Source organism: Prinia subflava, chromosome Z (genome assembly GCF_021018805.1).
Source record: "Prinia subflava isolate CZ2003 ecotype Zambia chromosome Z, Cam_Psub_1.2, whole genome shotgun sequence".
Taxonomy (NCBI): domain Eukaryota; kingdom Metazoa; phylum Chordata; class Aves; order Passeriformes; family Cisticolidae; genus Prinia; species Prinia subflava.
This window is the reverse complement of record NC_086283.1, coordinates 27,067,924-27,209,694: the sequence shown is the minus strand read 5'-3', so window position 1 is coordinate 27,209,694 and position 141,771 is coordinate 27,067,924. Positions and strand designations below refer to the sequence as shown.

Here is a 141,771-nt window from a genome sequence, read left to right as displayed (position 1 = left end):
TAAAACAAAAGATGCTTAAACTTGGACATTTTTACACTGGGTTCAATATTCTAGTAATCCTTCTCTTTCTCTGCTCTCCAAAATGCCAGAGAAAGAAAGGCAAAAAAGAAACTGCCTCATACCCCTGGGAGCAGGGTAAATCTATCACAACAAAGGGTCATGGTCACCACTTTCAATTCTTGAAGAATTTTGTTGCCTTTCCCGTGCAAGCCAAGGTTCTTCATCTCTGCATTGATGAAAAAAACTTGCCCTCAGGCTGCAGGAGCACTGTTATTCACCCTAGGGGAACATGGGATGCTGAAATGGTCTGGTTTTATCCTAATTTAGAGGATGTGAAATGCAAGAAAAAGTGTTCACAGCACAGGAATGATCCAGAGCTCTTTGTTTCTGTTTTCCCCAGACTCCCTGCTCAGAGCTAGACACGCAGGGCAGATTTCTAAATGTCTCTGGCTGCAGCCATCTGAGAAACCTCCATTTGTGACAAAGTCCTTTAAAGGAAACAGCAAAGGCCACAGCATGAGGGAAGGTTGGCACCATCCAGTGTTGCTCCATCCACTGGTCCAAGAACCTTCCCAAAAATCTGAATCTAATTTCCAGGATGCTGAATGGTGACAATGTACCAGCAGCTTCATAAGCTTTTTATTTTCTGTCAAAAAACCCATTGCCTCGGATTTTGGATGAGAATTAAAACAACCCAGCTCCCTCTTGCTGTTTGTTCATTGTTCACGGGCTGCTCCCCATTCGCCCAGCTCAGTGAGCTATTGTTCCACCGGGGCACTGCAAACCTCTGCAAGCACAAACTCAAACCACATTGTAAACAGCACATGGCTTTGTTTAACCCGGAGCGAACCCCTGGGCCTGGGCTGGAGAGGCGGGCACAGCGGAGCGACCTGCCCCGTCCGTCACCGCCTTTACACACTGCCCAGCCCGTGCCGGTGCCAGGACACGGTGTGCCTCGTTCGTCCTCTGTTTCCGAAGATGCTGCAGCATGAGATGCCTCTCGGCTGGGGTTACAGGATACTCGGAGTGCTCCCACTCACTGGTTAAGGCAGCACTGTCCTGCTGAGCGCTGCCGCCGAACGCTCCCCTCGTTGCAGCCTTCAAAGGCAGGCTGTGGATGCCCTCTGCTGCTCCACCGGCGTCAGTTTAGGGGGGTTTTGCTGTTTCTGGAGAAACCCTGTTGTTCCTGCAAAGATCAACCTACTAGGTATCGTTTTCACTCCTAATAAACACGTGTGTCCTGTCAACTGGCTTTTGCAAGTGTTTTGCAACTCAGAAATCTATTAGCAGGCAGCAGAACAAACTGCTTATCACAGTTTAAATTGTAGGTTTTTCCATTTGAAAATGTGACGTGCTGTGCTGGTTTTTCAGCCGTTCCTGCAGTATCATAGAAAGGAGAGGAGGGCACTGTAATAAAACCACCACTCGTTAAATGCTCTAATTCCACAAACTTTTACAAGACACCACCTTGGGCTGGGAGCAGGGAAGAGCCAGGTCAGTGCTCTGACAGTGAGAAGGAAACCACAGCAGCCAGGGGTCCCTCAGCCAGGGGAGCAGCCAGGTCTGATCCCCGAGGAAAGGACAGCAGTGGGGAGAGAGTGTTAAAAAAATTAATTTCTGCCTTCTCTGTGCATAAGCACAGAGCATGAGGAGAGCATCCCTCTGCAGCAGCAGGGGGAGGTTGGCCCTCTGGGGTGATCCCACAGCACTGTCACCCTTGCAATTCCAGCAGCTAGCCAAAATTTAGGGACAGACATGCTGTTTCCATTAGAAGTAGTAATTGATGAAGAAATCAGATACTTGCCTGATACACTCCTATTTTTCTGCAGTGAATATACAAAGCCCCACTTCCCTTCCCCCACTGTGTTCAAACAGCAGGAAACAAGACTTTTCCATTCAAATCTCCAAAACTTTTTCCAGCTAGGACCCTTCTGAAGACTGTTACCCTCTTCCTTATGGATGATTTGCAAATGTGGCTTTGGCTGTCTGTGGCTTCTCTGTCAGTGGCTTTTCCACCCACACTGCTCTGGGTGCTGTGTCCCACACCGTTTGGAGGGATAATTCCAATGTATGCACTTCTGCATCTGCCCTCAGTGCAGGCAGCACTGCCTGGCTCCTGAGCAGCCCCTACACCTGGTCTGCACCTTGTTTCCAGCTGCAATGGAAAAGAGCTCCCTCAGGGGCTGTTTTTCTCTTTCCCCAAACAAAGGCTGTCTCTCCACCTCCTCAGTGTGAGATCTCACTCCAGCGGGAGGCCTGAAGAAGCATTTTCTGTTAGTGCTTGGTCCTTGAAATATAGATTTCCTCTTGTTAGCAGGTACTAAATTAAAAGGCAATAACCAGGTGAAGAAAGCAACATGGGGATAGGATTTCTCCCTCCAGGTATAAAGAAATTTGCCACCATAGGGGAGGGAAAAAAAAATCTTAAAACAAAGCAGAATAAATAAACCTTCTCTCACTTCTGCACACTACACACAGCTGTAACTTCAGTGCTTTCTGAAGAAGGTCATGGATTTCATCTGCTAATGGGTTTCCTGCCTGAGGGTATTTACAGGGAGAGCACGTTTGATGGACAAGGGCCATCATGGGTGAAAACGATTTGACAGCGCAGAAGATGAAAGCAGAGAGTGACCAGAGCAGCTCAGAGCAGTGTCCTTTGAGGACACATCACAGAAAGAGCTTGGACACTGCACCCTTCTGGCAACGGCTTTTGGACAAAGAAAGATGCTTAAGAAATACATTTGACAAGGGCCGTCATGCGAACTGCAGCTCTGAGCAGGGAACAGGGGAGGAGGGACAGAGGGAGGGAGGAAGGAGCTGGCACACGTGGAGCCATGCCTGTGTCATAAGGAAGAAATCAGCTCAGGAGATACTTTTCAGGTAAATGAAGAGCAGATATTCAAGGATATGAATATGTTAAATATGCTAAGATCATGGAAAGCAATAAAGAATTGATTGAGCTTTTATCGATAAAGACACGACAAACTCCCTTTTATTATTACCCTTCATATTTCAAAATGTTCAGGCCTGGAGAAAGGGGCCAAGTGAAAAAAGTACACAAAGGGAGTTATTTGTCCTTCAGAGCACAGGAGTTGCACTCTCTGACCATCACACACTGGCTCTTAAGACTCATGGTATCTACCTCTTCAACTGCAGTCACCTGAAATCACTCTGATCGCCCTCCTTCGTCCTGTGCCCTGCACCTCGCTCTCCTGCTGTGACATGAACAGGTCCATCCCGTGAGCATCAGGACCCACATGTAACTGACAATTCCTGACTGTTCCCTAATCCCAGCTCTCTGCTAAAGGGAGAGGCCATGATTTCTATTGAGAAGAGGTTTTGAAGCCTCCATCACTCAGCCACACCGACATGCCTCATTCCTTGGCCACCTGTGGTGCACTGCTGGACACAGGAGCTGATCTTCTGCAGTGTAGAGAATTTACCCAGCATAATTCTGCTTTTAAACCCCACTAAGCTGTCAGCCAAGCCACTGCCAGGTGTGGAGCTTGCCTGCTTGAGCATGCTTCCATGCAAACTTTAAGCTGGGCAAGCCAGCCCTTGGCTTTGCTCCTCCAGCTCCATCCCAGTGGGAAGCAGTGAAAACCATATTGTCCAAAGAGATGTCACTGTCACTCTCCACTTGGCATACACTTCCAGTCTTTTTCTGTCATTGTTTGCAGAATGGTTTGGTTTGGGGTTTTTTCCCTTGCTATAAACTCCTGCAGCTGGCAGTTTATTTGCCTTTCTCATGTTTCCCCCCCATAGTACAGGCATTGTTTCTCCCTTCCTCTCAGGCCACTCTGTTTCTCGTTAGTCTGTGTTTGTCTCTTGTTTTATACGTGACAACCAAGCTCCATTATTATTACACTTTCAGCTTTCATCATCAATTCTTTTCTGCTCTGCTGCTGCAGAAGACACCACGGGGGCAGTGTGGGGACCAGAACACCAGCTCCTCAGCCTGAGTGTTTTGGGTGCATCACCACCCTGTCTGCAAAAGCAAGCAGGAACAGACGTCTGACTCAAGCTGGTTGATATTTCTTCAGGAACTTCGGCCGTGCATGAGGGCACAGGTCCCGTTCCCTTCCCACAGAAAGGAAGGGGACCAGAAGGGGTGCTCAGCTGTGGGAAGGTGCAGCAGTTTGGACTGTGTGATTGTGCCTATTTTCTGGAGTGCAGAAAGAAAGTGCCCTAAATTTAGAGGTGTCTCAGGGGGCAAGCAGCAATTTGGAATGCAGGAATAATGACCATGGGGAAAAAATAACTGAGACAACCTGTGTGAAAGTGAACATGGGAGACTGGACTCTGATTAATGACTCAACACTGGACCCAGTGCTGGACAAGCCAGGACTGTCGGTGCCAATGGCTCAAACAATCCTGGGTGCTCTGCTCCTGATGCACAGAGCAGCTCCCAGAGCCTAGGGCTGCAGACTGGGTTCCCAGATAAGGGAAGAGGCTGATCAGTCTTGAGGTGGGCTGATCTTATCATGTCAGAGTCCTCCTTTACACATGGCTCAGCTGCAGAAGCTCCCCTCTGAAGTACGGGGCCATTCACAGGTAGGATGAAGGGCTTCACCTCTGGTGGGCCACGATGGATTCGGGTACACCTGAACCTGACCTGAGAGACAACTGCAACATCTTAGAAGGTGCCAAGGACTCGTGAGATGTCCCTGATCCATGATCACATCACCCTGGTGTCCCGTGGCCAGTACCATTAGTGTCCAGTGTGAAACTCCCTGGCCTGGGGGAGAATCCTGGGCATTCCCCCCTGAACCTAGGTGAACACAAACCCAGCAGAGGTTGTGTTCCTTGGATTCTTTCCTCCACCACTCAGTGGATGCACTCTGCAGCCACCAAGAAGACTAGAGTAGGAGGATCAACAGGACTTCATCAGGATCTACAGAGTGGTGCTATTTTTTCTACTTCTAGTCTGTTTCTCTGTCATTTTCTTTCTCTTCCACTCCCACCCCCCCACACACACACCCCTTTTTCTTATCTCCCTCTCAACTCCACATTTACTGTTTAATAATAATCCACAATATTGACTGCAACATATGGTCTTGTTTGCACGTTAATTGTGGCAGGGGCATCTCTCTAATAATTTGAATAGTCAGATCTTAACAGTGAAGGACCAAGTAAAATGCCCAGCAGAAGATTTATCAGGAGGGAAGACCCCCAGAAGAGGGGAAGTCTTTTCCCTCTGTTACTTTTCAGGCCATCCTGAACCCAGAGCAAGAGTCCCTTCCCTATGCTGATTCAGCCTGACAGGCATTTCACCCCAGCATCTTCTCCTCATCACCAAAATCACACTGAAGAATGGGGCTCCAGGCAAGTGTCGACACTCGCTGTGTCACACAAATGTCTCAGGTTAAACAATATTGATGGATTTCGAGTGTTTTCCATTAGCACAAGCTGCTACTGGGCAAAGCCATCATTTTTTCCCAGGAGAAAAAATACATTTCTACAGAACAATAAAGGTTGTGTGCAATTTATTCACATTGAACAGTCATTTATGTGCTTTAAAAACAAAAGCAGCCCACTTCAATCTCTGACCAGCTGATCTTGACATCCCAGGCACAAATCAGAGTCTTCCCCCTGACACTAAATCTATCTAAAGCACAGTGATTCTGCAGGTATTTTCAATGGAGAATCTCATTTGTGTAGTGAACAATTAAATCATCATTTTGAATTTCTTCCCTATCTCTCCCTCTTTAAAAAGAAAGAAACTCCTGCCACACCTGCTTGATTAGGAAACTGAAATAGTTCAAATTTTATAAAATTTAAATTCTTCACAATTTCAGATGTTTTTGAGATGTGGCAAAAAGCTGTGCAAGGAATTAATTAGAAAAAAACCCAACCAAACAAAAACCCACCAAACATGTCAAATGGTTGCTGTCTCTGGGGTTTGGTTTTCCTTTGTAAATATGTGCTCCCATATTTACAGAGTCACAGAAACATCAAGGCTGGAAGAGACCTTTGGGGTCATCCAGTCCCACTGTCAGCCCAGCACCACTATAACCACCCTTAAACAGGACCCCAAAGTGCCACATCTGGACACCTCTTCAGGCAATGACTCCACCACCTCCCTGAGCAACTTATTCCGATTCCTGGTCACTTTCCCAGTAAAAAAACAAATCCCTTAGATCTAATCTGGACCTCCCCTGGTGAACCTGAACCTCACCTGTTTAAAGAGGAACGTCCTCATGGAATTATGCAGTCCTGGTCCTGTGGGATGTCAGCTCCTGAACAAGGGACAAAAGGCTCACAGCCTACAGATCCAAAGGGATAAAATGAACTTCAGCCATGGCTTCTCTGTACATCCAGAGGACGGGAAAACCCTCGGACTTCTAAACTAATATCCAGTGCTTGGTCCTTGAAATATAGATTTCCTCTTGTTGGCAGGTACTAAATTAAAAGGCAACAACCAGGTGAAGAAAGCAACATGGGGAGAGGATTTCTCTCTCCAGGTATAAAGAAATCTTCTGTTGCAGGAAAATAAATTTAAAATCTTAAAACAAAGCAGAATAAATAAACCTTCCCTCACTTCTACACATTACACACAGTTGTAACTGCACTGTTCTCTGGAGAAGGTCATGGAGTCCATCTGCTGATGGGTGATAGCACAACAAACTGAGAAGTGAACCTACCAAAACACAATCAAGAGCTGGATGCATTTCAGCTCAGGGTCCTAAGCTCTTTGGTAGACCTGCATCTAGGGATTGCACCATTTGGGGGCAAAGGAGAACAGGAGGTGGCGTTACCACTATTGTGAGCAGTCCTTCAGCGTGGTGGTTCAAGCACATCCCCATTGGGCTTCACCCAAACCATGCTGGGCTTCAGTGGGGCTGGAGAAAAAAGCTTCTTGCGGTGAGTCCTAGGTGGTCATAGTTACTTCTGTTGAAGATATGCTCTTAATTAAATGCTCAGTGAGGAAACAGCCACGTTTGCCGCACTGTCCCATGTACAGCTTGGTCTTGGAAAGCATTTACGGCCTAAAACCCAAAAATAGTTTCAGCTCAATGATTCCTTTGTACCTTATGAAGTTAATAACTGCAAGTTAATAAAGGCTAACTCAATTTTCCTTCAAACGAGAGCGTCAGGTCTGGTTTTAATCATGACTGCAGTCTAGACCAGGAATATTGTCTAATTAGAACCCGGATGCAGACAGCGCCGGGGTCGCACTCGCAGGTGAACTTGGAACCACAATTTCCGCTCCTCTCCCTCCCCCAGTTTTTAACCAGCCTGAGATGAAGGTTCCATTGTAAAATTATAAATCCTTCAGCCATCCCATGCCAAAATTAAGCCAGCAAGAATGGTTTACAGCTTTCTGATCACAATCTTTTTCATTTGCCTGCACAACCATGCACCAGTGAGTGAGCTGCATTTGCCATGTTTTGTTTGTGAGCCAGTGACCAACGCTTGTTTTCACTGAGTTTCCCAGGGTCAAACACTCAAAGCCATTTTTAAGGACAGAATTACCCAGAATGGAGAGAAGGAGGTATGATCTTAGAGGTCTCTTCCAGCCTAGTGATTATGTGTGTGTGATCAACCTTTGTTCTCTATTGGACATGGAAGGGAATTCAGTAACTGCAGATGAGGAGAAGGCAGAGGTGCTTAACTCCTTCTTTGCCTCAGTCTTTAGTGGGAAGATGGCTTGTCCTCAGGACGACTGCCTTCCTGAGTTGGTGGATGGTGTCAGGGAGCAGAATGACCCCCCTGTTATCCAGGAGGAGGCAGTCAGAGAACTGCTGAGCCCCTTGGATGTTTGTAAGTCTATGTGACAAGATGGGATCCATCCCAGGGTGGTGAGGGAGCTGGCAGATGAGTTGTGAAGTTTCTCTCCATCATTTGCCAACAGTCCTGGCTCACCGGTGAGGTTCCAGTTGACTGGAAGCTGGCCAATGCGATGCCCATCAACAAAGAGGGTGGGAAGGAGGATCCTGGTAATTACAGGCCAGTCAGCCTGAGCCCAGTACCCAGTAAGGCAACGGAGCAGCTTATTCTGAGTGTCATCAGACAGCACCTACAGGATGGCCAGGGTATCAGACCCAGGCAGCACGGGTTTAGGAGGGGCAGGTCGGGTTTGACCAACCTGATCTCCTTTTATGACTGGGTGACCTGCCTGGTGGAAGGTGCAGGGAAGGCTGTGGATGTTGTCAATTTGGACTTCAGCAAGGTCTTTGGCACTGTCTCCCACAGCACACGCCTGGAAAAGCTGGCAGCCCACAACCTGGACAGGAGCACTCTCAGCTGGGTCAGGAACTGGCTGGATGGTGGGACCAGAGAGTGGTGGTGATGGTGATGGTGCTGCATCCAGCTGGGGGCCAGTGACCAGTGGTGTCCCTCAGGGATCTGTGCTGGGGTCAGCTCTGTTTAATGCTTTTACTGATGACATGGATGAGGGTATTGAGTCTTTCATTACTAAATCTGCAGATGACACTAAGCTGGAAGCGTGTCAATCTGTTGGAAGGGAGAAGGGCTCTGCAGAGAGACCTGGAACAGTTGGATGGATGGGCAGAGTCCCATGGGATGAAGTTTAATAAGTCCAAGTGCCGAGTCCTGCATTTTGGCCACAATAACCCCTGCAACGTTACAGGCTGGGGGTGCTGTGGCTGGACAGTGCCCAGGCAGAAAGGGACCTGGGGGTGCTGGTGACAGCAGCTGAACATGAGCCAGCAGAGTGCCCTGGTGGCCAAGGAGGCCAAGGGCATCCTGGCCTGGATCAGGAATGGTGTGTCCAGCAGGAGCAGGGAGGTCATTCTTCCCCTGTACGGGGCACTGGTGAGGCCACACCTCGAGTGCTGTGTCCAGCTCTGGCCCCTCAGTTTAGGAAGGATGTTGAGAAGCTTGAGGCACGTCCAGAGGAGGCAACGAGGCTGGAGAGAGGCTGGGAACACAAACCCTGTGAGGAACGGCTGAGGGAGCTGGGGTTGTTCAGCCTGGAGAAAAGGAGACTCAGAGGTGACCTTATCACTCTCTACAACCTCCTGAATGGTGATTGTAGTCAGGTGGGGGTTGGTCTCTTTCTCCAGGCAACAACTGACAGAATGAGAGGACAAGGTCTCAAGCCACACCAAGGGAAATATAGGCTGGATATTAGGAAAAATATTTTTATGGAAAGGTGATAAAGTATTGGAATGATCTACCTGGGGAGGTGGTGGAGTCACCATCCCGGGATGTGTTTAAAAAAAGACTGGATGTGGCACTCAGTGCCATGGTTTAGTTGAGGTGTTAGAGCATGGGTTGGACTCAGTGATCCTGGAAGTCTTTTCTAACCTTGTGATTCTTTGATTCCATGTGTGTGATTCTGTGTATTAACAACATGGCTCTACATAACCGGTTTATAAAAATGTGTTGCTTTCACTTGGGTGCAGATCCCAGCTCAGTATAACACATGGAATACATGCCTACCTTTAATTTAAGTGGAGTTCAACTAAGTGAAGATTTAAGCCCAAAAATCACACTGGTTTTCAGTCCATGACCATTTCTGCTTCATAAAATTACCAGTGAAAGAGGGTGGGCACCTGTCCACTCCTCCACAGCAACAAATGTGTGAAATCATAAATAATTTGCCCACCTTTTTGCTTCTTTTAATAGAAGATTAAAAAAATCAGATTATACTTCTGCAATTACATATGTCAAAAAGGGACATATGTAATTTTTTTGTAACTATGAGCAAATGAAGGGGATCTTGGGTTTTGTTGGGTATTTTTTTCCAAAACAAATTACTTCTTTACCAATGATCATCAGACATTCCCAAAAAAAAAAAAGTGGAAAAAAAGGAGCTTTAAATAGAGCTAGCATTAAATTAAAAGCATGACTCAGAAGAACTCAGAAGAGATAATGTATTCTGCTTGACTTGATTCACTTGTCAGACCTTACCCCTCATCAAAAGTGATTTTCATGCAGGCTTTACCTAGAATTCTTTCTCCTTTTTTTTGGTTGATTTTTTTTTTTTTAGGTTTTTGATTTTTTGTTTTTTGGTTTTTTGGTTTTTGGGTGTGTTTTTTTAGTTTTTGTTTTGGGGTTGGTTTTTTTGGTGGGGAGAAGGGAAGACAGAGGGAATTGGCTTTTGCGGGGTATTTTGTTTGCTTTTTTGTTGTGGGGCTGTTTGTTTGACTTTGTGTTGTTGTTTTTGTTTTTGTTATTGAACAAATATAATCCAGAATTCTTAGTTTGAGAAAAATACTAATTATAACAAAATCAATTTTTCCTTTTTTTTTTTTCTTCCCTATATGCATATAACAATAGCTTCTTTCTCTCTAACAGAACATAAAGTAAATATTTCTGTTAATGTGGTAGTATTAGAACACAGAACTGGGAAATATTTAAGCTTTTATCAATGCAGTGCTGTCACTGGGGAAAAATAAAAAAAGGCGAATCTGCTGGTGAATCTGCCCAAAGTCTTCCCTCATCAGTTGAGCAAGTAACACACAAAAACAAGCAAGCAGACCACACCAGTGATTGGAACCTGGTAAAGCATTCAGGATATTCAAGAGTGAAGTGAAAAATATGAATTTGCATGTTGAATTGTGTAATTTCTGCCAAATATTCTCCTCTCAGAGAGCCCTCAGGCTTTGAATTTGCTGGTGCAACTCCTTGATGCAAAGGTGCAATCAGATTTTGAAATTGGTACAATTGATGGTGAAATATAGTGGTTTAAGCTCTGAGTTTATGTTCCTGTGAAATTACACCTGCCCCTTTGAAATTTCTGAAATTTCTTTGGGCATGGACGTACATGAGGAAAAGAGGGAAAGGGGGGAAAGAAAAAACAAATAGGGGAAAAGGCGAAAAGAGGAAAAGGGGGAAAGAGGAAAAAGTGAAAAGAGGAAAAAAGGAAAAAGAAAAGGACTCTTCTAGAGAAAAGTAAGAGTGACAATCTTTCCAGTGTAAAGAAGAATCCCTCTTGACTCAGATTTCAGCACCTGTGTGTTGTTCAAACATGGTAACATTCACCCTCCTCCTGCCTTGGCCACTGTGCTTGCTTTATCACCTTCCCTAAACTCTGACACTAAATTGTTTCACCTGTGGCTACATCTACTTAATCCTTAAATGCACCACATAAAATTCTGCCCTTGGACTTCTTCCACTCATTTGCTTCTCATTTTTGGTCTCTATAAGTTAAGGACAGAGGCCTTATTTCTGCCAAGTCTAACACCACCCTGGTTTAATAAATACTGACACTATCCATTCATTTGGACTTAAAGTTATTGCAGACTCTCTTCAATTCCTGATTAACCTCTGCTTTCCCTGCATTTCTTCATGAAGGGAGGGTTCATCCTAGCAGATCTCAACCCTTTCCTTGCAAGGACTTACCCTTTGCAGGGATGGGAGCTCTGCACTGGGCAGCAGCTTGGGTTTAAATCTCCAGAATTTTCTCTCTTCAAGTTCTCCTCTGCACCCCCTCTACCTCTGAGTTCCTTACAGCTCCCAGTGCTTGAAACTTCAAATCCTTCTTCAGCACACAATTTCTGTCAAAGGGACAGTCACATGCAGTCCCAAGCACTGGAAAAATTTCTCCACCTCTCATGGGACCTGAACTACACTCCCTCAAACAATTATTTGGGCCACCTTGTTTGCACACACTGCCCTCTGCAGCCGCCAGCTCCTCATGTGCTCTGCTTATCCTGGTTAGATACAGATGTTCCTCCCCCTTTCACCCTCAAAAATCTCTCTAGTCCTTATTTTCCATCCCAAATGACTCCAATTATGTGGATGATGTGGCTTCCATCACACTCCCTCCACCACCAACCAGCACAGACTAAAGCCCACAGGCACGGCCTGGGGTGCTCAGGAGACTTGGAACGGCTCCACCCCAGGATGCCAGGACTGCCACACTGATTTGCACATTCCACACCAAAGTTTTCAATAAAACTGTGTAGCTGGAGTGGTGATGCCTGGCTGGAGCTGAGCAAACACCAGGTGGGGGTCACTTGCTCAGGTGTGTGTGCCTGTTGCACTGATGAGCGTGTCAGACCTTCTTCACCATCAAAGCCAGGGAAATGCATCCTCTGGCTTATTAGGCAAGGGATACAGGAGACAGGTAAGCCATTAATGCTCTTTCATTAAATAGGGATGAACCCTCATCTGGAACAGCATTTGCTGCTGAGCCATCTGTGTTCAAAGAGGAGCTGAGGCTGGAAGTGAAGCTGGGACAACTGGGGAGGAGCCAGGGCCAGCACAGAGGATATGGGAAAGGCTTGCTTAGCATATCAAAGTGAGGGAGCATGATTGATCTCTAAAAATACACCAGTGGGTAAACCCTGGGGCGGAAGAACGGCTTTCAGGCTAAATAACAGCACTGGCACAGCAACAAAAGGGTGTAAACCTTGTGGTGTTGTACAGCTTCCTCCCGAGGGGCTGCACGGGGGCAGGTCCCATCTCTGCTCCCTGTGACAGGGGCAGGACCCAGGGAACGGCTGGAGCTGTGTCAGGGCAGTGTCAGGCTGGAGATCAGGGAAAGGTTCTTCCCCCAGAGGGTGCTGGGCACTGCCCAGGCTCCCCAGGGAATGGGCACGGCCCTGAGGTGCCAGAGCCCCAGGAGCATTTGGACACTGCTCCCAGGGATGCATGGGGGGATTGTTGGGGTGTCTGTGCAGGGTCAGGGGTGGGACTGGTGATCCTGGTGGGTCTCTCCCAGCTCAGGATATTCTATTCTATTCTATTCTATTCTATTCTATTCTATTCTATTCTATTCTATTCTATTCTAGTCTAGTCTAGTCTAGTCTAGTCTAGTCTAGTCTAGTCTAGTCTAGTCTAGTCTAGTCTGTTCCGTTCCGTTCCGTTCCGTTCCGTTCCGTTACGTTACATTACATTACATTACATTACATTACACTTAAAATCTGATGGCTTACCCACCAGAACTGGCAGAGACAGTGAGAGACAGAAATTAGTGACTTTTAAATAAGTATTTGACAAGTGGTTCTTAATTAGAGCATGATGATGGCCTGACCTTGACAGGGTAGTCCATCATATCCTCTGTTTTTACCTTACTATTGACTCCCATTAACCATGTGATGGTATTTCTGAATCTTTCATTTATTCAGGACTTGCTTGTACTAAGTCTGTATGTTTTTGCCTGACTGGTAATATGGGACATTATTTTATCATAATTCTCTAAGTTCTTACATATCAGTCATCAGCTTTACATCCCATATAGAACTGGGAAGGCTGAGAAGCAAATTCTGCAAGGCAGAAGTATATGAAGTAGCATCCTTCTTAAAAAACAAAATAGAAAAAAGGAATGATTTTGCATCTCAGCTTGTTGAATACTGTACTACAAATGTCTTTATGATTTAGGAAATCCTTAATTTCTTTTGAATAGCAGAGTATTGCTTGACACAAACTTTCAATGTTCCAGTCTGAAAAAACTTAATGATTCTTTTTAGATTTTTAAAATTTGCCTGAACCTGGGCTGTCTATTGAATTAATCATAAGTTCATGAAGTCTTTGGGTCAAGAGAAAATTTTAATTGTCAAATAGTTATGCAAAGAATTTCAGTCAATCTAACAATACAATGATATTCAAGCACTTTTACAGGACACGGAGCACTCTAATAAAAAACAAAACAAAAACAATCTACACATGGCATACATTAAATGGCAGATTTCTAAGTGTCATTGTAAACAGAAAATCAAAAAACAAGATGAGCTTTTACTGCAATTATAGAAATTGTTTATTGAGTCTATACCGTAGAACATTTTGTGAATGATCCAGGGTAAATATTTAAAACTGTAAGTGATGAGCTTGGCAGATGACTGAAAGACTGGGACAGTAATAAACAATGAGGCAAGAACTGGACCTAACTGTAAAGACTCCTAATGCTGAATGCAGAACAGGAAAATCTTTATGGTCCCTTCACACCCAAACCATTCTGTGATTCTGTGGTCATTTTGTGAGAGTTTTGTGGGGATTTTGTGGGCATTCTGTGGGTATTTTCTGGGCATTCTGTATTACCACCAGCCCCACCTGAGGCCCCTGTGTCCTGGAGAGTCTCTGCTCCCCCAGACACCAATTTCCACTGCAGGGAGCCAAACCCTCTCCCCTCAACACCCACACTCACCCCATCTCAGCAGTCCCTGAACTCTCACTGTGTTCCAGCGACAGGAAGAAGGGACATGACAGAGTGAGAACCATTCTGTGACCTTCTACCAAGCCAGCAGCCTACTTCTGAGGGTACTTGTTTATTTGGCCATTCCCAAAATTTTCTCAAAAATACCTTCAAAAAGTTTCTGTTTATAATCACGGTAAGGAATTCATAAAAATAAACTTCTTTTTATGAGTCTCTTGTTTATTCATTTTCAGATGAAGCAGACAGCATGGTCCATAAGACCCCTCCCTTCTTGTATGCCCATTCCATATCTTCTCTTCCTCTTTTCCCAAGCACCCAGAGGCACCAAGCAACAATCTGCCCACAGAAGTGCTGTCATACTGAAGGAACAGCTTTTAACTGTTACCTTTTTTAAGTTTTTTAAGTTGTTAGCTTTTACCTTTTTAAAGTTTTTTCTGAAAAAACTTCTGAAAGTTTTTTCAGAAAGCTTTCAGAAAATATTCAGAAAACCAAACTATTTTTCCCCATATACATCTTTTTAAAGATAAGAATACAAGAGGTAATATCACAGAATCCCAGGATACTTAGGGTTGGAAGGGACCTCTGGAGCTCACCCAGCCCAAGCCCCTGCCCAGGCAGGGTCCCCTGGAGCAGTGACACAGGAACGTGTCCGGCTGGGGTTGGGATGTCTCAGGGACTGCAGGGACACTCCAGGCCCTCCCTGGGCAGCTGTTCCAGGGCTCTGCCCCTCCATGGAGAGAAGTTCTTCCTCCTGCTGGGGTGGAACTTGCTGTGGTTTATTTGATGGCCCTTTCTCCTCATCCTGGCACTGGCACCACTGAGCAGAGCCTGGCCCCATCCTCTGGCACCAGGGAACAAACAGCTCCCTGTGGATTTCCAACAGATCATTCAAAGTTCAAAAGCACTGCCCCCAATACAGGGAATGCTGACCTGGTTTTTCAACAGGGACCACATGAAAAATCCATATTCTGCAAAAGAAGCCTGTTTTAAAGGGGAAAAATGTTGTGAATAACCTGGGAGAGGCTGCAGCTTTCTTCCAGGAGCACAAGGGTGTGAGGAGTGAACAACACTCCTGCACTGTTTTAACCACATCACAGCTGCTGGCACCCAGGAATAATTGCATTTGCAAAGTGGAAGCAAAGGACAGTCTGACAGTCGTAGGAGTTTAATCATGTAGCAGCTCGGATGTACTTTAAACAAGTTTCTTGTCATGCTGAATTCATATGTCCTGCAGGTTTTAACCAATAACCCCCTGAATCCAGGTGCTTCAGGCATCTGCAGTGAATTCTGACCTGCACTGCATGACATACAGGGGAAGTCCTGCCATGCAGAAAAGAGCATCTGCTCCCCATCTATCCATGTGCTGTGGAAATAATTTTGCATCCCTCTTTATTGCTGACAAATCCCTTCTGTATGTAGTCCTAAAATAAATAATAATTAAAAAAGAAGCAATATGAGAGAGAGTTCATAGTTTAAGATGACCCAGTTGTGCAGCTGCTGGTACTTTTTCTCTAATTGAGGAAGATTCAACTGCTTAGACCTTGGAATTGGTTAAAAAAAGTCTGCACCAACTTTCTGTTTGATCTGGTCCAAACAGAAGCTCCCCTGAAGAGGAAAGTTCTCCCTGAATCCACAGTAAAAATATAAAAGCCTCTGCAGCATGTGGCATGGAGGAAGTTGGATTAACTGGAGATGGCTTTGACACAAAGTTTGACCTCACATCTTTGCATTTGCAACTGAATCTGCTCGCTTCTAAAACAAAGTGTTGCTCCACAGAACTGGCACATCATTATTTAAACCAGATTTATTTAGATAAAGGTAAAGTTACCTACATAAAAATCAATATAACTAAAAAATAATTTATTAAAAATTAAGCATGCTCTAAAGCAAAACTTCTTTCATTCAGAGGACTGCAGAAACACAGTTACTTTGGTTTTACTAAGCCCATGCAAACAAGTTTGCCCCTGGAGACCTAGCACAGGCTAATTTAGATTCAAGAGAAGTCCATGAGTTAACCAGAAAAATCAGTCTGATATCTAAGTTTACCCTGAGATCAGCAAGCACCAAAATCATCTGGGCAGTGAGATGTTAACTAGTGACCTCTTGAGAAATTTAAGGAAGAATTATAACTAAAGGGGAGCAAAAAGAGAAGAAACAAATGAAGCTGTTGGTCTTCAGTGTTACTGTTCTTTTAGCACTGATGCTGCAGTGTTTTAATTCCAAGTAGCTGCTTCCAACAGGAGCTCCTGTTTGTCAGAAGAACACACAGGTTTTTATTTGCTTTGATGTAGAGGTAGCAGGAGACTTCTCAGCTGCCTAAAGAGGTCAAATTAAAAATTCTTTAATCATTTAGACTTTATTATTTTTTATTCCAGTTTCTCTCTGGACCAAAAGAAAAGTTAAAAGTTATCTGCAGTTTGCCAGAGTTCTTGGTTTCCTGATGTGGACAAAGCTAACATGAAATTTCTGTGCATCCATCTTCTGGAAAGAGCTTCTGTGCAGTCAATTCTCCATAAATCCTGTGTGGAATTGCCATACTCCACAGTATTTCACAATAATAAAGAAATTAAAATTAGGTTTTGACATGGGATGCTGTGATTAGTGCACCCTGAGGGGAGATACCTGCTCTGATTCTGGGGCTCTCTTCACTCTGCAGAGCTGCATGGTGGGTGCAGGGTCAGTCAAGGAAACCTGAACCAGCCCTTCTCTCCTCAATCTTCCCTGAAGTCCCAGAAAATGTCACAGGGGAATATAACTAAGACACAGAGAGGGAAATTTGTACAAAATATGGCAGACAATCCTGATGGCAGTACAGTCTGAATTCCAGGTCCTTGTGTCAGCAAGGGCAAGGCTGGTCCACAGCTGCAAAATAAAATTATATTAATTGGGCCACGGATAATCCATCTCCTGCTAAACACACTGCCTGCCCCCCACCAACCAGGAGTGGAATCAGACCTGCAGTTTTCAGAATTCTCCATTAAACATCACACAGAGCAAGAGTGGCACAGAGGGTCAGTGTCAGACACGGAGCTGAAGGAGGGACCCATCTTCACACCACTCCAAGATGGAAAATGCAGCAACATCTCCTGGGATCCTTCTGATCACTCTGGAGAAATGGTCTAGATATGCCACTCTCAAGGTCTGTCTTCCCATCCTGTCTCTCTTCTCCCTCCTGTTCCCACGTCCCTGGAGGATACCTGGCTATCCCTGTCCCCACACACAGCACATGCAGGTGACACAGTCAACCCATAGCTGAGGACTCCTGAACTATTCCTCAGATCTGGTACTCCAGGAAGGGTGTCAAGAGTCATTGTCTGGGTGGACAGATGCTGCCTTTGATATGTCGTAAAACTGCTAACAATGGAATCCCACGGAGGGTTGTTTTCAGGGCAGTTTGTGGCTCAAACTCTGTTAACAAGTAATGGTTTTCTCGTGTTGCACCCTGAAGGAATGTGATTCAGCAGATCCTAAGGTTTCTGGATCCTTACCAAAGCTCAGGGAAGGTGTCTCTGCAGGCAGGCTGGGCCCTGGGGCAGGGCGTGTTGGCACGGGATGCTCAGGATCCGACAGCAGGGGGAAGGTGCAGGGGTGTGGGTTTGCAGGGATGGTGGATCAGTCTGTGAGACAACTGCCAACAGGGCTTTTCTTCCAGTAGCAGAGACCCCATCCCTGGAATTGTCCAAGGAATTCCTGGAGAGGGCACTCAGCACTCTGGGCTGGGGACAAGGTGAGGATCAGGCACAGCTGGGACTTGATGGTCGTGGGAGGGATTTCACAAACTCAGGGATTCTGAATGTCTGTGATTTGAGCAGCTGCTGCCTGCCAGAGAGAGCTTTCACCATGGAGCCTCTTGGAATCTGGCACAGGACCCAATCCAGGTATTTGCAGTTTTAGAAGTAAAACTCAGAAGCAGAATCTCCTTACTCTGAGAGAATTATGTCCTCCAGTTGCCCAAGCATAACGAGGTCACTGCACAGAGAACCAGACCCAGGGGCAGGCAGGGGAGCAAAAGGCCCCTTCCAGGGGGTGCATCCCCACCTGCAGAGCCACAGATCGTCTCTCCCACTCCACCAGCCCTCAGAGACAGCTCCCATCAGAGGAAGGGAGGAGAGCACAGTGTTCCTGTGCTGCACATGAGGTCAGCCTGGCCAGTCCAAGAGGGGCTGAACTCCAGGGCAGCTGGAGGATCCCAGTTCCTGCAGCTGAAGGGTCCTAGTTCCTGAAGCTGAGACCAGGCAGAGCAGCCCCATCCCTCTGCATCTCAGGACTTCCTTGTGCCATCCTGAACCACACATGTGCATGGCACAAATCAATTCAGCTGACTGTCTGAGAGATACAACCCTACAAAGTGACCCCATCTCTTTAGATTAAAGCGTTTATCTGAGAAAATACTGCTTGTTTGGCTGGTATTGCATCTTTGAATAAAATTCCTTGTGCTCACGTGTTTCCTCCTCCTGTTCAGATTTCCATGGTAAATGGTTTTGGCATATTTAAAGCTCTCCTCATTTGGTCAGCCCTCCTCAGGTGGTGAGCATTTTCCACTGACACACTGCAAATTCTTTTTGCCACACAACAGCCTCCTTCAATGTCTTCTCCAGCGAGACACAGTCATCTGCCATGAGGTTTTCAGGATGTGAGGAGGAAAAAATATTTTCCCCTTCAACTGGGATCAAACTGGGACTGTAGGAGGGCTGCCTTCTCCCCAAGCAGATGCATTCCCTTATTAAAAATATTGCCTTCCCCAGACTGGCAAGGCTCATCACAGCCAGCCATGTCCTGACCTCTCCTGGAAGAGGAAGAAGTGCCTGAGGCTGGTGGCTGCCCCTCTGCTTCACATCACCCGTGTGCAGGACCACGGGAAATCACATCTGACAGCCACAAGGAGCAAGGAGGGGAAGCACAGACCCCAAGGAATAAATGTGCAGGAGGGGAGGCAGCAGCACTGCTCGGTCTTGTCAAGGATAAAACCACTCAAGAGTTCAAAAGAGGTTGGGAGGAAAACAAATAGAGGGAAGACAGCAGGAGGGAGAGGGGGAGTATTCCTTGCTGTCCTGTCAGGTGGTGCCCCAAAGCAGATTCTGGTGTGTAACTGGCGAGCAACCACGGAGAAGGTCAGGCAGGAGTGGTGTGACAAGGGCACAAGCAGAAACCAGCAGAGGGAAGGGTGTCACCAGCCCTGCGTGGCAGGAGAGGCACGGGGAGGGGACAAGGCCACAGGCAGGATACTCCTGGGCTAACTAGGGCAGGTGCCAATCTTTCTGAGTGACAGCCAGAGAGGACCATCACAGCGCAGGAAGCCAAGCTGAGACACAGAGAGGGGTGAGATGGGCAGAGAGAACAAAAATGAAGCTTCCCAGCAAACACGGGGCCAGAGGCTCCTCTTCCTGCTGGAGAGATTCCTGGAAGGTGCCACATGGCACCACAGCTCCCACCTGATCCCAGACCCCTGGGAGAAGGGCAGAGAGCTCTGCTCTGATTCACCCATGCCAACTCCAAAGCCCACTGGAGAGATCCCCACTGGCTTTCCCAGTATTTCAGTCAGATTCCTGTATTTTAAATGTGGCCAGAAGTGGTAGGAATAAATAACGCAAAGCAGCACATACAGCATCTAAAATGGCTTACACACCAGCTGAGGACCAGATTCAGCAGACCAAGGAGTTAATCACAAACTCCTTGCAAAGCTTCTCTGTATGACTGTGTATGTTCTGCCTGTGAGGGTTTCATTCTCCATAATTCACCTTTCAATTATCACCTGCATTTCCTTCAAAATTTCCAGCCATTCCTCCTAGAGTGTCCTGGAAGCAGTGAGATTTTAAAAATTCAGAATAATTCAGACACTATTAGAATAATTTAGGCCTCTTAAAGGACCGCCCAAAAAACCCCAACAAACCTCTAATAATTGCAACCATTTACTCACTTCAGAGTTGGGAAGGATAAAAGAGAAAACAGTGAGGTCCCAGTGTCAAGCCCAGACCCTGCACGTCTTGCACATAAAGTGAGAGTTGCCCCTAAAATTAATTCCATAGAACAAAGAACAACAAAAAGAAAATATTATGAAGTGGCCTAGTCTTCCTAGGAGTTAGCCAAAGGAACAGAACCAAACATATTCAGGCACTACTGGAGAATGATGCTCCAGCTACTTCCACACAAATTGCTGACCAGGGACTTATGTAATTCACTAAGCAGATTTGCAGGAGAACTGAAGATTTCCTGATCACTTTAATGACATGAAGAATCTGCCTTTGGAGAGGTTTACACTATTATTTCCCCTCTTTTGGTGACCCATTAACCTTCCCAACACTGCAGAAAGATTATATGTGTAATTTTGCACCTTTTTGATTTTCTCTGCAGAGTTTTGCAAAATTCCAGGGCTGCATGGCATATCCTGGGGACAACAATCCCAAGAAACTGTGGCAGACCATGAGTTTTACTGTATCTGTGTTTATGCAAACCATTTCAACCCTTAAAAATTCCCAGGTGGCACCACAGGCAACAGTCCTGATACAAAACTGTTTAGGATTCTTTCTTGTGTTGTACTGGGAGCTAAGTTACCTCAAGCCAATTGGAACAGACCCTAAAAGGAAGAACATTAATGCTGAGGATATGCTTATTTGGGAACAGGTTCAAGGATTTCCACCAAATTCATTTTGCCGATTAGGAGCAGGATTTGTCACAACCCCACACTCCATTCCATAGGCCATGTTTGCAGAGTGGTTGAATGTGAGGTTTTTCAAGAAGTGAAATTAAAACTGTCTCTTTCTCTCAGGCTTCACATCTGTGTAATTATGAGTACAACTGGAACAGAGCTTTTCAGTCTCTCGAAGAGCCTTGACTTATATTTTGTGACAGAAAAGTGCAGTTGGGAGTGAAAAACCTGCTCATTGTTGATAAGACAAAATGTTGCAAATTACTTTTTCACTGGAAAGCTTTAGCTTGAAGGAAACAATAGGAAATCATGTCCAGAGCTAAAAACTCAGGTTTGTGGGAGGGGGGGGTTTGGGTTGGTTTGTTTTTTTGTTTGGGGGTTTTTTGTTGTTGTTGTTTTGGGGGGGGTTGGGTTGTTTTGTTTTGTTTTGTTTCTTTGGAGTGTATGTGTTTGTGTGGTTTTGGATTGGGAGAGAGTTTTTTAGAGGTTTATGGTGGGTTTGGGGGTTTTTTTAATGAGAGAAGACTGATAATGAATTCTTTCCACGGCAGATATATAAAAATGGCAGAAACGCTGTAGACTGGCTTCAGGACACCTGAGAGTCTGCTCAATGGTGTAAGGTACATCATGGGGCCAAACAAAAAGTGTTGCTTCATTTACTTGGAAAACCTCATTTTCCAGCTTCCATCCTAAGTGAATATTCCTTCATATTCCCAAGCTGCACCACTTAGCTACAAACAGGCCAGGCAATTACTTGTAATAGACAATTCAGGTATTTAGACATCCAACAGAGAGCATGCTGATGTACCAGAACCAAAAAGTTCACTCAGAAAAAGCACTGAGGTAGCTGCAAAATGTTCAGAGAGGCCATTTCAAAATTTGCAGGAACTGAAAACTCTCTGTTAGGTTTCAAACATAATGTGAGTCATGGGTAAATTTACACTACTGCCTCAGGAGAAACAAGTTACACTTTATGATTTATGATACGTGATCAGCTTGAAGGAAAAAAGCACAAAAATATATATACAAGATTAATCACTTTCTCCCAATTTCATACAGGTTTTGCCCTGTAATCAAATTTTGTATTGATTTACTGTATTGTTACAGCAAACAAATTAAGGGGTGACCTAGGAACCATTAAATCATATTCCAGGCCTATCACACACCATTAAATGCCATGTCACAAGGCTTACTGGAGATGGAGAACACTTCAGGAGCTGTTCAATAATGGTAAAGAACAGATCCACCCTGAAAATGCCTTCTGAGCTCCTGGGAAAAATTTCTGAAACGAGAGATTGCACCCGGATATTTGGAAATCCTTGATTTAAAAGGAAAACAACAGAAATAGCAAAGCTGCTGTGGCAAGAATCAGTGTTTTAAGGATGAGAGTTAACTGCCACCATTTAAAAATTTTGAATGAAAGAAATCAATCTACTTCTTCTGGCTCTCTGGAACTCAGTGTTACCTGCCAGCTAGTGGGCTCATGGTTTGTCTCCCTGCCTTTACACTGACATTGGCTCATTATTCCTCATGCATTTTTAATTAATACTAAGCCAAAACTTTACCACTTCAGTTCAAACAACAGTGCTTATTGTGCTGCCTGAAAATCTAGTTTCCTGCCGATGTAAAATTACCAGATATTGGGGTCATGGGCAATTATACAACATTTTAACTACTGCAGATGAAATGTATGAGGAACAAATATATTCATTTGTTCAATACAGCATCATCACAGTCTGTGAAATTTATCCTGTTTGAGTTAAAGGAAGTAAGGCTCTTCCTTTTAGCTCTGAGTGGGAGTGGATGGGACCCTGAATCCAAAACACTGAATCCATTTTGATAAGATGCTGTTTCTGTTTGAGTAAACACGTACACATTGCAAAGCCTGAGGTGTTCTCATACAGAAACAAAATTATGCATGTGAAAAAAACCTTGTATTTTATAAATTAGTCTGTTAGTGCCACTGCATCTTATTTCTGTAGCATATAAATCATTTTAATTTGAATTTTCCTGTATCAGGACCAAGGCAGTGGAATGTTTCTGTTGTTCCAAAATGTGCATTTGAAATAAGGATGGATTGGCTCACGGCTTACTGGGAACATAAGAATACACATTTTTGTGTTTTTCAGCCATGGGTGCTTGCTTGTATATATGGCACCAGGAGGTAGAAAATGCAACTGAGATGATTTTTTTTTCTTCTGCTGCATTTTCCACCAAAGCTCTTTACAAATACATCGCTCATCCTTCCAGTCCTGTAACAAACAATGTATTCCCTGTCTAATTCAATTAGTGCATTTATCCTTTCTAAATCCTTCTGTCATTCAAGTAGAATTGTGATGACACAGAGGCTACCTGACAGAGGAGGATTACCTGCCACTGCCAGGCAGAGCTGCAACACTGAAAGTCACAGCAGAGACAACTACTATGTGTATTACTTTCCCCAGGACATCCCAGTCATGCTATGGTTTAGAAAAAGCTGATAAATTGAAAGAAATTATTTCTTGGGGTTTTTTCATTTTTATCTGCATTCTTTTTTTGCTTCTGAAGTTTTCCTTGTAAATTATCAGACATTAATTATTGTCTCTTGTTCAGGAGGGGCTGAGAGGGACACACACACAAGACTTGAAATTCTGCACCAAAAAATCTGGATTGGCACATGGTGGAGATTTGCAGTGCCGAGCATCTCGAGCACTAAGCCTGTAGATATTCACCCTGAAAACCAAGGAAAAGCAAAGGGAACATAGCTGGGTTGGAAAAGGGTGTGAGGAGTGAAGGACAGGACCAGAGGGAAATTCCCTTATTCTCAATCTCAGTCTTGTAGAACCTCTCACAGCAACAGAGTTGATTTGCCCATTTAAACCATGCAAGGAAATTAACTGTCAGGTCAGAATTACCCTGGCAGCACCATCAGACACCAGCCAGGAGGAGAAATTACCCCTGTGGGAGGAAGAGGTTCCCCTGTGCCTCAAGAACCAGGAGTTTGGGAAGCGCAGCTCAGCTGGGTGAAGATCTCACACCACAGACTCAGTCAATTTGACAGTCAGGCTGCCACTGAGCAGTGCCAGGTTTTTATTTCCTCAGCCCCAGGCAGGACAGCCCAGTTCTCCAGACCACAAGGGACATCTCCTATTTGACACTGGCACCCTGAGCTCTGTCCAGCATCAGCCACCTCTGTGTGCAGGACAAGGGACCAGCCTGGGCAGTGTTCAATTCTCACCTTCTCATGCCAGCTCCACTCAGGTTCACAGCCATCCATGCTTTTGCTTGCTCCCTTTGTGGAACAGACAGAAGTTTGGCAGCAACTGGCCACAGGCAGCCATGGCAAGTCCTCAAAAGCTTGTCTATTACACCTGGTTATGTGTCAAAGATATATTTTTTCCCTCTGAACTGCCTTCCTAGATGAACTAATCTCTTAGGACTCCACATGTAGTCTGTGTGTCATCTGTACTAATAAACAGGATACATGTGGACATGTCTCAAGGTGTTTAAAGACCACTGCAGTACCATTTGCAAAGGCTACAAACAACTAATTAATTTTGTAATCTAAAATAAAAAGGCATTTGCTTGAAAATCTTGTTTTTACTGATCTTCTATCATGCTGGGGTTTCCTTTATTTGTAATATAAAAGCACTACAGTGCTAAGAACATCGCTGTGTTTTTACTAGCTAGATATCAGGGCCAAATTATGGCTAATTTGGAGTTCCCAAACTTTGCCTCTAACAGAGGAAAGGATGAGTGGGATGGTAGTATCCTCAACTCTCAGAAGCAACAGGGAAAATCATATCACACTATCCTTTTCACTGCTGGCAGCTTCCACCTCGCTATTTATGTACATTTTCCATCTGGCGATCTCCATTCAGGTAGAAGTCCTGAGAGAGCCTGATGAGATTTGGTAGAAAAGAAACTAACCTGGAATTACAGGATATAATGCTCATAATCCATCTCCTGGCACAGAGCTGAGACGGGGAGTTGAGGGTAAGCCTTTGCAAGCAGATGTCTGGTGTTTTCCCATTAGATCCTCAGGATAAACCTCCAGCTTAGACACAGAAAAGCACCAGGATGTTGCTGTCCTGCAGCCACTATTTCATCTACACAGTGGATAAAAACACACCTGATGTGGCCCTGAAGATTCCAGAATAGGAAAAGGAGTTTATGGGGGAAAAAAGGAAGGGATGTGACTTGGGAAATAAAAGGAAAACACATCCTGAGAATGAAACTGATGCGGTTTTGTCAGGACACAGAGCAAATATAAAATGAGGGAAAATCTTGCCTTCTGAAAGAATAGGCAAAGAGTTTGGTGGGGGGGTGGTGTTTAACCTTTATTTAATTTCAAAGTGTCCACTACATATTCTCTCTTCAAAACTTGGTAAGCTGGATGAAGAGCTATGCATTTTGGCTTTTTGCTACAGCAATAAATCCCACAACATGCATATCTCTTGCAATGGAATTTTTTTTTCTCACCTTCTTTCCCAAGGCATCTTTGAGATGATTATCAGTGAGTAACTAGCTAAATAATCTGTTACCTACTTTTCCTTTCATCAGCTGATAAAAAAATCTGCACAGACAACATACAACAGTGCCAGTAGAAGAAAACACCTCTTGTTTCACTGAGACAGATTCACACTGCTAAATATAGATTTTACCAAACTGTTGGTTCCTGAGTTCATAGGACTCATTTCCACTGTTTCTCAGTGGCTCCTTCTCATCTCCCATGTCACTGTCTTTCATCTGTGCAAAATAGGCAGGAGAAGCTTTGCATTCGTAGTGCCTGTCAAGAGACTTCAGGTGGATGAGCATGTGCAGAGCATAGGCCAGGACCAGCAGCAGAATCAGGGACATCACCAACCCCATCAGGATTGCTGGGGAGAAGAAGGATGCACAGTCTCTGGCATAGGCAAAATGTCCTTCTTGAACATTAAAACCTTGAATCTACAGAGAGAACAAGAGGGATCATGTTAAATAAAGTACTGGTGTTTCATTAATTTGCTCCTGGTGGCAGTAAAAATTTCTGATTTAACACCTGCACATTGCAAATCTGTGTCTCCCACTGATAGCTGGAGCTAATGCTCAGAGTTTATCCAGATCAGTCTTCTGAAACTGCCAGCTATTCTAATCCCCTGTGCTCTGCTGCCCAAAGGATTTGCAGCTGTGTTTCAAACAAAACCTTCCACGCTCACCCTTGATGGCCCAGTAATATTTAATTGCAAGCATGATACCTTTCCTGTTAATTGTGCATCTCCAGCATCACTGGCTGAGACTCTCCAGAGCCTCTGCTTCAGACTGCACAAACTTCAACATGACAAACCAGGAAATATTCTCAAGGGCCTGCCCTAGGACAAGATTTTTCTCACCAGTTCCACATGGGTGGCATGTGGCAGCAAACCAGCTAAACTACAGGAAGCTGTACCCAGCTATGGAAAACACCAACAAGTTTTACTTGTGGCTTCAGTTCTAATATGGATTTTAGCACCCTGGCATGCAGGGAATTGATTGCTCCGCTAAATCAGTCCATGGACATTTTTCACAGAGTGACAAAATGGGATCAGTTTTTTCCATTCCTTTTTCAGCTCCTCATGCCCTCTGAATCAGGTCTCTAAACGCAAGACACAATAGTCCTGCCATCTTAGGCTCCCTCATTGTCAAATGCAGAAGAATTGGCACTTCCAGAAGATTATTAATCTCATCCTAAAATAAGGACTTAAGATGGGTTAGAGGAATTATCCAGTGGCTTTAGAGGCAGGCTGGGGTAACTATAATCAGAGCACAAGGTTAAAATTCCTAGGCATTAAAAGCCAAGTGAGATGGATCCCATGCTTGTGTTGTGGTGCTGTTACTGGTGCCGAGTGTGAGCTCAGCTCAGGACGATGTAACTAACGACAGGGAATTAAATTCACTCACCACTAGAGGGGACACAAGCAGGAAAACTACAAAACACAGCCCTTAGTTTCCTTGGACAGGAAAAGTCTTAGTTTCTATTTCGTGCACCATGAGATGCCTTAGGACTTCAGCTTTTATATTTTTCATAGATTTGTAATCCTGCAATTCTTTGGTGTATAAACTCCATATACAGTGTCAGCTACCACTTTTCCATTTTGGTCAGACAGAACAATTCCCCTCTAGGCCACGGAATCAAGGACACCTCACTGTCTCAGGCCCTGAGAAACATAAACAATAGTGAGTTGTGGGGGAGCAAACTCCGGGTAAATGACCTCATTACCTGAAGCTGTAACTGGAACATTAACCCCCAACAGGCAAACAGACCAAACTTATAAAAGTGTGAAAACCTGTGACCCGTGGTCCATTTTGGCTGTGGTCCCTGGGGGAGCTTTGTCTGCCTGAAATGTACCTAAAGGCCCTTCAATAAATATAATCACTTTTTGCCTCTTAATTTTGTCTGGCCTCTGTTTTTAGGTAGTCCCAAAAAGGCATCACATGTAAGGAAGTGTGTAAAATGGAAGGTGACAGTCTTTCCTCAGAACAGAAAGGGAAAACATGCCCTCAATCTATCCATGGGATCCATCTGGCTGAAATCCATGGCATCACCTGGAAGTCGATGAAAGTGACCTCCCAGAGCTGGGAGAGGTCGTTTGCAGAGCTGGGGACGAGCAGAGCATCGTATCTCTGCAGGCTGCTGACATGCTCGCAATGGAAGGAGTAGGTGGCCGGCGCGTGGATCCCCGTGGCGTTGAACGTCGCCTGCACAGAGTGGTTGTACAGCAGCTGCAGCCTGTGCAAGCTGAACCAGTTCTGCACAGACAGCTGGTAGTAGCTGGTGGTTAACAAGAGCCTGGGAATGCCGTGTTGGAACAGAGATGAGTAAGAAAATGAGTCACACAATTGCAACTGTTAAATCCATGCACTGAACAACTTCATAAGACTCACTGGCATGACCAGTTTATATTAGGATGAGCTCTTGCTCCTTGCGTGGAGTCTGGAAAGGGAGGGATAACTTTCCACAGAGGATGGCAAAGCCCTGGAACAGCTGCCCAGGGAGGGCCTGGAGTGTCCCTCTCTGGAGACATCCCAACCCCAGCTGGACACGTTCCTGTGTCACTGCTCCAGGGGACCCTGCCTGGGCAGGGGGTTGGGCTGGGTGAGCTCCAGAGGTTCTTTCCAACCCCAAATACCCTGGGATTCTGCGATTTGAGATTTTTCGCTGTGGCAGCTGATGGAGTTTGGTTTCTCACACAAAGCAAAAAGAATATAAGGGGATTTTGCCTAATTACTGGGAAAAATATGAATGCAACACTGGTATTGTACCTCCACCCAGTGTATGAAAAGTCACTTATCAAGAAATGCTATTCTTTTCTATCATCAAGAAGCAAACATAAAGTGGGCCACAGTCTGATGCCCAGACTGTAGTAAATTACCAAGGTTTAGCTAAAATCTCAGACACAGGAGGATTCTACACAAAAGAGACAACCCAAACTTTTCCACAAGTAGAAAAGTCAATGTAGAAGAAAAAACACCTTAATAAAACAAGGCAGGTGACAGACAGACATGCTGAATGCAGGTCTTTCAGTTATACAAGAGCTTCTCTCACATTATTTTTGCTTAAACAAATTCTCTTTAATTCCCCAAGCAACTGCATAACAATGTATGTTAACATATTATTATCTGGTAAGGATTTTATTACATAAACTTACCTGATAACAAGTCCCTTTAGATTGCCAATGTCACCAAACTTCAGGGAAAGCCTAGGTCAAAAAGTAAGTAACATCAGGCTAGGAAAAAAAAAATCAGAAACGTTCAGAGGAAAAAAAGCAGCACAAAAGATTAAGCTCAGTTATACATGGAATTTTTTACTCAGTCTACCCTTAAAGTCAGTGGGAAAAAACCTGAAAGGATTAAATCTTCCTCCAGTGAAATATATTCCTTCACCTGTAAATTGGAATGAGGCCCAGACTACCTAGAAAGAATAGAAATTCGTGTTTGGCTTCCAACACAACTCAATCCCACTGCTTCCCACCTTAGCTGATAATTAGGCTCAGGAAATGTCTGTCTCCTCCTCAAGCCACGACATCTCTGTTATTAGAAAGTGTAAACAGACATCTTGTCCTCATCTTTTTAAATATCAGAGCATGAAAGAAAGCAGAGGTAAGAGTTCAGATTTCCACATTACTTCTTTACAGCCTCACAAATGCCCTGGCTGTGATGCACCTCTGCAATGCTCATCTGCAGCAGCCTTGGGCACCTGAAGTTCAATGAAGTGAAAGGCCCTATCAGGTCAGTTAATGCAATAATACATAACTAGGCTGAATATATTTTCCTCACTTAAAAGTAATATTTTGCCTCTTAAGACCTGCATGGAGATTCTCATTGTTCAAGTAAGACAAAAAACAAAACATAGTGAAAGCATGCAGGTTCTGAAATGCCTCCAAAATTAAAGTTGAAGAATACAAAAACAAAACAAAAGAAACAACAACAAATTAAAAACAAACAAACAAACAAAAAAGGCTAGCCCTACAATTTCACAGGTGATCTAGACTTCTTAGGTAACACCGGTCCCCTAAGACAGGACACTGAATCCAGACCCTGCCTTGTTTTATTATAAAGGGAAGTCAGAGACAGGTGAGGACTAGACACAGGCAAATGTGCCATTCAACTGAAAAAAAAGTGCAGCTTGGATTATTATATCTGATCCCATTCTCTGTGTTTTGAAATCCTTCATTTTGCCTTATTTTCTATTAGGTTAAAATACTTACTAATCAAACAAAGATTATTTTCAAATTGTAGGCCAGATGAGAGAGAGGAATATTTGTTATCACTTTTTTGTTTTTAACATAAGTTTTAATGTAAGTTCCATTCTCTACTTCTGCCTGTAAAAAAAAGTGCTGGATTAGTTCACATGCTGGTGATGTAATATTCAAACTGCCTTGTTGAATATTGTGAGGCTGGGATCTTTTTCAATTTCACATTTAGCTTTGTGGTAACCTCACCTAAATATCTGTGCACTTTGTGCTGTACAATCAGAAAGAGGCAACACCTATTTTTTCAGTGAAAAAATATTTAGATGTACAGACAAAATGTTGTATTGGAGATAACTGGCGGGTTTGGTCATGTTATTTTTATTGCTGTGTGTGTCATTACAGATTTAAGCTCCCTTTATGGGGTAGAATTAATGCTGATGTTCAATTAGGAATCCACCTCCTGATTTTTAGGCCTCCCAGAATGGAATCTGGTGCGAGCTATGAGAGGGAGAGAAGCAATCAGGCATTGCAAAGGAAATGAAAAAATACCACCGGACTTCCTAGAACAGCCAAGACGCTGGAGGATTTTGGATGCAGTGGGGTTCACGTTTAGCTGTCAGGATGAGAAGCATAAAAAGCAAACTTTTGCTGAATGCTTCTCACTCAGGGTGAGAAACACTAAGAAAAACTGCTAAATGCTGTTGATACTGAAAAAATTAATGACAGGCTAGTATGCAGAGCTCAGGTTTTCAGACATTCTTGTGCCGTATGCTAAGCTGCGATGAACTCACTCTTTGTCTCCAGAACCTCATGGGTCACAGCCTGGGATTTGAGATGACCATCCAAACACAGACCTGCACCCTGTGCAGCACTGCTGGTGATGCCTTAGGATTTTAGCTTTTATATTTTTCATTTATTTGTAATCCTGCAATTCTTTAGTGTATAACTCTATATGCCATATACAGTGTTTGCTACTGTTCTCCCATTTTGGTCAGACAGAACAATTCCCCTCTAGGCCTGGGAATCAAGGACACCTCACTGTCTCAGGCCCTGAGAAATGTAAACAAAAGTGAGTTGAGGGGGAACCAACTTGGGGTAAATGACCTCAATATCTGAACCTGTAATTGGAACATTAATCCCCAATATGCAAACGGACCAAACTTAACAAAAGTGTGAAAACCTGTGACCCGTGGTGCATTTTTGGGTGTAGCCCCTGGGGGGAGGGCTCTGTCTGCCTGAAATGTACCTGAAGGCGCTTCAATAAATAGTACAACTTTTTATTATCTTAATTTTGTCTGCGCTATGTTTTTAAGCATTAATGAAACACACCCCACAAAGGGATAATTAGTCAAGCACAGCACCTAAGCCCCCTATACAGCACAGGATCCCCTCTCCAACCCCACAAGCAGCTGTGTAAAATAGCTGCAGGTGAAACAGACCAACAGCTTCAGCCTCATAGGCACTAAGAGCAAAGCTGGCTGCCCAAGGAGGGACTACACCACTGCAACAACTGAATATATGTGTCCACAAAAAGCTGGGTTTAAACTATGTAAACTCTGCTGCCTGCAATGGCAGGACATCATCAGTAAAAGCCTGGGGCTCTGCAAGGGCTGTTCTCCTGATGCCTTGGAGTGGCTACCTAGAACAGAGGCTAGACAGAACTGAGAGAATAAAGTGGGTATTTATTGAAGGGCTTCCATAGGTCCACCTTGGGCAGTCAGAAGCCTCCCAGAGGCTACACTCAAGATGGATGATGGTCATGAGTTTTTCAGACAATTGTAAGTTTGGTCCATTTACAAATCAGGCATTAATCCTCCAATTACAGCTTCAGGTAATGAAGTGGTTTACCCCAGTTTGCTCCCTCCCAATTCACTTTTGTTTGTACTTCTCAGGGCCTGAGGCTGTGGGGTGTCCTTGGACTAGAGGCCTATAGGAATTGTTTTGTCTCACCAAAATGTGAAGACAGTTAACTAACATTTTACATGGAGCTTAGAGTAATGCACTAATGCAGTACAGGATTTGAAAAATACAAAAAGCTAAAATTTAAGGCATCCCTCCCAGAGTGATTATTCGGCCCCAGTTCCACCAGCAGAGCAGAATTCCCCTTACATGGCGCTGTCCTCGCTGCAGTTTGAGTCCCCAACGTCCACAGTGGCATGGACACCAAACGTCCTCTCTGTCAAATCCAGCTGGGTGTGGTTTTCAAGCCTGATCATGATCCTCTTGGCCCAGAACAGGATGCAGGGGGTGCCGTTGACGGTGACATTTAGGGGGCTGTAGTGGCTGTGGGGGAAAGGCCTCCAGGGTGCTCCTTCCCACTGTCCTCCCCTGCTCAAGTTGTACCTGACAACCTGAGGGACCATACAAAAGATTTCTATCAGAAGATGTGGTTTCAGGAGTTACCATCTCACCAGAATACACGAGCCAGCCCTGGACTGAGGAAGCAGTGGGATACCTGGCTGTATCCCCTCCCCACCACAGGGATAACACCTCACAGAATATCCAGCCCCAGCACAGAAGGTGCTCCCCCCAGCTGAAGACTCTCTAGAACACCTCTAAGAATTGCTCCAGTCCACTGTAAAGAATTCAGATTGTGCCAAGGACACAGCCCACCATGGTGGAAGCACACTGGGCAGCTGTCCCAGGGAAAAATGTCTGAGTTTACACTTACCTGCAGGCAGCTTAGCTCACCATGGTTTTAAATCAAGGAAATACCTGCTGCAGGATGGATCAAGTAGAGATCCCTGCTTTTACAAAATCAGCTGCAGCACTAAAACCCGGGGATTGCAGCTTCCATGTCATCTACAGACTCCAGAAAACTGCCATCCCTTATAAGCCAAATTTCATATCACAAAGACAATTTGGATGTCATGCAAGACAATTTGACTTAGTCCTCAGAAAGAATTAAAGAATTTAACTGCTATTCTCAGATTTCCCACTCAGATTTCCAGTCACTGTCTCTGTCCTATCCAAATAGGATAATACACACAATATCTGCATAACTGTTTTTAACATGTCATATGATTCTAAGTTCACATTAACACAGGAAAGGTTTTCTGAGTCCCAGTCATAAACAGCATCTCACCAGGCTCCCAAAAGGACACAGTTAAGCCCCAAGGTTTTGTCTTGGCTTAAAGAGAGATTTTTGTGTGTGCATCTGTGTGCGTGCTGTTTAGATTAGCAAATCGTAACTCTCAGCTCAAACCCTGAAAGATCCCTTTTGATACTTACATATGGCACAAGGATGTTTTAGGATTAAAATTAGTAAACACTGACAGCAACAAGCTGAAAGCAAGGCAAGATCATGGTCAGGAAATGTGCTGAGTGGTTATATGTGTATTTATATAAATGACAAGGCTGTCTCCTCAGAAGTCCACATGAGAGAGATTTATTCAACATGTTACTTACATTGGAATGCATCACTTTTGGTAAGCTTCTTTTGGTAAGGAAGCCTTTTATGCTCAGCTTTTTACAAGACCTACAGCCTGGTCTCAGAAAAAAACTCCCACTAAAAGTCTGAAGTTTTGTTTCAGCTCTTCCTTCAGTACAAACTGATATGAGAACAAGACTGGTCACAGCAGTCAAATCCCACTGTACAGAATATGGATACAAGGATTTTGTCCTTCCAGAAAGATCCTGTGCTCAAACCTATGGCCAGTCAGCAACAGCACCTGAGGTGTCACCTCAGTCCTCAGGAACACAGAACATATTTGTACAAGTGCTGAGGCAGAACTGTATCATAATATTTTAGATGGTTTTGTTGGCTGTATCTTGTAAACAAAGTAAAACCAATTTAATTTAGCAATGTAAGTTGGAAGATGTGCTGTGAAAAGACTTCACAGACCCAGTCCTCCAGACATTACCTGGCCAACTGCCACTTGATTGACATTAAACTTTGGCTTCACATGACCATTGTAACGATGACCTGCAAAAGGAGTTATTTCCTTATTAGCATACTATAAACATCCATTTATAAACACATATATAAAAACACACATTTATAAACTCATTCACATTCTTATACGCACAGTAGTTATCTCTGTAAAAATGTGTATGTCAGAATTACTGATTTTACCTTGGAAAATACTTGACTTGCAGCAAATACTGCCTTTGCTGCATGTACTTTCTAATTTACCTTTGTTGTTTCCCAAAGTTCCTCTTGTTTTCATTGGACACCTTGTCACCCTCACTAGGAGGAATTCCAGTGACCCAAAATTATAGGATTTAGTCTATATCTGTATTTATTCATCTCAAACACAAAAAAATATGGTTTTTTCTTCATACAGCAAATTTATCAAAGGGTTTGTGCTGAATTGCCTGGCAAAAGTGTGGTTACTGTGCTGGGAACTTTTTCCCTGCACTGTCAGGGACAGGAAGATGTGACAAATGCCCTGACATCCCAACTCCTCCTTGCCAGGAGGGTGAAGTTTCACAAGCACAGATCATTTCATGGGCACTCTCACAGCTCTGTCTTCAAACATTTAACTCTGTTTTCATTTGGTTAAAAAAAGGTGAAGGCTTTTTCCTTCCACATTTTCACTGCGTCTCGGAGTTGGACAGTAAATTATTATTTTAACAGGCAAACCCTCTAAAGGGTATTTTTAAGAGGGTTATGCTTTAACAAAACATGTGACCGGAGAGTCTCCAATGCCAAGAGAAGCAACATCTGTGAATGAAATCTTCTACAGCCACATAACCAGAACCAGCAGCCAGGGATTCAGCCCACTGAAAGCCTTACCATTTCTCTGGAGAGAATCCTGATCTGAAAATTCATGTGAACTAGGAGAGAGGAGAAAAGTATTTATTGCGCAGCACCTGAATTCAAACTCTGCAGCAAGTTTAGTGGGGAAAGCTCCTGTTGCTGCTTCACTCCACAAAACATTCCAAAGCTAACTCAAGTCCTTGGCTGGTGAAGGCCACAGGAACAAGACAAATTATCCCAAAGCTGATGTAGCCTGGCTAAAAATGTCTCATTTTCAGAGATCACTCAGCTGGACCAGCCCTGACAGGCACTCTCATGTCCCTACCACACTGACAAAAGGCTTCATTACCCCTCTAGTCCCATCCCATGGGATGTCAGTTTTGGGTTGGGGACAGAGCCAGTTCCAGTGCACAAGCAAGGGAACCAAGGAGAGCTCAGCACCACCCTCGTTCCCCAGGGATCAGAAGGAACACGTTGGATTTGGAGCAAAAGCAGAGGCTTGGGATGCCTTAGGCACAGATTTACATCATGTGAAGACAGCTCTTGGATGGTTCTAGGCAAAAACAAATCCCATGGAAGTCACTGCAAGGTAGGGCTCAGGTGAAGCACATCTCCAGTGACAACAGGCTCGTGCAGTTTTCAGCATTTGATTTTCTTCTTAGGCATAGGTCTTCAGCTGGTGTCAGAATAGGCAGCTTTCCTGAGCTAGAGACTCAAGCCCAGTGGATTCACAAACACCAACAAACATCTAAAGATCTAAGTCCAAGAAACCAGGACTCACTCAGGACCAGACTCCTCTCCATGAGTCCACTAACACTTTCCACATTACAGCAGCTTCCTTGGGACCTGCATCCCCTTTCAGTGGATCAATTTGCTCCTGTGATGGCCTCTGTCCCCTTCCCAAGACTACCATCAGAATTCCCACTCTCCCAGCTGAGCACCAACCCACAGACCCTGCACATCCTGCCCTGCTTGTGCCCCTTGGTGCCCTTCAGACCTACCCCACCTTCCACTGCACATGGAAATACACTTCCATCTTCTTCCCTTGCCCCATTGCTTACCATCTTTCCAAAACATCACAGCAGAAAAATTTATGGAAATATTTACACTAAGGCTAGCACATAAATATTAGGAATTAGAGCAGTTTTTAGTGTTTATGTGGAAATTTCACCATAGGTTGTTGGAATTACAAAATCTGGGCTTAGCACTCCTGGGGAGTGCTTGGACAACAGGGTGAACCCTTCCCTGGTGGGTTCTGGGCAGGGGGATCTATGTGACCCATTGGCACACACAAGAGTGATCCCAACCTAATTTCCAACACAGCATCCTCAAGGGTAGACAAATACATGTCCAAGCAGCAGTTGGGCAGCCTAGAGCTCACCCTGCTTGCTGCCAGGCTGAAAAAAACTTTATAAAGATCTTACATTCAGAAAAGTTCAACCCTCTTCAAATTTTATCTGGCAGTTTTATTTACATCTGGAGAGGCCAACCTTGTTGTCAGTTGCAGCTCTGAAACCCTAGTGGCTTCAATAAGCACTTCCAGAGTGGGTCCTCCTTCTCCCACTGCTTTTTGGGTATCAAGGTTAGTGCTGGCCTGGGGTCTCCAGGGGGCCTGAGGCTGCTCATGCTAACAGTAAACAGTCTTCAGAGATGGGTGGAAACATTCAGATTTTGACACACAGGTAACAAAAGCTGTGGCTACAATGGACCAAAATTTCTTTCTCGCTTAAACAAAACCCTCTCTCCAGCTGTTTTACAGCTAGGAATGTGAGTCTTGTAATTTGATGCAGCTTTTTTTATCTTTCCCAATCTTTCCTCATGACAGAAGCCTTTAGGCTGAAAAAGGCATTTTGGGGAGGGGCATTTTTATCGGTGATGATTGCTACAAAACCAGGCCATGCCAAAAAGACATGAATGTACATTATTTAGCTGTTCTGACTTCAGTTATACTTAGTTGCAGATAGATAGATAGATAGATAGATATGCTTAGTTATACTTTTAGCTCCTCTCCATATGCATAATTAAGCACTATATGCATATATGCATAATTAAGCACTCACAGCTATTTATTCCAGCTTGGAAATCACCATGCTATAGCAGCTGGACTAAGATATTAGGGCTGGGAGAGGAATGGTGTAAAATTGTGCAATTAATTCCATTCCCTGAGAGGTTTTTATGCTGTTTATGGAAGAGGAAAGGTTAATCCTGTTTTTGTGACTGTCCATTATGAAAAATGAATCCTGGCTCCTCCACACCCCATTCAGGCGCAGCCACTCTGGAAGAGATGTCACATCTCTGCTTTCAGCATGAAGACACTCAGAGAAGAATGTGCACAGCTGATGAAATATTCATGTTTTCATAAGGAATGCAGAGCAGAGAGTAACCCGGGAGCCACCACGGCCCGTGAACACGCTCAGCCCCGTCCAGGCACGTGAGGGAGGTGCCTCCAGCCAGGCCCTCCTGCTAATTACTCTGTTAATTAGCAGTGCTGGCTGGCTGCTCTCCTCCTGCAGAAGGCATGCAGTGCCATCAAGAAGGGAAATCCATCACCCCAGGTCACCGTAGCACATCCAGGCTGTCGCTGGCACACAGGGACGATCCCATCTCGGTTTTGGGGCAGGCACAAGTGGACGTCGGTGTTATCAGCTCTATCACCTGCCTCTGACACTCAGCCCTGAGGTGGCACCAGGGTGTGATCCATGGGCTGTCCATGGCCACCCTGATGCCAAAACAGCAGCTTTTCCACCCAAAAGGTGAGCTGGGCAATCCACAGGCACCAGCGTCGTTTCATCCTCAGCTAGAGCATGTGCCATGGAACCATAAGTATCAAAAGCGAGAAAAGGGAAAATAGCTATACACTAAAATATATGTATTCACTTTTGATTATAAAAATGGGAATTACATGTATAGGAGAAAAGGAACTAGACAGCACTAGAGCATTCTCCAGAGCAAGTAATTTCTACCACATTGAGTTAGAGACCCTTTTATCAGCCTCTCTTAGCCTGAAATTTCAAATTAATTTGATCACAAGTGGTGTATGTTTTGACGAGCCATATTTTTTTTTTCTTACCAGTTGGTAAACAGCTCTCCCAGATCCACCCAGGCACGTATGTTGTATGTTGAATTTTCCAAACAACGCATGTTAGGAACCCACGTGAAATTGGATTAGCCCTAATACAAAGCACTGGAAGGACTAATCACTATGTAAAACCCAATTAAATAAGATTATAAGTATTAAGAAGTGTAAATTTCCTCTTATCAGATGACATTATCCATTTATATAAGATAACTGGGTCTGGTTTGTCTGCAAAAGTTGATAAACACTCCAGATCTTGAGGTGTTCCACGTAAACAGCATTTTCTCCACTCAAATAACCACATGAATAATCCTGGCACTCAGCAGAGGCTGAGTGTGGAGGCTACAGGCAGTTTTCATGCCATGTCCACACTTCTGCTCTTCATATCACTGCTCTGATAAACTGCACGAGATGGGAAAATGCACTCTACATCCACAGAAACAGTATTTCTGTATTTCCATTACTTCAGAGTCATCTCCCTAAGACTGATAATCTCCAGCTGCAGAATTCCTCACTGCCTGCTGAACTGGTTACAGCTAATTTATAAGACAGTCAATTGGAAAATAACATGTGACCTCTCAAATGCACTAAAAATAAAATTATGAAAGCTGAGGAGCACCTGGGGACAATGCACTGCTTGTAGTCCTAGAGACACTCAAGGAATTTCAGTTCAGGAAGTTATTAATGCTATAAATGTGTTCGTTTGGAGAGACCAGATTCAAGGAAAGAGCTGGTTCCTTCTCAGAAACACAAAAAACACCAATGACTTTTAAATGTCTGTATGTAAGTTCTATCAATAAGAAATACCTACAAACCCCACAACTCTTCTCATTTTTTTAATGTGTGATTTGACACAGGGAGACAGATTTCCATAAATATTTTACAAAGCACTGATTACTGGGGCTGATTTGCAATTTAATGGGTGTCCAACAAGGTCTGGATCAGAACAAGGTGATACTCAAGCTTCCATTTTTAACACATAAAGAGAAACTGAGCTCCTAGAACTTCTAGCAAATTAACACTGGAGGCACAATCCCACTCCTAATGATGCAAAATTCCAATTTAATTCACTGGCATCAAGATCATTACTTCATCTGTCAATAATTATTGCAATGAAGTTCAGCTAATACTCCACTGCTTGCTCTCTGTCAGATTTTGGGTTGATTGAAAAAAAAAAAAATTATACTAAGAAGAGCAGTAAGAAATCTGAGAACTGGCAGAGGAGAGCAGCAAGTAAGCTATTTAATGAAAACATATTGTAGTATTTATCAGTAACTGACTACCAGATCTCTTAATACAAGCTTAAGCAAATCACCACATGTCCCTCTTGACTCAAATGCACAGATTTCACTGACAGCTGAGACCACCAGCACGTTTGCTCTGTGTGTTTTTGGTGACTTTGGGCATCATTCAACTCATACAGCTCAGGCTGTTTTCACTTTCCTAATGTTTGGCTCTACATAGTCCCCTCTTCCCCCTGCTCACTGTGTTTCATTAAACAGCACTACTAATAATAAACCCAAATCTCTAGTAATTTTGTAAGTTTAATATTCACTTGCAATACTGGATTCCCGTTTCAAATATTCTCGTGCAGAATATTTTCGTGCCAGTGTTTCCTGGAGTAGTTTTCACACCCTTGCTGTTATACTATTTATATCTGCCTTTTCCCAGGGCTCAGGGAAAGTCAGTGTGGGAGTCATTAAAACGTAATGAAACGTAGGGCGGATGCACAGAAAACACCCGATTTTTAACGACGTTCACAAAAATGTTTAAAGTTACATCTCTTAAGGCACCGCCTGCCTCAAAACAATTAATTTCTGCATTAGCCCGGGGTGCTTCCAAACCTGGAAAGGAAACCACAGCCACCTCTCGCATCCTGAACGCGGCACGACAGCGTTCAAAACCTGCGCTCACCCAGCTCCGCCACCGGGTACCGACCTGTTCCCCGCGGGGCTTTTCTCCTCGCACCCGCCGAACCCGGCGCACGCCGCCAGCAGCAGGAGCCGCAGGACAGCGCTCCCGTCCATGGGCACGCCAGGAGCCCTCCACGCCCGGTACATCGGCGCCGAGCCCCGGGGGCGGGACGGCAGCGGGGGCGGCTGCTGAGGGCGAAGCCCCCGCCCCATCTCCGCCCCATCCCCACTGCATCCCCGCTCCATCCCCGCCTCATCCCCGCTCCATCCCCACTGCGTCCCTGCTCCATCCCTGCTCCATCCTCGCTCCTTCCCCGCCCCATCCCCGCTCTTTACCTGCTCCACCTCCGCTCCTTCCCCGCCTCATCCCCGCTCCTTTCCCGTCCAATCCCGGCTCCATCCCCGCTCTTTCCTCGCTCCAGCCCCACCCACACCGCTCTCCCTGTGGCCCTCGCACCTCCCAGATACCTCCTGAAGCAATGATCATTCGGTCTGGGGAAACTGTACCCAGGTGAGAGCTGCTTGCTAAGGGAGGAAAAGGAACAGGATCAGAGGGGCTCTAAAATCGCACTGAGGTTCACTTCTCACCTGTACTTAACCTAACCTTAAAGGGAGGTGAGGGTCATGTTTACAAGCAGTTCTGGAATTTCTCCCTCTGTTCACAGAAAGCATTGCGTGTATTCTGAAGTCTTATAATACCTTATGTCATCTATATATTATATAGATGACATAGAGAGAGAGAGAGAGAGAGATAGGCAGATAGATAGATAGATAGATAGATAGATAGATAGATAGATAGATAGATAGACAGATAGATAGATAGATGTTAAATATCTCAACTTAAACTGATGTGAAAGCAAGACGTTGCAAGCTTTGGAGCCAAATATTTGGAAGCAGTTACCTTTCTTCAGCACTAATTCAGCTTGTGTGTCCAGCTTTCTGGATTAATTGTTTTGGTACTTGGAATTCTAAAATTACTGAGTGGTTTGGATTGGAAGGGATCTTAAAGCCCATCCAGCCCTACCACAGGCAGGGGCACCTTCCACTATTCCAGGTTGCTCCAAGCCCCAGTGTCCAACCTGACCTAGGATGTTGCCATGGATCCAGGGGTAGCCACAGCTTCTCCAGGCACCCTGTGCCAGGGCCTCCCGATCCTGACAGCTGACAATTCCCAGTATCCCATCCATCCCTGCCCTTTGGCAGTGGGAAGCTCTAGGCCAGGCCACAGCTGTGAAACACTGTTTGTGTTTCGGGGCTGCCAGATCAAGACACCAAAGCCCCCACACATCACAGGTACTACAGGGGGTTGGCTCTGGGTCATCCTCAAGAGATGTGTGGGTCAGACACACTGGTACTCCTAAGAATCATGGAGTCATAAAATGGTTTGGGCTAGAAGGGACCTTAGAGATCATCTAGTTCCAAAACCCTTAAATATCGGGCAGGACGCAGCCATACACCAATCTGCAGGCATCAGACACCCAGTCCTGTCCGGCTACCTGCTGATGGCACCATCAGTGAAGCTTCACTTTGCTGATTAGGAACTCCTGCCTGTTGCATTCCAGATATTAGAGAAGGACTGGGGCTTCGGCACGGTAATCATTAAAAAGGATTTGCCATCTTAATTCATTTCTCCTTCTGGGATGCAGAGGGTATCCGTTGATCTGAGAAATCCCCCAACAGCTTGTCTTCAGTCGAGTGGCTTCTATCCAATTTAAGAAGGAGTAAAGATACTTATGTGAGAATCCCAGATTGAAAAATGAGATGGGGGAACATAGGATTAAGTAAAAACCACTTGAAGATAACCCCTAAATTTTCTGAGAAGCACCAGCAATGCTTAATGCTAAAGTTAGAGCAATTACACCAGAACGGACGCATGGCTCAGTTAAAAAATTTAAGCGTCCCTGGAAAGGGACAGAAGCGTCACACACTTTTCTAGACACTGTGAGGTCACCAATGTCACTGTTCAATGCCTCAGCACTCCTGGCTCCTAAATAAATGGAGGGAAAGGCACAGAGAGGCTTTCTGGTGGTGCCTTGAAATTTGATCCACATGCACCATTTCCCAAGCATTTCTCATCCACTTGGGAGTAAAAGCTAAGAAATAAAAACTCTGAAATACAAACCAATAGTGCCTAAAAGAAGAAAATGTGTGTCCTTTGAGGACAGAGAAAGTGAAAGAAAGCATAACACATGGCAGGCCACAGGTAAAGTCAGCACAAGCTGAACTTTAAATGATGCTGTGGGACAACTGAATGCACCTTTAGCTGCATTTCCAGTCCCTGTGTTCCCATTTATCCGTTTATCAATACCTGCTTTCTTGGACCACCATTTCACAGAAAAAAATATTGCCAATTTGATCCAAAAAAAAATGAAAGGCTTGCAGACAACCCACAAAACACCTAACACCAAACTGCCAGAATAGGTTAAACCAAAATAAATCAGTGAAAATATCCTGACTATCTCACTATATATTAATGCTAGGGGTACTGATAGTAAATCACTAGTCAGCAATCAACTGAAAGATTGGTGATGCAAACAGCAAGAATAAAATACCTATTGTCCTTTCCTCACCCCTTGACTCTTGCTGATAATAACAACAATTCAACATTTCCTAAAAATGCTCTTTTTATGAGGTTCAAGCATAAACAAATACACTTGGTTCCTGAAAAGAAATTAGATCCTCATTCTGGTGAAGAATGATAACAAAATCAGCATCTCTGAATTACTGGGCTTTGTAAGAAATCCTGAATAGAGCCTTGCATGCAGCAGTTCTGACAAAGGTGGGGTTAGGGGAGCTCTTGCAATTCCTTTTTTGAATTGCTGTTGTACTTTTTTCTGGTTTATGCTGAAATCAACCAGGAAAAGCTTCGTCCTTGAACTCTTTGTGGCCACAAAGGCCACAGATGAACCACTTGTCAATTCCCAAAGTCAATGGGAAGTCAGCAGAATCCCAGAATCACTGAGATTGGAAAACCCTCCCAGCCCATCAAATCCAAGCTGTGATCCTCACCTTGTCCCCAGCCCAGAGCACTGAGTGCCACCTCTAGGCCTTCCTTGGACACCTCCAGGGATGGGGACTCCAAACCTCCCTGGGCAGGCCCTGCCAAGGCCTGACCACCCTTTCCATGGGGAAATTCCTGCTGGTTTCCAGCCTCAGCCTCCCCTGGCCCAGCCTGAGGCCGTTACCTATTGTCCTGCTGTTTGCAGCCTGCAAGATGGGCTATACTAGGCTGAAAGTGTCCAGTATTCCAAGTAAAAGGGTTAAAACTTCTGTTTATCATCTTTTCCCCCCCTCTCATTCGGGGATGAGGTGTTGATTGTGGTTCTCCCAATGCAGAACTCCTCTGATGAGGATCAGGCAGCAAGGTGACACTTGTCTGTTCCCCATCTCCCACCAAGGCAGCCCAGACATTCCCACCCCCAGAAAAGAGGCACTACAACTCTTATTGTACTTGAAACAATGCTTTTTTTTTTTTTTTTTTTCCTTTTTTCCTTAAATCTACCTCACATGAAAGGTAATTATATTCAGTTCAAGTCAGTGCAAAGGCCCACAGTTCTGTCAGGGCTGTGAAGCAGTCAGAGAGTGACAGGTTAGACGTGACACCCTGCCCGCCCCCAGTGTGTCACCGCCGTGCAGCCACCCTCTGTCACACAGTGACCAGAAGGACACTCACAGAGACCCTGGGATGACAGCTGTGCTGCAGCAATTGTGCACAGGCTGGGTTTGCATGTCACAAAGATGGATAATTTATCCCTGTGGCTGCATCTCCTCGGGCACACACAGCATAAATCATTTCCAACTGTTTGCATCACCTCCCAGTGCCATATCAGGTCACCACAAAGCTTCCTAAATCATCCCAAGTGTGAGATGTCAGTCACTTTACAGGTACCAAGCACATCACCTTTTAAATCCAATATATCATTGTTGCTCTGATTCACAGTCTGTTGACAATGCTATGGAAGTATGGACAGAAAATTAGCCCTGAAATATACAAAAAATCTTGTCTCAGTGGCAACGCAATCCTCCCTCTAGGAAACTAACCAGGCCAAAAAGCCCTTCTGCATCCTTCTGGGACAGGATGCAAAAGTTAATCCTTTTACAACTCTTTTCTGCTTCCCTGGGAGGGTGGGGAGGCCCTGGCACAGGGTGCCCGGAGGAGCTGTGGCTGCCCCGGGATCCCTGGAAATGCTGAAGGCCAGGCTGGACACTGGGCTTGGAACAGCCTGGGACAGTGGAAGGTGTCCCTGACCATGGCAGGAGTGGCACTGAATGGGCTTTAGGATTCCATCCAACTCAAAATAGTCTGGGATTCCAGGATTACTTTTTTCGGTCCTGCATCCCCAAAGGATCCCATCTCTGAGAAATCCCCATGCAGACTCCAGGCCTTCCTCCATCTTCAGGGAAGGGTTGGGGGGGAAACTACCCCAAAATAAACCCCACAGAAATCCCCGCGTGTGTCACAGCCCAGCTGTCCTTGGTTGTGCAGCGCTGCGGGACACCCGGCATCAGAGATCAGATTATACCAGGAGTTTCAGGATAAGTGGTGGGATTTTGGGTGGATTTGTCTGCTTGGCCAACCGAGACATTTAATTTTAGAAGCGCTTATCTGGCAGCGCTCTCCAAAGAGAACAGCTGCCCACAGTGCCCTGAGGGCTGGGCCCAGGAGGGGAGTTCTGCAAAGATGATGGACTCTCAGACTCTCTGCAGGTCCCAGAACCACAGAATGGTTTGGGTTGGACACTGATGGTCACCTTGCTCCAACCCCCTGCCCTGGGATACCTTCCAGGGACACACCTTGAGGCCACCTGTGCCCGCACACCTCTCACTCATTAACCTTAACTGACTTTATTCTTATTTGTTGTCTCAATTAAATCAGACACATGTTTTTAACTATTATTACTGCCTTTATTTCAGTTATTAAACTGTTCTTATCTGAACCCATTTTCAGTACAATTCCCCTCCAGGAGAGCGACAGAAATGAGGAAGAGGCTGTGTGGTGTTTAGCTGCAGTCTGAGGTTAAAACATGACATATTGAATTTAAAAAAAAAAAAAAACCAAAAATAAAAAACCACAAACAAACCAACAAAAACCCCCAACAGCACTAATTTTGAAGACTGGTGAAAAGAAGAAGATCTGTCTTAACAGAAGTGTCCCAAAGTCCTGGTGCAGTTTAAAAAGAAAAAGCAAACCCCATAGTAGCTTCATGGAAAACCACCTCTTTCCCAGATCTTGATCTCTTAATGAATATTTGTCCAATAAATGCCAGTTTGGTATGGTATATTTAAGTTATATTCACCAATTGACTTCCTAGTCAACTTTTAAGTATTCCTAGTATTCCCAACTTTGTAAAGAAAAGCTGCAGTATTTTCACAAAGACAAAATGGTTTTGAAATTACCAAACAACAACTGCATTCCAACATTGGGACTGCATCTTCAATAGATGTCTTTTATAACAGTAACGTTTTCTCTTCAAAGTGTTGATGGGGTTTAAGGCTTTGTTTGGGATTGCTTGGGGTTTCTTTTGCAGGGTTAGGTTGGGTTTTTTATAATATTTAAAAAATTTATTAGTTATTCTATAAAGATTGAATGTAAAACCAGCCCCACGTAAACACACAAAATATATATTTTCCACTTAAGCCATGAGCACAGGCTGTGTTAAAAAAGATGTGTTTATGTGTAATTACTGCCTCTTCAGAGTCATTCCCAAAAGGGAAGGAAACGTTCATGATTTGGATGGATGCAGTCTGGCAGTGTGGACTGAAGCAGCTTTCAATAATCAGAAATACAAGCTTGTCCATGTTAAAGGACTTTGCTCAGTACAGATCTGCTCTGGGGCAGTGCAGAAATTAAAGTCACAATGTCCCTGGATCCGTGAAAGTGTCTCAGGCCAGCCTGGACGGGGATTGAAGCAACCTGGGACAGTGGAAAGTGTCCCTGCCCATGGCAGGGGTGGCATTGGATGGGATTCAAGGTCCCTCCCAATTCAAACCATTCCATGAAAAGCTGCAATTAAGAATCACAGAGCCATTGAGGTTGGCAAAGACCCATAAAAGCAGTCAGTCCGACCACCTCCCAGTAAGGCCAAGGCCAATCCCACCCACGTCCCCAACATCGCTTTTGAATCCCCTCAGGGATGGGGACCCTACCCCTGTCCTGGGCAGCCGTGCCAGGGCCAGACAGCCTTTTCCGGGAAGGAATTATCCCAATATCCAACCTGAACCTCTCCTGCTGCAGCTTTAGGCCATTTTCTCTCTGTTGCTTCTTCCCTGGGGGAAGAGCTAAATCTCACCTCAGTACAGGCTCATTCCAGGCAGAAATCCTAATTCAAGCCCCACCAGGCCCTTGCCCAGCCCAAACACTCTGCAGGACTTGAACCCACGACCTCTGTGGAAGGCCTCTGTGGAAATAAGGGCCCACACAAGAATCCCAAAACCTGCGGGTTTACGTGTCACCAACAACAATCAAGCGATCATCCATGGGCAGTTCTGCACACCAGTGATAACCAGGAGTTCCTGCGTGGGCTGGGCAGTGGGGTGGTCACCAGGCAGAGCCGCCCGGACACCGGCTCCAACCTGCGCATCCCCTGCGGCCAGGCGAGGCTGCAAAGCGTGGGGCACGCGTGTGCACGTGCACTACGACGTGTGATCAGTAATCAGTGCGTGTAGAAGGCTTTTGGGAAACAGGTGTAAAGTCTGTGGAATGTAAAAGCACACTCGTGTAACAAATTGTATATAATCTATGAAAGTGAGTACCTCGGTGTGGGTGACAAGAGAGGCATGCCCACGCACGCGGCGCGGTAACAAATCAATGCCGGTTTTTATGTTTAGCTTTGGTTCCAAAATTTTCTGCGAGGCCAGAACGAACCTGAGACCCCGGGACACGAACCCGGCATCACCGGGACTCGAACCCACCGCCACGAGAGAGGGGGTCCTGACTGCACCGCCCTGCCGCCACCGAACCAGAGGCCTCTCTCCTCGCCGGGCGGCCCCTCGCGGTGCCGGTCGGTATTTGGGTCAGGCGCGGCGCGGGCAGCCCCTGTGGGTCCTGTCGGGCGCGGCTATAGGCGGTGGGAGCGGCCTTTCCGCCTCCCTTTCTCGCTCGGCAGCCGTGGAGAGAGGATGGGTGAGCTTCGCGCCGGGCCGGGGCCGGGAGTGACGCCGGGGCTGGGACCGGGGCTGGGGCCGCGGGATCGCCGGCGGTGCCCGCGGCACTCCGCAGGCCCCGCCGGCCCCCCTGCAGCCGGCTCTGTGCGGTGCGGGTAGCGCTGCAGGCCGTGAGGCCGCGTCCGCCATTACCTACCGCATGCTCGCCATGGCCTCACGCCGTCTTCCCCTCATGGCTCCTTCCCCTCCTCACGCCGGCCTTGTCTCGTCCTGCAGGGAAGTGCCGAGGCCTCCGCACCGCTCGGAAGCTGCGCAGCCACCGCCGGGACCAGAAGTGGCACGACAAGCAGTACAAGAAGGCGCACCTGGGCACGGCGCTGAAGGCCAACCCCTTCGGGGGCGCTTCCCACGCCAAGGGCATCGTCCTGGAGAAAGTGTGGGTGCTCCTCCCGCTTAGAATGGGTGTCCCAGGGATGCAGCTCCCACGAAGGATGGAGGAAAATAGGGATTCGGGGTCTTTTTTTTCCCTATTCCAGGAATTACAGAAAAAAAACTTCTTCTAAAAACGGGGAGAAATAGATTTTGGGAAAAAAATAGTTTAAAGAAAAGGGAGTTGGCACAAATTACCGCCAAATAGGAAACTTGTGGGGTTTTGGTTTTGGGATTTGGTGGGTGTTCTTTTTGTTTTTGGTTTTTTTTTCCAAAATGGGGGATAACGGGATTCTAGGCAAGAATTGAAGAAATAAATTTCTCGAAAACATAGGGAACTTCAGTTAAAAATGAGGGAAAAGGCAAAATTCTTTTGTGCATAGGAGAAAATCAGGATTTTGGGCTCAAATGGAAAGAAAATTGTATTCGTGTGTCATAGCCTATTTCTGCCCTTTTTTCCCTCTTTAAATTATAAGTTTCATTGGGATGCTGCAAAGGCTCTGGTTTTGAAGCACTTTATGATTTTGGTTGTTTTGGGGTTCTTCTTAGAATTCTACTGAATTAGTCTGAGCTAATTTTGTTCGTTTAGCATAGGAAGTGGTATTTTATTGATTTCATGGATAAATCTAGATTAATACGTAATATTAGTTGAATGTTAATTCAGTACTTCTAAGCAGCTCACAGGTGTTGAAATACAGATACAATTTATACTGAAGACAAGGTAAAAAAAGTTAATTTTGTGTGAATGAATGCCCTTCCTGGTCCACCACACTGATTTCTTTGCTGGTTGGTTTCCCTTGCAGGGGGGTAGAAGCCAAGCAGCCCAACTCTGCCATCAGGAAGTGTGTCAGGGTCCAGCTCATTAAGAATGGCAAAAAAATCACAGCTTTTGTCCCCAACGATGGCTGCCTGAACTTCATTGAGGTAATTGCCAGAAGCCCAAAACCTTGTGAAGAAAAGGTGTGAGTAGTGCTGATCCAGTGTGTCCGTGGGTTGGGTTTCCTGGGTTTTGGTCAGACCCCCTGTGTGTTCCCAGCCTGTGCTGGGGCAGGGCGGGTGCAGACCCCATGGGAGGTGGTGGATGCTGGATTTGGTGCTCACACCCTTGTCCCTGTCGCAGGAGAACGACGAGGTGCTGGTGGCCGGGTTCGGGCGCAAGGGCCACGCCGTGGGCGACATCCCGGGCGTGCGCTTCAAGGTGGTCAAGGTGGCCAACGTGTCCCTGCTGGCCCTCTACAAGGGCAAGAAGGAGAGACCCAGGTCGTAAATCCTCACCAGCCTGACAAGAACACCAATAAAATCTTTGGTTTAAAAGGAGTCTTGTGCTTCTTATTCGGGGAAGGAGGAGATCACAAAAATCTTCCTATAGAAACTGAAATTTCTCCCTAGATCTGGCCCAAGAAAAAGCCCAAACCCTAATGTTCCTTTGGGACTACTAATCAGGAATCAAACTGTCCCTCAGGAGAGGAGAAACTGCATGAGTTTTAATGCATAATTGTGAAAAAAATCTTTCCTCACATCAAAAAATGGACACTGGAAGTGCTGGGAATTGTGTTTGTGGCAGCACTTTTTGTCTCAGCTAGCTGTGAGCAGGGTTACAAAATGCACTGGGTTTGGGCCCTGAAGGGGTGATTTGACCATCTACGCAACGCAGGGAGTTTCACCTGTGTTGAGTTACAGATTTACTGGTTATTTTGGGGAAGGCTGCCCAATTTGAAGGCACCTGTTGTAGTACACTAGCGCTGTGCACTGACTTGGGTGTCTCTGAATTTTTACCTGCTCAGCCAGATAAAATGTAGTTCTGGAGTTTCTTAATGCAGTAAAACCTCACAATATTTATTTGGCTGAAGTCAGAGTGAACAGTTCCCTTGTTACAACTGGAGTTGGCCCTTGTGGTGAGGGAAAGGCTCTGATTCAAATAATTATTTTGTTTATATAGGGGTTCATGTGAAAATTCAATAATTTATATGTAAATAGAGAACTAATCTAATAATTCTTAGAGAATCTCTCCTGAGGTATGTGTAGTCAAACTCCTGGGGGAGGCAGAAGGGGACTGTCCCCCCTGGCGGTTCTGAATCCTTAAATTCCAGAGGAGGAAGATGCAGCCGCGCTGTCGTGAGGCCGTATCGCCACCAGATGTCGCGTCAGGAGCGGGGAGGGGGACAGCTGAAACGGAAATGCTCGAGCCAAGAATGTGAGTGGGGTCTGACAAAGGAAACGGGGAAATTCGGGCAAGCGAGGGCTCCGGAGAGACAGGAGAGCAGCCCCGGGCTGGATGCAGGCTGGGGCTGAGCAGATGGAGCAGCCCTGGAGGAGCCCTGGGGGTGCTGTGGGGCAGAGCTGGGACCCCAAACCCCTGTGCTGGGCTGAGCCCCAGCGTGGGCAGCAGGGCAGGGGGGATTCTGCCCCTCTGCCCCCTCAGCTGAGACCCCACTGCAGAGCTGCCCCAGCCCCGGGGCCCAGCACAGGAAGGAGCTGGAGCTGCTGGAGCCAGGCCAGAGGAGGCTCCAGGATGAGCAGAGGGACGGAGCAGCTCTGCTGGCAGGAAAGGCTGGCACGGCTGGCATTGTTCAGCCTGCACAGGAGAAGCTTTGGGCTGACCTCACTGTGGCCCTGCAGTGCCTGAAGGAGCTGCAGCAAGGATGGAGAGAGACAATTGACAAGGGCTGGAGGGACAGGACACAGGGAATGGCTTCCCACTGCCAGAGGGCAGGGCTGGATGGGATCTTGGGAAGGAATTGTTCCCTGGGAGGGTGGGGAGGCCCTGGCACAGGGTGCCCAGAGGAGCTGTGGCTGTCCCTGGATCCCTGGCAGTGTCCAAGGCCAGGCTGGACACTGGGGCTTGGAGCAGCCTGGGACAGGGGGAGGTGTCCCTGCCATGGCAGGGTGTGGGAATGGACGGACTCTTAGTCCCTTCCCATCCAGCCATCATGTGATTCTGTGATTGTGCCAGTGCCCAGGAATAGTGTGTGTTACCTGGACACTGCAGGAAGAACTCAGAGAAAGATGAGCTCAGCCAAACCAAATTGCTACTAGAGGTGTTTTAAGCTTAATAAATAAGTGTTATACAACTCAAAATACTCCAAAACAGAGGAGAATCCACAGCTGGCCATGTCTTCCACTTCATCAACAGAACCAATTAATATTTTCACTTATTAAAGCAGTTGCCCAACCCTCCCGACACCAGCAATACCTGACTGAATAATAACGCTGCTACAAGAGATGTTGTTTTGTAACAGCTTGAGGAAGGTGTTAAGAGGGTACTCTGTAATTCCATCCTGTGTTCAAACACAGCAGTGAAATCCCCTTTTGCCTTAAGGTGAATTTGTCTTCAGGAGGTGACAGCTACAACAAGCTCTCAAGTGGAGAACTGAAAGTTTCCTCCTGGTGCAGGTTTTTTTAAGATTTTAATGAAATCCAAGAGATAACGACCTGTATGACACCTTCCTAATCCTGAGCACTCAATACAGGGTCACTTTTGTAGCTCTCAGCTTCAGGCTTTTTTTATTATTATTATTTATTCTAGGTAGTAAGGATTTATTGCTGAAAGAACTAAATTCCTTGAAACACTTTTAAAAGCCTACATGTTACTAAAAATAGGTATAAATTCCCATACACACGCTGTTCTCCAGAAGAGAGTATTTTTGAGAAAATAATTGTAACTTCACCATTCAGAGGGAAGAGCAATCGTCCTTCCTTTGTGCTGGAACTGAATTTTTATATGTGCAATATAAATACAGATGTCCAAACAGACTCATGAAACCATCCTCATAGCAAAAGGGGTGGTGCAGGGGGGGAAATTATTGAGAAAGTTTTGCTGAAATTTGTGGAGTTGCAGCAAGAATTGATAGTGATTACTTGACTGTATTTAGCTGTAATTAAATAGCTCCATATTTCCTGCATGGAAAGGAATGTTCTTGTTAGTAACCAAAGCCAGGCAACCTCAAATCTCCTGGCAGGGGGTTAAATTCTTACCTGGTCATGCTGACACAAATGAGGGATTATGTTTGTGGCTACCAACTGCATTCTGCAGAAAAACACATTCTTTGGCTTAGGTGAACACATAAAATTAATTCCTCTTGATGATTCTGGCAACTGAGGCTAGGTATGTTCTCTCTTAGAAGACGTCTCCAGAAGTAAAGAACTTCCCTTGATGTGTCTTCCCAGATTAGCAAAGATGAACAACTGAGCAAATTTACAAATCTAAACTAGAATTTTCTCCTTGGTAGGATGAAAGAGTTCAGAAAATGCAGGTAGACAAAACCCAAGCTCAAGTCTAAGGATCTTCAGTAGTTTCACTAAATGATGAATCACAACACAAAATAAAATCACAAAACAGTGCCACAATTCACTTTATATATATATATATATAAATTTATATTTTTATATATATAAAAATATATTTATTTATATATTTAGATACAATTTTTGTACATAAAAATTCGGTTAAGATATCCTAATTCATTAAGGCATAAATGTAAACAGGAAATTTGGTGCCTACCTCCCACCCCAGCCATTAAAATGGAGATAACCAAACAGGCTTATTTATCTCCTTGGTCGCAAATATTTATCTTAGCCTGTATTTGCTTTTTTTTCTAACCTCCATGTATTTGTACTAACCGAGCTGAATTTTGGTTTTCCAGGTAAATTTCAGGGAAACATTGATACTAATGAGACACTGCACTGTCACCTCCTTTGAGCCCAGAACAATGTGTAATGCCCTGGTCAAATAATCCTCTTCTTTGGCTGCAAATGGTAAATTAAGGTAGAAAGCAATGACCATAGAGACTTTTCCCATGTAAAATAAAAATATTTATTTTCATTTGCATATACATTCCACATTTTGAAGGCTGAGTGCGTCTATTCTTCTGTTCCAGGGTATCACAAGTGAAGATCACAGAGCAGGGATGAACATTTAACAGTTCTTAAACCTGCTGTTACCTCTTTTTGTTGGTTCTTCCTCCTGTCTAAGTCTCATTAAAATTTAAAAATGGGCTGTGGATGCAATTATCAAGCACGTGTTACCAAAAATGTTAAAAAAATCAATGTAGCTGCAGGCTATATTTTGTAAATCTTACATGGGAAAAATGGCTTTTCAGGTTGTTATGACTCAGAACAAAATAAAAAATGTGCTTTCATTATTAATGCCAAATGTCTGGCAAACAAATTCCGCACCAATGGAATTTGAAGGACTGCACTCTGTATTTCATATCCACCAATGACAAGTAAGGGAAGTTAAAAACATAATCTGAAAAACCAGAATCTGGATGCATTTCACACTCCCCATTCTGATGTGGCACACACTAGACTGTGTGCAAGTGACAATTGCTGAATGTACAAAGTAAAATCTGTGTTTCAGTGTCAACTGCTCAGACTCCGTTTTGCACTGCAAATAAAACGAGATTGGGAGAGATGGGTGGTGGGGAAGTTCCTCATAATCTGGTTGTCAGTGGCAGCACCACCAGGCAATTTCCCAAAAACCAACAGCTGTCAGGAGAGGCTGCCGAAGCAGTGCAGGGTAGGGAGCAAACCTGTGAACAACGACAACTAGAACGAGAAACACTAATTGGGAACAACAGCAGCTCCCAGGGGGCATGGACAGCTTCCCTGGCAGGCAGCAGAGCATGGCAGAGCCAGATGTTCCCACACCATGCTCCAGGCACCTGAGCTCCGGAGCTGGACATGCTCACTTGATGAAGGCACCAAGGGCTCTGTTGGTGACAGTCCCGACCCCATTTGCTCCCTCACATGTGACGTGTATGGGATATTCCTGGGATGAGGATGTTCTGTGTGCTGGGGAACACGGGCTGGTCCTTCACCAGGTTCTGGTGGACCAGGTGACTCCCAGGTAAGCAGTCTCAGCCCACACCCTGACTGCCATAAGCTCACACCACATCCCATGAGCATTTTTCTGTGTTTATATTGCATTTTCTGCCCCACAGATAGCGCAGATTTTCTAGAGGTAAGTTCAGCAGATCTAGCAGCTAGGCTCTGGCTTGTGCATCTGTGTGCAGCCTCACCAAGGGCACAGGCACAGGAGGCAGGAGATGAGTGACTTCAAGTGAGGTCAGGTCTAGATCGTGCTGGCAAAGTGTCCTCACAGCTGCAGCCAATTCCTACCATCACCAGTGGCAAGTTGTGGCCAGAGAAAGAGCCATGAGCAATCATTTCCATTCTGATCAGCCAGGAAGGATCCTTCAACTTCATCCCTAGGGAAGTCTGCAGCAGCTTTATCACAGTCTAACCACTCCCAGTCCTTCAGCTCAGGGCTCTGGAGAGTAGACAGCAAATACAAAAAAGGAGTTAAATTAAAATCCTTGCAGCAGTTATACCAGACCCCCAACCCTGTGCTGAGGGAACCAATATAAAACACTGCTCCTGAGAGAGACCCCAGGACATCAGGGATCCTCTGGACTCAGGAGGGGTGTCAGCAATGGGCTGAGCCTCTCTCTCTCTGCACAAATTTTCATTGCAAAGCAAGTAAGGCAACAAGGCAGGCAGGTAGGCAAAACACTGAAAGGTGAGTCCTAAATTAACTGAACCAAGAGCTTCAAAGGAGGAGGTAATTGTTCTGCTATTTATCCATCTGATCTTTGGAACAGGAGGATGGGAGAGGAAAGGATGATTTCCTTTTCTCTTACCTTTCAGCCAAATCAGCATCTGTGCTCTGCTTAGGTGCCAGTTTTGCATAACTCAAAGGCAGATTCAGGCCCACAACTGGGCCTACAGTACTGAGCCACAGTATGATGTAATTTGTATGTCTAGGGAAAAAAAAAAACCACAAAGAAGCACCATAAATATATCATCCGAGCTTCATCTGAATTGCAGACAGACTCAACAGCTTCAGATGGGGCTACTCCTTCATTTCCCCTATCACAAATGTATTTTAATTTTCAGGCCTGAAGTGACAGTACAGAAATCTTACTCTGCTTGGACCAAGGAAGTAGCTTTACCATTTCCAGTCTGCAGCTGATTGACTTTACCTGCATTGCATAAAGCCTTGCAATGCCCAGCATTGCCCAAGTTCCCCTCACCTGTGGTGTTCCTGTGAGCCACACAGCACAGCAGAAATGAATTCCTTGGTTCGACAGGGATGTAGGACAAAGAAAGGCTGCCCGAGGATGGGATGCTCCTGAGAGGGAACAGAATTTGCTTTGTTATGTAAGAGAAAAACAGAAAACTCATCTCGTGCGTTTGGAAAAGACAAGGCAGGGTGTGTATCAGCCCCTGATGCAACTTTTCTCACTTCAGAATCTTAGCTCACATTGCTTCTCCTATCACAGTCGTAACAAATTAACAAATATTGTATATATCACACATGACTAATATACATTCTCCTCTGTTGACGGGGAAATAAGATCAGCAACCAGGTTATGCCACTATTTTAGTTTAAATGTAAGGTTTGCTGCTGTGTTTTGTTTTGCCTTTGTTCTGGCTTCTTAAGGTTTTTCCTTTCTATGATGTAATTATTAAGAATTTGTAGCATCCCCTTTATTTGTCAATCTTCATACCCCCTCCCTGATCCCTTGTCCATCCCTTGGTATACCCTTCCCTTCTTCTAGAAAACTCTCAGAAGGGCATTGAGTGACAGGCTGGAAAGCAGGGGTCCCTTCCCCAGTCTACCCTCACTGGTTATCCTCGTTGTCTGTTATGCAACCCATTCCCACCCCAGCCTTCCCCCACTGGCTGATGAGGGGTTCCCCCCTGTACCCTCCTCCCTGTTAAAGGGACTGTGGGCTCTGAACCTGGGTCAGAGCCTCTCTGCACAGTCTGTACCCCTTGGGTCTAGGGGCCCTCCGGAGTCACCAATAAAGACCTGGATTGTTACCGCCGTGCAGAGTCCTCTTTCAGCCTTTGCTTTCTCCTGCCCACAGCTTTCCCGTGCCCGGGGTACCGCCCGTAGCCACCCCTCTGTACCCAGGGCACTGAGGAGTGTCCCCAGCTGATGCTGTGCCTGCTAGCCCGGGACCCGATCAGGGTGATCCGGAGGCACAGTCTCAGTTTGTGAAAGTAACTCAAGTTACTGTATCAGCATTAACTGGATGAGGAGAGGCAAAGCTACTGTGTAAACCACAGTCTGATCAAATGTAACACGTAAAACCCACTCCCCTCAGTGAAAAAGGTCTTCCACAATCCTGAGCCCTGGTATCTTCTCAGGCTGGTGTTGGGAAATACACACGGTTCTATCTGGAGAGGCAGCAAGAAGGGAGAAGGAAGCGCCCTCAACGTGGCTTTAACTTCCACTTGGTTCTGATGCTGAAAATGTTCTCATGAGGATCAATCCCTTCATGTCCAAGAGAACTTTATAAAACTCCCAGAAGCCTCAGAATACACAAAAAAGGGTGTTCAGAAGCTTTGTTTCACACTGCAAACAGACAACTTGCATAAGAATGCTACCATCTGCTGTTGTCAAAAGTGAATTGATGCAGTTTTCTTTGAGAAAGAGTAGTATTTTGAATTAATATTCCCTTTTCATTATTTGCTCAAATTAACTTAGACCTCCAAATAATTCTAGAAAACACATGGACTGTGCCAATGGTATACCTTAAAGACAGCAAAAAAGGTATATAATTAATAACATTTACAAAACTATTACATTAAAAAAATTTAACTGTGCAAAAAAATTCAGCGAGCTCCCGTACACAGGAGATAAGCGTTAGAGGCAGCACAAACTCCCAGAAAGAAGAGAGAAGTAACCCGGGTTTACATGACTTAGCTCTCTGAACAAGGCATGAAGATAAGCCCCAAAGCTCAATATTCAGCCTGAAGTTATCCCCAACCATCCTGACCCCCAGTATTTGATTTTGCCCTGCACTTCTTGCTTTGGCAAACCACCAGTGAGTAACACAGGGAGGCTAGACTTGATTTTTTAAAACATTTTATTACCTTTGCATTCTACAGCTTTCTTCTTTTAATCCTTCCTCTTCTTACAACATGACAACATAGTGTCACTGAAAACACAGGAATTCCATGCTACTCACAAGACAGGAATGGGTCACACACTGACAGGAAAACCACAAAAGTACAAGAAATCCTGAGCCAAGAGCCATTAAGGAGCAGCCTTTAAAAAGCAAAAAGGCAGAGGTGGGGATGAGAAGCTTGTGGAGCATCAGGGAAAACACTCTTGAGAGCATCAGCTCTGATTCAGTCAAATGCTACATTCCAAATCCTGTACAGAGTGGCATCCTCTGAGGCTCTGATGTACACTCAAGGTTAAACCACTGACACAGCAGCTCTGAGGAGGAAGCATAGGGATGCTGCCAATAAAAACGCAGTTGTCAAAGCCCTGGATGATTTCAGAATTGGTAATGGACTACAGAGCCTCTCTCTCTCAGGCCCCCAGACTGCCTAGGAGAGAGGGTGGGGTGTCTGCAGTGGGATGAACCCCAAGTCCTTTTCCAACACTGTCAGAAAGCTGAAAATTAATGAAAGTTTGTGCTGCATCAGCTTCATTAGCATTAGTTCACTGCCTGCTGCACTTAACTGGCAGAATGATGACACTCCATGTGCACTGAAATGTATCCTGAGCACAATATTAGGGCAGCAATTCTACCCTTCACCTAGGCTGGTCAAGTGCCAGTTACACCAAAAATATAAAGTCCTACTGGGATTTCATGACAGAAAAAACCCTAAACAATACAAACAATATATAAGAATCATCCCACTTCTTGTTTACAATTAATCTTTTTCCAGTCAGTCATGTACGAGGGCAGTGTGAGAGTTTCAAGTCAATTCCCACAAGCACTTACTGGCACTGTACTGCAAGAACCCATCTCCAGGTTACCCACAACTCTTCTGGGCAGTAATACTCTGATCCACAGTTTATTTGAAATCAACAGCATTATTTTCTTGGATCTATGATTTTGGATCTATCTAGCTACAAGGCTGAGTTAGAGCAGTGCCTGTTCAGCACCACATGCTGGAATCCATCACACATTTGCATACCCCTCTGAGTCTGACCCAGCTGAGATGGGGAAGGAATATTTTCACAGGCAAGCACCAGCTCTGCTGAATTTAGAAGCCCAAAATGTTGCTTCATTTATTTTCTGTAGAAAGACCTCTCTCCTAAGTGATGGAGGAAAGATGTGTGAGGACATTTTGTGCCTGCTGCTGTAGCTGTTGCCTCAACTCCTCCCATTAAAAAAACCTGGGAGAGAGAGATGGATGAAAGACACAAAATGTTCCATGGGGTAGATTGAAAATGAATCAGAGTCGTGGAATGGTTTGGGTTGGGTTAAAGCCCACCGAGTGCCACTCCTGCCATGAGCAGGGACATCTTCTACTGTCCCAGGTTGCTCCAAGCCCCAGTGTCCAGCCTGGCCTTGGACACTTGGACACAAGGATAGCCACAGCTTCTCTGGACACCCTGTGCCAGGGCCTCCCCACCCTCCCAGGGAACAATTCCTTCCCAGTATCTTATGCAACTCCTCCCTCTGGCAGTGGAAAGCTGTTCCCCCTTGTCCTGAACCTGGTTCGTTCAGGAATGCCAGCCCAGGCTGGGTTTGAGTGAGCACTGGTAGCACAGCTCTCTGTTCATTGTTGGTGCAGGCACAGCCCTCCACATACAGAAGCTGAGCAGGGAAATGTGACAACACTGATCTGAGCAGTGGCAAAGACTGGGCAGTTCCCAAGCACAAGTATAATTAAGACTAAACTTTTGTCAGATTGGATTAAGTCATTTTATCAAGCAGTCTCCATGTCGGATTTAAACCAAAAATAAACATTACTTCAGATAATGGGTAATTGTCTGTAGGTTTCTGTACCGTGCTCCGCTGCTCTCCTCCCCAGCCAGCAGGAATTTTGTTGTCTGTACATCTCTTGTAACAGCACCATTTATTTTCTCTGTCATAACTGGAGCTCTTCCAGAGGTAATGGCTTCTATTTTCTCCAGTGCTACATTAAACTGCCTTCAAGCATCCATCACAACATTTATGGTTTCTCTATTGATGGTAGTGCAGGGGATTTGTGCCTGAAACTTCCTCTTCCCCAACCTGGTTTGCATGATGTTGCTTTGCAAAAATAAATTCACACTGGGGTGTCAAAAATTTCATTCAGGATCCTACCTGCAAACACCACAGCTAGTGCCAATTGATTCCAGACATTTTCCCAGCAGTGTTCAAAACTCCAGTCACCAGGTCAGAAAAATGCTGAACTAATAAAACATGCCCCCCATAATCGCTTCCATTTACAAAAAGGAAACAGTGATGCAATTCCTAAACAAAATACAGGTTTTCCCCTTGCTCCCAATTTCTGACAATATTTACTGAAACAAACAGCTGGGTTTAAGTAAAAATTCTTCACTGAAGATTATAACACAAGTAATTTATGTTCTTGAATTCATGGTTTATCTTCTTTTTCATTCATTATTTTCATTAATGTAATCCAACACTAAACATTCAGAAAGAAGGCAGGAAGATTACTCTCTTCATGCTGACCCTGAGTCCCACAACCAGGACAGTAACTGCACACACGGAACTCCAAACATGTAGAACTTGAGGTCAAAGGAATTTTCCTCTAATAATGGAATTACTACAATGGAAACTCTATTACTATGGAATACTGTCTTGCAAGCACAACAGTTAAGGAACTGTAACGACACAGGGAACTTTTATAATTCTGATAGAAGGTATAAACCACAATAATAGAGCTATTGGTAGCACATTAATTGTACAGGTGTTCTCTGTCCTACTGACATAGGATTATGCTGCTTTTTGGGAAGGAATTGTTCCCTTGGAGGGGTGGCCCTGCCACAGGGTGCCCAGAGAAGTTGTGGCTGTCCCTGGATCCCTGGCAGTGTCCAAGGCCAGCCTGGACACTGGGGCTTGGAGCAGCCTGGGATAGTGGAAGGTGTCCCTGCCCATATCAGGGGATGGAATAGGACGAGCTTTCAGGTCCTTTCCAATCCAAACCAGTCCGGGATTCTGTGACCTTTTTGGTCACTGACTTAATTCACAGCCAGAGGCCAAGTCATCCTACTGGCATAACTGAGGCACATTTCCCCAGCTTCACAACAAAACACAGAAACCCCACAAATCCAGAAGCTGAAGATGGAACATTCTCCCCTGCCTGTGACATGTGCTGAGGAATGACCAGGCAAGTGCCACTGCCACAGCTCTCCTGCTTACGTCAGACAATCACAGCAGCTCTGCATTGGCATTTAGCAAGGGGAAGCATGAAGGGACCCAGATGAGACAAAGAAGTACACACTAGCCCCAAAAAGCAGGTTTCTGTGGTTACTGAGCCTGTCTTTGTTGCAGGAGGCTGCAGAGTGGTTTGATTTACACTCCAGCTCTTTGCAGGCAAGCAGTTGCAGTTGCCGCCATGATTTAATGTCCCCATTCCCTGTGTGCTCCCAAAGACCCACAACCAACCTCAGTGATGATTTTTCACTAACACTTTTACTACTTCCAACACCACACAGCCAATTAAGCTGGATCCTGTCCTTCTTTCATCAAATACCCAGTCCAAGCCAAAAAGGCAATTAAATGGCTATGTTTTCCTGTGGAAAGCAGAGACGCTTTGGCAGATCCTACAACACAGAAATATAAGGACACATAACACAGACAGAATTTCTCTGAGATGAACCACGCCTACTACTTTGCATCTGCTGTTTCAAATCCATCATGGATCCCAACGAAGTTGCCTTCCAAACTAAACCATTCTGTGATTCTGTAATTCATATTTTATGCCCCAATTCTGCCTGATTCTAGAGTGTTTACAGTTTTGAAGAGGTGGTGACTATTTTTTACATTTTACGACTTTATTATGCAAAGGTATTAAATAGCTAACACAAGATCCCTGAAAGGCAAGAGAGGTAATCCAGGACAAGAAAAAACGTAATCAAGAATAGCCAACACTGCTGATCTATAATTATGTATTTTATATATATATATAAAATAAGGTTTAAATTATTAATTTTAAGAACAGGAGGAATCAAAGCAGTAGGTGACACTCAAGCATGTTTCTATGGCTTAACAAGCTTTTTTTAAGGCTTTAAAGCTTCTCACAAGCATGTAACTTTTGCATTTAGGATTTTTCAAGAAAACTTTGTACTTAAAAATTGGCAGGTCCATAGTTACATTGTCAAGAAATGGCATCTCAGCCATTTTCCTAAGAAATAAACAGATGATTCTTCTTCCATGCTTGCCAAAAGTAGCTTAATTCAGTTGTCACCATTTTAGTTATGTAGCATATAGTCTTAATTAATTACTATTTAAAATCTGTTCTTAAGTTATGAGATTCATCTAAGGTGCAAAACTGAACGATCCAACAAGCTGTGGAAGTATGGAAAAGACACTGGAGACAGATTTCCCACCCTGATTTAAAAATGATAAAGGAAAAAAAAAAAACCAAAACCAAAAACCAAATCCATGCTGGCATTTGACAAAAGTAGCCTGAAAGGGTCCCATAATCCCAGGGATTCCAGTGGATGCCCCAGCAGTGGCTCCTGCCTCCCTCAGCATCACCGGGGACATTACAAGCCTGGGCTCCCTCTGTGATTCACTCCCCCTGCACTGCTCCAGCAGATCTGCACCACGGGCACTGGAGGACACACTCCTGCCAGGTAATTTTGCATCCACTTATGGACAAGTGGCCTCATGAATTTGTCTAAATGCTTTTGAACTGCTGACACCATCTACTGCCACCAATCGAGAGCACAGGTGCTTAGGTATAAACTGCTTTCTGTTAGCACAGATACCTAATTCCCATTTCATCAGGACTTAAAATGCCTTTTTTTATTAATAAAATAAGGAAAAAAAAGGTTTACAATGCCTTTTGGCCACTCCAGTGGCCTTTCAAATGGATCTGAGGGCGCCATATATGATCCTCACTTTTTTCATATTGTGCAGTCAATGCTGTTGTGTAATTTAGGATTTTTCCATAAGGGGGGAATGTTCAATAGGCTGATCCATTCCAGTAGTGAAGGGCCAGCAGTTATGGTGGAGGGAAGACAGAACAGAACCAACCTCAGCTTACAAGGAGAAATGCCAGACCAGGAAGTGAAGTGCTCTTACAACTTACTCTGCAAATCTCTGCTTGGGGAAGCTCTCTGAAAGCAGAACCACTGCTAGACAAATTATGTGTAAATGCAATGCATAGCACTGAAACAGATTTTTCAACAGAAGTAGAAAATAATCAAGACAATCAATAGTATTATATTGTAATTTGTTTGATTAATTACAAATCTGCATGGAAAATATTACTGAATCTTCATTTCAGAATAATTCAAGTAACAATAGAACTGTGACTTGAAAGTCTGTCCTGAATTATGCCTCAGAAACTGGCAAGGAACTTCATACTCCATGTAAATTATTATAGAATCATGGAACAATTTGGGTTGGAAGGGACTTAAAGCCCACCCAGTGCCACCTCTGCCATCAGCAGGGACATCTTCCCACTGTCCCAGGGTGCTCCAAACTCCAATGTCCAGCCTGGCCTTGGACACTGCCAGGGATCCAGGGGCAGCCACAGCTCCTCTGGGCACCCTGTGCCAGGGCCTCCCCACCCTCCCAGGGAACAATTCCTTCCCAAGATCCCATCCAGCCCTGCCCTCTGGCAGTGGGAAACCATTCCCTGTGTCCTGTCCCTCCAGCCCTTGTCAATTGTCTCTCTCCATCCTTGCTGCAGCTCCTTCAGGCACTGCAGGGCCACAGTGAGGTCAGCCCAAAGCTTCTCCTGTGCAGGCTGAACAATGCCAGCCGTGCCAGCCTTTCCTGCCAGCAGAGCTGCTCCGTCCCTCTGCTCATCCTGGAGCCTCCTCTGGCCTGGCTCCAGCAGCTCCAGCTCCTTCCTGTGCTGGGCCCCGGGGCTGGGGCAGCTCTGCAGTGGGGTCTCAGCTGAGGGGGCAGAGGGGCAGAATCCCCCCTGCCCTGCTGCCCACGCGGGGGCTCAGCCCAGCACAGGGGTTTGGGGTCCCAGCTCTGCCCCACAGCACCCCCAGGGCTCCTCCAGGGCTGCTCCATCTGCTCAGCCCCAGCCTGTGCTGGTGCCTGGGATTGTGCTGACCTAGGCCCTGCAGAGTTCCATGAGGTCTCCACAGTCCCACCACTCATCCCTGGTCTCCACCTGGGCATCAACTCAAGTGCCCAAGTGTGACCACCCAGCCGCATTCCTCACCCACCCAGGGGTTCATCCACCAAACCCATGGCTCTCCAAATCAGAGATAAGGATGCCATGTCAGTGTCAAATGCCTTGAACAAGTCCTGGTAAAAGCCATGAGCTGCACATCAGTCAGCTGCTCTTCCATTAAGCTTCTTTATTTACTCTACATCTAGTATTAGTTCATCATTTGGTCTTCTTCCTCTATGAAATCAATTGGACTAGATTATTGTCCATGAAGTCTTATGGGGAAAAGTATTACTAAACTGAAGGACAGCTGAACATTATTAACCAGCGGCTAGTTTTAAAATAAAACCTCCTTGGTAGCTTGTACAATACTACAGCTTGGTTTAAACCCCACGAGTTCAATACATCGTAGAATGTTTTACTGGTAAATAAATACCCACCCAACTTTGCCATCCTTGTATCTTCCCCCTGTCAAATAGCTTTCCAGTCTGTTCTGGTAAGACTCCCTTTTCTCAGGAAGTTGTACTAATAATTTTCCAAAAATATTAGCAGGGGATCCATAGCAACTGTTGATGCAACTCAAATTCGTTAAGAGCGATCCTAGCAACCTTCTGTTAAGAATACTGTATACAGCCTCCCCCACTTAGCAAAATCCCACAATATGGCAAGAAAGATTTGTATGCCTAAGAATAGCTGCCTTACCACATTTTTCAAAATGACTGAGCCGTAATGATTTAAATCCTCCCTATCACATTTTCATCAAGATGTGCCTCTACAACACTATATCAATGTGTTCTGTTCAGAGTTTTGACTCTTGCTCCTTTTTCAAATCACACTATTAACATCCCTGACATTTTAGAAATAATGTTTATTGATTTTTCTGTTAACACTGCTATAAATTAAGTGATGTAATGGACAGGATTATTGAGGTACTATAAAGAACGTGTCCTCCAGATTCCTAACTCCTGGTTGAAAAAGACTCTGGATTAACTCAGAAATGGGTGAAGTACTGTGCTGTGATTTCCATAGTTTGGGTTTGCTTGAATACCTCTGATATGACAGAAAGGACATATTAAAACTACCTGCTAAGTATCAAATGACAGAAGAAAAACACTTTGTTTAGATGAAACTGAGAAATGAATGGTTGAGAAAAACCAGATGCAAAATTCCTGGTCACTCACTATTCAGAAATGTGGTATACAGTCAGTATCAGAATGGTTTGAATTATTTTATCTGCAGCAACAGTAAATGGCTAAACGAAGAAATACTCATTTATTGCTGGCAAATCCAGAACCACGGTGTCACCTATGAAATGTGTCCCCTCCCATGTCTGGGAGAACTTTGGTAGCAGAAGTAATTGCATCTGAACAGCATTGTTTAAAAAGGAGGGAAGCCATGTATGGATACATGTACTCCACAGCTCCTAGAATCCTTAGGAATTCTGACTCACAGATTAATTTTTAAGACTATTTCTGCAGGATCTTCAAGTCACCAAGTTTTGCTATTGTTTTATGGGGTAGTTTTTCAGCCTTCTGTACTAATGCAATTCGATTTCTATCCTTGGATGTTTGATTTTACATTCCATCATCACTAAGCATTGATTAAGCCTTAGCACATATACTTGATTGTGTTTATGACTTTGTTTTCTCAGGGGAAGGTCAGGCTTTATGACAACACCACTCTGTTTAAACCAAAATTGTTGGTGATGCTACTGACTGTGATCAACTTCATTCATCAGCTTACAAAATTCTTGTGCTAGTTTGCTTCCATACAGGAACAAATTAATGGAAGGTATGGATTAGCAGAAGTAACAAGAATCAAAAATGGACTTCGGCATCTGTGTTCATAGAATTAATTACATTAATACTCAGCTGCATCATAGTCTTAGAAACACATTTGTCAGTGTGTTGTTTCTCTCCTGTTGAAGTCCTTCTGCTTTATCTATACTTTTATAATTATCCATCACAGGAAAATTTATGAAGAATCAGTAGTGTCTTTACCCATTTTTTTTTCAATCTCTTATTCCACTATTATTGAATTTCAGAAGGTGCCTGAGACATCAGTGGATCTCAGTTTACCTCCTAATAGGTGACTGTACCCATCAATCCAGCATCATTCCACATTGAGTGGAAAATTCCTGGATGTGAAGGTATTTCCTTCACATCAGTGTCCTGGATCTTGATGAAGGCACTTCAAAACAGGTGTGGAGCCCTCAACCACAGCAGGATGAAAATTCACACCCTGACAATGCCCACCCAAACCCGTCCTAACAAAAAAAGCCTTTCAGTTTTGCATTTCCAGCTCCACAGAGAAGACCCAAACAAGGCCACACAGCCTGAAGTTCTGGCTATAATCACAGAATCACTCTGCTACTTCACATCTCCCACTCACCTTCAGAGAGGTTTCCAAAATGATAAAAGGTCAAATGCATCCTCTAAAGATTAACTCAGTATTAGTTACACATTTCTTCTCTTTAATTGCTGGTTCTTACACCATGCACTACCAAGTGACAAAGTATGTTCACCTTCATATTTGGGAAGACTTCTCCCCATTTGTCTCATTTCTGTTCTCCACTATCTAGTCTCTCTCTTTCTTTTTTTAAACTTTTTTCCTGTTCTTGTGAGGTTTTATTCTCTTAATTTGCCTCACCATTTAGCATTTGACCATGGCACTTTTGGGCTGCTGCCTTCGTAACTGGGACACTACACCTGCTATTTATTACGTTTATTACACACAGAAGGCCAAATTAGTTTGGGCTGTTTAGGCAGTACCACTATGTGTTTGTGTATAACTAATATCTTAAAATAACGAATATAAATATTATACATCATACATATATTATATGTTTACATGGTATTTAAATTACTCATATAAATAAATAACCCAAAAGCACCCAGCAAGTTACAGTTCAGGAGATGGGGCTGCAATATCTGTAACTCCACTTCTGCATCCTCCTAAAAACAAGCTGAAAATCACCGTTGGCAACATTTCTGGAAGGCAACAGTAATCCATAAATAGTCCTTAATTTTCCTGTCATTGCAGAATTAAGTCACTTCCAGCTCACACAGATCTTACCAGGTGTGCTAAATTGATGTCATTATAAGTCATCAGGAAATACCCACAGAGACATGTAGCAACATTTGGAAGTTTTGTTAAACAGCTGTGTGTTCTAATTGGTTTGTATTATTTAAAACAGCTAAAGCAAGTTATCGCCGGATGTAGAGAAGGGAAGACTGAAGACCCTAGGGAGATTTAACTCACAAGAAAGCCAATCACAGGAACTTCATTTGAGCATTTTAAGATTATTACTAGAGGAAGTGCAATTAAATCATCACCATTTATCAATTATCATTATAAAATACTATGCAACCTTATCATGTTAATTTATTTATGAGACAGTAACTAGTTGACTTCTGCTTTTTGCAGTAATCTAGTCAGGAAAAATATTTCAAAATGCTTTCTCTGGAAATGAGCATAACTTTCCTCCATAATCAAAGGTAACTATAAAAGTCCGTATTTTACCTAAAATTTGCAAATGTCAAATATCTCCCCTCTTTGCAGTTTCTCTCTGTTCTTGAGATGTATTTTACTATAGATGTATTCCACCACAGAGAGCATACACCAAAATACAGTTGCATCAGAAATGTGCACAAGTGTGCCACCCTCATTTCATAAAATACATGGGAAAAAAGTCCCAAAAAGCCAGTAAGCCTTTCTTTTCCTGGTCTGCCAATCACAGTGCAGATCAGCCCTAGTTAAAAGTTAAGTAATGTGCATGGACCCTTGGCAAGCTCAATTTTTCTTCCCAGTGGTGGAGTGCTTGTAGCATCTAAAATTTGTATCTCTTGGATTAAAATCCTAAACCATTTTACTCTGCTGCTCATGTGTGCTGAGTGCTCAAGCCTGATTTGATGAGTTTGCCCAGTGACTTGCATTACAGGATCTGTGTCCCTGCAGGCAAAGCCTAACCCACATAACAAAATGGGTCAGCAGAAAAGCAGCAAGGCAAGACAAAACTCCATATTCCAGTTCAGAACCCTCATTCATTTGATGGAGAAAAGCAGTTTTTTTCTTGCAGATCTGACTCTGGCTTTGATCTGATGCTTGCAGGCTAGCTGTCATTATCTTCCATAATCTCCTTATTTAAGAGAAAGTCACATTTTGCAGCTGTTAACTCTGCTAATTTCTCCAAAATGTTCTTCCTGTGTTTGTCACTGCACTCACAATTTTGCTGTACCACCTCTGGAGAGTGTCCTAAAATCAGATTCCTCACTCCACACATTTTGCCACCCAAAACTCCTGTTTTTGCAGGAATTTGTGTTTATGCATCCCACACACACCTCCAGTTATTAGACGCAGGACAGTTTTTACTTTACTGTCCCTTAAGAAGCAAAAATATTCCCCATGTGGGAGTGACCTGATTTTCCTTTTGGCTTTCACAACTCTGATTTCACACATTCCAAACATCCCATTTATGCTTTATTCTCAGTAGTGTTGCATTATTACATTGTTATTAAAACCCAATTTCCTCATCTTCATTCACAGACAAGCCAGGTAATTAATGCTTCATGTGAAAACTGTGTATTATAAGAACCTGTCAGCTCACAACTGGAATTCAGACATGCACAGCAATCACCAGAACACCCATGGCTTGGTAGGTTCTCAGGAAGCTGTTATAAGATAAATAATAGTCTGTGGCTGAAAACACAAGAATGCCGCTCGTGTTCCCATGGCTGAGCACCATCTACAAACAGGCATCCAGTAATTAGACTGTGTTATTTGAATTAAGGGAGCACCTGTAGCACCCAGCGGATGTTACATCCTTGCCATGCTGCTGTGGTGAGAGACCTGAGTGCCTGGAAACAGCTAAAATAAAAAAAAACCACGAAGGGAAGGGAGAGAGGACATGTTGGTATCTTGGTTTGATAAGAACTCTGTTCTTCTGAAAAGAACTCACACCTGGAGAGTCTCAATTCTTTGTCAGATTTGCTTGTGAGACCTGCAGCAAAGGGAAGACACCAGAGCAACCAGCTCAGCTCTGAGCCATGTGGCACTATTAGACAGCACCAACATATTTTTGGATAGGAAACCAATTTTCCCTTGTTCAGTTGTGAAGATTGCATGTCTATTTAAAACTGAAAATTACACACAGTCTTTTTCAGTAATATGAATACCAGACAATCCGTGAAATGTTACACTGATATGTTTTATTTACATAAATAAGTCTGCTTTTGTATTTACTCAAATTCACGATAACTCAGAAACTGACTGAATTTTTGAGGACTGGCTTCAGAAAAGTATTTTAAATGTGAGATACTGTCAAAGCAAGCCTTAAGTGCTGAACACTTACATATCCTTAAAAATCCAGGACTAAAACTATTGCTGATAAATAGTTCAGTACGACAGGATATACACTTACTATTGTTGTTGTTATTTTATTTTAATTTTATTTTGTTTTATTTTTCCTTCTGTCCAAGAGAGGCAAAACGGCACTGAGGATCCAGGCACATTATTACATTCCCCAATTTCATGAACGACCAGAGGATTCTCACCTGCTGTGTAATAGTGTCCCAGGGCCCCTCCTGCAGACGATCCTGATAGGATGCATGAACACTTCCCCATATTTCATCCAGAGTTAGAGGCCCTCCATCTGGGGGAAAAAACAACCACCTTCAGCCAAAGTTCATAAGCATGCTATATCAAACAGCAAAATTAAAACTGGAAACTGTTCAAATCCTGACTGAAGGTGCACACAGAACTACCCTAAGTTCCCTGATCAGTTTTCTTCTCTGTCACCTGAGAGTGAAGAAGAAGATCATGCTGATTCTAACGTGTGAAGTGTAACTAGTTTTGTAAAACAAAGTTTTGATAAGGTGGATTTTAAACCACAAAATACCACCATAAAGAGTCACCTACTGCAAACATATGCACAACTCATAGTGAGAGAGTAGAGAAAATCTAAGGAACAAAATTCTGCAAATAAAAGTTTACTGCATTTTGGTGTGTCCACACTGTTTTCTTGAGCTGCACTTATACAGCATTGTTGCATCAGGTTTTTAGCTGTGATGCTAGAATTACATCAAGATATTAGTGTCAACCACTTCGAAAATAACCATATCTACTTTTAATGAATATTTGTTTATGGCAAACAGAGTACTTCGATAGACTTTCAATAAGTAGCTTCATCTTGGCATTTATCAGGTGTCACCACCCTCTGATAATCAGTTTTATTCTACTGACATTTGTATGTCTGTAAAATGAAAAATATTTATTCACACAATTAACATTTGAATACCCTGTTTAGACACAAGTTCAAACCAGCTGCCTATAGCCTGTTTTATTTTCTGCACATATTTATAAAAAAGCACAAAGTTATGAACGTATATAAACACCATATAGCAGAATCATGAAGTATCTGTGGAGGTAACAGCACATTAATCAGCTTTTCCATGCTATCTCCACGAAGGAGAGACTTGTTAGACCATCACATCCTGTCTTGTGATGACAGGTACCAGAAATTTGCTGCAACAGCATAAATTTATTTTAGAAGGATGTATTTACACTCAGATCACCTGTGTGCAGGTAATACGAAATGCCATGCACACCTGCAATTTTGTTCTCAACAGAAGAAGTCCACGTGTAAAATCTACAATAACACACGTTCTAGTGCAAATTCTGATTTACCTCTCTAAACTGTGCTCTGTACACCTTTCTCTGAGAATTTTTATAACACTGAGCAGATTCACATACATGTGGAATGGTTTACTGTGACTCTGTTAATCCCATTTTTAGAAGTTATCAGAAGTTATTGAAACGTTAACCATGTAATAGTTAAAAACTAGTTTTGTCTTTACCTCATGGTGAATTCATTCTATTCACGAGCTCCCAGACTTGATCTAAACACAGATCTGTATTCTTTGGGCACTCTTACCCCCTTTTTCAAGCACTCTCACATGTTTAGCAGCCCTGTTACACATTCTTGCAACCCATGAGACCTCAAACATCCAGCTGGTCTGACAGAGCAGTCAGTAATTGCTGCTGCTGGCAACAAGGGCCCACTATGGCACCTGCTAAGCCAAGCAGCCTCTTGCCTTGATGCCTTTTTTTCTCCCTGGGATGGAGCTGACCTGGGAAGTTCAGCCAGAACGCGAAGAAAATAGCAGCACCAAGCCAAGAGAAGGGGCAGGAGAGGAAGGTGAAGGCTCCAGATTCACCCATCCATGCATTTATATAGTCACCATCCACCCATCAAGGACACAGCTTGCTCTGTGTTCCAAGGCTTATCCCAAGTCCAGATGGGATAGTTTTATTATTTAAACTGTTTAGACTGCAACAAACTTTTCTGAGAAAAGCTGCTTGACAGCCCAGATGGGGTTAACTCCATCATGTCACCACGAGTAAGAAATAGTTAAAAGGCAGCATACTGAGTGCCCTCTGACAACAGCAAAGTGAGGCTGTCAGACCACACAGGAGCTGCAGTTCTCAGCTGGACCTTAATTTCTGCAAAGAACAGAAATTCTTTAGGCAGACAAAATTCCATATTTATTTTCAGAGAAAATTTTCCCAAGTTACTGTAAAATGTTTTCTTCATGTTTAGTGAGGGCTTTTAGTAATTTCAGAGATTTCCAATTAAAGGTTTTAACCATTTCTAAGATTTTCAATTAAAGGTTATTTAACAGTTTGGGTGAAATGGTGTACAAAGTGTTTTGAGGCTTCATTCTGATGTATGTTATAAAGAAACAATCTTAAGAAACCACTGCCAAAAAAAACCCCTCTCATACAGTTTAAGAGAATATATGATCATGGAAATTAATCAATTTCAGCTATGTCCAAAGCCACAATAAAACCAGTTCTTACAGGATACGGTCTTTAGAGCAGCTGTGTTTCTGAGAAAGGACATGGTGGTTTACCATGTTTTTGAGTTCAGGAAGTAACTCTGTATTCTGGAAAGCACTTCAGTCAGGCCCAGTGTGGTTGTGAATACAGAAAGTCATGCCTTCAGGGTTAGAGGAAGTTTCCCTATCTCAGAAGCTCCCTCTCTCTAACCACTGATTAGCATGGTTTTTATTGACAGGGATTTAGCTGTCACTGAGTAGAGAGAGTATTTTGAGCCAGTCAGCCTGAAAATCTCATTCCTTTGCTCTAGAGGAGTGAGGGTGCAGTCCTTGTTGACTCCTATTAGTCCTGCTCTTTCTTTTCAGTGTTTTAGCCAGCTTTCATGCTGCTTCCTCTGCCTTTGCAGGAAACAGAAGTGTGAGACAAGCCATTATTATGTCCACATACGGGGTGATTCCTGAATGGTGCCTGTGCTCACCCGTACCGCTGATACTTCACTGTGGGTTTTCTCATGTATTGCAAGAGGGTTCTGAATACCTGGCTTCAGACAGGGATGGTTCAGGAAAAGACCAAAGCTCCTTGACATCTTAAAGACTAGGAAAAGAGGAAAATACTCTGCTGATTAAAGAAAGCTTACTGGACCTAGCTCAGCCCATCTGGCTGATGCCAGCATTGAAGGGGAAGGATAATTGCCTATACCATCTGTCTCCAAGAGGGCTAATTGCTGACATCAGATATCAGCAGGGGTTCATGCATTTCTTCAACTACCTATTTGGTAGTCTCAGAAGCTAGGGAAAGAAAGAAGGGCTCAGTACAGCAGGCACAGGGCTGATTTTGGAGAAATTAGCCTCTGCCCTGAGCTCCTGACACTTGACTGCGACTTCAGCAGGTCTGAAATTAGGAATATATGCCACGTGGAAAGTATGATGAGGCAGTGAAAAATGCTTCTTATGTATATACACACTGCCTAAAAATATCTTCTTGTACCCTATAATGTTCCCAAACACCTTTCCAGACAGTCTCATCATCTCTCAGCTTAATCACTATTTCCAACTGAAGTATTTGTCCTTGCATAGAACAAAATCTTCCCTGTAAATCCATCCCCTGAGACTACAAAACAGTTTAGATGGCCCTCAAAATGTTTTAGTTCTGCAACCAAAATTTCAAACCTTACCTTACACCACCTAACCTGGCAAACTTCATCTCACAAAGAACTAAAAAAGGTCTAAAGATGATTTCAAGAAAGTAAGTTATTTCATCCAATTTAGACAGCAGCAAGTACAAGGATACAATGCAACTTTTTCCGTTCTACAGGAAGAAGTGATCTGTAATGCTTGAACGTAACAGAGAGGAGTGAAAACTGGGTATCTTCACTGGCACAAGCTCCTTAGGAGGCCAGCCAACCTGGAGATCACAAGAAAATCCCAGCGGCAACTCTACAGGGAGCCTTCTTCCTAGGAGGGACTGAGAGACCAGGTAAATGAAAGCTGGACTCACATGCAGTGGGAGAAATGCAGGATTTCATTGATTTCATCATTCTAGAAAAGTCTGTAAAGTGTCTGTTGGAGTGCAGATTTGGTCAGGCTGGTATCAGCTGCTGTTATACAAAGGGAGGAAGTGAATACTGCAAAAGCCCTCAGCCAGGTTGAACAGAAGAATTATTGTTTCCCAGGTGTGATGGGCATTGTAGACACTGCCAAGAAGGAAGCAGAACTCTGAATTCCAGCTCTGTGCCCTGTGCTGGAGAAGACAAGATGGGGCAGGGCTATGGAACCACTGGAATGATTACAGATCACCTCTACCTCCCGCAGCCAGCTCTTATTAGCACGGCGATCAGTATGGACAGGATCCCAGGGGAACCAGGAACAGCTCACAAGAGGAGGTGTTGTGAGGAACTCCTCCTGTTACTAAGTCTACAAATAATGGTAGGAATTTAGACTGGAAAACTGAGGTAAGTCTTGGGGAGATTGCTCCTTGATTAGTGCAGGTGAGGAATGCAGTGAATATTGCTGATTGTCTGGCAAACAAAGTGAGGAGCTCATCATATCGACTATTACCTCAAAAGAAAAAAAACTCAGGGCATTTCCAGAGTTTTCCTCACAGCAGGTTTGGGACAAGACAAAGGATACTCTGCTCAGGTATGTCAAGTGATTGTGAGAATGTGCCAGCTGTACATTTCCAAAAATCCCGCTTTGGGACCTTCAGACAGAACTGCACAGGAAGATCAACAATGTGCAGGGAAGATAGAATTCCTCATTTTCAAAAGCTGTCCATAATTAAAATCAGAGAATATCAGCTGGTAACACTGTAGGAAACACACTTACTGCCAGCATTTTGTATCCTGCTCCCTTCAAGAGTCAGATATTGTTATAATTTAAAAGACAATGTAAAATGCTGAAGAGAACCCAGGTGACCTTCGGAAGCATCTAAAAAAAGCCGTTGTTTTCCATTGTGAAAGGTTCCCAAGAAGTGTTTTAAAAGATAATTGTACTTGTAGGAACAATTACAGTTCTGTACTGCAAGGGGAGCTGTTGGCACATAACACCATGATTGTGCATTAGATCATCCACTGGCTCCTGTAATATCCACTTCCAGCTATAAGGAGTCATGTTTCAACACCTCCGATTCCCTGGTGCTGACAAGCTAAACAACTTGTTTTGTCTCTGTGAGCTCTTCTCTGGTGATTAACTGCTTATGGTGAATACTAATGATATGGAAGTACAGTAGAGTAGAGATACTGTCCTACTTGCTCTACCTGCAGCATCTCCGTCCTCTTCTGTGGAGACACTCTGCACTATAAATCCAGCAAAAATCCAGAAGATGACATTTTTCAGGACCACAAATAGGCTAACCCATCTCTCACAGCATCTTCCTGTCTGCACAATAAGTTCAAAGGCACAACATTGCACTGTAATAATGCTGAAAATAAATTTGCAACAGGATGTGTGTAAATGAGTTTTCTTGGTGGTAAAGGCAGAGCAATGTCCCCAGTTCCCCACACCCCACTCTGAAAATTTGCCCCAAATTATCCATTCCTGCAACTGCACCTCAGACTAAAATCATTCCACCAGGGAGCCTACAAGAATTTGTTCTTCAATTTTGAATCTGAAGTGCTTTTTGAAACGCTAACACTGCAAAATTAGAAACCATTAAACAATATAAGGCAGAGAGTGATTAAATCTACCAAATATATTCAAAACAGCTTAAGCTACTTTTTAATTAAAAGGGAAAAGATATCACTGGCAACATTCAGACATCTTTATCTAGATAAAGTTAAGATATTATTCAAAACACAAAAGATGCTGATCATAGAATTGTTTAGGTTGGAAAAGAGCTCTAAAATGATTGAGTCCAAGCCTTGACCCAACACAGCCATGCTCACCACTAAACTCCTCAGGTGCCACAAGCTGGTCCTGCTGGCCACACCACTGCAGGCACAAGCCAGATCCTCACTGAAGCCCAGGTACACAGGCTTGGGGCAGTGAGGAACAGAGCACAGCCAGTGCTGCAGTGTGATCATTCTGTGCCTGCTGATCAAATGAATGACACCAGCAGTGGCCTTCGTGGGAGGCTGAGTGTTTCTCCTTTCTCCCCTGACAGGATGGGAGCTGAAATCACAATAGCTACAGCCATGGAGCACTGGATAAAAAGATGCATGTAGCAGGGAGGAGATAGGTTCAGACTGTTCCAAGAGCCAGCTTCAACACAAAAAAAAAAAAAAGTCAGTATCATATTAGTATTATTTTATTTTTCCTCAAGCAGCAAATTTAAACAGAAAACAGTACACATTTTAAAAGACACATTTAGACCCCAGCCTTGTGGCTCAAGCACTGTGGTTATGCCCACTGATTGCCAGGCCCAGTTTAAACCTACAGCACTAAGTTTTTGTAGTCATTTTAAGAAAAGAACAAGAAAAACGACCAGCAGTTTCAATCAACCACAGGCAAGATGCCAGGAGCCAAAGATCAGCCTCCCTCAGGCTGCGATGATATCATCTCCTCCACGGTCCTGGAGCTCTGAGTCCAGAGCATTGAAAAATTCACTGGTGAGCAGCCTCATCTCTTAGTTTGTTATTACATCTCTTCCTCAACTTAATACAAAAATTTCTACATCTACTGCACCCAACACATTGAGTCTATGCTGGCCTTACCCAAAAAGCATGCTCTGAAATACAGCACAGGCACTTGGTAGCTGCTGGAATACAGGATGTGGTACTCATAGCGAACCACTTCTGTGCTGCAAACCCCAGCGGCCTGAGAGTCATCCAAGGGCTCCTGAAATGACACACATGACCACAGCAACACATCAACCTCTGCATTTGTATCCAGGGAAATGACCATGAATTCAATAAATGTGCAGAACAGAAATAACGGCAACCACCCGTTTGACAACACTAGTCCTGCAAACTCCCAAGGGAAATGTTCAATGCTAGCAAAAAAATCAGAGAAGTTCAAAACCTACAAAGACATCTTACATACTTCCTTCCACAAACTGTGAACTATTTGCAAGCCTTTCCAGAACTGAGATTTTCTAAGCTGCACCAAGGCTCTCTAAAATCTTCATGGCACAGTAACTAGCACAATAAGGGGACTACAGCTGTAGCTCTCCTCATTACATTCAGCATAGACCATTTTAGAAGTGTATCCTTAAATAATCCGGTTTTGCTTGCCAAAAGACAAATCAAATGTATCCACCAAAAATCCTCTGATCTACTTTCTTTAAAGGCTTTTTGCCAGGAGTTGCTTTTGCTAATAATATAAAATATATCATATAATATAACTATAATAACAACATTAAATGTAATAATTAAACTGAGAGGGGTTTTTTTCCTTGTTAGTGTATACTCCAGGTGTAAAGTAATGTAAAGTAAATCTACCAAAGTTTATGGTAGATTTGAAACAAATCAAAATGCATGAAACTACTTTCATTGAGATACACCCCAGCTGCAGTACAATTTCACAACATTTCAAATTAATATTCAAACAGTGCTAAGCACCCAGTTGTTTGGACTTTTCTAAAAGCTATCATAACTCAATGTCTGTGTAAATGGAACCATTAAATTAATAATGCCATTAAGATTAAACATAAGAACAAACTTTCCAAGAAGACACTCTGGGTGTGGACTTGTTCAGTGCTCAAACCCCCAAATTTACATGCATGAACTAAACAACCATAATGCCCCACAGGTTGGGTGTGCATTTCACGACTTGGCTATTGCCAAGCAACCCTGAATATTGGCTTATGGTATCTGTCCAAGCAAAACAGAAAATACTGAGAAGAAAAGAGCCAGCATCCTCGGAACACTATATGTTCAACATACCAGAAATTCAAAGCTACTCTGCATTTTTATCTCACCTCCTTAGTCAAGTCAGCAATGGATGAATCAATATATGAAGAAATATAAAAACTGATAAATTTTAACAGTAATGACACCCAAGATATTTTCAGGTTTTTTTTTCCTGACATGACTTTCCCCAGATTCAGTGTATTAGACACCCAGATGCTGTTGAGGCAGAGGGACGGAAGTTCACAAATGAAACCTTGAGAAGCTGCAGACCAAGGAACTGCCCATACATTTTTGGACATGAAGTGAGAAGATCACAGATGACCATGGAGCAGAGGTTTCCTGTTAAATCCTAGCTATCTGCAGAAAAATGATTGATTTTTGCTTACAGGGAAACAAGTGCCTAAAGCACTGAATTGGAATGTTGGAAAACATGCTCTCTGGGTTAACCTAGTTTTAAAAACTGTATGTGAAGAGATCCTAAAGTTAACCTGCCAGAAGGACAGTGATGATGGCTCTTCCTGATGTCACAGGCCAGATAAAGACAGGTATGATGTGCCCAGTTCCCACAAACATGAGTGACAGAACAAGAAAGGGAGTTCTTTTCCTTACACAAGTCATACCCAGTGGTTATATCTAAAATACAGGTTTTAAAAAAAGCAATAAAAAAGTAAATTTCTTCTCTATATAATGCTGAACCTTCTTTAAAATTGATTAATGCTTCAGTAAAAACAGCAAAAGAGACCATCAGTTGTCTGTGGGAAAAGAAAATAAAAAGCCAAACCCAGCTACAGACTGGTTTTCTTGTGTGTAGGGGTGGGGAAGAGAAAGAGTGTGCTCAGAACTGAGCCTACATGGTGCTTCTCAGACATTAATGTTTCATCAGATACCACGGCCTTGCCTTCTGCTTAGTCACCAGCTTACCCTGCCCTAAAAGATACTTCTGGAAATGGCAAGACTACCTGTTCCTGTGTTAAATACCACTGTTCTAGGAAAAAGTCTGTCTGCATACACTGCATTCTGTATATAATGGTAAAATGACTAATTTGTGACTATTTTAGACCTGCACACAAAAGCAAATAGCTGAATCCTTCTCAGGGCTACTCTAATCCCCCTTCCTCTAAGTAAACAGCAATTTCACGTTTTCTGATTTAAAAAGACACATCATTGATGTGCAATCGTGCTCTTTACAGTCTCTGCAAGTACAGCCCACAGTATTTTTGCAGGGAAAGTACATTTTGTAGCTTACAAGTTTTGATGGTATCTCTGTAGCTGATGAGATGAACTTTGCTGATGAGATGAATAAAACTAGTACAGTCATTTTAGGTGATCTTTGAAACATCTAAAAATCTACAAATGGCTGACTAGAACCCAGAAGCCTCAGCCAGTTTTATATCAGCCCACGAGACTTCATCTTTACTCTTTAACCAGCTACTTATAAAGCATAAATGCAAAACACAGGTGTAACTTATTTTAAAAAAGCAAAACTGACACTTTTTATATATGTCATGATAGACTATTTTAACCCTTTCTTTGAATAATTGTTCTAGTTTCCTTTTACTAATTATATTGTTGTTCTGACTCTTTTTGATCTAGTGCTGAATTTTTGTTACTGTACTAGACAACACTGAAATCAAATTTAAATTTGGATGGTTTTGTAACTGCTGCAAAACATTCACATTTGTACAAACACCACAAAACAAAAGACAAAACACAAACATCAGCCTTAAAAATATCATATAGAACACTAACCAAAAAAGGCATTTTAACCAAACTGCAATCATTAAAAATGATACGAAGAAACTTGTTCCTCAAATTTTTTGGTTTTGATTTTCAAGTTTACTTGCATGCCTGCCATGCTTCAAATTAAAAATGTGACTCCAGGACTGACTGGCTGTTTCCTAAACAAATTGGGAAGCTTTCATCAGGAAGCATCTGCTCCTCTTTTGCTCTCAGGTAAAATCACTCCTGTGCTATCATAATGGACTATTGAGCAGATGTTTAAAAGCAATGTATGTATTAAAAGGAAGATAAGCAGCAAATACCTAATTAATTACATTAGTTCCATCATAAATGAATTACCACTGATTTTAGTTGATATAAAATTGTCCTCAATCTTTAAGTATCCCCAAAATAAATTAAGTTGATTTGTTCCTTTTAAAATGCTAAATTATTTAAATCAATAGATAAGAAACACCACCAGGTGTCATTCTGAAGGCACAATAACATATTTGTACTATTTGTATTCCTCTTGATGAGGAAAGCAAATTTAAAACTGTGGTAACAAGTTAATTTGACAATAGGGGAGAGAGTTAATTGTGGTTTGGGGTAGTTTAGTGGCACCCGGCAGCAGTGAGGTGTGGGTTAAGGTACCTTTGGAGGGAGACCATGAAAGAAAGGCAAGGCGGACGGGTAAACCAGGAAGGTGACAGAATTACCTAAAAATAAAAGGATTTCCCTCCTGGCACCAAACATTTTCCCATCTCCACCTCACCTGCAGAGGCTCACTGAGCCAGACTTTCTTGCTCAGCCTAAATTCCCTTTGAAATTAAGAAGCAGACCCCCTTTGGGGGGAAAAGGTAAGAGAAACGGTGCAAATATACATTTTTCCTGGATGTCCAGACACTGTTGCCTTTCTCCCAGTTCCCATGTTCCTCATCTCCTTTCTTGCTGCCATGGCCTCGGTTTAATCCTGCCTTTTCCAGGCTCCTGGGAGATGCTCCTGCATGAAACGGCACGACTGGGAAGTGGTGACACAGGCACAGGCACCAATAATGCTTCTTTCAGTGTGAGGAGGGGAAAAAGGAGATAAAACCCAAATTAGTAAGCAAATTTGCCTTCATTGCTTGGAATGCATTTACCTCTAATTCATTTCAGCCTCCAAAGTTGAAAATGTATCCTTCTTCCTTTCTCTTCAGAGATGCAGAACCACCACTGAAACACAAGAACTTTCAGGAGCAGCTCTTTCAACACTTTCGCCCTGGCAAACAGGGAGATTTGAGCACGGAAACTGAATGGTGGGACAGTGCTCATCAGGGAGAATTAAAGCAGAGGCTGATGAGCAGGGCGTGGCTGTGTGGTGAGATCGTATCTCTCTTCTCCTCCCGGGTGTTCTCCCAAGCATTCAGACCATGCCCCACATTCTTGCTGCAGCCCCTGCAGGTCCAATCTCCACAAGCCATTTTCCTGCACGTTTTGGTCCCTCCCTCCTGAGCAGGATCTCGACTCACCCCCAGCCTGGCACAGCCCTGACACCTCTAGACCTTATGCTGCCTTTGCCGCTGCCACTGAACATGCAGCGCGGTCAGCGAGATGACCCTACCTGGGGAGGGGGAGACTGAGTGCATTTACTGAACATCACTGTTCTTCACCACTGCTAAATATTCACACTGTGCTCAAATTTACAGGCTCTAAATGAAAGTAGCTCCACCACAGCCTGTAGAAAACAGACATCTCCCTGAAGAATTTCAGTGCAATATGAATGTTGTACAAAACCCTTTACCACTAGTTGCACCATTTTATGTACATTGATAAACTGCTCTCTTATGTGAAGAACACCTAATCCAACCACTTCCAGGTGCTTTCTAGTGCTGACATCACTAGTGACAGATGAGAAAAACACAAGGATAACAGAAGTGGTCTGAAGCATAACAAGGTTATCTTGTAGTTTTCTTTTCTGTGTGCAGCTACAAAATCCTTCCCAGTGTCCTGGACTTCTTACAATTTAGTCACCCAAGTAAAGAACCTGGTTAAATACCCAATAACAGAGAAAGAAAGTGTCTCTTAAATCATTTGGTGATGCCTGAAATACCATGTGCAAAGAGCTTTCTTCTGCAAGACACAGCTGCCCTTAAAGGCCACTATGTCACCAGTGGAGTCAAGGTAAACAGGTAGTGGATCCCTGAAACATGTCATTTTCCAAAGGGAAATCTGACTGAACTCAGCACCCTGGCCATGACATTATGAAAGCATCCAGTCATTCTCAAAATAACTATTTGCCTCCAAAAAGCTTGCCCCCCTCAAGCCTTCTGTTATTCATGGCATACCAAAACACCAAAACCAAGACTTTCATCCCAAAAAGACATGGCATATAAAACTGCAGTATTTTCTCATGCATGAACAATCATTTCTAACAGCTGGAAATTAGATTTGTCTCTTGATTGCTTCAAAACTACTATCACAAGTGAAAGCAAAGCCTTTTCAAGCAAAAGAAGCAACGGACCGTGAAAACAGAACAGTTGTGAATTTTGTCTTCACATAAAGGTGGGGAATTGTTACAAAATCATTCCTCATTCTTCCTGAGTTGTCGTATATAAAATGCAGAATTTGTGGCATTTCTCCTCCCACAGAAGAAACTTTTTTTTGTTGTTGTTTTAATGTAGAGAGTACAAGGCTGTCTGCACAGGGCTGGAACAGAGGCGTGGTGTGTTAGGAAACCTATTCTGGTGGGAATGACAGGAATCTGGGAAATGAGGCGAAGAAATCCAAGGAGACAGCAGGACACAGCTCATCTGCTAAGGGAAGATGGACCAACCCAAACTACCAATAACTCCTCCAAGGAAGGTCCTCTTGAAGCTATGGACACAGACCTTACAGAGGATCAGAGCAGCCCCACCTGGAACCACTTCCACTGCCTCCTACCAATGTTCTATTCCAATGTTATTCCTCAGACTGAGGAATTTACAGCAGCTTCCTTTCCATGGAAGTTTGGTGGGACAACAAGCAATTTGAGATGGTGGTGCCACTCATTTCTGCCATCTGCGTTTCAGCAACAATCACAGAATCCCAGGATCACTGAGGCTGGAAAATCCCTCTCAGACACTAAGTCCAAGCTGTGCCCTAGCCCCACCCTGTCCCCAGCCCAGAGCTTCAAGTGCCACCTCCAGGGATGGGGACTCCAAACCTCCCTGGGCAGCCCCTTCCAAGCCCCAACCACCCTTTCCATGGGGAAATTCCTGCTGATGTCCAAGCTGAGCCTCCTCTGGCAAAGCCTGAGGCCGTTCCCTCTCCTCCTGTCCCTGTTCCCTGGGAGCAGAGCCCGACACTCCTAGCTGTCCCCTTCTGGCATGGAGTTGTGCAGAGACAGAAGGTCCCTCCTGAGCCTCCTTTTGAAGGATTTTCCCATCATTTTAAGATTATCACTTCTTTAGAACTGAAGGCTTCCTTTCAGGACTAGGCTCTGTGCTATACAACAGGCAAAAAAAAAAAAAAAAAAAAAAAAAAAAAAAAAAAAAAAAAAAAAAAAAAGGAAAAGTAAATTGCTACACACTAGAAGGCAACTGTAGTAGTTCAGCTGTATTTTAGGTCAGCTTTATTTTTTTAGAACAAGGATTATTATTTCTGCTTTGTGAATCACAGCAGCAATCCAGTTTTGGCCACGCTTAATTCAACAGGGAGACTGACAGCAAATGCCTACAAACCTTTACTTTTTAGAAGACAAACTCAAATCCTCATTAATTTCTCAGATGAGAAACTGTATGAAAACGATGCCAAGACTGACAGACAGTGTTTAACAGTAATTCTGGTGAAAAAGTTACAGACAGAAATGCTCAAATTATCACAAAATCTGGCACTGTAAAAACAAGAAATTTGAAATTAAAGGTTGCAATTAGAAGTGGCAGCACTGGTGCCCACCCAGGACACTCTAAGGGAATAGCTGTGACACAGGGACAGTGACGTACAGCAAGAAATAGAACAGTTAGATACTGACCACTTGAAAAAGGAAATGGCATCTGATTAAGTTAATATCGGACAAAATGATACATCTTGAAATTTACCTGAGATGCTAACCTGAGCTTGGCCATAGACTGTATTAGATAAGCACAACCATTAGAAATAATAATCATAAACAACGTGGCTTAATTACAACCGGCTTATTTGGATGTGAGAGATTCAATCCTATTACCTATGTGTTAGGGCTAAAGCACACATGTTATTCTTTTATTAAGAAAATAAGAAGATGAGACTAAATAATAATGATCTATTTCACATTTAAAATAGCCTGAATTCAAAACTTTTAGCTATCACTAAAAATAATTATGAAATTACTCAAAATAGTTGTGAATAGTTGATTTTAATCCTAGAATACAAAAGAAAACCTGAATTTGTTCCTACAAATAGACAAAAAATGATAGCATGTTAGGACCCACTGACTGTTTGCAATTGGAAATACCCAAGTATAATAACTAAATTTTTTAATGGAACAGGGGCAGATCCTACCAAGTCAAGTATATTCAGCTTTTGCCCAATCTGAAAAGTTGTTTATTGTATTCATAAATGATACAGAACAGATCCACTTACCTTCAACCTGCAACAAAGGAAATGCAAAGCTCTGAACTCAGACTGGGGCAGGTCAAAAGCCCTTGAGCTCATTTTCAAACAAAGTACTCTGTAAGAATAATCTAAATAGTAACAAACACAAAGTTATCAAATGTCACCAACCACAAACACACCAAATGTATACTGGAGACATTCATAGTGGCTGAAGTACTGAATTACTTCCTTTATTAGTCTGATCCCAAATGAAAACTGCCATGGAGTGTTACATGGTATTTTCAATTTCCAGAAATGTGGTACATAGTGAGTCTTGATACAAACTTAACCACTTGGAATTTGCTTTACAATTCTTTAAAGCCAAATAGAAAATCTGCATGAATTATTGACAATGGTTTTGTCTGGAATGATTCTTCTAACAGTCTCCATTCAAACTACGTTTTACTTGACAAGAAAGCCTGGTACAGAATTCAGAATATTCAAATATTTCCAGGGCTAGTATGTGGTGGAAAATATGGGGTCCACAAACACAATGACCTGACAATACCACTGTGGCAGAAGGGTTAAAAACACCAAGAAACGGTACAGACATACATAACTGCATTCGGCCAATCTCATGGATTCTTACAAAAACATTACACATCTGAAAAATCAGCATAATGGCTGAATTGTTAAATAAATTCATCTTATTTCAAGGAATGATTCTTGTAGTTGAATCGCTCAGAATTAGGTGGAGGGATTTCAAGAAACTGTTCTGTATAAAAATGTTCAATAATCATATCAAATTTTCCCTTCAAACTTTATAAATAACCTACATAAAATACTTTAAGCAATTAGCAAGTTGTTCCAAAAAATGTCCAAACTCATTATCCCACAGGATAGGAAACAAGAAGCGAGGAAAGAGCCACTAATTGTGCACATGTGCAGAGAAAGAGCCAGAAGGTGGCTCTGGCTGTTGGGACATTTTATCTACTCTCATTTCCCTCAAAAGCTGCTCTATAATTTATTCCTTGAACTTGATTAAGGTATCTCAGGGGTTACTCCATATATTTATCCTTATTTGGAACTAACTGAAATCATAGCTAAGACAATGAAGGACAGACTTGGTTAAATTCCTCTTGCTTCTCAAAACTAAGATATTCCAAGTATCCTGAAGGCATTCAGTTCCAAAACAGGAAGCCAGAGACGAGAGCACTCAGCAATTCTAATCATGTGCAGATCTCTTGGAAAGTATTCTCCTAAACATTTGCTGAAAGAACCTTTTATTGTACTGCATGCTGCTGCCTGTACCCCAAACAGGGTCCCACAGCAAGATATTTACTACTAAAATTGTCTCTGGTTATGTAAAGGAATCAATCTGGAGATAACCAAGACCATGCTTCCCTAAATATTAAACTTCAGACAAGTGCAAAACCAAGGAATTTGGGGAAGAAAAAGCAACTAAAAATATGTTAATATATTTTTAACATCCCATACAATGGCTTCATTCATAAGGCAGAGGCTACAAATGGTAGCATTACACCAAAATCAAAGACAAGTTAATTGATTCTTTCCTTATCTTCAGTTTATAGGTTTCTGCAACTCAACTGCAAAACTGCAAAAGGAATAATTTTAGAATAAAGGCCTGGTGGCCACATGATATTTCAAACAGTACAGCTGAGGTTTCCTACTCCATCATGTTCAGGTAAAAGAAGAGTTTCTGACTTAGTTGACTTTGGAACTAACACATGAGTGGATCACGAATTAATGACTGCACAAACCAGCTCCCAGGGTCTTTCATAAGCTGAATTCAAGAGGACTTTACCCAGTTTACAGAAAAAAAGGCTAATGATGCCTTTTTATATCAATTTGCCTGTTTTCACAAACATCTACATACCTATGCACAGCGTGAGTGCAGATATGTGGAACTCTTTTTTACAGCAGACTCCTTTCCCAGAGGACTCTGCTTTGCATTTTGTAGAATCATTGAATTATTTAGGCTAGCAAAGATCTCTAAGACTATCAAGTCCAAGTGTTGATAGGCATCCACACAAAACTGACCTCTCAACAAAAATAACCACCATGGTCACTCATATTTACAGGATCCTGATACAGTTAGGGAAAAGTGTTGCAAGAGATTTGCCTGTTACCCAAACAGAGAATAAAAGCACAGATATAGCAAAAGAGAAATAAAAATAAATTTAAAAAAAACCTGCATGAAACTGTGTTTGTAGTATTTTTGGATGCAATTATTGGTATTATTCCTCCACCTAAATTTCCTAAATTAATAAACAGAAATATTTTATGTGGATTAATAAAGCTCTAAGATGATTACAGGATAACTGCTTGCATAAAATAAATCTGACTCAAAGATTACAATTACATACAAGGTAAAAATATATTCAGAAAGGTGCATACATGATATAAAGTTTATTTGACTGTTTGGTCTTGTTCAATCTCTCAAAAACAACCAACTGCAAGACACAAATCAGGTGGGAATCTCATCTGCCATCAGACTGGCAGAGATTATTGAAATTTTAATGTCTTGAACGGAAAAGCAAGAGTATGCTCTGCTTTCAAGGATCAGACAGGAATTTTACAAGTTCAAGAAGCGGCGGTCAGGATTTTGTAACAGACCTTTGTATGACAGAGTGGACAGGGAAATGTATTCTAGACTGCAATGTCCAGGTGACCATAGAACCACAGGACAGACATTTCATGGGTTCTCCTGAACTCCGCATCTATCCAGAAACTGCCCATAATAAGCTTTCTAAGTCTATGTTTAGATTTTTTAAAATATTTGAGAAATAAGGGAGGTAATGAGTTAAAGCAGAAAAATTTAAATGGGGAAGGACTGGAATTTGGAAGAGGCTTAAATTTATTTAAATCAGTGATGCAAAAACTTCCTAAAATTTACACCCTAAACTACTGTAAACAAAACATAGAATAAAACTGCAGATCTGAGTGAACAATGATCTCACAAATGATACAAACCGTATGAAAAGAAAACCCCTACAGAGAACAAAAAAGAGCCATGGCAAGCAAAAAAACTATTTCTTGGAGACTAAGTTCAAAGGAGAAAGTAAGAACTGCCAAAATTCAAGTGGTACTTACAAATGGCAAAAGGGATTAGAACCATTTTTGAAGGAAAGAATGATTAATCATAGAGAACTATGTAGAAACTGGATTAAAACTTAACATTGGTTTGTCAAAGAGAGAGCAAGCCAAAGGAACCTGATATCTTCCCCTGATAAGATAAATGAATTAGTGGACAAGGAAATGCAGGAGATTCAATCTGGCTGGATGCAGTAAAATATTTGATACTAGGCCAAATGGGAAGCAGTTCTTTAAAGTGGAGAAGATGAGGATTATGTTCAAAATGTAATACACAAGAAGTGGAAAAGGGGAGAGAATAATGTGAAAAGCTAAAAAGAAAATTATTGACCAGGAGACAGTCGACTAACAAAGCATCTCTACAGCTGGACTGAAAAGTAATCTTAGTTACAATATTCCTCCACAACCTGAGACAAAAGCAGGAGATTGTTGACAAATTCTGCTGACAATACAAAGCTGGGCAGCACAGTCAATAGAGCAGGAGATGGAAACCGTGGCAGGAAATGGAGTTTATAACACCAGCACTGCCACACTAAGATTGCCCACAAGCTGATCTCAGCTCTGCTCTCCCCCTGTCACACGAGTATTGACAGGGCCAACAAATCACAAGACGAATGCCCCTCATTCCCCGCTGCCACCAGGGATCCCACACACACTCCACAGACCTCATTGCCTCAGCCATGATTTACACCGAGAGCAGAGAACCAGAAATGCTGAGATTCGGCCAAATGCTGCCATTTCCACTCCATGACAAAACCTGGTATTTTAACATTTGTCTTTTCCTTTAACTAATACAGAAGTTAAATATGAGCACTTTTCAACAGATCAAAAACCTGGTGTGAGATGGTAAATATTAAAATACAAAATGTCAGAATTTCCAAATTAAAGTGTGCCATATAAATCTGAACTGGCTCACTCGGAATCAGCTGGACATTCAGTTTGATAATCCTGGTAGTGTGCATTAGGGCACAAGTGGGAAAAATACACCTCTGCTGGGCAATGCAGCTGATTATTAAATTTACTGAAAAAAAAACTTCCAGAAAAGTTTAAAACCTTGTTACATTTTCAACAGGATTAATCTGATGCTAGATTAACTACTCCATTTGTCTAATTAGGAAACTAAGTTCCTGCAAAAAATCTGAGTTTGTAGAAAATGGATTTTCTACTCAAAAATTCTCTTGTCATCTTCACCTGTACTGCAGTATCCACACAGCACAAAGCAAAAGTGAATGTTCATTAAAACTGCAATCATAACTCTGAAAAAAGAGAAAAACAAAGCCACTTCAAGTCAAAAATTATCCATTTATTTCCTATCTGTACATTAAAACGTAAAACTAGGCTAAAAAAAAATTTAACCCCATTTTTCTTGTTTATATTATCAACCAATTTTAGGATGGAAGAGGAATGCAGACCACTACATTAAATACTGATTATACACAGTTCTGATGTGACATAAAATTTGTTCTAACTTTCACGGATAGTTGACCATCTGTAACATAAATATCAAACAGCTCTGTCCTGAGGGTTTTTATCCTCAAAAACTGTCTTCAGTGCTATGACTTTTTTATAAGCTGTACCATGTTTGCTTACCCTATAGCTCCACCCTTAAAAAAAGTTAGGCAAAATTTTCAGCAATAAACACAAGAAGACCAAAATACAACAGGGAAAAACTCCTAAATAGACTTTTTTTGTTGTTTAACACAGGAATAGTTGGAAGGAAAGTGAAGATTGCAATGCAGTGATGGATTAATTCAAGGTAAAGTTCTTGCCTTAATGGTTACGTTGAATATTTTAAGAAAGTTTTCCAATACAAAGTGACAATACAGAGCGCACTGAATATTCTGTATCAAGATTACTTTTACAAAGTTATTTTGTTCTGAGTGCTTCTACCCCCTACAAGCAAGAGCTACTCCATGAAAACAGAAACAAAAAAGTGAAAAGCTTTGATCAAACGCACATATCAAATTCAAAACAGAACAGAGAGTATAATTTAGTTATCCTGATCCCTACTGCCAAAATGCTGAGTATTTCCAATCACTAAAGACAAACAAACAAACAAAAAAACACACACAAAAAAAAATCCCACCACCCCAATTAGTCACTTTACAGCTCACAACTGTGTCTGTATGAATTAATGATATTGCCATGCTAGCATGTAAATTCCAGGACACCAGAGAAGCAACAGTAAATGCAAGATTTGTTTGTATCTTTAACTTGAAAATATAATTTTAACACTAGGAGGGTTAACACTTTTGAAAATTTTGTCTTCTATTCAAAAAAGCATTAATCACAGAAATAGGTGCCAAAAGCATACTTAAAACACATCTGAACATATTCTTTTCCCACATTTTCTGCTGTAGAAGAAAATATCAATTCTTTATATAGTCTTTGGAGGGAAGACAAACAGAGGAAATAAAAAAGAAACATGAATTTTAAAACAAAAACTAAGTATAAATATATATTTCCTTAAAATTATGAAGGACGGTGAGTGTAACACTGGGCTGGAATCAGCTTTCCAAAACTGATTGATCAGATAGGATTTGCTTTGCTCCACTTTGCCATGGTTCAACAGAACTTCTGTGTCTTTCATCTCTTTAATATTAGGTGCTCACAAAATAACTAATTTTTTTTTGTTTGTTTATCTCTTAACCACACTGGCACTAAAGGAAGTGTTGATATTGAAGATAAACACAGAATCAAGCCAGAATTGGAATGGGCAAAGGGCAAAATTGGATGCTAGATAGAAATAGGTAACTTTGCCAACCTAAAATAGAAAAGAAATAGTGATATTGAATTCTTAGTTATGGAGATAAGCCTCAAGAAAAAGCATATGCCATGTTGAGAAGTGAAAAAAAGTTTTACAGATTTTAATTTGGTTTTAAGGTATAAGGTTAGAATCTGTTGAGTTGCCAATGTTTAGCACTACTTACTTAACACTCACTCTATTTTATATTTACATTTCCCTCTACTAAGTCTTTGATACTTTACGCAACAACTTCTTTAGTCCCAGGAACTCATTCCTTCAAATAAAAGCAGTGCAATCACATCTGTACCTGTGCAGAAAAGCAAACAATTACGCTGTCTGCTCCGAGCTCTGTCATTTCCATGAGGAAACATGACAGTGTTCATATCATTGCTATTGATTGCCAATCACAGCTGGGAACTGTCTGAGTCACTCAGACAAAATTAACCTAAAAAGAGCATATTAATATTAAATGTTATCACAAAATATTACAATTATGTCATCAGGGTTAGCTTCTATTTTTTTTAGTATAAACCTCAACTAAGGCACTCTGTACAGATGCTGCCAGGGTGTTTTCCTACCACCTCAGAGACTCCAGGTGCTCACAGACCCCTCCAGCTGGCAGGACTCCTGCAGAGCTCCAGAAAATCCCAAACTTACCTCCAGTTCTACAGCCTTGCTGCTGCCCTGTTACACATCCTCCTTGGAGAAGACTGTCTGTCAGTCGTGCTCCTTTTCAACACCAAATGACTGGTAAATGAAAACAAATTCCACCCAGGAAAAGAAAATACTATGTTCTTGGTAACAAAGCTGGAAACAAGATTACCAAGAAAAGGTAAAAATCTAAAACTATGAATAATCTAATTTTATGTCACTAAAAATGGCATCTTTAAAGATTGGAGTGTTTCTCTGCTTCAAGACAAAGCTTGGCTACAAAGGTGAAATAAATTACTAACCTTACAGCATTCTCCTTTTTAAATCCATCAGGACATAAAAGAAGAAACTCCTAGCTGAACTTCACATGAAAACAGAACTTGGGAGACAGCTTTTTAAAAGAATAAAATCAGAGGGATTTTGAGGATCACACACTCTCAAAATCAGATCCTAGGCTTTCGGGACCCCTTATCTAGGCCAAAAGTGAAACTGCCTCTCACAGAGCTATGTAAACACGAGGTTCCTGTTTCACACAGGGAAAATATTCACTCCCGTGCAATCTTTGCTTTGATTTCCTTGCTCTCCAAGCAGCCTTGCGGAATCTGATTTTACATATAAGCAAAGGCATTAACTCTAAATGTGCATCTTGCACTGCAGCCATAGATAACACAAATGAACAATGATCTATGAAACAGGAGGCTAAAGGACTTCCTGGGGGATGAAGTTCAGTTTCTCATTACCATAGGTATCAAACATCATAGAATGCCTTTTTCTAGATTTATATGGTTTTATCTGCAAACTAACTGACTTAAGGATACTATTGCTCCTTTTGAAAAGCTATTTCAGCATCTCACTTCTCTGATTCTAGTGCATATTTATCCACGTTCAGTTTATAACTGTAAATTCTCATGCCATGATAGTTTAGCTTAAGGAGCTTCCTTTCATTCCTTGATGTTTCAAACCTTTTTTGCCCAATGTATTAACAGAGATAAATCGTATTTCCTTTCAGGCTTTTTTTTAAATGCCAAACAAGAATGGTTCTAGTCTTTTCTCTTTTCCCAGTCTGATTTTTCCAATCAACGTAAAAAATCCGTTATATTTTAATTCTCTTTATTTTTGGTTTCAGATAGAGTAGCTGTAATTAAATATACAACATGGCAGACAAGTCCTCAACATCCTTGTTTAACAAGGATGCTCTCAACTCCATCAGACAGCAACAGCCAGATAGAACCTAAAACTGTCTTTATTTCATTCATGCCCATAAGCAGTTCATGGTAATCCTATGATCAACTAAAACATCCATTTAGTTCTCCTCAGTCATTTCCAACTAATGAGGAAGCTTCTGAAGCAGCATTACCTTACCCATACTCCCCAAGTACATGACCTTACACTTTGCACCACTAAATTTCATCCTGATTCTGTAGTGGCACTCCTCAATCTCCTCTGGCTCTCTCCACAGAAATTTCTTACCTTCTGCTGTACTGACAATGCCTCCATATATTCTGCCATCAGCAAATTTCACTAACCCTCTTCAACTCCCTGTCCTGCAATTACAACTTAAAATATGAGATTTGTCTGAGGGTGAATTTTTGTGGTATTATCATACAGCTTTGCTTTACCGTGGGCCATTGATAAAAAGTTTTACTAAACTCTACATGGATTAGGAGCACTGAATTGTTTTTGTCCAGTCACTCAGCTATTTTGCCAGATAATGGTTCATTATAATTGTCAGATTATAATGAATATTATATGGCAGATAGTTGTCACAGATAATGGTTCAATACATCCACTACCTTCTGTAACATCATCTTGCATTCCATCCTATTTCTATATTCAACCTTTACTTAATTTTTTTTTAAGAATTTCTTTGAGAACTTTCAATACCACTGATATCAGACTAATAAATATATAGCTTTTTCCCTTTTGAAACAGAAAAAAAACCCAAAACCCAACAGATTTCTGACACCTAACAGAAGTCTGGGGGAGAAGTTATCTCTTACTTTTTCTTCATAATCTCCTCTCAAAAATTGTCTCCCTCTTGATGAAGCATCTATCTACAGTAGTTAGTCATCAGACCCATCTTCACCAGACATCCTGCCTTGTCTGAAATAATCTTTTACTGAAAATAAGAATTTATTTCCATTTACCTGGTGAAGAGAATAAAATATCATTTCATCTGCAATCTTTTCCCTGAGTTTGTTTCTCTTTCTTTAATATTGCTATATGCAGGGTTACATAACCTTCTGGTATTTGTCTCAGCATCTTTTCAGATCTATTTTCCATATATAAAGTAGGTTCTCTTTCTGAAAATACTTGAATCTGAAAAGCCTAAGCTGTACTTTTGCACCATTCCTAGATGTTGGGGTTTTTTCCTAATGATCTTGGCAAAATAGGTGCTTCTCAGACTATCCTATACATTTGATTGAAGAATAGTGAAGCAGGCTTCAGTCAAAACCATTAAACCTCTTCCAGAAATTAAAATCTGTCCTTTGGAAATTAAGAAACAAACACTCAAGTTGTCCATCTTTTTATTTTAAATAGAATCAATTAATGATATATCCTTTTGAGCCTGTTTTCTCAGGCCAGTTGTTCTGTAATTCTTACTGCATGCTAAAATCAAGTCTGAAGGAGTTTCAGGTTTTGCTCATTAAGAAACACAACTGCTAAGAGAAATCCATCAGCTTTTATATACCAAAGACTCTTACCATTTTTAGAAATAATAACCAGAATAGTAATTAAATTTAATAATACCACAGTTATCAACAAGCCACTTGCAATAAACTAGTGGGGAAAAATGACTCTACAAGTCTGCCCTCAAATCCAATTATTGACACACTCAAAATTTGTTTCAAATGTTCTTTTAAACTTAAAAATTGTAAATCCTCTCTCAAAGTGACTTACAGTCCCACAACAAGTATTTTGTCTAAGCTAGTTCTTGGGAAAAGTGTTGAAGAAGCTTTCTGTATTTTTCTTATTATTTAAAAACAAATATTTTACTTTAGAACCAACTGAATACAGCTGTATCTACTCTACAGAGAAAAGAAATTCTTTAACGGGTTTTTTATACCGGTAGGGGAAAATTTAAGTAAAGGACAATTCAAAAAATAGACAGAGAAAAAGGAAAAAAAAAAAAAGAAGGCAGAGAAAACCCACCCTTCTGCTCTGCTGCTGCTGAAAATTAAACTATTTGCAATCTCACTTTTGGCATTACAAAACTAAAAAAAAAAATCTGTAAAGTACTAGAATGGGCTCATCCCCTTCCTTACCAAAGTGTTGCATCAGCTCACTTCCCTCCTACTCTTGACACTTCTTTCTATTCATCCATTCACTCCCTCCCTTTATGACTACAAATTATTAATAAGTTCAGCTCAAAGTGTCAAGTGTTCAGTTCTTGATAATTTTATTTTAAAAACTTTGAGGCACTTGATTCTGATTTGATTTGCTTAAGCACTTTGTTGTATTAGTCATGCATGGCCATTAAATGTTCTTCAATCACAAAAGAAAACTAATTATGCTTTTTAATTAGATATTATTTACATCTTTGAGGAGGGCTGTCCTTCATGAAGGGCTTCACATATGTAAGGGAACAACTCATCACAGTAAGATTCCCAGATCTGACTGAAAAAAGAGATGATGGAACACCTGCTACAGCTGTTTACACATGGTAACAAGGTCTGTGAACCAGAGCTGCCCTTGAAAAACAACAGGTAAAAGTGAATTCTCAGAAACAGTTTAAAACACCAAAGGACAAAATCTGAAAGTACCTCTTTAAATGAAATAATGTGAGAACACATTCCAGAAAACTAAGTGAACCAGAACAGGGATTACACTTGAAGGTAATGAAGTACATTAACTGACAAACATCACCAACCACCCTACTCATGTTATTTTTCTATTTCTTCTTTTTTACCAAGATTTTTGTCACAGTATTATCTCAGCAGTTTTCAGAAAGACTTTTTTTAAAAAGGACATTAAAGTCTAGTTATTTTTAGAGGTATTTCTAGAGATGGGTTTCAAATAAAATTCTACAATGAGACCCTACTGTGGCAGCTCTTTCCATGCAGAGACAAAGAAAATCAGTAGAGTTGGTAGATGAGGTAGAAAACCTGGCATAAGAAATAAAGTCCAATACCACAAATCTGGTTAACACTGGAGAAAATAATACCTTGCCAAGGTATTCTCACTGTTCACAGGCATTCCAATCTGTCATTCACAGGGACAAAAGCTGTATCAGCTGCATTTAAGCTTGGCTTTCCCAAAGAATGCAACGTTTTAATGTCCATGTACTTTGCATATTGTGCCAGGAATACAAGGGTGCCTTTTACTCACATTCCATCAAATGTCAAAACTCTGTCTTCCCAAAGCAAAGGCATTTGAGGAAAGTGGGGGTAAAAAATCAATAGCAAGCAAGCAGTCTTTTTTTATGCAAGCATTGTTCTTTAATCAATTCATACTTATTTCTTTGTATTGCCTCAAATTCAGATGACAAAATATTTTGAAATTGCTTATCAAGTTGCTTGCTAAATACTGTAAGCCCAGAATTACCTGGAATTACTTTGAAATGTTTAGTCTGGCTGATTTCACGACACTTCAGATCTGCATCAAGTCTTAGGCCCAAGGAAGGAGAGGGCTCTTTCCCCAGCTGGGACATTTACAAAGGCCTTTGTCGTGTGGATTCTCTGGCACACAGTAAGTTACCTCAGGCAGAGAACTTTCATGGCCTGTCCTCCACTCAGCCACTTACCTCCCTAAAACTTGCGGAAGCTTAATGATCTTTAAAAACCTTTACTTTGCTCAAATGTGGTTAACATCACTCCACAGAAAGAAAAATTTCTGAAAAGGGGCAAGGACAGAGGCTGAAGCACACATCACAGAAAAACAGATCAAAACCTAACACAATCCGAAGGAAAGTGTTATACCTTGCTAACCATGGTGTAGCAGACCTTTTGCAGTCTCAGAATTCTTCTCAGAATTCAAATTTGTGCAGTTTTGTTCTACACAAAAACTACATCCGATGTTAAACAGCAAATGTGTTTCTATCCTTCTAAAACATAGGACAAAACCTGAGGAATATGGAATTTAAGCATCCAGCAACGGGCAGCAATTAGAAATATTTTAAAAATTAGAAATCCATGAGACAGCCTGCCATTTTACATTTGTATTTAAAAGGAAAGTAATAATAATAGCAGTAATAATATTTTTTTTTCTGAGTGCTAAATATTTCTAGCTTATACCACACCAGGGTATCAAAATTTTGATTCAATGTTCTCCTCAATTTTTAACTACACTTCGGCATCTTAAACACTGGAATAATTAAACATACATTAAACATGTATTAGACACATGCTGTGACTCTGCTGAAAGACAAGAATCCTGCAAAGGAGATGTTTAAATATATTCCATGTATCCTACTTGGTTTCAGGATTTCATATAGGAATCCTTTTCTCGCTCTTGTGTTCTTTCTTGCAAATCCATGCAACTACTCAAGACACTTAACTTCACCTTAGCTTCTAAATCTTGGACAACACCTTCAAATTCAGAGAGTCTCATTCCGATTGGCATTGCTCTCTTTGAGTGCCTATGTGGCCTGATTTTCCCAAGCATCTAGTGCTCAGAAGCTTCTGCTGAAGAGAGGCAGAGGACCCACTGCTGCCAAGCTCCAGGTCAGCTCAGACACCTGCCTCCACAGGTCAGCTTCCACAACTGCTGGAAATTGTAGAGCCCAGATAAAAACATTTAAATCTTCTGACACACCTCCCTTCCAAAAAGATCAGCATTACCTACCAACATCACAAAAGTACGGATTTCACTGAATATATAGGAGGGAAAACAAAAGTTTCACAAGCACTAACTGAAGTTGGAAGATGGAATTCCAGTTGCTTAAGCTAGACAATTCAGATCCTTTAAATCGTATTCAGTGATAAAGTTCCAAGTTAATGGGTGAAGAAATAACTGATTTTGAAGGTCACCATGACCATCTACCTATGTCTGCACTGCTGCTGCCTGAACTCTGGTGGATAAGATTTTTATTTAGAGATACTCAAAAGCATAAAATGCTGGCAAACAACCTCAAGAGTACACTGTGGTGACAAACAGAATCTGAAGTGATCTCCAGAGCATTTCCAAAGGAGTTGAGTCAAAAACAGGCACAACCACTGGTCCTGCCATACCTGCCTATGAGAGCTAAGCTTTCATCCTCAAGAGCAGACCTGGTGGCTGGTATTTCAGACACTGCACCTGCAGCCCGTGGAAACACAGCAGTGCCAGATCCCACACACAACTACCATGGCCAAATCAGCATAGACAGCACCAAATCCTTCCAGAAAAAAAGCTGAAAAAGACAAAGGCGCCTGAAAATTTACATATACTGAAATGAACATTTCCAAGGTCATCTCAACACACCCCAATACTGCTCACAATTTCTGAACTTAACACAAGATTTATTTAAAGGTACATCATTACGTAGAATTCAATTAAATGGGCAGAATGCTGGGAATTCCTGCTATACTTTCAGAACACTTATTAAAAAGTTAATGTACCTTCTCAATACCACAGGACTGAAGAGACTAATTTAAATTCTGGGATAGGATCATGTATGACAGGTGATGGCTAATCTGTCTTGCTACTAACACATTACCAAACTCTATTGCTGTATGAACACAGTGACTTCAGATGTTCAGAGATGATGAAGAGCTGGACATTTTTAAGTCGCTTTTGCTCAGAAATTATATATGAACTTCTTTATCTCATGGTCTGGCAATAGGAAATGTGTCTTCACTTGTTTTAGTTCCTTAAACCATTCCTCCCTCTCAGCGTGACACCATCCACTCAGTTGCTATCTCACCTTCCTGAAAATTAACCAGTCCAGATGCAACAAAGAAAATAACCACCAAGATCCTAAGAAATGAAGGAAAACCAAGGCTGTAACGTTAGCTAACACAAGCCAGGAAATTTAAAGCGGAAATTGAAATTTCAGCCTGAGATAGACATTTTGGCATAGATATTGCATGATTTTCCTTTGAGTATTGTCAGTCAAGATCCTCGCTCCTGGGACTACACCTTCACAGCACATTCCAAATATACACAACATGCGGAGAGGCTTTGAGAGTTGACGGTATTTGCATTTGGACTGACATCTCCTGGTAATATGTTTGACACTGAGCACTTCTGTAACAAAGAACCGAGCCGCTTTCAACCCAAGTCTTTTCCAAAGAATAACGGGCAACTACACAAGAATGAATAAGTGAACAGTTTGCTACAGCAGTGAATGCCTCTGAAAACAGCAAGTTTGCAGGCACCAGATGGAAGAGAACATTATTGCAATTCCTGCATCCCATCGTGTAACAGCCAACAGAGCCGTTAACGCTTTCGGGTGATTTCTGAGCTTTTTTATGTGCTTTCCTTTGAAGGTGGGGGGGTTTGTGCCCTGTCAGTCTGCAAGCTAGGTTCAGCTGTCTGGGAAAGAAATTTTACTGGCAAGCTATCAAATAGGGAAAAACACAAAACACAGATGGAAACACTAATGATTATATTACAAAAATCACTAGATGGACACAAAGTGTATATTATAAAGTATGACCTACAGCACAAGTCTTTTGTCTCTCAGCTTTCTCTCTCCCATACTAAACATGTCTGCCTTTCCACAACTTCATTGTTCACTTATCCCAGAAAAGCATCTATCCCATGATCATGAGTTCTTACACTTTATTGTTTTCCTCTTCAAACAGCGAACTTACATCTTGCTTAATGTATAACATCTTATCTTTCTCAGAATTCACAGCAAAACGGTGGCAAGAGAGGTCTGAGTCAAGTCAAATAATTCATTTTCATTGCAACCACCACAGACCATCATGAGAAAGCCACCCATTAAGCTAAATACTCCCAGTTACATCCATTTATGCCAAGACGTATATTTTCCATTCCCAAACATTAATGTTCCCTGTGCTCAGGATGTGCTCTCAGTACCTTGCACTCAGTAGAAGTGAGTGTCTCATTTAGAAGTCAGTTAGCATGTTCAAGTGCTGCCTGAACTAGTCCCTGGCAAACCAGGGCAGAAAGATTACACAGAATTAACAAACCTAATTCAAGTGAACAAATCCCTTTTCTGTATTAAAAATACATTGTCTTGCTCATTTAGGAGAACACCTGTCTCATACAAGTGGATAGAACCAAATTAATTTCTGCCATATACTAGAACAGAAATTTTGAAATTGGGGTGTTCATAATCACATTAGTACCAAATTTTAACACTCTGCACTGGTAGCATCATGTTGAGTACCAGTGCAGTACAAAAAAAGTCTTATGTTATATACACGCTTTATATATAGACATGTTTTTAAAGTACCTATATTAAGTCGACTCCTACAAGGTAAAAAAGCAGTGTCTCTTCTCTATGTGTTGGTCTATATGGGGAAAAGTAAGATTTTTTGTGATTCAGAAAAAAATCATTTGTAAGTCTAGAACACATTTTCCTCCACCACAAGTTCCTAAGTTTCAGTGAACTTCAGTGTTCTTTACTCATATCTAGAAAGGACCTGACCTCAAAATCACATACTGATTACACAACGTAAATCTATAGTATTCTTGAGAAACACCACGTTCTGACCTCCAGAGAAAAGCTAAATTTCTTTATTTACGATACTAACACAAACCCAGCAGTGGCTGCTTCTTAATTAATAAGGCTAACAAAAAGATTTATGGTAAAGAAAACCTTATCATGCAGGGGGGGGGAAAGGAAGTATGAGACTGCATCTTTTTCCAGAGCAGAAAATCACAACCATTCTTTGTAACAAAGGGGAGAAAAGCATTTTTTCATGTATCTTGAGAGTTAGAGACAATGACAGTGAGATGGTGTTGGGAAGGAAACAAAACTCACAGTCGGACCTCACAGCTAAAAGGATGATAACCATGAATTTTCCACAAAGCAGCAACATATGGAAGTTTGGCTATTTAGCCTGGTTCTCAGGAAGCCACTCTGAGGCCCTAAATCTGCAATATTCACTCTAAGCCAACACGACCTGTGTGCAGCAGGCAAGCAATGCAAACACACTGAAAGACAATCATATGACACTGCTAAAAACACAGGCACTTGGCCAAAATAAAAACATTGTTCCAATACAGATGAGCATCATCATTCCCAGAAAATTAGAGCATAACATTGAACCAGTACAATTTAATTTAAGAGAAACAAAAGCAGGCATATATGCAAGGCTGGAAATATGAAGTGTTCTGAAGTTCACCATTAAAAGTAAAATGCTAACAATTGACCAGATTGTGATTTTGTTTCTCTTGTGGTACAACAGTATTGACAAACACCACAGTGTCGTGTCTCTCATTTGTGAATTAATGTCATTAAGTATTTGAAAACGTGTATTTATCTACACCTGGTGAGGTCAGATCGTTACAAACACACTGGAGATTTGCTTTCAGGAATGCAAGAATGGTAACATTAATCTTTCTGTGATATTTAACATCACATCTCAATGCACGTGCTTGGAGAAAAATCATTCTGCAATGTGTGTATCTCAGTAATTAAACAACTCTGAACAACTATGACCAACATGAATCGTGTCCTACTGCATCCTAAAGTATGTCTTGATATCAAAATGCATAAAAGTTGGGGAATTTAAATCCCCCCCAAACTCTTCATTCCTGTTATCCCCAGGCACACAGCGCTGCTTTGGAAATGTTGTAGTGGTGCTGTGTTACAACATGCATTAGTTTCAATACATTAAATAAAAGGAAGCCAAAGTGTGGCCAACATAAGCATTGTTGATATGGCCATCCGTTCAGTACCTCCTCCATTCATGGCAGCTCATTCTGAACATTTTTTGGAGGAGAGAAAAAAAGAGGGAGAGAGAGGGGGTGAACAACACAACAAAGGAAAAATGTCTTTTTTCAAAAGTGTCTCTCCTACTAAGACCACAGCAGTAATATTTTTTAATTGGAAACAGAAAAACAGATTTTCATTTCTCACAAACCTTTTCATTGATAAAACTACAGAAGCTGGGATCTCTTTATGTTTTCCCAGCTATCAGGGCATGCCAAGCATCAAAACATTTGATGGAAGAGTCATCAAGACTTGTAAAAAAATCATACTAATCCAGAAAGTTGAGAGGGGAAGCACACAGTCCACATATCTCTGATACTGATGCTGTATATGCAATTACACACAGTTCTAGGGTAAATTAACACAATTTACCATGTGAGGACAACCACAGTTCAAGTCTGTTCTGGCACAATTTTTAAAAACTATTTTTTACAACCTCATAATAATGACTTACTGTACAGAGAAACCCCACCAGAATGTACATTTATGACATTAAACCAGAATTACTTAATTATATTTTAACTTGAAGAATTAAAGAAGTGTAAATACTTTACTCTGATTTTGATCTTGTCTAGATACTCTAAAAGAACCGCACAGATTTTTCAAAACACCTTTCCAGACATCATGAGAAAAAGCACTAAATGGAAACAAAACAACAAAATTCCCCTTTTTAATATCTAAAACACAGGATCACCAGGACAAGAGTGAGCTTATAAATAGTTTTGTCACTGGCATTACTACTCTCTCAAAGTTCAAATTCCGGGAAAATCACCTTCACTTCCCACAGCCTTAGTGCATGCTCTGCAGGAAATGAAGGTTTATTTACTGCAGAAGAAAGACATTCTGCTGGAATGACATCATGCCTTCAACCAGGGTAACTCCAACTAAACGGTCACATTCAGTTACCAAACCTGAATTAGAGCATCTTTTCCTGTGTCTGATGTAGCATTTATTTGCTAATATTAAGTGACAGTTCTGAATACCAAGAAGGCAGATAAAAAGTTGAAATCACTCCATGCTAACATCTAAACAGAAAATGAATCACTTTTTGAGGTCATAAAAAGTGCTCCTTCAGCTCTCCCAAAAGCATCATAATTAGTTTATATTCTTGTTTTTTGATATATTTCCTGAGATTTGTGGAAAGTTATTAGCGGGTAAAACAGAACAGCTATCAAAGAATGCGCAAGATAGAGAATTCAGATTAGGGTCCCACCACCCTCAACAACAGTCAAGCCAACAGCATGTCATCAAAGCTGTTGGAAACTAAATGTAACTACTGCTAACAAGATCTGCCAGGATTCCAATGCGACATGCAGAAAATGATGCACAAAGGTCTGTGTGTGGGAGACAAAACCTTCCCATGCCTCCAGAACTTTACAGGAGCAGAAGCATTTAAACCTCCTCCTTGAAGACTCAGGCATCCCATCACAGAAGGAGCCCTAAAGGAGGGCTGGGACTCAGGTGGCTTCTGTCTGAGGCATTCTTCTTTTACTGAGGGCTCTCTAGCTCATGGAAGGGATGTAATTGTCCACACCAAAGTTCCTTCCAGCCTTGATATTTCTAAACAATGTCGTTATTTTGCCAAGCCTTTCCATGTAGACAACAGTTAATAAAATCCACACTGGAATATTTTCCTGTGGTTTAATAAAGGCTAATTCCACTTTCAGATTAATAGATTTTTAAGCAAAATCACAAGGATCTTCACTGCATTTTGCAATACACTTTAGAACTCTTCAGCATAAGTGATTTATTGATTTATTTTTTACAGGTCTCCATTTGGGTTTCATTTCGGTGATGTGGCATGTGAAAACAGTGCTGGTACACGAGTGACTTCACTGCTCTTGAGCCTGACACATTTACTACAAACTGATGTTTTAGGTATGCAATACTTGATTTTCTCCCTCTTCACTAAGGTACTTCCATTATTTCCTGCAGTGAATGCTGGATTCCATTAAACGTATTTACATTTTTCTCCTTAAGCACTGTTTGCTGGGTTTTCACTTAACCATCCAAAAAATACTGTGGTTATGCAAATGTTTACACGGCATTCATCTTATTTATTTTTGCACAAAAAAAAAAAAAAAAAAAAAGAAAAAGGAGATGTTCCTAATTGTAAAAATACTGGATTTGTTTAGAGAAAAAAATATTAATAATTGCTAAAAATTGTCATTTTCTATTTGCTACAAACTTAAAAGTACAGCTGAACAGAAAATTATGGAATAACAATGTTTAAGAAAGACGTCAGACTCATTTCTACATCCCCCATCAGGCAGATCCTCACCAACTCTCATGAACAGCGGCCAACAAAGGTGGAGCCCACAATACAGCAAATGCATAACTTCATCAGCATGTTTGCTAGGGCTCAGTGCTCATTTTCCAAAGGCAGTATCAGGTATGGACAGACCTTCAGCATTCCCAACCTGCCCACTCCTTTATAAAGTGGCAGTGGCTCCAGCTCCAGGAATGATTCCATGCTGACTCATTTCTGCAATACCCAGAGGAGCTGAGACACACCACACACTGAGAATTATTACTCCAAGTTATTGCTTCCCTTGGGCTATTTGAATAACAAACAAAAAGAATGCATAAAGTGAATCCAGGTTTTCCCATTTTACTCATTTAGAGTATAAGCTCTTTGAGGCAGGAGAACTACCCTCACTTTGAATCTTGCACAGTATTTTTCACCTTATCAACAATTCATGCAATAATGTATGTAATGGTTCTAGAGAACTGTTAGAAAAGAAGATACAGTCCCATGTGCTCTGATAAAGACCCTGACAGATGTCCTGGGAGGACAGATTTGATTTGGATCAAGAAAGAATACATACTGAAGGTTGTTGTTGAATTAGCCAGAACACTTTATGATAGTTACACAAGATTTATGCTGTCTGTGGAAAAGTACAGATGACACTCAGCTGGCATAAAGTCAGAACAGCTCAGAAAGACAACAACTGATTCAATAAAAATTTAACCAGAACAAAATGGCAACTTAAAAATTTTCAAATGGCGCCTGTGTGTTCCTATCTGTCCCTTGCTTTGCATCTCTGGCTATTTTTATTCTTTTGGAAGAGACTCTAAAAGGTTTATGACTCCTCAGCTCATATCCAAGGGACTGAATCCAATCTCACTGGTCAGAAGGGTCTAGGACACCACTTGGCCTAAAGTTTATCATCAGTCACAATGGCATTAGTAGTTTCTGTTTACCAATCAGAGTGTTGAAATCAACATCTTGTTTAAACTAAATCCAGGGAAAAAAAAAAAAAAAAAAAGAGGATTGCATCCCAGAAGAACAGTGTGAATCCTTTTCTAGGAGGATGGGAAAATGGAAAAGTAGGGTCTGCCTAAGACAGGATCCCCAGGCACCTCATTAGGATAAACAGTTTGACTGAGATACTGCCAAGTATAAAAAGACAAACTTCCTTAAATTGTCTTTAAGCTGATACTTTAGAAAACACAAGCCTCATGTAAATATGAGCTTCACCATCAACGTGAAATCTCAGCCCCAGTGAAGTCACCAGCACAAATTCCCAGTGCTTTGAGGAGCCCCAAGCCACTTTCCACTGAATGGGACTCACATGATAATATGCAAGCATCTACAGCCATGAAGCTTAACCTTGATCACCCCTGAGGAAAAGCACAAACTTCTAGACTCATCCTCTCTTAGAGGAGACACCTAAAATAGGTCAACTGATTTATACCCAAAAATTCTTTTTTACCTCCTCAGGCTGAAACAAAGATTTAAGTGACAAGCTCTATATTGCAGATATCTAAAATAAGCAGAAAGAAACCCACATAGAATTTTATTCTTGGTTTTCAGATGAAAACACAACTTACATAAAAGGAACCAGCACATAATACAGACTGCTTTGTGGAAAAGACCAGAATACAAAGTTATTCATCGCTCCTTCCCCAGGAAGGCTCCTGATATTTAGACACAAATCAATGAGATGGAAAGTTAGAAACACTAACTGTCCACCCTAACCAATGAGGTGAAACAAACTCCAAGTAAATTGGTCAGGTTTCCAGTAGATCCCATAAGATTAGCACACTTTTGATACTGTGATAACTGATAATTGATTTTCTACTTGAATAAAGTTACTTCAGGCTATTTGTGTATTTTTATCATATCATTAGGTTTCAGTGTCTCTTCACAGACACATGAAAAATTAGTAGGACAATAATAATTTTGCCTCTCTGCAGATTTAACATCCTAACCACACCCCAATACAACAGGATATATTTATGATTTATTCTAAATCAACTTCACCCAACTTCAAAAATCCGTCTTCTGATTTTCCTCCAAATTTTCACCCTCTCTGCCAAAACTAACCTTCTATTTCCAACCTTTGAACTGGATTTCCGGGACGAGAAGAGAAAAACCTTCTGGCTTCTTATGCCCTGACATATTCCACAGCACAGTTTTTTTAAATTTTTGTCAACACTGATTGTTCCTTACAATGAATGTTGGTTACTCAGATCTTAATTTCTGTATTTTTCCTTTCTTACTGTTCCTCGTTAATTATACTAATACATGCACATGCATCGTATCTACCACACCTTGACAGATTAGACAAATGGAATATTCTAATAAGATACAAACAATAGAGATACAATATAGAAAAATCAAGATCATAGCGGTAATTCTGGAACTGAAAATTGTGAAATATACAACCATTAGTCAATAGCCTTTTTCTACCAAATAAATTTAATATCTTGTTCAGAGCTTCTTTAAGCTCCAAATATATGAAAATAAAATCTACTAATTAAAAAAAGTAAATATTGAATGCATACCGCCAGAAGAAATCCTTCTAATTTCTACCAAGACCACAACTTTTGCTTTTCATCAGAATGTATTTCAATGACTTATTTAAACAGATTGCAGTAATTCTGTAACACCATGTGATTTATGGGTACAACATATATTAAAACTAAAAAAAAAAAACCACCCCAAACCTAACACCTATTTAAATAACAGATTGTTATTAGAGTGGAATTGGTCTCTAGCACTCAATATCTGTGAAAAAGAACATATATCTTACACTGGAACTAGTGTGCCTAAGAAAATGTAACCTCTTTACAGTCACCATTTTCATCTTTCTTAGTATTAAACATACAGCTTTACTCTACATATCCACAGCAAATTTCATTTTCCTATTTGATAGATTAAATAACTTTAACAGCCTGGTTACCCTTCAGCTCAATGAAGAATGTAAATTTGACATCAGCTCTATTAGGCATGGAATATTTTGGAGAAGAAATTGATTCTTTTTCTTATGGTCTTATAACCTCCATAATTTTCTGAGACCTTTCTCTTGCTTCACTCTTCATCTTTACTGCTCCTATACGACAGGTACAAAGGTTCCTTCTCAAAGGGGTCCTTCCAACCCGCACATTACTGTGGTTCAAAACAAATCTTTCAAAATATCTCAAGGACTACTCACTTCAGTCTCTTGATAAATCACAAAGCTTGGCATGGAATCTTATTTCAGTGTATTATTTATCATAATATTTCAGTATATTTAACATTTCTGTATGTTAGAGACTCTGAAGTCTTTTTTGTTTTATGACATTTTCTATAACTGACACCTTCTTTCCAGAAGAAAGACTCAATAGCTTTTTACAGATGTTCTTTTAAAATGCACTCTGTAACCAAGACTTGATTCATTTTTTTAAAAAAAAAAAAAAGGTCACAATCATCAAAGGCAATTTTCAATATAAACAGTAATTTGTTGTTTCAAGTCAAGACTGAAGTATACAAACACTGTTGTTAATGACAATTAAATAACAACCTCTGAAGCATTAATATTTGCCCTCTTTTTACGAAATACTAGAATACAATTTAAAGAAAACCTTGAAAAATGCCTCAGCTGTTCATTAAATGACTTGGATATCTACCCCTCTTTAAAATGCAGCTGAAACCTGTGAGTGAGCTCAAAAATCAGTAGAAATGACTGTATCACAGAGTAATAGCACAATTGTTTTAAGTGCCATTTCCTTCAGAAACCAGGCCAAAAGAATACTCATTTCAGACCAGAAATGTCTTAAATGTACCAGAGTCTCAGTGGGAAAAAAAAAAAGCAATCAGAGTGCTGATGGAAAAAGGAAAGGAATTGCAGAAAAAGGTAACTGCAAAGTATACCACATCCACCTATTCAACAGCTTATAGCATACAGAATACATTCCTTTCAGTCTATTATAATCCAAAATTTATTTTCTTATTCATGGTAACAATGTAGGAAGGGAGGGAATCCCATCCCTGTGTCATTTATATCCTGATTAGTCAATATTCTGGAGGTCTAATGCAGACTCAAGCAAGCAAATAATTATTCAGATCAGTCCAACCAGAGTTTAATGAACAGTTTTAATTTTCTAGAAGAAAGACGTTTATTCTCTTTCAGGAACACGTCATTACCCGCCACCAGTTTCAAAAAATGGCTCAGTCTTTAAGTCAGCTCCACAACAGAAAAGTAGCCACTGAGTATAAAAGCCTTATTCCATAAATATCATTTCAAATGAGTATTAACCTCAAAGTTTCCTTTATTCTTTTAACTATCATTTACCTCTAAGATAAATAAATCTTGATGGTTAATCTTTTTCCAAACACACACACACACAAGTGTCCTTAATGTTAGTGAATCAAAATTCTAAGAAATATTATCCTATGAGAACACCTACATAAAGCATGCTGGAATCTTTTCCATTTCTTCCCAGTTTTCATCACCAATACAGCTGTACACCTCAATAAGGTGTATTAATTAGCCTTCCTATATCTAATTAAAAGCCACTAGTAGCTTCAGATCTGAAATCTTGCTGGAAGGACTTACTAGCACAGTTTTTTAATTTTATTACTTATTTAAACACATAAATTCAAAAATCTGTACTTACTTCTACATGTGCAAATAACATGTGTTCAGTGTTATCATTGTTCTTCTCCTTGAGGTCCGGTGGGATGTGTCTATTTCTTACTTGGAATTGTGTCTTACTAAGATAACCATCACCAAGGTCCTGTGTTCAGAAAAAGAGAAAGAAAAAAAATAAGTTTTCTGTAACCAAAATGGTAAATGTCTTCACTGTTCTAGAAAATAAACAGAGCATGGTATTTAGGTACAGGCTCCAAGTCTTTTTATAGGCACTGATGACTGCAGTGCTCCTCAGCACCTTCTCACAGATAGTTTACACCATTTCTTGGTGTTGAAAGAAATCAAAGACCTGAACAGCAAAAATAAAGTTTAATACAGCTATTAATGGAGTAAGACAACTGCACCCTGGGGATCAGGATAAGTGCCAAAGAACGGAAGGCAGTGCACTAAGGTGATGAAGAGATGAGGAGTTATTAATGATTTTGATCTATTTCAGTGCATTCATGCCAGGATTAACTTCCCAACTCTTGTGAGGATGGTTTGGTTTTGCTGTTTCCCCCTCCAACTTTACAAAGTTCTGAAAACAAAACAAAACCAAACCACTTCAGAATGTATATATGCAGAATCACAACTTGTTTCCTTCTCTTGATCACCTCAGAGGTCAAACGTAAGAGAAAACAGACAAAGCTGTGCCTTCTCCCAGCTACTTTATCATTCTGCCTCGCAGGCCATACAGCTCATAGTTGTTACATGCAATCCCAGAACGGCAGGAGAAAGTCGTAGGAGCTTTCCTGCATTACTGGCCTGTCTACCTGCACATTTTATTTTTCCTAATTAGAAGCAAGAGGAGAGAAAACGTTTAATAACAGATACACTCTGAAAGGGAGAAAGCATGTAAAGAGCACAAAGAACAGTAGTTGCATGTTGAGGATTTATTTTTCAAAAGAAACAAATAAATTGGGGGTTTATTAGCTGTTTCATTACATTTTATTTAAGACAAACAGAGAGCATATGCACAACATCTGATGAAAAAAGATTCTATTCAAAACAGTCTCGCTACAAAATTCATTAACATAGCATCAAATTACTTGACAAGACTGCAAATTTAACTATGATTTAACTCTTCAGTTAATTCATCATTGCCAACACAATTTATGCCACTTATTTTGACCTTTAATCCATCACAGGTTCTATGCTGACACATCATTCTCTCTTCCCAAAGACAGAGTAGATTATACATACCTCCAAAGTCTACTATGAGCTACTTGTTTACTTCATTCTGATCAAGTTTCACACATTAAAAAAAGGATAATGCTCTCTACATGTATTTTTTCCATTGATTTTTAAGCATGAATAACACTATAGACAATTACATTGCTCACTTCACCTACTGTATGCCTTATTTCCTCAATAAATCTCATTAAGAGCATGAAGCCAGCAAACTTTCCTGCATGTCCTGGCTACAGAGACAAATGCAGCCAGTGAAAGGAGGAACCCAGCACCCAGAGAATGGTGAAAGAAAAGCTAAGCCTAAATTGGTGATAGAAAATCCATTTCTTTCACTCTCAACACCCTCTCAGGCATCTCCTTGTTTCTCTCAAGTGTCTCCTTGTGGAGCTTCCCAACAGAGCCAGCAGGAGGAAAGATCCCTGCACAGGTATTTGTCCCACGAAGAGCAGCAGAGGAAAAGCTGCAGACACCCACAGAGGTGAAATGCCCATGGCACAGAGAGCTGTGCCAGAGCAGGGCTGGACAGAGCCTCCACCTCCCTGAACCAGTTTTTCCCCCTAATAGAGTGCAGTCAAACCTCACAGCCTTTGCATTCTGTGAGTGTCATGAAAAAAAATGGATGGATGGATGGATGCATGCATGCATGCATGGATGGATGAACGGATGGAGACCTGAAGCCAGCAGTCTGTGTGCTTGGTAGCTGTGTGTCAGAGCAGGCAGGAACGAGGAGCATCCCTCCTGCTGCACTCTGTAGTGTTTTGTACTCTGCACACCTCCACACCCCTATAAATCAAAGCTGTAGAAAGAACCTTGATCTCACTAACATGCAAAGGGAGTCCCTTTCTAGTGCAGCTGTATCAAAAGCCAAAGGGAACTAATGCAGCTTTTGGTATGATTACCTGGATTAACCTCACTAAATATGAAACAAACATAAAGCAGAGAGCAAACAGGGCCTCGTTTGCTTCAGTTAAATTTCGACCACCACAGCAAGATTTAACCATTCACCCCTAACGGCAGCACCCAGGTTCAGCTCCACCAGCTCCTGCAGTCGAGGTGCTCTGAGCTTTTATACAGCTTTCTTCCAGTGGAAAAAAAACTGAAACCAAGAAAACACATTATAAAAATAACATCATTTGGAACATTTCACTACATCACTACATCATTTCACTACAATCATTTACAGCTATAAATACAGGGTTCTGCTTGGGCCATGTGAGCTTATGCACCAAGAGCCAGCTCCACAAGAACAATGAGTATTTCATCATCTAAATTTAATCTCCACAGAAAACACGGGAACACAGGAACACAGTTCTACCAGCCTGGTTCACTTGTGTGGTCTCACTGCTATCAATGGGTCTATTCACGTGAGTCAGGAATGAGGAATGGGATCCAAGCACATTACATCAGCAAAATTAAGAGTGCCCCAAACTACTCACAACACATATACTGGCTTTAAAAAAAAAAAAAAAAAAAAAAAAAAAAAAAAAAAAAAGACAATGAGACATCTTGTTGAGGAAAAGCTTTCTTCCCAGACTCCACACTATATATGGATGGTGTCCATAGCCAGGTTTTTATCACACACTGAAATCACAGAGTCGCCAACTTGGCCCATTAAAAAAAGAAAACAACCCTCTTAGAATTTTTTTATATGAGAACAAAAATCTATCTCATTCTGCTACTTCCAGCAAAGCTTCTTATTTCACAGAAAGTTTAAACTTTGACCCATGTATTAAATTCCCAGTAGAGGCTCAGAGCATCTTTCTTTGTTGAATAAATCCTCACAAATATAGCCTGGGACTGAAATCTAAAGTTTCAAATGGTTTTCTGTAAGAAAGGGTGCATTGTAACACTTGGCTAATATTTGCACTCTTTTAAAAACTCCGAAATAGAACAAATCTAAGTTCAAGGTCCTCCCTTTTACTGAAGTTCTGATTATCTGTGATGAATGGGTTACAAATATTAATGTACAACTACATACGTAGAAATGATGGTACACATTGGAAAAAGCATGACTTTTCTCCAAAAAAATGAATGAAATCATGGGAAACCACTAAAGCCATTAAACTCTTAAAAAAAAGGAAAAAAAAAAAAAAGAGCAGGAATTTTTCTACAACAGAAAGAATACACAAAAAACAAAACCTGGAAACTTACACGCTGGAGAAAGCCAGCATGTATCAATACATCTTCACATACTGTATCAATACATTTTTATATACTGTATCAATATATATTTATACACTATAATACATATATTGACTGATTTCTGTACCTATACACATATTAATTTGACATTATCCTGAGCAAAATAACAAAAGTCATATAGAATTCAGTAAATGAAAAAACGTATAGAGTAAAAGCATTTTTCTCCAAGAAAACAGAATTTTTCAGTGTAAGATTTTTACTAATCTTACACATGCTATAGGATGAAAACTTTTTAATTCACAGATCTCAAGTGTAACTTAAAAATGGGGAAATCATCATAAAAGAAGTGATTCTAATGGGATACCTTGGGACTACTCTTTGCCCTGTGCTATCTAAAATTTTGATTAATGACCTAGAAACAATATGTAATTATTATTGTAGAGGTTTGAAAGTTATGGAGAAGCAGCAAATAATGAGAATTGATCATTAATACTGGCAGATATTTCTGGTTGCTGTATGCAACTGACAGGTATTGTAACAAAAATATTAAGCCGAGGATCTAGAACAAAGGCTATGTGCTATTTCAGCCTAAAGGGTTAAACCAGGGATATAAAACCATAGGCAGCTGCCCAGAGTAGGAGGGATTGAATTTCACAGTCACACCACGTTCATTGTCTGGTCCTGCCCACTGCTGAAAAAGGTTTTTGGTAGATTGGCCAGGATTCAGAGATCCACAGCCCTGTTCAGGGCGCACTGGCCTAAACCCTCACACCAACACACCTATGCACAATGATGGTCTTGGACCAGCTGTGTAAAAAAATTGTTTACTGTGTTGTTAAAGGATGTCCCAACTTGTGGTCGTTGTCAACAGCTCAAAAAGTCCACCAAGAGTTTCTAGAAGTCAACACTCTGATTATTTTACCTTGCTAGTTCTCCACTCCCAGCCGTCTCCTATCTGCTGCGAATGTTTAACAAAGTCTTCACAGTCCTGCTTGAATCTTTTCTCCTCCAAAAAGAAGTCTTCCTCACCTGCCATGCTACAGGATACCTGCAGAGCAAACTGAAGGTCAGTGCTGGCAGAATAACAAAGCATAAGGAAAAAAATACTGCTTTAAATAAAACACAGACTTTTCTTCAATTCCATCAGGGAGTGATGGATCTGCAGAACAGCTGAGGCTGGAAGAGACATTTGGAGACCTTTGGTCCATTCCTCCTGCTCACAGCAGTGTCAGCTGCAGCAGGTTGCTCAGGATTGCTTCCATTTGGGTTTTGATTGTCTCCAAGGATGGAGATGCCACAGACTCTCTTAGGGAACCTGTGTCAATGCTCAATTACCATAGCAGGGAATATTTTTTCTTCTGTTTAACTGGAAGCATTTAGCTATCAGTTTGTGTTTGTTGGCTCTTGTGTTGTCTTGACAGAAGAAAGTTTAGCTCCATCTTCTTTAATCCCTTCCACCACGTATTTATGGACATTTAAAAGATCCCACTGACCTTTCTCTTCTCCAGACTGATTCATCCCAGCTCTCTCAGCTTTAGTTCATACACCAAACACCCTTAATCATCTTTGGGGCTCTTTGCTGGACTGATTCCAGTATGGTGGTATCTTCCCTGTACTGGGTAGCCTGGAGCTGCACTTTTTAACATCTATTTCCTGAGTAGTGCAAAGCAGCTCTCTGTGGCCCAAAAAATACAGCTTCAAAACCTTCCCTGTCCCTCAAAGAGTTTTCTCACAGGATTTTGAAGATAAAATTTTTCTCAGAGGATTTGGCCACTTTTACTTGCCCCCTCTCTCCCCCTTCCCATCCCAATGAGGATGTGTCATAAACAGGGCTGGTTTAACATATTTGTGGACATCAGGCAGCACTGCAGCACAACAAACAAACCACTGAATCACAGAATGGTTTGGATGGAAGGAGCCATAAAGCTCATCTTGTTCCAAGGCCAGGACACCTTCCACTATCCCAGGCTGCTCCCAGCCTCAGTGTCAGCCTGGCCTTGGACACTGCCAGGGATCCAGGGGCAGCCACAGCTCCTCTGGGCACCCTGTGCCCCAGCCTCACAAGGAAGGATTTCTTCCCATTATCTACTCTAAACCTACTCTTTCAGTTTAAAGCCATTCCCCTTGTCCTGTCAGTGGCTACCACAATAACCTGTAACTATTACAGCCAGATCACACCTCTTCTTAACAAGAAATACAAGTGACACAGCACCTCACACAATGCTCATTATTTTTCAGTATCTGACCGTGAGCCACATCATCATCCTGTCTGCCCACGACAAAAATTATTTATTATCATTTGAAACACATTATTCCCAACACCAGTTAACCCTAGACTCTGCTGCTCTGTGCCTCTTCGATGCCAGGAAAGGGGAAAAGCAGGAAATAGACAGTGCAGGTGTTTCTGCAGTTCCCCAAGTGCCCCAGCCCTGAACCGCCTTCACTGAAAAACGTGAGTGCACAGTTCCCTCACAGGATTGAAGCAGAGCTGTGTACTTCAGGAAATCGGCAGCTGTGAAGAACCACCGAATCTCGGCACCTCTGGGGCTGGAAGAAACCTCTGGAGCTCACCCAGCCCAAGCCCCTGCCCAGCCGGGGTCCCCTGGAGCAGTGACACAGGAACGTGTCCGGCTGGGGTTGGGATGTCTCAGGGACTGCAGGGACACTCCAGGCCCTCCCTGGGCAGCTGTTCCAGGGCTCTGCCCCTCCATGGAGAGAAGTTCTTCCTCCTGCTGGGGTGGAACTTGCTGTGGTTTATTTGATGGCCCTTTCTCCTCATCCTGGCACCGGCACCACTGAGCAGGGCCTGGTCCCATCCTCTGGCACCCCTTGGAGATGTTTGTATGGACTGAAGGATCCCCTCTCAACCTCCCCTTCTCAAGACTCTGAGAAAGAGCGCCGAGCCGACCCGCACGGGCCCGTCACGCTCGGGCACGGGCCTGGCCGGCTGCTGGAGCCCAGGCAAGCCCCGCACAGGTTTTTTCTTTTCCTCCTCTCCTCGGTCTTCCCGGTCCCCGGCGGACAGGGTCGGGGAGAGCGGGAGGTACCAGCCCCGCTCACCGCCCCTCACGTACCGTGCGCTCCTCCTCCTTTTCCTTTTCCTCCTCTTTTTCCTCCTTCTTCTCCTCCTCCTCCTCCTCCTCCCGCCGCTCAGGGCGCGTGCCCGCCGCGCATGCGCGGCCCCGCCGCTCCGGGCGAGCGACGGGGGGCGGGGGGGAGGGGGGGCGCTGCGCGTGCGCGCGGGTTGGGGCAGGGAATCGGGACTGAGGAGATGAGAGGGCTGAGAGGGAATGAGGGCATGAGAGCATGAAGGGATGAAGGAGTGAGGGAATAAGAGGGATGAGGGAATGAAGAAGGGGGATAAGGGGATGAGGGAATGAAGGAGGGAGGGGGTGAGAGGGACGAGGAATGAAAGGGATGAAGGTAGTAAGGGATAAGAGAGGGTAAAGGGGAATGAGAGGAAGGAAGGAAATGAGAGGCTCAAGGGGATGAAGGCTGAGGGCTGCAGGGTTGACGGGGACAAGCAGGGTGCGGCCCGGGGGAGTGAGGGTGGCAGAGAAGAGGGGATGAGAGGCTGAAGGGGCGGCGGGCAGTGAGGGGCGAGGGGCTGAGGGCGATGACGGGGCGGGGGTGCCTGCGGGGTGTGAAGGTCCTGCGGTGGGTGCGGGACCCTGGGGGCTGCTGCCGCCCACCCCAGCCCGGGTAGAGGGGAGCCCTCCGTGCATCCAGCGCTGCCATTCACCTTCTCCTGCCTTCCACGAGGCTTAAGCCCAGCTCAGCCCAGCCCGGGCTGTTTTCCGTCAAGCGCCCGGCAATAGCGGGCCTAGTCACCTTCTTCTCCCCGCTGTATAAATATGTAATGTTGTTACTTTTTGAGGTGGAGGTGGTGTGGAGTTAACAGGGCCAGGGGGCCACCTGCGCACTCTCCTTCGTAGGCCATTTCCAGGAGGTGCCCGCGTGTATTCCAGTGTTCCTTCCATTACCCAGCTGTGCTGTTTCTGTAATCGCCTGTAGGTCTGAGAATTTGGGAGGAGCATCGAAGCTGTTCTGCTACGCAAATGCTGGGGGAATTCTTTTTAAAATTGGAGAGTCTATTAAACCATACATTTTTCAGTGGTAAAGTCTTGTCTGGCACAGCTAAGCAGTCCAAAGTAGCGTGTGCAGAATGCACTAGAACAGGATACACGTAAAATCTTTGTTTTACCTATTTAGCTATAAAGTGCCATTTTAAATAGTTCTAGGATTGTTGTGTTTATAGTAAACCAGAGCTACTCCACTGCTCAGGAGACCACCCTACTCAGGGAGAGCTTCTGTATGCAAATAGTGTGTTGTGATGTGACATTTTTCCCAACTCTGCAACTTCCTAATTTCCTTGTAATTTGCTGGGTGTGGACAGCTCAGGAAGACCAAAGTGTTTGTTTGTTTGTTTGTCTGAAATATTCCTGCGGTAAAGCATTTCTTTTTGTTCTTAAAATTCCTGTGTAGCAGCCAAGTCTTTAAAATAAATACCAGAGTTCATGTGTAAAGATGACTTTCGCCACTTGTGATCAATGAAATGTTCCATCTCATTTTGCAATTTTCAAAATCAAGTGTATGCATAAGAAGAATTTTACTTCATTAAGTTGTTCTGGAGAATTATTAATTGTATTATGTGCTTTGAACAGATTATGGTGCCTTCATAGATTGGTATTTTCACTGCATATATAGTTTTTAAAATCAGCTGCATGGTTTGGGTGATGCCATTATAGCTACACAATCTGATGCTATAGCTCTTATTTAATCATCAGAAATAATTATCATTCTTTACTGTTTCCTTTAATTTTTATTTTTTTTTTAATTTGGTGAGTAAAACACCAAGTTGTCACACACCCCTGAGTTTTGGAGGAGGATTTTTGCACCGTGGAGTGTTCTCTCTAGGACATTTTTGCTAACAGTAATGAAGAAAAAAGTCACGTAGTGTGTATTTCCTTGGAAGCTACGGCTCCTGATTTCTAATTTTAGCTTTGTTACTGTCTCTCTGGATTATCTTAAGGTAGAAACGTTGGGTTTGAGGCATGGCTCATATAAAAAGTGGCTGATAGCCCTGATTTTGCATCAAAGTTGGCAGAGGAGTTGCCATGGCTGAAAAAATAAGGCTGAGCAGGGTGAAATTCTGTTCTTGCAGCACCTGATATCAGCTTGGACATCTCCAGTCCCGTTGCCAGGGCACTGCAGTAGATTGCAGTGTGTGCCTCTTTATCAAGGGAAATGCATCTGCTGCAACTCTGAACTTACTGGACAAGAAGTCCCAAAGTGAGGGGTTCTCTCCTCCCTCTTCCTCCTTTTGCCTGAAAAAGTGCCTCAGGTTTCCATCTTATCTTTGCCATGCAAGAGCATTAATAGCCCTGTTCCTTGTGTCACTGCTTAGATGTTTATATACTTAAATGCATTAAAAGGTCATTAGACCATTTAGTTTTCTTCTAAATATATTATTCTGTATTTAGAGTATATATATATTTCATATATTATCACTGATGATGATGATGAGTTACCAAAATGATTGATACAAATACCAAATTTTTATCAAATATCAAAACAAAAAAAATTTCAGAGTAAATTACAGTTGTTGTAAGAACTTTGTTGATTGGGAATTTTAGAACTATACCAAACAAAGAGTGTGGAGAGTAATCCTTTATCAGAGAGACTGAATGACCTCTGAAAGGTCTTTTTCATCTCTTCATCCTGCTCTTTTGTCCCAGGAAACGCAGTTCCATCCCAAACCCCTTGATCAGTTGCGCAGTTCATGCAGCACTCCACTCTCCAAAGGAGAAAAGATGACATTACAGCTCTCAGACTGACAGAATTAACACCATGTACATTTCATTCTATAAAACTTCCTCAGTGTGCTTCATCTCCTGACAAAGTAATTCTTCACAGTAATTCTAATGCCACTTCTTACTATTTGTTCTTTGATTACTCTTAATTTCTGACACTGAGTGATGTTGCTAGGACAAAAAGAGATAATTTGTTATTGCCAGTGCCTGGCAGTACCCATGTTGCAAAGTTTTATTAAAAAAAATATTGCTGGTGAGCCAAATCAGAAATAATGGTGTAGCCAAAGCAAAACGCTTCTGAGAATGTCTTGTGAGGCTGCTGGACAGCATGCTCAAACAACTTCACTTGTGCTATAAAACAAAAGTTTTTTGTTTTCTGTGCTAACACGTAATAAGAATTACAAATAAGCTATTTTGAATTTTTTCTGCTGTGTTAGTTCAGGAAACTTAGTAGTCAAAAATCTGCCCCTTGATAGAACTTCTTAAGTGGACAGTTACTCTTTCAGAATTGTTAAAAAACTCTTATTTTCCAGTAATCACTGTAACACGCCTCTTCTTTTATGAGGTACACAAGTAGTGTTATTTTTCCTTGTGCTGGCAGAAATGGAGGAATGAAGTGACCTGTTGAAGACTGGTAACTGCTGGGCTGGTGAATGGAGATGAATTTTGTCAACTCATATTCTATGCCTTCAACTGTTTGAGCTTTTGGGCCCTGTGACTGTGCTGAAAGTTCAAAAGGGAATAAACTGAGAGGTACACAAACAGCATTCATTTTTCATGAAGGTTTTTATTCCACTCCAGTGGCAAACATTTCCGATCAGCACTGAAGGAAGTACAGTCACAATGCAGCAGTTGTGGCCACCTTCTGTTTTTAGCAATTTTCCCTACCTTGCTCATTTTACATAAAAGTTGAATAAATCTTTCAGGGTTCAGATTCATTTTTTAATTTGTTTTGTAGTCTCTTCTAGTTACTGTTATTCATGTTCCTTTCTTGTTCGGTGGGGTGTTTTTTTGGTTTTGGGGGGTTGTTTTTGTTTTGAATTTTGGTTTTGGTCTCCTAATAGCCCAGTGTATATCAAACTCAACTTGAGACAGGCTATCTAGAAAATACTGATGCCATCCACACAAAAGGTAGCAACAGTTGGAGGTCCCAAAAGTGTTGCTCCTGTGCAGGGAAATTGAATTGGGGGGTATTGCAGCTAATGAGGACTGCTTGATGCAGAAAGTTTTTTTTAATTACCTCACAAGTTCTTGGTCAAAACAGCATTAAAATATCTGTGGACAGTGGAGCAAAGGTCATTATTACATGAAATTACAGTAAGAGAATACACTTAGAACTCTAGTAAATACATATAATTCTAACAAATAATCAAGTTAGTCTTTCTCTCTTGTTTAATTAAACCAGCAAACTGCAATACCAGTGTCAGAAACAAGTTCAAAGTGCAATGTGTGAAATGTTTTTGTAGGTAGAACAGAAGTAGGATAAATTTTATGTAAATAATATAAATGAAGCCTATTGCTAAGCTCCAGAGATAATTACCAGTAAATTCTGGTACAGGTCTAAAGAATTCTTCTACCTAAGGAGACTGATCCAGTTGAAGATTGAGAGGGAAATTCTTCACAGATTAAAGAGATTTTTTCTTTTTTTTTCTTTTTTTTTCTTTTTTTCTTTTTTTTTTTTTTTTGTAAAATGTTCAACAACAGAAATTATTCAGAAGCCAAGCAAGAAGAACCAGAAGTTAAAAAGTATGTCTGCATAGTTTTTTTAATAGTGTTTATGTGTAGTGTATGCAGTATGTGTTGTGTCCCAGCAGGTTGGACTTTACACGTGTTCTTGATGCCACAGCACTGTATGCTCACAACACCCTGCACAGCAGGAATGTATGTTTGACTCCAGGATTTCTGAGGATTACCACAGGCATCGTTCCAAGAGTTAGACTTGGTTTCATTTTTCTTTCTTCCCTATTTTTCCCCTTGCCTGTGACACCAAAGCAACAAGCCCTGGAGCTTCACCTCGTGGTCCAAGTGAGGCCCTTCCCAGTAAGGTAAGACACCCATGGAGTGTTATCACTCCCTGTTATTTTAGTAAGAGATAATTTCTCTTATTAAAGACCATGAAATCCTTCTCTGACTCTCTTCCTCAGATCCTAGGAGGAAATGCCAGTTACATGCCTAGCAGTGGAGCAGCAGAACTGCAGTGTGCTTTTGGCACACTGGAGAGATGCCAGAGCTGTGAAAATACCTCCTGATGGCAGCTGGGTGAAAACTGTGGGATGGGGGTATCGTGGGTCTGGGGAGGGTACCAGGGGGTTGGTGGTGTCTGAGGGGGCTATAGGGGAATTATTATGGGTTAAGGGATGTCTGGCATGTTAGAGTGGTTTGGAGGAGCTTCTAGGAGGGTTATCATGGATCTGGGGAGGTCTGCGGGGCTGTGGAATTTTTGGGGTAGCGGTAGAGGGTTTTCATGGGTTTATGGGGGTCTGAGGGGGGCTGCAGGGGCACAAGGAGATTGGGGCTCCTCTGGGGTGTTACAGATTTGGGGCACTGTAGGGAGTCTGGTAGGGGCTGTAGAGGGATTATGGGGGTCTTTGTGGAGGTCTGGGGAGGCTGTAGGGGTAATGGGGTTTATCATGGATTTTTGGTGGTCTAGGAGGGTGTGGGGGACTATCAAGGAGTTATGGAGTCTTGGGGGTTCTGGTAGGTCTATAGGGGGGTTTCTTGGAGTTTTGGAAGTGCAGAGGAGCTGGGGGGCTCTGGGGTGTTATAGATTTGAATGGACTCTAGAGAGCTCTGGGGGTGCTGTAGGGGTCTAGGGGGGCTAGAGGGGTTCTTCAGGGACAAGAGGGTTAATGGGGAGGTAAAATGGATTGGGGGGCTCTGGGGAGTTGAGAGGGGTTCTGGGAAGTAATCATGGATCTGAGCAGTCTGGGGGGCTTGGGGGGTGGTCTTGGGGGCTATAAGGTCTTATCATGAATTTGGGGAACCTCTGGAGGGGCCTCAGGGGGCTATAGGGCAGTTATCATGGAATTGGGGAGATTTGGGGGCCTACAAGGAGGATTATCCCTGGGTTGAGGCAGTCTTTGGGAGTTATGAGGGGGTTATGTTGTGACTCTGGGCTTCTCTACCTAGAAAACATCCTAGGGACATGGACCTACAATAACGAAATTAAAACTGCTTTGTGCTGTCAGAGGGCGTGCCTGTAACACTAGTGTGAGTTTATGAGTGAGTTTTGGAGCTGCTTCTGTGAGAAATTTACAAGCTTACTTGGGAAAAAAATTATATTCAATATCTCTTAAGCATAGCCTCTCTTAAGCAGAGAGCATTTCTCTGCTTAAGAGAGGCTGTGAGCATTTCAAAGCCACTTGGTAAAATGTGAGTTAAATGAGTGCAGACAAAGTAACCTAAAACAAGGGGTTATGCAGTTCTCCTTCAGGCCTCCCCTCCCCGAGCAATTCTTAATGTTTTACTACTCTCTAGCATTTCTAATACAACCTTTATGGCACTGGAGAAAATCCTTGTATTTTAATGTCCTCAACAACATAAGATCATGCCCTCTAACAATGATTTTTAGTATACCTCGTTCTCACATTTTCTCCCATGATAAGGATTTTCTTTACATCACAGGAAAAACCTGCTGCCCAAAATGAAGAGGTTAGCATGTGCTAAAATATCACCTCTATGTGAGACTTCACCAAATACTCTGTTAAATAAAGTAAGTTTATTTATAGCACTCGTGCTTTTGCTTATCATTACTTGGACAAGGCCAAGGACTTTTTTTCCTTCTTTTGAATTACAGTGTTCAGGAATTTTCCAGAACCTCCAAATGTCATACCAGTGGTTAAATTAGAGGTACTATCAAATCCAGTTTTGTTTGGGTTTGGTGGTTTTTTTCCCCATAACAGCTGTCCATTTATTCAGCTAAAGTTTGAAACCTGCAGCATGCTGCATAATCACTGCGTGTATCAAGCAAGATGATCCTTTGAATGTTGCTGGACTACTTTCCTGACCCTGAAACTGCTGACAATTTCCACTGCAGAAGTGTGTTAAAAAAAAAAAAGCAAAAAAAAAAGCATTTGTTGGGGTCCAACTCTTCAAACCGTGTCAGCAGAATTTCAGCACCAGATTCTTGCAGTTTCATTACTCTTCCCCACGCCCAGTACTTACCTCAGAATTTCTTACTTTTAGTCCATGATTCCCAAGTGCACTGACCCACTTGACCAAATTTACCCTGGCACAAGGGTTCACTAAGGTATTTACCTACAGTACAGTTATACCACACGGGAAGATTTCAGGCAGGGCAGGGGGTAGAGGTTATCCGAACCACCTCCAATCCCCAGCCCCAGCCATTGCGCAGCACTTTCACCAGGTAAATAATACAGCAGGAGTCAAAGGAAGTCAGGAGGGGTCTGAGAGCAATCTGCCACGAAATTTGAATGATTTATTTAATAACACTGTGAAAAAGCACACTTTAGCTTCAGTAGCTCATCAGCGTCAGCTCCTCTGATCTGTGCACGGCACTGACAGCTCCTTAACATAACAATGGGATCCAGGGGCCAAACTCACCACCGGTGCAGCTCTGCTGAAGTCAGGGAGGCTATGTCAGAATTCATTCAGTCCAGCAATCACTCTGCATTATCCGGGATAGTGGTGGTGCTGCAACACCTGAGGAATGACAAAGCCGGGTAAGTCCTGTGCAGGACTCAGACTAAATCACGCTGAAGAGAGACAGATTTCTTCTTCCCAGGAATTTTCACAGGAACAGGTAAATTCGAGAAACAAAGCAAAAATAAGGTGTAAGATTAAAGGGTGGTGTGAAATGTATACGTTTGTACGTGATTTGTAGAGGCCAGAGAGGGGGTTATTCTGTAGGTAAGAATAGTGGAATGTGCCCCCGAGCACCAATTCAAAGGAGACCTACCCAGCAGCACCCATCCCGAACGCTGTTTTCCCAGCCATGGTTGTGTGGGTTTTTTGTTTTTGTTTTTGTGTCTTTTTTTTTTTTTTTTTTTTTTTTTTTTTTTTTTTTTTTTTTTTTTTGTCAGCCATCCCGACAGTTTACCCAAATCGAGACCAGTTTCTGTTTAATCTCTTTTATCCCAGCTCCTGGTAAGTTTTTCTATCCCCTCATCTGTTCACAGTCAAACAACATGGCTTTATGGATAGGCATGTTTTGTTCATGTAAAAACACTTATCCATGTGTGTTTGCAACAACACCTACAAATGTTGTCCATGTGGTAAGCCTTTTTTAGGAAAATGTTTACACACTGAGATGGATAGAAGCACCTTGGGAGATGACAGCTCGTTGTGGATTTCCGGAAGCTGAGGAACAGATGCTCTATCCTGTTTTATCAACTAGGGAATTGCTGGGGGCTAAGGGTGAGGTGAGTGTCACCCATTTTCAGCCCTCACCTTCTTCCATCTCTGCCCCTGCTCTCACTTTTGCCTTTGGCAGGTCACTGGCTTCTTGCTGCTATTTTCACCTACCTGTGGAATGAGGATGAGGAGGATAATGGAAGAGGTGTTTTGAAGATCAGTTCAATAGCACTTAAGGCCCTTTCAGACTCTCAAGTGAGAGCATGGGTGTATAGAAAATCAAAGTATAATTATTATGAAAATGTACAGTATTGTTCAGAGTAAAAGGGAAGGGAAGGCAAGATGAGATAATCAGACCACTGGAACTGAAGGATTTTGAGGCATTATATTAAGTAAGTAAAAAGAAGCATTTTTAATTGAGCTTAGGGAAGGCATTCCTAGCAAGAATTAATTTTAATTTTTTTTCATGTTAACCTTTGAGGTTGGGCAAGCCTCTAAGACCATTAAGTACAACCTTTAACCCAGCACCACACATTCTCTACTAAAACAAGTTCCCAGGTGCCACAATGCTGGTGTCTGAAAGATATATGGCACTGTGGTTGGGAATGGGAAGCTGTAAAATGGTGTTTTAAGGGCTCAAGCCTGTAACCATATTCACCATATCAGTAAATACAACATTTACAAGTCTAGATTTAGGTTGCTACTGTTTTGTTATTACTGGTTATATTATCAGATAGAGGCTTACTAGCAATAATTTGTTATAGTTGTGAGTCTTAAGAACCATGTCTTCAAAAAGCACCTGAAGATTTACCGTGTTTGAATTTATTAGAGGTGAAAGGTCCAAGCTGACCCACATTGCCCTCAATTCCCTTGGTTGCTCCTGAGGAGCCAATGTTACTTCTGCAACCAGTATTCCTTTTCAGAGGGCATGAAATGGAGTACCTCCAGCTCAATCCAGAAGAGGCTAAAGGGGTGGCATTAATAAATCTCACATTGCCACAAGTCACATCAACTATGACTGTTCTGTACATGATGGAAAGTCAGACATAAAGGACACACAACACTCAGTGTGGAACTCGTGTTACCCTGCATTTCATTTCTTGAACTTTGTCTGCTTGTTTGGATTCCACAGTATTATGAGCATTCCAGTAGCAGCCCTCTTGTTAGGGTTTCTATTTATAGCATTCTCTCTCTTCACTGGATGCCCCTCCACCTTGCTTGCAAAGAGGCAGTAATTAGGGTCTTCAAGCAGAATTTATATATCTTTAATAAAATCTATCTTTAGAATTTATATATCTTAAATTTAGATACAAAATATACTCAATATTCTTGCAAAAGACAATTTTTTTATAACTCTTTGCTATACTGTGAAAGAAAATACATTTCTAAACATTCCTCTTCCACATTTTCTCCTGTTTTTCTCTTATGTATTTGGGGGCTAACAGCCGCCATCTCCACAAATTCCAGATTTCACACATGCACATATTTAGCCATAAGGCAATTCTGAACTTTCAAAATTAAGCATACAGTTATTCCCTGTAGGATACAAGATTTCTTTTGCATTTTAAATAATTTCTGTCTTCATAGGAGAACTACTTAGCTCTGTGTAGACTCAGACTTTGGCACTGAATCGGAGAGACAGTTTTGAAGGAGGGTCTCTTGGATGGATAAGGACCTGGCTGGATGGCTGCATTCAAAAAACTACAGGAAATCACTCAGCATCCAAGTGGGAACCAGTAACCAGTGGCATAACAAGTTAATATCAGCACCTAAAAGGGAGCTGGAGAGGGAATTTGGGCAAGGATCTGGAGGGACAGGACACAGGGAATGGCTTCCCACTGCCAGAGGGCAGGGCTGGATGGGATCTTGGGAAGTAAGTGTTCCCTGGGAGGGTGGGGAGGCCCTGGCACAGGGTGCCCAGAGGAGCTGTGGCTGTCCCTGGATCCCTGGCAGTGTCCAAGGCCAGGCTGAATGGGGCTTGGAGCAGCCTGGGACAGTGGAAGGTGTCCCTGCCCATGGCAGGGGTGGCACTGGATAGGCTTTGAGGCCCCTCCAACCCAACCCAACCTGTGATTCCATGATTCTAGAACTTTAAGGAAAAAATCAAAGCCAAGAAATATTCAGCAACTTTAATCCCGAGCACACTGCCAGTGCAGCCCTTGGTGCAGCTCTCAGAATTGCGGCCAGTGCTGTGGAAACACCAGCCGTGGCACTATGGAGAAATATTTCTTTCTTCCCATCTCTTGTCGGGCATTAACTCAGGCACCAGTTAATGAACTCGGTGCTGTAGTTCTCACTCTGCAACACCCCACACCAGCTGTGCTCCTCACCAACCCCTGGCTGCCTGTGCTGTGGTGTCCCTGCTCACAAGAAGTTTGGTAAGCTTAGAAAGGAAAACTGCAAGTGAGAAGGGGGTTGAATAACAGAGCAGAGTATTTCTTTCCTCTGACTATTCGAGTTATTTTTTTCATTGTGGAAACTTTACTCCAAAATTACGTTTTTGGTATGTGGGAATCAGACAGATAGCAATTTCGAGAATGTCTTGAGGGAGCAAGGTGATTTGAGTGATGAGACTCATAAGCCTTGTAATTACTGTAATTATGAGACCATACCTCTACAGGTAAGAACTCATAAGTAAAAACATTAGCATGACCATTTAAGAAGCTCAGTAATTCATTCCAGGGCATGTGGTTACAGTGCAATGCTTAACATAAACTTCATGACTCTGCTGGCACTTGGCCCTGCCTCTGGAGCATGTATCCATCCTGCAAGTGTGGGTCCTTTTGTCCCACACTATTTGTGTGCAGTGTTTTAAATACAAGTCTACAACATCAGCAGTTAGCTGGTCACACCTTACCCAGTGTTTTAGACATTGAGCTGCAGCTTTATAAAGAAGTGGTGGAAACACTGGGGTGTTCTGCCTCAGACAGATTTCACTCTGAGAAATCCACATTCAAAAGGAGCCCCAGAAACAGGATTTTCTGTCCTACATGTGCTTTACTCCAATCTTGACCTGCAGCCTAATGGGATGGATGAGCAAGAAAAGCCTGGCAGTGTGAAGAAATGCCTCATTCTTGGCCATTCTGTGCTGTTTGTTTGTTTGTTTGTTTGTTTACTCAGTACTTCAGTGCCAGGTTGTATCTTCTGTCACTGTGAACATCGTCACAAACCCTCTCAGTAAGAGAAGGTTGGTAGGAAGAAGAAAGTTTCTCCCTGAACAGACATTGCTGAGGTGGAGAGTGCAAAAAACACAGGGTCATTAGACAGGATATTGTTAATATTCTTCAAAGTTTGTATCCATGAGCTATAGCATGAACTGCCAGCCACAAAATGATGGTATCTCATGGAAACTGCAGACGATCCTTTTGATCACAGCGTATACAATATTTCTTGAAGGTGTGTGCAGGACAAGTTTGTACGAATCAGAGCTTGTTTGGGTTTTTATTTATACTCATTTCTCTGAGTTTTATTTCATTAGGGAATGCCTGCATTGTTCACCACTTGCATTTTCAATGTTAACACGCCTAATTTATCATCCAGAGGTTCTTCCATTTCAGTGTCAGAATTTTGTTTGGACTTTGAGCTGTTCTAGTCATACAAAGTTTCTACTCCATGCTAAAATCACTTTTAGTATCAATAAGTTCTAATCCATTATTTATTTAAAACTTTATTGATGAGGAATCAGTATAATATTTGCAATCCAATTAAAACATGCTTGGAAAGTTAAAATGAGCTGCAGTTTGCAATCAAATAAAAAAAAAATCACTGCATCTGTCCTCCCACGATCCACCATATAAAGCAAAACCAGCCTCATAACCTTTGCATTATCTCTGTCTTTGTATTTGTGCTGATCTTGAATTAAAAGGTTGCAATACCTGCTTTCCAGATAAGGCAAGAATTTGGAGGTTGAGATAAATATATTTTAAAGCATTTTTTCTCTTCTGGTTTTCTTTATTTGTTTGTTGTGTGAGGTTTGGGGATTGTTTGTTTTCTGGGATTTTTTTGTTTGGCTTTTGTTGTGGGTTTTTTTTTGGTTTTGGGGGTTGTTTGTTTTGGGGTAGTTTTTCTTGGGTTTTTTCTGGTGTTTGGTTGGTTAGTGGGTTTAGGGATTTTTAGGGTTTTTTTGTTTATGTGTAATGTAATAACTCTGCCAAAATTTTGCATTCCTTATCACTCCCAGATATGTTCTCAGGATGTTAAAAAAAAATCCTGAAATGCACTGTTTTGAGACCAGGCTGAAAATTCTTTTTGGTTTTATTTTGACTAAACTTTTCTCTGGAATCTTCACTCCAATTTTGGTTCTCCTATTAAGGAAAAGTACCCTTTAGAGTTTTAGGGAAAAGTGTTAAGGGATTAAAATTATGTTTATTATTTCTTTGTTGCCATAAAATGGAAATTTTCCAGGATTTTAGGTGACATTCCCTCTAGAAAAGCAGTCCTCTGAAGAGCATCATTTGTATTAGCAAAACTACCTGTATTTCATACATTCTGTACATAAAGTAATGTGTTCAGTACTATTACATTTGCAAAGTCTAGTACTCAAAATTGTTGAAACAGAAAATTTAGCTTTAATTCGTTCATCTTACACATCAGCATTCCGGTGTGGTAATTAGTATTTCATCTGTGTTGTATTTGTCCATCTTTTTGAGGGCACAGATTAGATTAAACTCTTTTAATGAGCAGCCATGTATATTTTTTAATGCTCTTTTACTTAGTCTCTAATCTGTTGTTGCTGGTCTTACTTAAACCCTGGTAGGAAAATAGAATTATTAAATTGCTTTTAAGGGTGTCAAAGAAATCTTCCCACTCAGCCAGAGGAACCTTCACTGTGAGGGAGTGGCGAGCATGGTGCCTGGACCCGGGCTCCCTAACGGGGATGGAGGGACCATTTCCAGTGTCACTTTGGGAGTGGCTTTGTCCTCCCCAGCCTCTCTGATTTGCTCACTGGCTACCCCCTCGTGATTCCTGTAAACCGAAGGCTTTAGCTGCAGGACCTACCAGTATCAGAGACTCGCTTTTCTGGTGCTGGCACACTGGGAAAAAAAAAAAAAAAAAAAAGGGGGGGGGGTGCTTGGGTGCTTTCTTGCAGTGGTGGAACGTGGGTCCCTCAGAAATCCCCTGTCTTATTGCTCTCCTCCTCCTCCTCCACGTGCAAGGGAAAACTTCCTAAAGTATCATGAAGCTTTTTCCTGGCAGAAAAGGACCAGAACTTCTAACTTTTCCCTTAAAAAAAAAAAAACCAGAAATTTTTAAATTAACTGATTAATTCTTTTTTCCTTTTTCCTCTTCTTTTTTTCTTTCTTCAGACAAAAGGAAAAAGTTGTCCAAATATTTTCTTGCTCCAAATTCCTCTCACACCCTATTTTTAAAAACAGCAGCACGAGCTCTGCTCTGGTTTCACTCCTTCCTCCTCAACTCCCAGGAACCGGTCAGTGCTCATAATACCCTGCTCAGTTAATTTCTTTAAAGGGAATACAGCTGCCAAGTACAGCCAAGTAACCTGCTGCTCTAACACTGGCTACAGGCTCCCATGCTCCCATTACTCCAGTTTACAAAGGTACATTTTCAGAACCTTTTCAAAGATTATTGCAAGCCTGGTAATGTTACATCCAAAAGTATTGGTATCAAGACTTAGAACTGTAACACACAACACCATTTCCCTCCAAAACACAAAACATAAAGGACACACAAAACAGTATTTGGACATTAGAAACTGTTGGAGCATTTTTGTAAGAAACCCACAAAAATAAATTTGTTTGTTAGCCAAGATCCCCATTCCTCTCTTATCAAACTCAACCCTGTGACTACAGATTTAATCTTTCTCATCAGCAAGCAAAAAGCTCTTAATTTTGGGGCACTTTCTACTAAAAAGGTTACCCTTACATAAGGACTGTCTGCTCCATAACTGTGCAATCACTATTGGTCCACTCTGCTTCACAGCTCAGGTCTGCACCACTAATGGGCTATAAATACCAACTTCAGTTTACCACCGAGATCCTCTGCTGGCCATAATCACATTTTGGAGAGCCACTGAAATGTTAAATCCACATTACTCATGCCTGTGTATTCTTGTGGCACATACTGAAGAATTAAGCCACGTGCTAAATGGGTGTTTGGGCTATTACTTAAGTAATTTCCTGATATGGTAAATTTTGCCACAAGAAAGGAAGATTTAAAATTTTGTCCACAGGGGTAACTGAAATACTGTGTCATGACTCATGACAAGAAGTTTGGTAGCCACTGTACCAATAAATAAACTGTTGCCCAAACCCAAATTAATCCAAAAGAAAATAATCATAAATTATAGGGGTTAAAAAAATCAGCAGTTGTTCCTTCTAGCCTAAGAAATTTCTCTAATGATTGGACAACACAATGCGACTTCTTGAAGAAAAAGAAGCACACATCGATTATTTATTGTCGTTCAATCCATCAAGAACTGTTTAACTGCCTATCCAGGCCTCATTAATCTAGTTTTTAGCACCTTCATTTTCAAACCTAAATCTATGTTTTAGCTAACCATAAAACCAGCACACCATCTCTGCACCATGCCTTCATTAGCACTCTGCTGCTAAGCATGTAAAGACACGACAGAGACACCACAGACCAGATTCCAACTGCAGGCAAGGTATTCTCGGGTTAAAACTGGCATCAGCACCAATGTGAAATTGCTCCTGCACAGAATATCACGGAGATGCTTATCAACTGCTCTGGGGAAGAACAAAAACTTACCTTGAAAACTTCAGAAAAATGTCAATTTCATCTGCATTGGCCATGAAAGAGTTTGCTTTCCCAACTGCTTACTCTTCCCCTCTTTTGTTATTATTATTCTTTCTGTTTATTTGTACTAGCATAATATTTTTAGAAAACTAATCCTATACCCATGAGATCTCTGGGACTTCATCACCAGCTTCTGTGGAAGCAGTTGAAAGATCCTGCAAAGAAGCCTAATGCTTATGGACTTTATTACAATTTTGCCCAGAAACCACACTCTTCATGAATGGTAAATGCTGCATCTGGATTAGGAATGTGCACAAGATGCACTTAGAATGCAGTTAAAATAACAGTAATTTTTGTGTAAGATAAGGAACAGATTATAGTTCTGACTAGAATTAGGAAAACACTCCTGCTGCATCAGATTTGTCTCTAGTCTCAGTGCAACATGTTCTCTACACCTGCCTAGTTATTAAACTTGGCATGAAACAATCCTGCAGGACATACTTACACGTCTAATATTTGATAGTATAGCTATATATAATATATTTTATATGCAATATATATTTCTATATAATAGGTACTACTTGATTGTGTAGCTGGAAACTTGTCACCCAATATGGTTGCTGATGTCTCACCTGCATTCACAGCTGGCAAAGAAGCAGACGTGCAGCAAATTATTACGGGAATTCCAACTAATTTTCCCCAAAACACAAAAAACTGTACTAAATATAAAGACAACAAAAAGGAAAGAAAAAAAAAAAAAAGAAAAACAGAAATAAAGAAACACAACTTAGGCACTAGCACAGTATTTTCCAGAAAGTTTATAAGATTTTTCTTGAAAAGGCAGTGAGAGATTCCTGCTTTGTGTTCAGGCAGCTTGACATTCCAAGACAAATCAGCGAACTTGGTATAGTCTGGTATAGTCGATTTTTATTAAAAAAACCCAAAACAGAATTTATTCACCAGCTGCAATCAAATTAAGTTTAGAGGAACTCAAAATATGTCTGATCTCCAAAGTAAGGAGGTTTGTATGGACCTGAGGAGTCACAGACAGGTACTCTCACTACCAAAGGGGAAAGAATAATCTCTGCTAGTTTAAGATAAAAATCCTTCAATCGATCTATAACGTATGTGCTCAAGATTTTATTTTTCTTATGGTTAGTATACAATATACAACTACTATTTCATTCACCAAGTTGGTCAGGATGAGTCTCCTGCTGCCCACAGCAAGTGAGGCTTACGATGCTGCTGAGTCCCCTGGAGCACTGGGTGCCAGCCCTCAGAGCACTCCTCCTCCTCACACCCTGTCCCCCACCGCACACACACCCACGGGCATGTTCCCTCCAGCGTCCATCTCCTCAGAGTTGCTTTTCCCCGTTCGGGGACGCTGGAGAGGACGGGGCGGCCGCCGCAGCCGCGCCAGGCAGCGGGAGATGGGCGCGGAGGGATGCTCGGCTCGGGCTGGGAGCACCCAGGGATTCCTGCGTGCCTCCAGCCCAGCCGAACGCACAGCGGACCGCAGCGAGGGGCAGGAGCCATCGCCTGCGGTTCCCAGTGCTCCGGCTCTGCCTTCCTCGCCTTCCTCCCTCGGCCGTGACCCCGGGCTGCGTCCGGCCGTGGCTTGAGGGTCCCGCTGCTTTCCAGCGGCCAGGGCTGCGGGTGGGGAACGTGCGTGCCGAGCCCTGCAAAGAGTTCATGCCCCTCCACAGAGCCTTCCGAGGGCTCGGAGGGCACGCAGGACATGAAACCAACAGAAAACCACTTAAACCACCATCCCCCGAAACCTCCCAAACCCTTCGGATTGTGTGGAAGCAACTTCAGGTGCGAGCGGGGAGCACCGAGGGCAGCTCCGGCCTGCCCGGCGCTGCAGGTGTGGGCACACCTGTCCGCCCACCGAGTCCCTCCCTGCCCCTGCCGCCCTCAGCCCTGCACGGCTCCCGGGGGACAAGGACGGGCATTTCTGGCACCTCTCCTCGTCCCAAGGTTGGCCCTCCAGTGAAACCCCACCCGCGACTGTGCCCTCGCCCCGAGTGACACGGCGCGGGGCGAGGCGAGTGACAATCCCTTTCCACACGTGTATCGAACCCCCTCGCCCAAAAGGAACAGAGATGGAACCAACCCCCCACAACAACCAGCGGGCCAGGCGGCGCCGGGGGCCGGCACCCCCGCGGGTACCGCACATCGCCACGGCGGCAGCCACGCCCGGGACCGCGGGGATCCGCGGGCGCTCGGGGCGCGGGGGCAGCGCCGGCGGAGCCGCAGCCGGCGGCAGCGCCTGTGTCAGCACAACTCGAGCGGGAGGAGAGGCCGCGCCAGGCGCCGGGCGGCGGCGGGAGGCGGCGCGGGGACGGAACAGCAAATGCTATTCAGCCCCAGCAGTTTCAAGCCGCCCATGCTGGGGAATTGCCGGAGCTGCGGGCGCCCAGCGCTGGCTCCGCGCGGCAGCGCCGGTGCGGGACCGCGGGGGCGCGCGCGGCGGCGGAGGTGCGGGAGCGCGGGGGCGCGCGCGGGACCGCGCCCCCGCGGGAGGGGGCGGGGGGGGCGGCACGTCCCACTGAACCCCCCGAAAACTTCACCCGCCTGTGCGTGCCGGTGTGTGCCCGTGTGTGTGCCCGTGGCCGGGCTCTCCCAATCTGACAGGGGTTTTTTGGTTTTTTTAAGTAATAAAAAAATAAACAAGAGCAGAACCCAAGCGCGCCCCGTTCGGGGGCAGGGCTGACAGCCGGGGTCAAGAAACAGCTGCTGGAGTTAATGTTTCTTCCTCCCACTCCGGCTGATGGCGGTGCCCGGCCAAGGCGAAGTGGGAGCGGGAGCGATGCTCGGGCTCGGCCCGGGGGATGCAGCACGGGCCGGGGGCAGTGATCTCCCTAAAGTGGGGTCCGTGTCCCCCTCGCCCCCCTGCGCGGCCGGGTGGGCGCGGGGGCGGCGCCGCGGCGGCTCCGGGGATGGTTCGTGCTGTGTGTCCTGCCCGGGCTCGGAGGGTACCCCCGGGGTCTGCCGGGGACCCCACACCAGTGACCCGACCCCAGCCTTGCCGCGACCCCAGAGCCGGGACCCAGGCCCAGCGCCTTCCCGGTTAGCTGGATCCAGTCCCGGTGGGCTGGCAGGGCATGGGAGGCTGTGCTGGCCCTCCTCGAACACACGGCACTCTTTAGATTCCAAAAATGCTTCCCTGGGTACACACTCAGAGGCATGTTTCTGTCTTAAAGAACGCCTGATTCCCGGTATTCCGACTGACATAGCTGCTTGTCTCCTTCCCGGGATGGAAGGATCTCCCTGGGAGCACCCGATTTTAGGAAGTTGGGGAGTATTTCATTTTGGGGGGGAGCAATATCACGAGTCACTCTTGTTTTCCCCACTACAAAAAAGGCTGCGCCTCAGCTCACGTTTGGTGCATGTGGGATCGTCCCTGCCATCAGCAGAGCCACCTTTGTCAGGAACTGCAGTATCTCAATATCCATCACCACCTCAGGACTGTCGTGACATGTTCCACCATGTCATGACACAGCTGCATCACGTGGAGGTGTTGCATGGGCAGTTTGGTGCCTTTGGGATGTTTCTTCCTTTGCCGTTGCCGCAGAGAATCCATCTATTCATAAATAAAATAAATGCAGTATGAGCACTATTGACATCCTGCAAGTGTGGCTTGCAAGAGTCTCATTAAGAGCAGAGCTGTCCAGTAAGCCCTGCTGCCTCCTGGCTAGCTGGCCTATTTCATTCCTTGCTTAATTCCCTGTTCAGGGTGGTTCACTATTCCAGTCTGTTGCTTTACATCACACAGTGGACTCTATTCTGTCTCCTGTTTTTTCCAGGTTGGTCCACTCTGCTCCTTCAGCTGTATTCTCCACACGGCTCTCTGCCCAACTCCACTACTTCCTGCTAATTAATGCCTGATTTTTTGGTGTCTAAAAAAGATAGCACTTTGATTAGACATACACATATATGAACATTAACTCTTCTTTTTCTGAAGAAAAAGTGACTCGAAATCCAGACTCTGATTCAAGCAGAATTCCCAAGGAGTTCAGTGAGATGGGGGTTCCACATGTGGTACCCAGAGTTAATACCTCTAACCCAGATTCACCAAACAGATTACCCTAATTCAGATTCCCCGTTAAATTCTGTAGTTCTGATGAAACACCTATATGCATATTTTGTTTAGGGTTTTTCTGAGCCAAATCCTTGCTACTGCAACCTATAAAAGACTGAATTATGTTTATCTTTCCAAGTTTTTCTACAACCTCAGGAGAATTAACATGCTTGGTCTTGCCGTTTAGAGATTTGCTTCAGGTTGCAGCTCACGACAATCATCTCCTTGTCTTTTTCAGCCGTCTTCTCCTTTTTTCCGCTCAAGAAGCTTCAAGCATTTGCCACCTTGTGTCCAAAGTTTTCTCATGCACAAATAACGTGGAACCTGGAAAAATTGCATGGAGTTCATATATGGAAGTTTTGGTTCAGAAACTTCAAGGATCTCTCCAAGATATCCAAAGGTCATGAAGGTCATGAGAAGAAATCATCCACTTCAAAGCATAGGGCCCTTTTGAGGTTTTTATTATAGAGGTTGTTTTTGGTTTTGTTTTCCCTGAGCCTCTAAAAGTTATTCCTAACTAAAAATCAGTACTTCGAAGGTACCGTTTCCAAAAAATACATGATCTTCTTGGTGCACTGGCAGGGCACTTTGGGCAGTGTGTCTGCATAAGGATCACTCTGCCCTGACTTGCCATGCCAGTGCTGATTTCATGGTTTGTTGCAGAATAAAAAAATATTGATGGCTTCTGCTCCCACTGTTTCATACAAAAGAAGAGTGGAACATCAGTATTTACAAACTCACCACCAATGAAAGAAAACATTTTATCAAACCACATGACTTCAGATGAGAGAACACATTGCCACAGCAGATAACTGAGGTCAAGCAGTTTCCAAGCTACAAAAGAAAGCTGAGGTTTTTTATGAACGGCAAGAACATTCAAAATCGGAGCAGATAAACTAAAGCAAACATGTACAGAGGGAGATATAAAACCTTAGGTTCCAAATCTTCCCTCAATCTTAGAACAAACAAGTCAGATACAGACAGATACTGGGCAGATCACTGCACATCTTTACTGAGGGCTCCTTGAACTTTTATTGAAAACATCTGATTCCAGCAGCTACCGAAACAGATTAAACGCCAGAGAGAGCAGGAGATCCAACCCCTGAATGATACACCTATGTTTGCTTTGTACTGAGGAGGATTTGCAAATTAATGAGTTTTTCCAAACTGTGGGGTCACTTTCTTCAGCTGGGGAACGCCCACAGTGGAGGCACGTTTTTTTAATTACATTTGTGGGTGTATTTGTTGTTGGTCATTTGTCGGTGCCTTGGGTTTCTCAGGCTGGGAGACTGAGTTTAGCCCACGGTACATCCACCAAAACATTCCCTTGTGCAGCAGACCCCTGTCTTAAAAAACTGGCTTTCACTTTCCTGGCTGAGAGGGATCATTTTGCTGTTGTGTGACAGCAGCGGTCTGGCTACCTGTGGGACACTTTGCCAAGGCAGGACACCTGTGGATAAAATACGGACAAGTGGCTGTCAGTTGAGTTGAGCTGTGAATTTGCTACAGTTTCTGTGTTTCCACCAACTCAGAACTGACACTGGTGTCTGTGTGTCATGGTGTCACTCCAGCCAGCAGCCAAGCCCCTCATGGACACTCATTCCCCCACTAGTGGGACTGGGGAGAGAACTGTGTGGGTAAAACATAGAGAAGTCGTGCTGAGACAAAGACAGTTCAGTAGTTCAAAAGCCATGCACACAAGCAAAGCAAGACAAGGAATTCATTCCCTGCTTCCCCTTCAGCCCCTCCCAGAGAGCAGGGCCCCTTCACCTGTAACAGTGACCTGGGAAGACAAACACCACCACTGCCAACATCCCCCTTCCTCCCTTCTCCCTCCACCTATCCACTCTGAGCACGATGCCAAATGGTCTGGAGCATCCCTTTGGCCAGCTTTGGTCACCTGTCCCGGCTGTGTCCCCTCCAACCTCCCACGCACCCCCAGCCCCTCCCAGCGTGGCCACAGGAGGGGTAGAAAAAGGTCTCGGCTCTGGGTGAGCTCAGCAATAACAAAACCATCTCTGAATCATCAACCCCACACAGCACAAACCCAAACACGGCCCCACAGCAGCCACTGTGGAGGCAATTCCCTCTGCCCCAGCTGAAGCCAGCACACTGTGGGAGGTTTGTCTCCCACTGGCCTCGGTCCTGTGGCTTTACCCAGCCTCTTGGACTTTAATTAATCCTCAGCGTGGGCTGACGGTGGCACAGGAGTCATGGCGGGGCACAGGCTGCTCCACTGCCCCGCTCCCCGGAGCTGTCCCCAGGACGGGACGGGGAGAAGGGGCAGAGGAGCTGCCTTGAGTGAACGGCCCGAGACATTTCCACACCAGGTGCGGAGCCCCCGCGCTGCTCGGCACCACCCCGAGCCCTCCTCAGCGCTCGGAGCATCCCCGCTCCTCGGGAGCCCTTGTTGCCGAGCCGCCCACCGCGCAGCGCTGGCACAGCTGTGCCGTGCCCGTGGGCGGCCGGGGTGCGGAGGAACAGCTGGAGGGGTGGGAGAGCTGCTTGTGCTGCTCAGGAGAGACCCCCAGGGCACCCGAGACACCCACCCAGCCGCTGTGTGCTGAAGGTTTGCTGGCTGCAGCGTCCCAAGTGCCACTACTCGGCCGCTGAAGGTAAAGATTGTCTTGGTCGTGGCCACAGCCAGGTATTGGGTTTCATCCGGAACGCGAAATAAACTGGAAGTACTGAAAAGCAGCAGCAGCAGCAATTAGGCACGTGATCATCCCAGAGAGTTTGGAAATCGTGCTTCAGCCTGAGCGGAGAGACAGCAAATTCCTCCACAGGACTGTGATGTACTTCTGCTTTTATTAAATGATGTTAATTATCAATGGCATTAAAATAGATTATTTTGATATTTTTTCACGTGATTTTGAACAGGAAGAGTTCTGCATTATAAACAATGTCTTCTGCTAATATTAAAAACTCCACTGCTCTCCAGCTGGTAATGTTCTGGAAAAACTAAAAAACAACAGAAAATAAGAACCTGTCCTCCAAATCATCAGAAAATTTCCTGAGGAAGTTGCAAATCCAATCTCTGTCATCTACTGAAAAAAAAAAATTAATTAATGAAGTTTCTCTTAATATTTGATCCAGAGAAAGTGCTTAAGGGGCTTTCAGAAGACAAAGATTCTCATGCAGCTGATGATTCAATGGAATCAAAATATGCCTTTTTTTTTCCTTTCTTTACAAACATCTGGTAGAAAATGTGCTTTCACAAGATGCTGAAAGACTCTCCTAAATCCCGCCAAATTTTCCCTAATAGCTTCTCTAAGTATCTCCGGAGCTTCAGCATAACCCAGGGAATTTTAATATTATTAAATAGGAGAAAAATTCACATTTTGCATAACTTCATAAAAACTGGGCTTTATTTTAAATAGCATTTAGAAAACCACCTTTCAATTTAGCCCCTAGTTTAGTTTTTTCAGTAGAGTTCTTGATGACTTCTGCTAACATCACATTATTTTGTAGGAGCCTTTGTGATTATGTCCTTTTGCAAATACCAGAAAAAAATAAAGGAAAAAAAACAAGGTTCATCTTCAAAAACAGAAAAAAAGGCTATGCCAGAATTCAGGATTTTTCATATGTCTGGCAGTACTTGTGGCAGGTCAGAACAGTGGCACTGGGGAAGTTCTGCTGGAAGGGCTACAAGTGAAATATCTGGGGATTTTTATGATATTTATAAATATCAAAAATCTTGATATTTGTGGTTAGTGGAGGGACAAGCAGGAGGATGAAGCCACCTACTCAATATCTTACAATTTTGTGCAGCAAAAAGTGGGGCAATTAACAGGAACGGCTGAAAATCTTGGTGCAAATTCTTGGATTGAAGCTGCAAGTTAATAAGCATAGCAGGCACTTGTTCAAGTAATTTACATGACTGGAATATTAATTTGTGAGGGTATAACTTTCCCTGGAAGGGTGGGGAGGGCAGTAGAGAGTGGGGTTTTTAAATATCAAGATGACACAAGGATTGTCCCAATGCCTAGGTGGGAAAGAAGATGGATGGGTTATAAGCTGCTGGATGAAAGTAACAGGAAAAATCACAGCTTTTGTGCACAGCTGAAGTGAATGATGCTTTTGTAAACTGATAGAATTGTGTGAAAACACTGGAACCCGGGGAAATGCAGAAGTTTAACTGCTCCATAGGTGAGGTAGGAAACCAGGGAAACAGGAGGAAAATCAGCTTGAAGTTTGAAGCAAAACAAAGCAAATGGTCACCAAGAAGTCATTGTTCAATAAATAGACAGAAATGGAAAGATTTTCTGGGGAACAGGTCTGACATATCCAATAGATTTGACAGCTCCTTTAAAAAACTATATTAAAGGCAGAACCATAAACTCTGCCAAATGCAGAAGCAGGCTAGAAGTGAATGTAGCTAAATCAGGCATGTTCCAATGGCTTAAAACACAAGTAGAGAGTACAGGAAGTTGAAAACTAGGTCAAACTGCAAACCAAAAAAAAAAAAAAAAAAAAAAAAAAAAAGGTAGGCCAGGACAAAAAAATTAAATACAACTAGGCATTTCAAAGGTATGAAGAAGAAAATCTGGAGAGAAAGTTGTGGACCAATTAATTAAAATATTTATAGTCTTCTGGAATTCTGGAAGACAACAAATTTTTCAAGAGCAGATCATATCAAAACAAACTGATTTGTTCCATGACAGAGTCACTGGCATCAGGAGCAGGAGGAAGCCGTGGACATGGCACAACTTTGGCTTCAGTGGGTTTGTGTCACTGTGTCACAAAGCTCTTGTGTGCAAGGTAGGGAAACATGAAATTACTAATCAGCTTACTGAAAATGTGTTTGGAGAGCACAGGTGTCACATTATCGAAGTAGAAGCAGATTATCAAATGGGATTTCACACTGAGGGTTCTTCTCTAGTCAAATACTGTACAGTAGTTTTCAGCAATGGCTTAGTTAATAGAATACAAAAAGTTTGTCTCTTCTGAGGACAACAGCAAGTGGAGGTCAAGTTCAACGGCAGGGTGATAATTCAAAATTTTGTTGAAAATTAGAAGATTACTGAAAACCAGGTTGAAAATCAATTAGTAAGCTCAAAATTACATCTCAACAAAGTACACAGGGTAAGGACAGGCTTTGTTCTGGAGCTGTGTAAACCCAAAGTGAAAAAAACCTCAAAACCATGAGAGTGCTGTAAGAAGAGGTGGACACTATTCAGGGATACAGAGGATAAGGTGTAGAGAAGCACAGCACAAGACTTCAAATGCCAAAAAGTAGCTGTGAAACTTCTTTCACTGTGTCATTCTGCTTTGGGTTAAACCAATATAATTACAAAGTGCTGTAGTAACTGGATAACCCTATACAATAGACCAGCAAATACTGCAAGTTAAAAACTGAAGAGGTGTGTAGATATTTTTCCCCGCACACAGATCTTGTAGTTTCAATAAATTTACCTAAAAAACCACAGGAACTTTATTTAATCTGGTTTTATTAGCCTCAGATGAGTGCTGCAGATCTCTACACCCCACTGACTGTGGTACCTGTAGTAATGAATAAAAATGCATGAGGCCCTTGCTCTCTCCCACAGCAACTCAACCAGTGAGCTACAGGAACTTTACTGGGAGACAGAAGCTTTCATATCAGCATCTGCCAGTGTGTTGCAGAATATAAAACATATGGATAGTCTGGAGGGCTGGACGAGGTGCTGAAAAAGATACCCAGGTGCAGTGGATTCACACAAGGGCAAAAGCGTGTTTGTTGTTAGGAAAATGTGATTTTTAATATTTGGCATTTGTGGTACTTTACTGAGTTTCAGCACTAAAATGCATTTAATCGCTGGTGCCTACCAAGAAACATGTGAGTGAGATTATTTGTGCAGAGGCACTTCCCACCAATATTTAGTCTTGCTGTCTTTCTGGAGCCAGGTAGCAGCTAAAGTTCACAATCCCACAAGTTGTATCTGTCAGGAGTGAACAGATGCAGGGGCTGTGGGCTGACATGTGATCCAGTTAATTTACCAAGGGTATAAACAACATGCATGGGAAAAAACCAACAAACAAACAAAACACCAAACAAACAAACAAACAAACAAAACCCAAACCTGCTTCCTCACTTGTTTCAAGTATGTGATGCTGTACCTGGCACTCCCTGGCTCACAGCTCCCCTGACTTTTTGCCCATGCCAGAAAAACAGAAATCAGGGATTTCTAATGCCACCTCCACCTATATCCCTGGGCTATAAGAACATCCAGTGTGGCCTTGTTCCGTAACCCTGCTCCTGGCAGCGGCCCGCATTGTTAAAGTTACCTGACTGCTCAACCACAATCGATGATTTTTACAGCTTTTTTACATTTGCGCCACGTGGAAGATGCCTCTTGGGCCGGTGGGGCTCAGCTGCAGTGAGCAGGAGCACCATGCGCTACTGCCTGTGTGGAAGGGCTCCTCACAGCCATTCGCAGCCAATTGGGGAAACTCTCTGGGAATTGCGCGGGTCCACGTGAATTCACCTGCAGTGCTTGCCCTGGGCCAGGCCCAGACCCCTCTGAAGGGTGAGGAAATGTCCCCTCCAAGCTCCATGGGCTCTGGATCAGCTCCGGGGCTGCTCCTGAGACCTTCCCCTGGCAGTACTCCTGTTGAAGCCGACGAGATTATTCCCCGGCACAATAGAGCTCACTGTCAGGAAGATTTTAATGATATTCAGCCTACGTTTTCCACGTCTTCTGATCACCCCATTATCCCTACTTACGGCTCGTTATCTCCTCTTTCCAGGGACCCAATCGTAACCCCCTTCCCCAAGCCAGCCTTGCCTTGGCTGGGATGAAGGAAGCAGGATCTCACTGTCGCCTTCACTATTGAGGCTGCTGCTACGCCCCCCGTGATGTCATCATTCAGGTGAAAAAACACATCTCTGTGTTTTTATTTCTGGCTGCAAAGACCACAGAGCTGAGCCTATGGCCATGCTGGAGGAAAATGAAAAGACCTGCGAGTACAATTCCAAGACATAAAGCAATATGAATTTTTAAATAACATTTGATCCTCTAAAAACATTTTATCATCTTTCTGACTAACGTACATCTTCACAGCTATATAAAAACCTGCAGCAAAATTATTGGAAGTAGTTTTCTTTGATTAAGAACTCAACATTTGTGGTTTAGAATAGCTTTATAATTTGCTGTGGACAAGACAGATAACGTGATACCTCTTCCTCAACAATCATTTATTATGTATAATTTGGTCCTTCTGGATAGTTGGATTGAAGCGTGTCCTAAATTACCTGAAGTTAAATCCTTTTTTATACATGCAAAAAAATTATATTTCCTATGGAATTGTATTAAAGCTTGGGTTTTATTTAGAATCATGACATAACATATCTCCCATGGTGTTGGGACAAGGGTCCTGTTTTTATCTGTGATTTCACAGCACTGGGCATGGAGTGATGAGGATTTTGGGACAGCACAGTAACACTACATATTGAATTTATTTAATTTATAGTATTTATAATAATAAAATAATATGAGGTAAAAGGAAGAGTGTGTGGACAATACACATTATGTATAGAATAATTCAAAATATGTCCCCATCCCCAACATCATGTGCTTGCCCTCTGTATTCTGAAGAAATGGCATTAATTCCTCCAGCATGAACACATGGGCCTCCCTAGTGAGGACATGATTTTTCCAATTAGGCATGTCCCTGATGGCAAGCCGCTTTTTTCCCTCTAAGTTCTATATGTCACCATTTTTAGGACTCCTCAATGATCAGTCATTGCAAGTTGACCCGTGCATTCCCCTTGCTATCAGTTACACTAATTTCTCAGTACCTGCCCAGATATCACATACATTAAGATTAAAAATGCAAGATGTTATTGCTGCTCTGTGTCCATCCCCTGGTTTGCCCTGCCCAGACTAATGTTATGCTGGCTTGTGGCAAATGGAGCTCTGGCTCTCCAGTGGCTTCAGAGCTACTCCTTTGATGAGAGAGACCAAGAACACTCTGATGTTTGTGCAGCTATGGAATCGCTGCTCTGAAATTCACTGTATTCGACAGCCTACGAGCCCATCCAACCTGCTTCAAGACAGCATTCCCTTTGTGGGACCAGACTTGGGTTTGTTTCTGAGTGAAACACCACGGAATTCAGTGTGGATGTCAGCCCTCCTTGTGCTGCTCTCATGGAGCCACAGTTGCAGTCCCCTGTTTCAGAGACAATCCTGTATTGCCCTTTGACTGCATCTTTTCCACCCCAGTCACCTGATCTTTCTTTGACTGATGGTGCAGCTTTTCCAATAAAACAAATTAGACAAATAATCAGCATTTAAGGAGCAGGGCTTGTCCCGGAGTCCAGCACAGAACCGAGAAAGAGAATGGGGCTGAAATTCCCCCCTCGGACTGAGATGTCCCATGTGAGGAGGGCAGAGGTGGCTTGTTTAGTTGGGCTGTTGAGTAATCTCTTAATTAATTAATTAATCATTAATTATAGACACTGAAATCAGACTCTCATATTAACCATTGGGTGACTACCTACTATTTATTCCAACCACAGCCTTTTGTGATATATCCTAAAGGAAGACTGGTTGTATTCAGGTATGTTTGAAAAATTGCCGGTTCTGCAGTTGGTGACATGAGTGCAGTTTTCGTCTGATGTTGCATGGTTCCACAGAATAAATGCTGGGCTGTCAGCACCTCCTCTTGCCATTAGCCGTCTTTTCCTCGTTAATTACTGATCTGGAGCAGTAAGAGCTACCCCTGAGTTCAAGCAAACAAACCAATCCCCTTCCCCAGGCTTTGGGGTTGAGAAGAGTGGGCAGAGACATTTCTTCGGGAAACTATTTACAACTCCACACACAACAGATTTTTACTGCATTTCTGTGGTTCCACCCTCTCAGCCACTCCAGCCCTAACACAATAACCTAATCCGTGCGTGCCGCAAAACACTGGTAATATTCTGGACCTGGAAAATTAGCCAAAAATCCATGGAAAGATAAGCATTATGGAACACAGATGATTAACATTTACATTTAGCATAACAGATCCCAGCACCAGCATCTCCTCTATATTCTTCCCCATTCAGTCCGGTTTTGTGCATCTCATGTTGGGTTATATCTGATGAAAGAGCAAAGCTACAGCAAAGAAACAATGCACAAAGAATGTTTGTAATGTAATATGAAAATGGTGCACAGAATTTTAATATATTGTAATTTACTGCAGTGATTTTTTTTTCTGTGAAAACATAATTTGGTATGAAAATCGTGCGGTACTTAAATAATGTAATTTTGATAATGACAGTAAAATACAATTTCTATAAGGCAAGTGAATCATAAACTTTTTCTCATTCAAATGAAGTCTGTAATGTGTCTGAATGCTGTCACTATTATACATTTTAAAAATAACTCTGCCATGAACTATTATTGAATATTATTATATTTCAAATACATAACAAAAGCTAGTGAAGTCACAATACAAACATGTTGAAATGCCATGTTGCATTTATTGGGGAAGTAATGAATCCTGCAGGAGCGAGTCAAACTGCTTCTGCCAGACAATTTTATTACAGGTTTTTTTAAGTGCTGAACCTTAGCAACTCCCTCTCCACATTCGGTTGAAAACTGAAACTGGGGTAGGTTCTGACCTTCCGAAGATAAACATGAATTCCTGTGGATACTCGAGGTTCCCATTGCTTCTTGTAGTGTGTCAGGCTTCGTAAACAGAGGGGCTTGATCTGTTCAGGGTCTGCCCAGAGCAAAATTGCACTATTGGTAAAAATGTACTTTATTAGTGGTGCTCCTTCTCAGACCTTTCCGCCGCAACTTGTGGAGTAAGCGCCACTTCTGAGAGATCTCAAAGGAATTTGGACACACGAGTGGTCAGAACAGAAGAAGGTATTCCAGCAATTTCTGCAAGTCAGCTCAGTTAGGGTTTTAACACCTAACATTCCTGCTTTCCTTTCCGCTCCGGGCTGCCTCCTCCTCGCCCTCGCGGGAGACCCGCACGGTGCTTCCCTGGAAAGGAGGCTCCGGAGAGGCTCTGATGTGTGCAAGGTGTGGGGCTGCTGTCCCCGCGGCTGGCCACAGGGAAGTCTCCAGGTGAGGCTGCTCCAGGTGAGACTGTTCCAGGTGAGGCTGCTCCTGTGTCAGGCAAGGAGGCCTCGGGTGGGTGACGCCTTGGTTGTGCCCACTTTGATCCGTGCCAGCCTCCCACCCCTGCACAGCACCCCCAACCCCGCCCCAGGCACCCCATCCCCTGCCCAAGGCTGCTGGAGCATCCTCTGCTGTTTCCTCGAGTGCCTGCTGGAAATGGAATACATAAAAATATTCCCTTCTGCTGCTCTATTTCGCTCCCAATGATATGTTTGATATCCTGTAAATTCTACTCCTTACCAAAAATACGTCGTCCTGGAAGCAAATTGAGGAGGGCGTTGTCAGCCTGCCCATAATTCCTTTGCAATTGTGTGAGGTGTGAAATTCGCTCGACTGTTCTCACTGGAAGATTTGGAAGGGTGAGAGATTAAAAAAAAAAAAAATGGGTTTAGTACTGCCAAGGGAGCAAGGAGAAGCAAAGATGATGGATCTCATCTCTGGGACAAGGATGGAGGAGTGGTGGTTCCAAAAGATATCCTCAGGAAAAAAAAAGGAAAGGAACTAGGACAAATATTTTCTTTCTTTTCTCATCCTATGTGTGATGCAGACAGTAATGGTTTGTTGAACCAAAAACTAAAACAAATAGCTGATTGACCTAAACTACATTTTGAAGTAAGAAAAGGCATGCAGAACGTCCCTGGCGTCCCTGGTACAAACTTCATAAAACACATGTTTCTCTAACTCACAATAGAAACCAGGAACAACTTTTTTTTTTTTTTTTTTTTTTTTTTTTTTTGTGGTGCACAAAACCAGCTTTTTAGGATTTTTTTTCTTTTTAAATGGACTTAAGATAATTTTACTCTCTATTTGAAAATTATGATCCATTCATAAAGGCATTCATTAAATGTCACTGAGGTGTGACATCCACGATGAAATACCTGCCGTGGTGGTTCCTGGCCTCTCAGTCATTTCCTGAACGTGGCACTAGGAGGCAACCTGCCATTGGAGGTGTCCTCCCTCACACACCAGAGCCGGGGAAAATTGAGATTTTTGGCACAAAAAGGTGCATCTCATGACGAGTTCTTTGTGTGCCCTCCCATCCACCCCTTCGTTGTCTTCCATAAACCGCTATAAAATTGCAGATTGCTAATGAAAAACACTTCCCTGATGCCCCAGCCATACATTTACCCAATAATTCCAATTTCTGATATGCCCAATATAGGAGTGAGGTGAAGTTTGGGCTGTAGGGCTCCCATAGCCAACCTGCCTGAGTGGACACAAGATGCATTTCCAGGTACACCCGGGGCAAACCAGCTCAGGTAACCTGCACAAGGAATACTTGTGCACCTCTCTCTACTGTGGGCATCTCTGGGGGAGAAAGCAGCCAAAAATGGGTTGGGGTTGAAAACTGATAGTTTGGGTCCAGGTACAAAGGGCAAGACTCCTGCTTGACTTTGTTGCTTCGCGTCCTTTTATTTTTGCAGTTCTTCTGCTGTTGTTTGGGAGAAAATGTACTTTTATATACTTTTATTAATACTGTGAAGACCAGTATTTGGAAGTTCTGAAAAACTGAGGCAGAGCTAGAAATGTGCTTCTAAAAATGCTCCCACAAGTGTTTACTAAGACAGAAAGTTGAATTTGACTTGGCTATGTTTGTGTTCCTTCTGTTTACTTTGTGTGAATATTTCAGCTAATAGGTTTACTGTTGGGATTGTTTACAGAAACTGCACAATTTAAGCAAATAATTCAAGAAATTTCATGTATATTTTAGACTGTCAGACACAAGTGTTCTCACTAGAACTCTAATTACAAGCCGTGCTGTTTTTTATCTATGTTTTATTATGCAATCATGACGTCAGGAGGGGTCTGTGTGCACACCTGGGTTTATGTTTAGTTAGGAGCTACCAGCTCCTGGTTAAACAACAACTGCTCAGAGGGCAGCAGGAATCGCCCCCATCAGTCCCAGCAATTCCAGATTATCAAGCATTTTCAACAATGCAAAAACAGGTCCCCGGATCTTTCCATTCCTTGGGATGCTGTCCTTCACCTAAGCTGCTATTCCAGCCACTGGGAAGGGTTGTGATGTTGTTTGGCAGATCAAACAATGCAGGAAAATAGATATTACACCATTTTCAAGTAAAACAGATAAATTTGGACTCAATTTGTGATGGA

At 42.7% G+C, this 141,771-nt stretch overlaps 3 protein-coding genes across 4 annotated transcripts; 1 reads left to right on the top strand and 2 right to left on the bottom strand.

The window, feature by feature from the left end:
* Positions 1–25,025: 25,025 nt before the first annotated feature.
* LOC134564402 (V-type proton ATPase subunit S1-like protein) lies at positions 25,026–46,525 on the bottom strand. 2 transcript variants are annotated; one of them, XM_063423233.1, is made up of 7 exons: positions 46,396–46,525; positions 34,143–34,183; positions 33,268–33,329; positions 31,514–31,755; positions 28,361–28,411; positions 27,258–27,501; positions 25,026–25,643 (listed from the first exon to the last, which is right to left on the bottom strand). In XM_063423233.1, exons 1-7 carry the CDS (start codon positions 46,431–46,433, stop codon positions 25,341–25,343), a joined length of 981 nt encoding a protein of 326 aa, XP_063279303.1. In that variant the 5' UTR covers positions 46,434–46,525; the 3' UTR covers positions 25,026–25,340. The 2 variants fall into 2 exon arrangements, with proteins under 2 accessions (XP_063279303.1, XP_063279304.1); XM_063423234.1 differs by lacking the exon at positions 46,396–46,525 and adding an exon at positions 39,121–39,406.
* Positions 46,042–47,942, top strand: RPS23 (ribosomal protein S23). Its single transcript, XM_063423235.1, has 4 exons — positions 46,042–46,218; positions 46,476–46,635; positions 47,432–47,552; positions 47,749–47,942. Exons 1-4 carry the CDS (start codon positions 46,215–46,217, stop codon positions 47,893–47,895), a joined length of 432 nt encoding a protein of 143 aa, XP_063279305.1. The 5' UTR covers positions 46,042–46,214; the 3' UTR covers positions 47,896–47,942.
* A 3,135-nt stretch (positions 47,943–51,077) lies between these two features.
* Positions 51,078–110,818, bottom strand: ATG10 (autophagy related 10). Its single transcript, XM_063422708.1, has 8 exons — positions 110,713–110,818; positions 108,561–108,686; positions 104,292–104,411; positions 73,681–73,804; positions 67,247–67,344; positions 53,663–53,760; positions 53,270–53,389; positions 51,078–52,899 (listed from the first exon to the last, which is right to left on the bottom strand). The coding sequence occupies exons 2-8, from the start codon at positions 108,672–108,674 to the stop codon at positions 52,887–52,889; spliced, it is 687 nt and encodes a 228-aa protein (XP_063278778.1). The 5' UTR covers positions 108,675–108,686; positions 110,713–110,818; the 3' UTR covers positions 51,078–52,886.
* Between the last annotated feature and the right edge of the window lie 30,953 nt (positions 110,819–141,771).

Excerpts from the sequence above, each read along its gene's own strand:
- LOC134564402 (XM_063423234.1), bottom strand. The coding sequence starts at position 39,341 with ATGGAGCGGGGATGCAGTGGGGATGGGGCGGAGATGGGGCGGGGGCTT. Across the intron at positions 31,756-33,267 it reads ATCAAGTGGCAGTTGGCCAG|GTTGTCAGGTACAACTTGAG; the intron begins GTAATGTCTGGA and ends ATGGTCCCTCAG. Across the intron at positions 27,502-28,360 it reads CTAAAGGGACTTGTTATCAG|GCTCTTGTTAACCACCAGCT; the intron begins GTAAGTTTATGT and ends CGGCATTCCCAG.
- RPS23 (XM_063423235.1), top strand. Across the intron at positions 46,636-47,431 it reads GGCATCGTCCTGGAGAAAGT|GGGGGTAGAAGCCAAGCAGC; the intron begins GTGGGTGCTCCT and ends TTTCCCTTGCAG. Across the intron at positions 47,553-47,748 it reads GCTGCCTGAACTTCATTGAG|GAGAACGACGAGGTGCTGGT; the intron begins GTAATTGCCAGA and ends TCCCTGTCGCAG.
- ATG10 (XM_063422708.1), bottom strand. The coding sequence starts at position 108,674 with ATGGCAGGTGAGGAAGACTTCTTTTTGGAGGAGAAAAGATTCAAGCAG. Across the intron at positions 104,412-108,560 it reads GGGAGTGGAGAACTAGCAAG|GACCTTGGTGATGGTTATCT; the intron begins GTAAAATAATCA and ends TTCTGAACACAG. Across the intron at positions 53,390-53,662 it reads GGCTCACAGGAACACCACAG|ACATACAAATTACATCATAC; the intron begins GTGAGGGGAACT and ends TTTTTTCCCTAG.